Source organism: Cenococcum geophilum, assembly GCF_001692895.1.
Source record: "Cenococcum geophilum 1.58 unplaced genomic scaffold K441scaffold_68, whole genome shotgun sequence".
NCBI classification, from domain to species: domain Eukaryota; kingdom Fungi; phylum Ascomycota; class Dothideomycetes; order Gloniales; family Gloniaceae; genus Cenococcum; species Cenococcum geophilum.
Window position 1 is genome coordinate 800,287 of NW_027137626.1, and position 142,495 is coordinate 942,781.

The 142,495-nt window shown below is 40.1% G+C and overlaps 17 protein-coding genes across 17 annotated transcripts; 4 read left to right on the forward strand and 13 right to left on the reverse strand.

The window, feature by feature from the left end:
• Positions 1 to 3,548: 3,548 nt before the first annotated feature.
• On the reverse strand, positions 3,549 to 3,704 carry K441DRAFT_588720 (uncharacterized protein; the record flags this gene model as incomplete). Its single annotated transcript, XM_067644725.1, has 1 exon — positions 3,549 to 3,704. A coding segment is annotated over one exon (156 nt), but the record flags the coding sequence as incomplete, so codon positions are not given.
• A 1,320-nt stretch (positions 3,705 to 5,024) lies between these two features.
• Positions 5,025 to 5,177, reverse strand: K441DRAFT_588726 (uncharacterized protein; the record flags this gene model as incomplete). The annotated part of the gene is made up of 1 exon (XM_067644726.1): positions 5,025 to 5,177. A coding segment is annotated over one exon (153 nt), but the record flags the coding sequence as incomplete, so codon positions are not given.
• A 59,032-nt stretch (positions 5,178 to 64,209) lies between these two features.
• K441DRAFT_646881 (uncharacterized protein) lies at positions 64,210 to 65,250 on the reverse strand. Its single transcript, XM_067646835.1, has one exon. It carries the CDS (start codon positions 65,000 to 65,002, stop codon positions 64,520 to 64,522), a length of 483 nt encoding a protein of 160 aa, XP_067497948.1. The 5' UTR covers positions 65,003 to 65,250; the 3' UTR covers positions 64,210 to 64,519.
• A 1,610-nt stretch (positions 65,251 to 66,860) lies between these two features.
• K441DRAFT_700602 (uncharacterized protein) lies at positions 66,861 to 68,836 on the forward strand (the record flags this gene model as incomplete). The annotated part of the gene is made up of 2 exons (XM_067653262.1): positions 66,861 to 67,618; positions 68,829 to 68,836. Exons 1-2 carry the CDS (start codon positions 66,970 to 66,972, stop codon positions 68,834 to 68,836), a joined length of 657 nt encoding a protein of 218 aa, XP_067497949.1. The 5' UTR covers positions 66,861 to 66,969.
• Positions 68,837 to 76,011: 7,175 nt separating this feature from the next.
• Positions 76,012 to 79,097, reverse strand: K441DRAFT_669229 (MFS general substrate transporter). Its single transcript, XM_067650114.1, has 7 exons — positions 78,209 to 79,097; positions 77,727 to 77,961; positions 77,667 to 77,676; positions 77,254 to 77,618; positions 76,984 to 77,156; positions 76,754 to 76,918; positions 76,012 to 76,603 (listed from the first exon to the last, which is right to left on the reverse strand). The coding sequence occupies exons 1-7, from the start codon at positions 78,789 to 78,791 to the stop codon at positions 76,278 to 76,280; spliced, it is 1,857 nt and encodes a 618-aa protein (XP_067497950.1). The 5' UTR covers positions 78,792 to 79,097; the 3' UTR covers positions 76,012 to 76,277.
• Positions 79,098 to 81,710: 2,613 nt separating this feature from the next.
• Positions 81,711 to 81,947, reverse strand: K441DRAFT_588709 (uncharacterized protein; the record flags this gene model as incomplete). Its single annotated transcript, XM_067644724.1, has 1 exon — positions 81,711 to 81,947. The coding sequence occupies one exon, from the start codon at positions 81,945 to 81,947 to the stop codon at positions 81,711 to 81,713; it is 237 nt and encodes a 78-aa protein (XP_067497951.1).
• A 3,215-nt stretch (positions 81,948 to 85,162) lies between these two features.
• K441DRAFT_464234 (14-3-3 protein) lies at positions 85,163 to 86,089 on the forward strand (the record flags this gene model as incomplete). Its single annotated transcript, XM_067641802.1, has 1 exon — positions 85,163 to 86,089. A coding segment is annotated over one exon (927 nt), but the record flags the coding sequence as incomplete, so codon positions are not given.
• A 1,574-nt stretch (positions 86,090 to 87,663) lies between these two features.
• On the reverse strand, positions 87,664 to 88,743 carry K441DRAFT_313885 (uncharacterized protein). The gene is made up of 5 exons (XM_067641123.1): positions 88,690 to 88,743; positions 88,548 to 88,635; positions 88,403 to 88,495; positions 87,850 to 88,318; positions 87,664 to 87,742 (listed from the first exon to the last, which is right to left on the reverse strand). Exons 3-4 carry the CDS (start codon positions 88,485 to 88,487, stop codon positions 88,074 to 88,076), a joined length of 330 nt encoding a protein of 109 aa, XP_067497953.1. The 5' UTR covers positions 88,488 to 88,495; positions 88,548 to 88,635; positions 88,690 to 88,743; the 3' UTR covers positions 87,664 to 87,742; positions 87,850 to 88,073.
• A 275-nt stretch (positions 88,744 to 89,018) lies between these two features.
• On the reverse strand, positions 89,019 to 89,382 carry K441DRAFT_461729 (uncharacterized protein; the record flags this gene model as incomplete). The annotated part of the gene is made up of 2 exons (XM_067641783.1): positions 89,019 to 89,135; positions 89,188 to 89,382. Coding segments are annotated over 2 exons (312 nt in total), but the record flags the coding sequence as incomplete, so codon positions are not given.
• A 156-nt stretch (positions 89,383 to 89,538) lies between these two features.
• On the forward strand, positions 89,539 to 91,090 carry K441DRAFT_669234 (chord-domain-containing protein). The gene is made up of 3 exons (XM_067650115.1): positions 89,539 to 89,750; positions 89,807 to 90,341; positions 90,401 to 91,090. Exons 1-3 carry the CDS (start codon positions 89,645 to 89,647, stop codon positions 90,711 to 90,713), a joined length of 954 nt encoding a protein of 317 aa, XP_067497955.1. The 5' UTR covers positions 89,539 to 89,644; the 3' UTR covers positions 90,714 to 91,090.
• Positions 91,091 to 92,870: 1,780 nt separating this feature from the next.
• K441DRAFT_669235 (adenosylhomocysteinase A) lies at positions 92,871 to 94,892 on the reverse strand. The gene is made up of 5 exons (XM_067650116.1): positions 94,635 to 94,892; positions 94,460 to 94,586; positions 93,805 to 94,412; positions 93,317 to 93,752; positions 92,871 to 93,261 (listed from the first exon to the last, which is right to left on the reverse strand). Exons 1-5 carry the CDS (start codon positions 94,804 to 94,806, stop codon positions 93,249 to 93,251), a joined length of 1,356 nt encoding a protein of 451 aa, XP_067497956.1. The 5' UTR covers positions 94,807 to 94,892; the 3' UTR covers positions 92,871 to 93,248.
• A 233-nt stretch (positions 94,893 to 95,125) lies between these two features.
• On the reverse strand, positions 95,126 to 97,882 carry K441DRAFT_621433 (cell cycle control protein cwf19). The gene is made up of 3 exons (XM_067645969.1): positions 97,701 to 97,882; positions 96,424 to 97,617; positions 95,126 to 96,344 (listed from the first exon to the last, which is right to left on the reverse strand). The coding sequence occupies exons 1-3, from the start codon at positions 97,806 to 97,808 to the stop codon at positions 95,526 to 95,528; spliced, it is 2,121 nt and encodes a 706-aa protein (XP_067497957.1). The 5' UTR covers positions 97,809 to 97,882; the 3' UTR covers positions 95,126 to 95,525.
• Positions 97,883 to 98,100: 218 nt separating this feature from the next.
• K441DRAFT_588904 (uncharacterized protein) lies at positions 98,101 to 99,378 on the forward strand (the record flags this gene model as incomplete). Its single annotated transcript, XM_067644732.1, has 1 exon — positions 98,101 to 99,378. One exon carries the CDS (start codon positions 98,101 to 98,103, stop codon positions 99,376 to 99,378), a length of 1,278 nt encoding a protein of 425 aa, XP_067497958.1.
• Positions 99,379 to 102,161: 2,783 nt separating this feature from the next.
• K441DRAFT_314001 (uncharacterized protein) lies at positions 102,162 to 102,735 on the reverse strand. Its single transcript, XM_067641124.1, has one exon. The coding sequence runs from the start codon at positions 102,616 to 102,618 to the stop codon at positions 102,301 to 102,303; it is 318 nt and encodes a 105-aa protein (XP_067497959.1). The 5' UTR covers positions 102,619 to 102,735; the 3' UTR covers positions 102,162 to 102,300.
• A 118-nt stretch (positions 102,736 to 102,853) lies between these two features.
• On the reverse strand, positions 102,854 to 103,816 carry K441DRAFT_588661 (uncharacterized protein; the record flags this gene model as incomplete). The annotated part of the gene is made up of 1 exon (XM_067644720.1): positions 102,854 to 103,816. One exon carries the CDS (start codon positions 103,814 to 103,816, stop codon positions 102,854 to 102,856), a length of 963 nt encoding a protein of 320 aa, XP_067497960.1.
• A 5,511-nt stretch (positions 103,817 to 109,327) lies between these two features.
• Positions 109,328 to 111,448, reverse strand: K441DRAFT_646913 (uncharacterized protein). The gene is made up of 3 exons (XM_067646836.1): positions 111,309 to 111,448; positions 111,193 to 111,252; positions 109,328 to 111,137 (listed from the first exon to the last, which is right to left on the reverse strand). Exon 3 carries the CDS (start codon positions 110,985 to 110,987, stop codon positions 109,698 to 109,700), a length of 1,290 nt encoding a protein of 429 aa, XP_067497961.1. The 5' UTR covers positions 110,988 to 111,137; positions 111,193 to 111,252; positions 111,309 to 111,448; the 3' UTR covers positions 109,328 to 109,697.
• Positions 111,449 to 127,002: 15,554 nt separating this feature from the next.
• K441DRAFT_588667 (uncharacterized protein) lies at positions 127,003 to 127,293 on the reverse strand (the record flags this gene model as incomplete). Its single annotated transcript, XM_067644721.1, has 1 exon — positions 127,003 to 127,293. A coding segment is annotated over one exon (291 nt), but the record flags the coding sequence as incomplete, so codon positions are not given.
• Between the last annotated feature and the right edge of the window lie 15,202 nt (positions 127,294 to 142,495).

A 142,495-nucleotide genomic window follows, 5' to 3' on the forward strand; every position in this document is an offset into this window, starting at 1 on the left:
TCTAGACTCCTATTAATTTTATTCTTCTATAGAATCTTCTACACCAGTACTATATACTAGTTTAGCTGCTCTAAGATTCTCGCAGTCTCTGCTATTAGCAAAGTGTTTTTCTTTACAATTAATGCAAAGAGAGGTGGTATGCTTGCAAGGCCTGCCGCTTATTAAGCAGGTAGGACAGCAGTGGTCTTTAGATAGATGTGCAGCCGCACAATATCTATAGGCCCTAGTAGAGCATCTGTCTCCTATATGGCCAAATTTTTGGCAGCTATTACACTGCGTAGTAGGAGAAACTTCGAGGTATTTTACTACCTTAGTAGCTATACCTGCAATTGATATCTCTTTTTACTTAAGGATTTCTTGTCTTTTTTCTTCGTTCTCTACAGTAAAAACTATAGAGCCAAATCTGGTCTATGGATCGTGTCTTTTTACACTAAATAAGATCCATTTAGGTAGTCCTTATATCCTTATAGGATTAAAAGTCTCTATTTCTTCTTTTAAAAGCTTAGAGCCTCCTTCTCCTAAGAAAGGTAGGGTAGGAACCCTATAGGCTATAATTTAAACCCATAGTTCTAGTTTTTGTTCTCTTTAAAAGGTAAAGCAGTTATGCCAGATTTCCTTATATTTAACTAGGAAATCTGCATTATACTCTTCCATAGTCATAAGGAGAATATTTTATTTTCCTTTAGTTCTAGCTATAGATGCTAAAACCAGTTTTTCTACTTGCAGTTTTAATGCAAATAGTTAATTAACTTTGTTTCGTATAGAGAAGGTATCTAGAGGTTAGTCCTTTTGGTCTGTAATTAGGACTAGCTTTCTTTCTTATAGCNACTTTTTCTTACTTCTAGTAGAAGTAGAAGGAGTAGGAAATGGTAGTNACGAGNAGGGTAGAGAGGACGAAGTAGGGAGGTCCTTTTTTAGCCTCTNTGCGTAGGTTTCTTTAGTAGGGGCTACCTCCTTACGGAGAGCTCTTACTTCTTCAACTAGTCCTTTTAGGACATCTTTTGTCTTTTCTTTTCCTTTTATAAAGGGATTTTCTCCTACTAGGATACTACGTGTATAGTCCTCTAGCTATTTAACTTATTCCTTTTTATCTTCTTCTTCTTCTTCTTCTAGCCCTTTATAGGCCTGGATTAGGCTATCTAGAGCCTTTTATAGGTGTTGTTCTGGAGAAAGGGGAGAGAAAGATATACTAGGTATACCAGCCGTGAAAGTCATCAGTTTGGTTGTCTTTTTTGCAGGTTTTTGGTTTTCTTTTTTAGTAGAAAGACTGAGGATGTCCTCTTTTTTCTCCTGTCCCAAATAGGCCAGGAGAAGGAGAAGGGCTAGAAAAGGTGAATGTAGATATAGACTCATTATCACTTATTTCTATAGGAGGTTTCTTTTTAGGCCTACCGGGCCTTGGCATTATGTCTCTAATAGGGGGGTTTTCCTAGTTTTTACTATCCTTATACCCTTTCTCCTTACTAATCCTACTAGAAGATTTCTGGGGAGATTAGGCTAAGAGGTAGTAGGGAAACTAGCCCCTATTTTGTAGTTTTGGTATTAGTAGTATTGGTAATAGTAGTAGTAGTTTTGGTGTTCCTGTCCGTGCCTCGCTTATAAGCTAGGGCCACCCTTAGAGAAATTTTTCTGTTGGGAGAAAGGGGGTAAAACGACAAATAAATCCACCTCTAGCTCGCTAGGCAGTAGGAATTAGGTCTTAAAAGTTAGAAAATCGATTGTTTTTGATGGTAAGATGGGTATGCGTAAGTTTTGGAGTATAGCGCTACCTTTTGGTAAGGTTGCATATGTGGTAAAGGTCTAGGCGGGGGTTTACAGTAGCGATCTAATTTAGTCGTTATTTAATCCTCCGTATAGCTGCTACTATATTATAAACATTATTATAGTTATGGCTGGCGGCTGCGTAACTAAGGCGATAAGTGACTTTTTTAAGGAGATCTTTCTAGTCTTTAGTATTGTCTTGGGCGAGGGCTTTAGTATATTCCTAGAATTTAACATAGAACTCATTAAATAATTTAGTAGGGCTTATCTTTAGGGCACGTAGTTTAGCTCGGTTGGTGGCTAATAGGTTATAGTCGCAGTATATTAGATTAAGATCGTTAAGGACTTCTTAGTAGGACTGCCACTTTTAGGGGCTATTGGTCTCCCATTAGGCGAAGAGTCTATTAAATAGTGTACCCTTTATTTGCCTAATAATGTAGCCAATCTTAGTATCTTTTATAGGAAAAAGGTAGGCGCTCTAAGTTAGTTTCTTGCGGATTTACATCTTCTAGTAGCTGTATTCTTTACGGTCTCCTTAGAAAACTAGGGGATTAAGGTAACGTGCATTAGACCCTATAGTAGCAGCTTAGGTTTAGTCGTTATAGCTTTTATTATTGCTTTAGTAGGGGTTCCCGTTAGGTAAGGCTGCTCGGCGCTAACCCTCTATTAAGTATTAAGTAGGTAAAGTTGCCGGGGGCGTAAAGACTTAAGTGGCGTTATATGCAGTAGAGAGGTATCTAGCGTTATTACAAATGTGCTTATTAAGCTAAGATTATAGATATTTAATTATGCCTTTTTTTTTAGTAACCGTAGCAATAAGTGCAATCTTAGCCTTCTTTAACTATTAGACGTCGCGTTTAGATACGCGGAGGTTATTTTTAGTTTCTTAACGCGTGTTATCGGCGAGCGCCTCGCGAGCTTATAGGTCTTAGATAATATCGCGATCTTAGACAGTACGTATCTTGGCTTGTGTAAGCTTTAGGTAGTAGTTCTATAGAAGGCGGTAGTATTTATTAGGTTCTTATGCTACTATTTTTACAAACGTCTCGGCGTCTTATATTTTAATTTTAATAGGTAGTAGCCCTTCTGCTTGCTTATCCGTAGTTATATAGTTAATAAAAGATAAGACATTATTAGTGTCTATCTCCTTAGGGGTTAAGGCTAGGGCTGATAAATCAAATTCTCCTAGGATTAATTGGCGTTGTAGGTTAAGTATAGGTATTGGATTGTTCTTTAGGTTTAATATAGTGGCTAGTAAGGAATATTGTCTTACTATTATAGGTTCCTTAGAAGTATAAAGTAAGGTAACTTATAGGCACGCTACTTTTAGTAGCGCCTATAGTATTACAGAGACGTAGAATTAGTTGTAGGCTAGGTGTCGGTGGTAAAAAGGCGCAACGTAATATCATAGGACGGGGCAGTGGCTACAAGACGTATGTATTCAAGGAGTCTATAAGATGTTACGCGATCAATCATAAGGGTCAAGGGCGTAAGGAGGTAATATACCTACGCGTAGCTGACATAAGCTATACGCGAGGTATACGCGAGAGCACGGGGCTCTCCTATGGAGGCCCCTGCGGTAGGGTTCCGTAACACTTATATAGTAGTCGTACATAGAACTTACGGTTTAGGTTTATAGTGGACTGGACGTAGGCTTATAAGATATCTCGGAGGTAGAGTTGTGTCTGCAGTAGCATAGCAGCAATATAGAGAATTAGCCGCTAGCTAACCCGTTAAATTATTAGTAACTAAATAAGGATTAGCTCTTTCTTTAAATTATTATAAGCCTATATAATAAGTCGTGATTTCTTAAAGGCTCTATTAGTTCCCTTATTCTTAATCTTATTAATAAACCGTAAGTTAAAGAGTCTGACCCCCTTTGGTATATCGTATAGCTTAATAATCTTAAAGACGCCTTTCTTAAGTAGGCCTGTGACCTCCTTTTATTATAAAGCGCTGAATTAGGTATTATTATCGTTCTATAAGTAAATAGCGATATTAGTAATATCTGCAATATTACCTGTAAAAGCACCTATATTTATCGTAGCGTCTATAGTAGCCGTGTCTGTAACGGCCGTAAGTAATAGGTATTTATAGGGGCGACCTCTGCCTTACTTTAGCGGTAGCTATAGTTCGGCTTTAGGTAACGATTAAGGTTTAGCTAGTGAAGGTACTAGTTTAGCTAATTTAATAGGCTCTCGTGGTTTAACTAGGTCTTATAGGTCTAGTAGGTAAGATTTTATAACCGTAGAGCGGAAGGTTATAGGCCTATTTAGTAGCTTTACGGTATAGGTCTTACCGTTAACGGTAAGTAGCGTATATAGCCTATCCCAATAATTACTCTGGCTAGTATTACCTTCTCTTTAGACTAAGATAGGTGAACCAGGTGGGAGGCTATAAATAGCGTTAGTTTATGGTCCGTTTCGTATATTAAGAGCGTTAGCGATCTATCGTTTAGCTTATAGCTTCTAGATTTCTACTATTGCTTTTTTAATAGCCGTAGCTTGCTATATAACTAAAGGTAATAGCGCGTCCGATTTAACCATTCAAGGGTAGGCTCCGAAGACTAGGAGTATAGGGATTAGGCCTTCTGGGCCAGCCGTATTATTAATAGCTTTAAAGGCCATTTGTAGGGCCATCTCCTTACTAATTTTAGGGATTTTAGTTATAATGATTTGGTAGGCTCATTATAGCGGACTGTAGTAGCGCTCTACCATTCTAATGGAATTGTGTAATTTGACTAAAACTAACTTTGTGGTTACTCCCATAGTGGCAGCGTAGTGCTTAAACTCCTTACTAATAAAGTTCTTTCTGGCGTCTGTGGTAATTAGGTCTAGTAGTCCTAAGTAGCTATTAATCTAGTATATCCGTAGAATGTCCTAAGTGTGCTTAGCGCTAATATCTTATAGCTATCTACCAGCTTAAAATTAAGTTGCTTCGTCAACTATGTGTAGTAGGGGAAAGCCGCTGATATATATAATATTAATAATAATATTGTAATTAAAATTAATGTTATCTTATAGGGTAAAGCGAAATCTACCTGGAGATCTGTTATACTTCTAGCAATAGTAGCAGAGTCTAGTTAGCTCTTTAATAGCAGATCTATTAGTGTTATAGCCGTAGCTAGCCTTATTAAGAAGCTTTTACAGTTTATTAACTAACGGGTAACTAAATTAATAGTATAGACGTTGTAGTTCCACGTTAGTTAAGTAGTAAGGGTTTATATTAAAAGACTTAACTAAATAGGACTGTAAGGAGAAGCTCTATAAGAGAAATGGGTAGCTAAATCGTCTAACTACTAGCACCCTTTTAGTGCGAGTAATAATGACGTCCTTTAGGTTATCGTATTTAATATAAAGTCTATCTATATCTGCTAAGCAAAGTAGGAAAGAGGTATCTACTTTAATAATATGGAATTATATCTTGCCTATAGGGCTGTTAACGTCTATAGTTTTAATAGACGTAGATACTCTAATTTCGAATTAGACAGTTACTTAACTCTTAGTTAACGTGTTAAGACTTACAGACTTATCTACGGCCTATAGAGCTTAGAATTAGCTATAGCCAGCCATAGACTTACGCGAAGTACCTATATTAATTATAATTCCTATAAAGACCGTTAAGGTATATTATAACGCTGTAGTTATAGCCGTACTGTAGGTAAATAGGTCGGTCTCCGTATAAGGTTCTGTAGTAAACTCTATGGTAAGTTCTAAAGCCATAAGCAAGTATATATAAGCCTTATTAGCTAGCTCTACGCTTATAGAGGTTACTTTCTTTATAGTAAGTGTTCTAAAGGTAGTAATATAGGCAGAACTATTGTTAGGTTCTCCGGCATCGTTTCTAGAGTCGTTAGCGTCTTCAGCGTCTTATATATAGGCTTTAAAGTCTAAATTATCGTCTTTATCTTTTTCGCAAGCAGCGACGTATTGCTTAAAGTAGTTGTCAAAGTTACCTTTATTACGGCCCTTAATATTAGTAAAGCGTCTCTTATAATCGTCTCTAGACCGATTACGCTCCTCCTCTATATGTTTCTATAAACGGCAGTCCTCCTTCTTATAAACGTAGCACTTGGCCTTTAGTCTACCGTTAGTTCTATAGGGGCGATTGCTGCCGTAGCGGTTAGTATTTTGGTCTCAATTCTAGTTATTTTAGTAGTAGCGTTAATCTGTAAAAAAAAGCTTAGTAAGACGATCTTATTAAGGCCTATAGGGGGTGTTCTTTTTCCCACGTAATAATGGAGGATTATAGTTTACTAATTAACTAAGAGAGGTCTTCTAAAGGGTTAGAGACAGTAATATAGCATACTAGTACTCCCTAGTAAGCAGTAATTAGCTTATTTATAAAAACATAGTTTATACGGAAGTCTAGGTATAGTCCATAACGTTATTTTAGTAGCTTGTTTATAAGCAGTTGAAAGTTCTAATAGATTAACTTATTAGGGTTCTCGTCCATAACTCCTTAGAGGGTCATACTATTCCACTCTATAAGGTTCTTACGGTAGTATTCTAGCCCTTTAAAGAACTATTATATGTAGTTACAGGCTTTCGTAAAAGGTCTTAACTTAAGGTTACTATTATAGTAGTGGTCCTAAGTAAGCCCTTTTAGTATACTAGGGGATGCTACTATATAGCCTTCTAGTGGCAAGCCAGATCTCTTGCAGATATTGTAGAAGATAATTAACTTAAAGTTAAAGCTATTACTAACTCCATCATACTTTTGGTCGTCTATGTAGATCTTTATAATTATAGCCACCTCCTTACTATATCTAGGCCCTTGCCTAGGTCCTTACTCTATACTAGGCATAACTAGTTTAGGTAGTATATGTGTAGGTAGCTGTTACGGCTGCTATAGTTGCTGCGACTATAGCAATTAGTTAATAAGAGTGTAGATTTAGTTATAATTAGAGGATTAAGGACCGGGAGGGGTAGTAGGGGTAGTAGGGGTAGTAATTGGAGTAGCTGGCGGTACAGCAATCGGAGTAGCTAGTAGTATAGTAATTGGAGTAGTTAGCAGTATAGTAGTTAGAATAGCTAGTGGAAGAGCTGGTAATGCTTATATAGTTAGTAAGGGACTATAAAAAGGTGTTAACGCCGGTAGAGCTATAGTAAGCTTATCTAAGGTTAAATTAAGTTAGTCTTGTAGAGCTATAGTGATTATTAGCTTAATATTATTAAGGGCTAGACCAATCTCTTTATCTATCCATTTGTAAAACTCTTCTTCTTAAAGGAGGTTAAATAGTGCTTCTAAGATTAAATATCTATTATTATACTTTCCAATATACACTCCTCTCTTAAGTAGATAAATGCGTAACTTTATTCTTATATTAGTTTGCATGCGTTTAAAATCCTTAGTAGTAAAGCCTTTAAATTCCTCCTTAAATACTATCCATAGTGTGTAGTCTATAAAGTTCTCCTATATATATACGTAGACCTTTATTACTACGTAGTCTTCTAGCTTATCTTTAGAAGCTATAGCAGTAGTAATTCTATTACTATACTTTAATATCTTTTCTTACCACTCTATTGTAGTGTAAAGCAGTATATATTTAGGTGGAGGTTATAAAGGTTTAAGGTTTAAGGTTTAAGATTTAAGGTTTAAGGTTAAGGTTAAGGTTAAGGGTTAAGGTTAAGGTTAAGATTAAGGTCGAGGTTAAAGGTAGTGTATACGTTCTCTACAGCCGTTGGGCCTGTAAAGTGTTCTTAGTAAAATTACTATTCTCTTAGTAATCTATTATATTAGCTATAAAGCTAGTATAAATTCTCTTAAGCTTAAGGAAGGTTGTAATCTTCTCTAAGTAAAGATATAATTCTCTAGGCAATCTAACGCGTTAGTAGTTAAGTTAATACGTAGTCTTAAGCTTTAAGGGTAATATAGCTTTCTCCTTTAATAAAATAGATAAGAACTAGGCGATCGTGAACTATTTCTAGTACTACTTCTTAAGCGCTAGCTATTGCGTATTTCCTAATCTATACGTCTACTAATTAGTGTTGGTATAACTCTCTTTATTAACGTGCACGAATATTACTTATAGTAGTACGTATACGGTGTTGAAGTTAGTAGTTAATTGTTGTTTAGAAGAAAGGGGTTGCTCTAAGGTTAGATAGTTAGTCTCACTTCGTAGTCCCGTGACTACGTCACATGATTAATGTTCCGACATTTAGTAAAAGCAAATTTTTATAAGATATTAGATTTTTAAGAAATATTTTTAATATCTAGTAATAGAAAATATATACTAAGTATAGTAAGTTTTAATAGGAAGGCGGTAAAACCTAGAGGCTTTTAATAAAGGACTATAAATTTTAAATACTAAAAAAGTATTGTGATTACTAGATTATATATCTATAAGTAGCTTTAGATGTTTTTTTAAGCTCTAGAATTAATTATGTAACTTTTATATAGCATTTTAGCAAAAAGTGTTATTTTTAGCGTGACCTTAGCACGGACACTTTTGACGTAGTACTGTAACCTAAGCTTCTAACTACTTCCCTACTTAAAGAGGCCGTTTACTACCTAATTTTATAGCCCTCCTTGCCTTTACCGCGCTCGCGCTCCTCCTATTCCCGTCCCTATCTCTATCCCTAATCCCTCTTCTATGCTACCCCTTAGTAGTAACAATAATAATAATAACAATAATAGTATTAGCTAGTGGCCTAATCTACTATACGTTTTGCAATGCCTTATATCTTAAACGTTAGCTAATATAGTATATAGATTACTATTACTATTACTACTACCTCCTCCTCCTCTACTACTACTACTACTACTACTACTACTACTACTACTACTACTACTACTACTACTACTACTACTACCACCGCCGCTACCGCTNGCGGCCCCGCCGCTACCCCTTACTTAGGCTGGCTTTACGGCCGCCTAGTAGATAGACTAATAGCGGCTCCTATAAAACTAGGCCCTCTATAGAAAGGCTACTATTAACTATATGCCTATAGTTGTAGGTAAATAGTAGTTAGACCTCCTGGCGTTAGTAGGCGCTAAGAATACCTCTTATATTAGGAGGATTATAGAGATAGAGCTAGGTAAGTAGCTTATAGGAAAGGATTAGTGCTTAGCTTACTAAGTAAGGGATAAGGAGTACTAAGCCTACTTTAAAAAGGGTTTTTAGTAGGTAAGTAGGCCTAGTAACGCCTATACTCGCTATTATATAACGGCCCGCTCTAGTAGGTATAGTTTATTAAAGCCGCGTAAGTCCTAAAGAGGCTTATAATTACCACCTCCTTTCCCTTAGCCTCTTCTTTTAAAGGGGCCGCTACTACCTCCTCTAAAAGCTAGGGGTTAAGGTATAATAGCATAAAAAGGTATAATATAGGATTAACGGCTATAACGGAGACTAGTATATCTTTATAAGTAAGCTTTAGCCTTATTCTAATTGGTTTAAATCTTATATAGGTAAAGAAGCCAGTATCCTAGACGGGCTTAACTATAAGTTATCTTTTATAGGCTACTGCGAGGTATTATAAAAGCCTTATTCTACTTCCTCTCTAAGTTTAGGTTAGAGGGATAGATATAGCGGCTTTAGTATATCCTTTATATGGTAAGCTTTAACGTTATTTTATTTAGTTTAAATCCTATATAGGTAAAGAAGCTAATATTTTAGGCGGGCCTAACTATAAGGCATTTTTTATAGGTAAGCTTTAACATTATTTTAGTAAAAGCTGGTATTTTAAAAGGGCCTAACTATAAGGCGTTACGGGTTAGAATAAGCATAGTGGGCCTTTATCCTAGGGTAAGGTAGATAAAAAGAGTAAGTATAGTAGGCCTCTACTCTAATATAAATAGATAAATAGAGTAAGTATAGTGGGCCTCTACTCTAGTATAAATAGATAGAGAAAGTAAGTATAGCGGGCCTCTACTCTAGGGTAGTAGTATTAAAATAGAGGTTATTTTTATTCTACCGCTTAAACGTGCCATAACTATTCTTACCCCCTTAAAGTGTATAAGCTTATAGTAGTTTACTAAGACACTAGGGGGATAATAGTAAGGAGCCTAGCGCGCGCTCTAATTGGCTTAAGAGTTTATAGTAGTTTACTAGGAGACCTTAGAGAATAACAATAATAGTAAGGGGCTTAGCGCGCGCTCTAATTAGCCTAGGAGTTTACAGTAGTTTACTAGGAGACCTTAGGGAATAATAATAATAGTAAGGAACTTAGCGCGCGTTCTAATTGGCTTAGGAGTTTATAGTAGTTTACTAGAAGACTATAGGGAATTACGATACCCGCCTTCTACCCTACTACGCGTAGCATTAGCATTTTATTAGGGTGCTAAGATCCTAGAGGCCTCCTAATAGGATTTTGATTTTCTTAATCGTCCTAATTATTCTAATAGGCTCCTAGCAGGCTCCTAGTAGGATTTAATTTTCTTAATTATCCTAATAGGCTCCTAATAGGAACCTATTATTCTAATGCGATCCTAATAGGACCCTACTATCCTAATATGTTCCTAATGCGTTTCTAATAGAACCCTATTATCCTAATACGTTCCTAATAGGACTCTTTTATCCTAATGCATTCCTAACAGGACTCTATTATCCTAATGCGTTTCTAATAGAACTATTATCCTAATACATTCCTAATAGGAACGCCCCCTATAAAGCTCTGTATAAAGGTCTATATAAAGCAACATATATTACTATTAGGTCCCCGCTATATTCTTAATAGCCTTTATATATACCTCTACTAAGTATATCTCTTATATAGCTACCTTATTTTTTTTTACCCTTTCTTTCTTATATCCTCCCTACCTAGGGAGGCACTAAAATGGGAGCTAGTAGAGGACCATTACTAGAACTAGACAACTGTCGCTAAAACTAGACAACTGTTGCCAGAACTAGACAACCGTCGCCAGAACTAGACAACTGTTGTTAAAACTAGACAACCGTTACTAAAACTAAACGACCGTCGCTAGAACTAAACAACTGTCCCTAAACTAATAACCGCTGCTAGAATAAGACGGCCGTCCCTAAAACTAACGACTGTCGCTAAATAGATGGCCGTCGCTAAAATAGATAGCTATCGCTAGAATAGATAACTCTTGCTAGAATAGACGGCCGTTGCTAGAATAAATAACTATTACTAAAACTAGATAATTATTACTAGAACTAAACAACTATTACTAAAACTAAACAACTATTATTAGAACTAAATAACCGTTACTAAAACTAGATAATAACCGTTTAAATAACTAGCTAGTAAATACTATAAAGAATTTAATTAATTAATTAAATAAATAAACCAGAGCTTTAATATCGGCCCATTACTAAATTTAATTAAGGCCTCTTAGGAAGATACCCTAGATAACTACCATTTAAATATAATTAGAGCCTTTAATTAGGCTAATCCCTCCCCTAAATTAAACTAGATACTAATATATAGGTAGGTAAATAGGTAGGCACTATACCTAGTTAGGAAATTAGTATATAGCTAGTAAATTATTAGGAATACCGCTAATTAATAATTTAGAGCCTTTATAATAGGCTTCCCCTTTATCTCCTTAATTAATCGCTTAACGCCTAAGCAATTATCCCCCTAGAATAACGTAGAGCTCCTATAACAGAAATAGGTAGTAGGTAAAAAGGATAGCTAGTAAATGGCTATAGAGAATAATTTAAATTAATTAGAGCTTTTAATCGGGCCAACCTCTCCCCTAAATTAAATTAGATACTAATATAGGTAGGTAAGTAAATAAGTAGGTAGGCAGGCAGGTAGGTAGGTAGATAAGTAGATAGGTAAGTAGGTAGGCAGGTACTAGGCCTAGTTAGGAAATTAGTATATAGCTAGTAAACCGTTAGGAACGCCGCTAATTAATAATTTAAAGCCTCTACAAGGCTTCCCTATTATCTCCTTAATTAATCGCTTAACGCCTAAGTAATTATCCTCCTAAAATGGCGTAGAGCTCCTATAATAAATAGACACAGGCAATAAGTAAAAAGGATTAATTTAGATTATATATCTTATATATAGTATAGGGTTTAAAATTAAACTAGTTTTTATATTTATTGGCTAGCTATAAATACTAAAGTATTAATATACGTTATTTTTAAATTTTAAATTTTAATATTATTCTAATTATCCTAATAGTCCTAATAGTCCTAATTATCCTAGAGATCCTATAGGTTCTAGAGGTCCTAGAGGTCCTAATAGTCCTAGTAGTCTATATAGTCTATATAGTCCAGGTGCGCTCCTAATAGGCTTTTAATAGGATACTAAGTATAAGTGTCTCCTAAAGCTCCTAACAGCCCTATTAAGGGCTGTTAGAAGCTATTAGTACTATTAGGAGGTATAAACATTTTACTAATACCTAAGAATACCCTACTACTATATTCCTCCTATTTTTTAAGGCTATAATACTATTACTTATGCCTAAATAAGAGGAGCGACAATAATGGTAAAAAACTTAGTACTTACTCTAATTAGCTTAGGAGTTTATAGCAGTTTACTGCTAATAAACTATATAGTTTAATAACGCTAGTTTTTATCCTACTATATATAATAATATAAGCCTCTACTACTACGGCGTTCCTACCCCTATTAAGTGCTATTACACTCCTACTATTCTTTAAGGCTATAATATTATTAACTATACTTAGACTAGTATACTCCTACTTAAAGTAAATAAGGAGCTCTTGCTGCACCCGGCCTAAAAAGACCAAAACCAACTAAAAGAACCCTGAAAAACACCTAGAGAATCCCCCTGAGATGCATGCATCGCAGGGGAGGCACACGTCGAACGACGGTGGCTCGCACTCGCGCGCGACCGCTAGAACTACGCCTAGCAATGGCCCTCTATAATAAAGATGGGCGAATACTATACTATAAAGCGAAAATACCTCTATTAAGAAGGCATCTAATAAAATATAAAGCCTATTGGATGCGTCTAGTATCTAGAATTATGGGGGAGTAACCGTTAGCTATAACGAACTAATACAGCTAGTAGAATGGCTCCGCTAGTCTAGCGAACCTTAGGCGCCCCTCTAGTAAACCCTTAATTAAATCCTTTAACGGCTAAGCAAAATTAAAAATAAGCATAACCCCCCTTTACCGGCGAACCGCACCTAGGCCGCCATAGCTGCGCTTTTATAGTATAGGGAACCCACCCCCCTTAAGTTAATAACTAGGTATATAATTATAATATAACTAAATATAGAATAAGTAGAGGGGCTTAGGGGATAATTAGAAATAGAAGTCCTTATAGAGATACGTAAAGAGGTCTATAACGCTGTTATAGTCTAACACCTTAAGAGCGGAGATATTAGAGTCACCCTAAAGGACCAATAGGTAAAGGAATAAGCCGTAAGGGTAGGGGATAGGCTAGGAGAACGTATTGGTATAAAAGTACTCCGCGAGGATTACCTAGTTAAAGTCCTAGCGGTTTCTATAAGCCTTAGGGTAGAAAAAGGACGCTAGGCGGACAATATAGCAATTATATAGGAGATAGTAAGATAAATGGAACGCCTTATACTAGGACTTGAAATCACCCAAATCTAATAGCTTTAATAGGAAAATGTAAACTAAGTATATAATAAGAATAATAAGAGGATATAAGGGTTGCTAGAGACTTGCTAGGGAGACGCTAAATGAACGCATAGCTCTCTTATTATTAGTATATATACACCAGGAATACAAAAACTCCTTATCTAAAAAGGAATAATTATAAATGGCCTTATATATAATATAAGGCTCTATAACTATAGACTATGCCTAAAATAATGCTATTGCTGTGTATAATGGGGATATACCTAATCTATATACGCAGCATAGGTGTGCTGCGGCTACTATATAGGCCCCTATAATACAAGACATTGCTTAAATTAAGACTAAACAAAATGCGTAAACTACTACTAAAGCACACATAAGGCGTAGGAGAGAAAAGACTGTATTAAATATAGGAGACGGAAGGTAAGGGCTTAATAGCTGCGGGAATAACTATATACTAGGTTATACAAATGGAAATAATAGGCGATAAGCTAGGGGGACGTAGGCGCCTTCCTAGCGTTTCCTACCTTTAATACTAGAGGGCTAGGCTAGCTATCCCAAGCCTTAACAGGCCAGAAGCGACGCCGCGCGACATTACTAGACTAATTAGGGATATAAGGGTCATAGGGGACATAAGGGAGAGGACGCCTTGTAGGAAGACCCCTATAGATAGCAATAGTAGGCTTAAGACTAGGATAATTAAGAATTAAACTTAATGCGGTAAATATAATATTTGCAGCCGACCTATAAAAGGCATATAGCCGACTAGTAAGAATAGGGGAAGAACCGGTAATAGTAATAGATTTAGATATAGAAGCGCTAATAGGAACATAAGATATAGAAATAGAAAGCTCTATATAAAATAAGTAGTAACTAGGGTATAGATATAAGAGACAGAAGCTCCAAATATCCTAGAGAAAGTAGAAATAGAAGAAGTAAGAAACGAAGGAGAGTTAAAGGACCCTCGCTGGGGGTCCGCTACCTATCTATTATATAGTATAACTGCGGCAACACAAACTACCGCCTTATAAGGCCCCTATTAGATAGTTTAGACCTAGAGAAATACTATATCCTTACTATATAAGAACCATATTACAATACCTTTATACAATTAATATACTGCCCCTAAGGATTCTAGCTCCTATATAAACCAAAAGCAGCCACACGTATGTGCTTTATAATTAGTAAGGCTATTAGCCTATCCTTATGGTTATAGCAGGCAGTTAACCTAGATATTGCAGTTATAACAATCTAAACATATAGGGGACCGGTACAAATTATTAATGTGTATAACCCTAGGGTTAAAGGGGTTCTATAAATAGAGAATATTATATTAGTAATAAGCTTACCAAAAACCGAAGGTATAAAGTCTATCCTACTAGGAGATATACACCTCTACCACCCGTAATAGGGGGGCATCTATATTGCTGCAGATTAATAGTTAGAGTGCCTACTAAGAGCTATAGATATCTGGGGCCTTAAGCTAGCTACCCCCCTAGGAGTAATTATATAGCAATAAGGCACTGCTAGAAGTATAATTGACCTTATATTTATAGACGAAGGCCTATACTAGAGACTTAAAAGGTGTAACCCCAAAGAAGAATGGGCACTTACCCTAGACTATATCCCTATTTAGATATAGCTAGACCTAGATACTAAAGCGTAACTAAATAGAAAAAGATACGTAATAAGGAAGCTTAAGATAGATAGTTTCCTTAATGCAGTTAAATAATAACTCTAAGACCTAGAAGAAATCCACCTAATACTAAACGAGCGAGGCTTATTGGCTACCCCTAAGGAAATCGACCGAAGACTAGAAAGGATCTAGGTAGTAATTAAAAATAGGCTAGAAGAGTACTGCCCGATCTTAAAACTAGGCCCTTACGCGTGATATATATGGTCTATATAATGCGCAGTTCTGGTTACTAGTTAATAACGAGTAAGAAGGAAATATATAAGTAGCTATAACCCTAAAGACGAGAGATAATATAAAGACATAAGAAACTAGCTAAAGAATACCCTAAAAAAAGAAGTAAGGAATAACTGGAGACGGTTTATAAATGAGTATACTTTTAACCTAAGCCTCCCCCATAATAAGGGCCTTTGGGCTATAGCGAAATAGGTAAAGAAAAAGGTAGGGCGCCTAGTAGAAGACCTATACCTACTACCCCTACGAAGAGTAGGAGAATTATAGGCTATAAATGACAACAATAAGAAGGTAAAGATTCTTATAGAAAGGTTCTTCCCCTAACTAGCTCTAGTAGACCTTAGTGATATTACGGGCGAAATACTAGTGACTTACCTGCGGGTTGATAGCGATATAATAATAGAGGAAATGGCTAGAACTATTAGCCGCCTTTTAAATAATATAGCACTAGGACTAGATGGGATTCTAAATAAGGCCCTAAAAACCTATAGGCTATTTATAGCACCTTGGCTTGCAGATGTAGCTAGAGTATACTTTGCTATAGGCTACTACTTATAACTTGGAAGATTTATAACGACAGTTATCTTACGAAAAGAAGGTAAAGTAGATTACTTAATCCTAGGAAGCTACCGCCCTATTGCCTTAGAAAACACCCTTAGTAAGATCTTANAAANGGTAATAGCGGANCNNATNGTAGANANNGNNNANNAANANGNCNTACTACTANAAAGCTAAATAGGGGTAAGAAAGAACCGCTTAACACTATTAGCACTTACGCTACTTGCTGCCACTATTAAATCTATATAGGCGATGCGAAAGGACTTTATAGTATTAATGCTTAGCCTAGATATTAGTGGTGCCTACGATAATATACCCTATAAGCGTCTCCTGTATATCCTTAGGGTAAAGGGCTTTCTAGAATGGATTATATAATTTGTCTAAGGGTTTATAGGCTAGAAAGAAATATTACTGGTCTTTAGCGGATACCAGAGCCCCCCTATTATAGTTGTAATAGGAATACCATAAGGATTACCCCTCTCGCCTATACTCTTTCTTTTCTTTATAAGCAACCTACTTGACTTCTTTAAGAAAGGGGCGACCTAGGGGATAGGCTTTGTTAATAACACAAACCTAATTATATACGGGCTAATAGCTATAGAGAATTGCAGAATACTAGAGAAAGCCTATAACACTTATATAGAATAGGCAAAATGTTATAGAGTTTAATTCTTACTAGAGAAATACTAGATAATCTATTTTATAAGAAAACGCAACTAATTTATAGATCTCTAGTATATAATTCGTATTTAAGGCTTTGGGGGTTAACTAGTTTAGGGCCTAAGGGTATTAGGAGTATGGGTAGATAGTAAGCTCCGGTGGAGCGTATATGCGGCGTAAGTAACCCGTAAAGGCTAAGCACAGTTTATTACTTTATCTAGGATTATTAATTCTATATGGGGTCTATGCTTTTAGAGGTCACGCCTACTATATATAGTAGTCGTCTGGCTAACCATAATATATAAATCTAGTATTTGGGCCATTAGAGAAACTAAAAAGGGCCCCCCTAAATTACTCCTTAAACCACTTTAAAAGGTCTAAATAGCCTGCCTCTAGAGTATTATAGGCGGGTATAAGCGAACGGCTATAGTACTGCTTAAGAAGGAATCTAATATTTCCCCCCTATAGTTATATATTAAAGCCGCTATAATATAAAGGACATAAAATAAACGCAACTCTAATATTATAAAGTATATTAAGACACGCCTAAGTAAACTATAAAGGGACCCTAGGGTGCCCCGTAGGAGAATAAACTAATAACCCCAAAGTAGGGAAGAGATATTAGAGAAATAGGTAAAGAAAGTAGAAGAAGAATAGTGCCGCTTTAGGGCCTAGGCCTATATAGAGGAGGAAGGGAGACGTATAAGAGGTTAGTAAAGATAATAGTAAGACAAAGAAAGGAGCTAAAGTAAAATATATAAGAACGCCAGGAAACCATTTACTGTAATATAATACTAGTTGGACTAACGCTGGAGAGGCAAATGGGAGTTAAAGGTATAGAGGCTAACTTAGATAAGACAAACCTAAGCTATAGCATAGTTAACGCTATAGGGGGTAAATACCTAAGGGCTCTAAGAAGGCTTAATAAAGGTAGAAAATATAATAGTAACACTCTTAAGAACAGGAATAATAGGACTAAAAGATTGGCTTTACTGGGTGGGTGTTTTAGTAGGTAGCCCAAGATATAAATGTGGCTGGCTAAGATAGACACTAAAACATATAATACTACTATACCCCCTACGCACTAATTAAGAAATAATGCTCTTAGTAGCTGGTATAGAGAACTATAATACACTGCTCTTAATATAAAAAGGCCTTAAGGCGGTTACCCAGTGGCTTATTAGTTAAAATATGCTAAATTAGTTCTGGGTTGTAAGGGAAATGGTAATAAAAGGTAAGGGGGCGAGTAGTAGGTGCCCCCTAGTAACTCTATAGTAGTAAAGTAATAGTTTATAATACTAGCGCGTCTATAGGCTTGTTACGGCAGCAGTGGTTCCTAAGGAGGTTAAATAGTAAGGTAGTAGAGTACTATAGGCGACTTATAGGCGCTAAGTAGGCGAGTCCTAAAAGGCGGGGAGATAGATCACGGGGTTTTCTCATTTTTCTTAAATAGAGTTTTCTCCCTATATGTAAATAAGGAGTAGTCCGCGTAGGCCTAATAGGGATCCAAATCGGACGTTAAGCAATAAATTATTATTATTATTATTAGTATACTCCTACTTATAATATTTAGGAGGAAATAAGAGGAGTAATAATAATAATAGTAGGAAATTAGCATCCGTTTTAATTAGCCTAGAAGTTTATAATAGTTTAGGTTAATTCCTAGCTTAAGGGTTAGAGGTAGAAAAGCCTTACTCTAATTAGCCTAGGAGTTTATAGTAGTTTAAATAATATCTAAGTAAGGAGCTTAAGAGATATCTAGCCTATAACCTATATTTAAGTTAGAGGTAAAATCTACCTTATTTAATCTATTGTTAATAATATTAGTAAACTCTTATATATCTATAAAGCTAGTTAAGTTATTAGTATCTAGAAGAGTATAGGAAGAAGTAGCTAAATATAGGTCCTATATATAGAGCTAGTTAAACTACTTAATCCTCTTTACTAAAATATCTATACTAGTATAGAGAATATTATAAGAGTTAAATAAATATAAGCCTACTAGCTACCTAGGGCCTTACGGTATAGCTAGATTACTTAAATAAATAGTATAAGTAAATAGGAATATATTAAGTTCTGTAGAAGCCTGCGTATAAGCACTTAATATCTCTTTACTAAATATATACTCTATCTTACTATATACCACCCTAACTATCGCGTTTAATAGATATACTTAATTAAATATAATATTAGTATTATAGGTAGAGTTCTTATAACACTTTATCTTAATTTTATAGCTACTATTTAGGTACTTTAATCTAAGATTAACAGCCTTATATATATTAAGTAATATTCTTTATATATTCTAATAATAACGGATTAAATAGGTTAAATAGTTTAGGTATTATAGTAAGGAGACTTTAGTACTATATAGCCGTATAAAAAAGGACTATTACGCACGCTATAAAGCCCTACTTAATAGTACTTAGTATTCTCCTATATAAATAGTACACAATTCTATAGAGTAATATTAGATCTTAAGCAGTAGTACGCCTCCTCTTAATAGTCCTTAGGCGCTAAATACGTGCGTATAATAGTATTATATAGATTTATCTTAATATAGAACTATATAGGTATACTAAGGAGCCAGTTTTAATAGTTAAAAAGATAACTTATATAGGCCTATTCCTATTTTACTAACCTAATATAATATATAATAAGCTAATTACTATAGGTAAGCTAAAGTTAATTAATAAAGCTATAGGGGTTATCTAGAGCCTAAAATCTAAGCTAGTTAAGGAAAATATTCTTATAGACGCTATATATACCCTAGATAGTACCTTTATCTTCTATTATAATACTAAACTACTAAAACTTAGTCTTATTAGTGTTAATATAGTATATACTTAGTATTTAAGGAAAAAGATTACTTTTTAGTAAAGACACGCTCTACCCTATATAGATAAACTCCCTTTATTATACTAGTAATAAAATAATAGCTAATCTTTAATATTAATTTATTTTTAATAAAGCTAGGTAACTAGAAGATATTATTAAGTTATAGCGGTTTTATTAGATTATATATTAATTAGTATAGCCTAAAAAAAGGTAATTTAGGGTAGAATATAATAGCCCTAGTTGTTAATAAATATATAATAAATATATAACTAAGCAACTTATCGCGTTTTATATCCTTAAAGTTTATATTATTATATATAACTACTATTTATAGATTATACGTTAGAGTTTTAAGATACCTCTATAAATATTAGCCCCTAATTAGCCTAGGAGTTTATAAAAGTTTATAAAAGTTAATTTAATTAGCCTAGGAGTTATTATTAAATAGAGATAAGATAGTTAATATATCTCTACCTTTTTCGCAATACTACCTATAATATAATTTACTAAATAATAACTATAATATAGTCTAAAGCCTAATAACGTTTTAAATACCCTCCTTTTTATACTAAAGTCTATAAAATAGATATCTATAAGTAAAATTAAAAAAATTAAACTACTTCTTTACTCTAAAAGTATAAATTATACTAGTAATAGTATATACCCGCTTAACTAAAATATCCTAAGCCCCCGCCTTCTAACCTCTTACTATTATAGCTTATATAATTACCTCTAAATTAAAGCTTATAAAATACTATATTATAAAGATACTAAGCTAAGAAAAAGAGAAAAAGGGGTTACTAGAACTAATATAAATAAATATATAGGGTAAGCCATTAAGGCGCTAGCTCTAGGTACGCTAATTATAAGTTAGTAAAATATAGTAGAATTTAGCAGGTAATATATAATAGCGCCATTATATTACCCCCCTCTTTTAAAAAAAGTTTATTTTTAGGCTTAGTTAAAAATAGGGTAGTACTAGGCTTATAAACGTAGGATTATAAAATATAAGATAAGGAGATAAAGGGGATATAAGTGCGTCTAAACTAAGTATAAAAGTTAATTATAGGTTATATAAAAGCACTAGGCTAAAAAGAGTAGCCGCTAAAAGTCTTAGTATAGATCTAACTAATTAGATAACTTTAGCTAGCGGTTAAAGTTTTTAGATATCTAAAAAAATTTATAATACTAGTAGAAAACGGTGTGACGGCGCTGGGGCACCGCCCCTGCGACGTCTACATGCAGCCTAGTCAGGGGCTCGCTTGGAGACTTGGCTCGTGTATATAGACCTGTCCTTTCCTCAACCTCCTTCTACTCCTTAGCTTAGTATCTTCGTAATACAGTATTCTACAAGCTTCGGTTTAGAGGCATTTGTACGAGCCGTAACATTATACTAAGCTCACCTACCTAGGGGGGACTTCATTCGTTTTGAAGCTCCCTCTTTACCTCGCCTGGGAAGGCCTGGATAATCTCCCACCTTCGTTCCGCGTGTTCTGAGAGGACACGCGTTGAACACCCCTAGCTGCGCGTCGTCGACGCGTCGAGTCGCTATTATTGATACTGGGAGCCGGTATTTAAGTAGCTAGAAGGTCTCCTATAGATAAGGATGACTGCCTGGGAAGGCAATAATATCTTACCCCCCCCCGACCTTTCGACTGATATGGAGTTGTATAAGCTACAGAGACGACCCCGGTTAAGACTTAGCCTAGGGCTGCGAGAAATAAAAAGTGATCCTATTACTAAGCCTGGAACTAATCCTGCAGTATTGGCTAAGATAAGCCGAGACATGACCCGAGCCATGTTATTGGGTGGTAGGTATATGTTGTCCGCGAAGTCCTCTAGTATACATTAGGTTTGGGCCGACGGCTAAGACGAGCTGACTTGTGACCCGCGCCGTGCCATTGGGCGGTAGGTGCATGTTATCCGCGAAGTCCTCTAGAACGAATCCTACCCGTTGTCCTTTAGCTACTACTGCTGCGATAACCACCCTGATTAATACTGAGCCGTACAAGGAGAGACGAAATCGATTAGGAAGGACCTGCCGCTGGCACCGTACTGCTATCCCAAACCCCCAAACCCGATTACCGACTGTGCCGATATGCCTACAGTCTGATTGACCGAACGATCGCGCCGATACGCCTGCGATACGCCTGCGATCCGCCTGCGATCCGAATGCGATTCGAATGCGGCCCAAACGTAATTCGAAAGCAAACCCGATAACCTGTCGCGCTGATATACCTGCGATACGACTCTCCGACTTGTCTATAAACGCCTTATAGACACCCGTCGAGTTCTTATTGATAACCACCGTACCTGATCGACCTGAACCTTACTATCGACCTAGATAGTCCCTTAATCTTACGGCCGAATATATCTGCATCCTACGTACAGGGGTACTAGGAACCTAGGGGAGAATTTGAGTGATTTATAGCACTCTTGATCAGGAGAACAGATCAGGAGAATCATTCCGATTTATGGCACTCTCCAACAGCTCTGCAGATGAGCCTATTTATCTCTACGACCTCTTATGAACTATTAACGCGTTTCTCTTAATAGCCTTTTATACGACCTTCTATAAATAAGACAGCCTACCGTTACGAAAGCATGTCTTGCCAATTATCGACAAGAATTGAAATATTAATACGTACGCCTTAGTACATACGCTCTTGATACTATTTGTTAACTACCCTCAAACTACCTACTACTTAACGGCAGTTCTCTTTAAATGATAATATGCGAATCTGCTCTCTAATAGCATCTCGTTAAATTAAACGCTATATAACAGCTTACCCTNNTATAACTATNCTNGAATATNNAAGCGCACTCTTTCTTTNATACCTTTAACCCTCTAANAAGAATNNAAATATCAACACGTACCCTCTTAATACCTCTTTTAATACCTCTAACAACGATTTAATATGCTAAGTTATAATAGCATTCCTATAAGTTCTTAATCGATCCTAGATATCTGCTACTTATAGCGATATCCTTAATTAAATCTAAGTATTTAAATACGCCTGTTAACTCTACAGCGTACCTTTAAATAACCGATAACGTCTTAAACTACCTACCGATTAACAGTAGACCTCGAGAAACCGACAGACGGATTGTGCCGTTACGCCTGCGATCCGAATGCAATTCAAATGCGACCCGAACGCGATTTGAATGCGAACCCGACCGACCGTCGTGCCGATATGCCTGCGACACGAACTACGACTTTGACAACGACCGTATGAGTTCGTTGACGATCGACTGCCTCCCTGACCGATTTGATCGTCTTCTCCACCTACGGTGATCCTTTTTAACTGACACTAAGCTACGCATACCAAGGAACGACTACGGTTAATACTGAGTTATACAAGCTTTACCTTAAGCATTTATATACTCCGACAACGAGGTTAATACTAAGCTGTGTAAGCTTCAACAACAAAATCGATTTAGACGAACTAAATAATGATCGCGCCGTTACGCCTATAATCTGAATGCGATTCAAATGCGATTCAAATGCAAACCAATTAACTGATCGTGCCGTTATGCCTGCGATTAATCGACCAATGATAGCGCCGATACGCCTGCTATCTACCATCGGACGCTAGCACCGTACTGCTACCGAATAGACAAGAGCTCGTGCCGATACGCATGCGAGCTATATTTCTTTTTTCTATGGCTCAGGGCGCGCCATATTAAAGGAGGGGGTAGTAGAGCTTAGACAAGCTCTCGCGCCGATATGACCGCCTACGACCCAAACAGACAACGACTGTGCTGCTACGCCTACAGTACGACTAAATGATAGCGCCAATACGCCTGCTATTACAACCAGACGATAATCGTGCCGATATCCCTGCGATTCATCGACCAACCGATCGTGCCAATATGCTTACGATCCACCGACAGACCGATCGTGCCGTTACGCCTACGATCCACTGACCGAATGATCGTGCCGATGTGCCTGCGATCCACTGACCGACCGATAGACGAGCTCCGAATGCTCGACCTACTATCACAATCCGACGCTTGCACCGTACTGCTACCCAATTAACAAGCTCTCGTGCCAATACGCCTGCGAGCCGAACCCCGTCGCTGGTACCGTACTACTACCCGAACAGACAATGATCGTGCTGTTACGCCTGCAATCCGAATGCGATCCGAATGCGATTCGAATGCTACCCGAACGTAATTCAAATGCAAACCCGACCGAATAATTGTGCCGATACGCCTGCGATCATAAACAACTAGATAATGACTGTGCCGATATGCATGCGAGCTATATTTCTTTTTTCTATGGCTCGGGGCGCGCTATATTAAAGGAGGGGGTAGAGAGCTAGGATACACCTCTCGCAGCAGTAGGACGGCTGCATGCCCTACGCCAACCTAACAACGATTGTGCTGCTACGCCCACAGTCTAACCGACAGACCGATCGTGCCGATACGCCTACGATCTACCAACTAACTGATAGACCGAACTCTACGTCCAACCACTATTACCACCCGACGCTTGCACCGTACTGCCATTACGATAGACCTCCGCTGCTCTGCCTGCAGCCGATCAACCCTCGCTGCTCTGCCCGCAGCTAATTAACTACTTACTGCCCTGCCTGCAGCCAACCGACTTCTACTGCTCCGCTTGCAGTAACAACCGTATACAAGGTGGAGCTTTGCCCCTTATATAACCCTGCCGCTTGCACCGTACTGCTACCCGACCTCTGCTGCGATGTACCTCTTGCAGCTAAACTAGTACCTTGCTGCCTACTGTAGCACCATAATCAACTTCTACTGCTCTGCCTGCAGTACCACACTCAACCTCTGCTGCTTCGCCTGTAGCTAAACTAATACCTTGCTACATACCGTAGCCAACTGACACCCGCTGCTCCGCCTGCAGCTGAACAAACAGACCCTTGCTGCTCTGCCTGCAGCTAATCCCGATCCGACCATCGCTGCTCTGCCTGCAGCACTACAACTGACTTCTACTGCCCTGCCTACAGTAATAACTATATACAAGGTAGAGCTTTGCTCCCTAGAATACGGCCTGTCGCTGGCACCGTACTGCTACAAACCCAACAAGACATCGCGCCGATACGCCCGCGATATCGATTACTGTTATGCTGGTAAGCCTGCGACCTAAACACAACTAGGTAGAGCTTTGCTCCCTAGTATACAACCCCGTTGCTAGCATTATACTGCCACCCGAACGACCTATCGCTTGCACCGTACTGCTACTAAACCGACAAGAACTCGTGCCGATATGCATGCGAGTAACTCCCTAACCCTCCCACCCTTATTAAACCTTCACGCCTACTTTTTTTAAGAGGGGGACTAGGGGGGCTTTTTTTATGGCTTGGGGCGCGCCATAACAAAAGGGGGGAGAGTATAGCTAGGAGGCACCGGAGTTCTAGGAGGAGGGAGGAGGAACAACGACTAACGGAGGGCTTCTAGCGATATACCTCGCAGCAGCAGGAGCTGCAGGACGGCTGCCTGCCCTACGTTAACTAGGTATAGTGATATACCTCGCAGCAGCAGGAGCTGTAGGACTGCTGCAAGTCCTATGTCAACCAGCATCGCGATCGAGCGCCAGATGCTAGATCTTTTTTTTCTTTTCTTTCTCTTCTTTCCTTTCTACGAGGGGGTAAAGCCTAAGGGCAGGCTTTTTTGGAAGGGGGGGGTGATGTGACGGCGCTGGGGCACCGCCCCTGCGACGTCTACATGCAGCCTAGTCAGGGGCTTGCTTGGAGACTTGGCTCGTGTATATAGACCTGTCCTTTCCTCAACCTCCTTCTACTCCTTAGCTTAGTATCTTCGTAATACAGCATTCTACAAGCTTTGGTTCAGAGGCATTTGTACGAGCCGTAACAAACGGTAGAATATAGCAGATAGCTATATTAGGGCTTTAGGGCATTTTTATCCCTATATTCTTCTAGTAACTTATTATCTTTATTATACTAGTATTCTATCTATTTATTTAGGTACTTTAGAGGTTTAGGTATATTAGAGTATTAGTTATAAAACTCTTTAAGCTTCTAGGGGTAGCCTATAAAGTTTTATATAAAGTACTAAGTTAGGTCTAAATTATAGCCCTTTTATTAAACACGGTATTTTAGCGTTCCCTATACTATCTTATAGGCTAGTATTTTATTAACTTCCTATTTATTATTACTATTTACTTAAACTAGTAGGGGAGGCTTATTTATTTATCTAGGTAATAGGTTATTTATAGCTTTCCGTAACTTATTTAGTAAAAAAATAAAATAAACTCTAATTAAATCTAGGAGTTTTACCTTATATAAGTTACTTATCTTCTTAAGAACCTTATATAGTCCTACTATTTAGTAGTCTAGCTTATAGCTAGGTTATTTAATCTTTTAATTCCTTATTATAACCTAAACTATATTACTAAGGGCAAAGTTAGGCTTTTAATAGTGTTTATTTACCTACTATTCTATTAACTTTTAAGCTTTTTTTAGGTTCTTATAGGCTACTATTTAGGCTTCCTCTAAGCGTTTAGCGTACTATTAGGCCTTAGTATAGAATAGCTTTTTTTATATAGTTTAGGGTTCTTCTAGCCTTTTTTAGTTAAAGCTTATATAGGGTAAGTATCCTATTTCTAGCTAAATTAAGGTAAACCCTATAGAGTTATAGGGTAGGGTTACTTAGGCATAGTTTATTAAGGGTAGTAGTTTAAACTAGTTATCCTAGAAATAGTTAATAAAGGGCCTAAGCCTTTAGTCTAGGTACTAATTTATAATCTCCGTCTAACCGTCTATCTAGGGGTAGTAAGCTATAAAAAGCTTTAGCTTAATACCTAAGATTTAGGTAAACTTATTCTAAAAGGCCAATATAAACTATAGCCTATAATTAGATATAATAGTATTTAGTAGTTTATAGATTTAGTAAATATAATAAATATATAGCTAGGCTACCTTTTTAGTATTAATATTTTTATAATAGGGAATTAAGAACGGGCGTTTGCTAAAGCGGTTAACTATAACTATAACTATATTATATCTATTACAGTCCCTAAATAGTTTATAAAAGTCTATAAAGATATACTACTAAAGGCGCTTTAATATTAAGAGTGGCTTAAGTAGTCCTAGGGTCTTATTTTATAGGATTATAGCTCTCTAGTAGTCTTCGCAGTTCTATATATATTAATTAATATTTATAACTATTCTTAGCTAGTAGTAGCGGCAGTTAATAATTTTATAGGTTTTATTCTTACTAGGGTATACTATAAAAACTTAGTAATAAGCTTCGCGGATTAGTTTAGTTTATAAATTATTAACGTTAAGGACTATAAGCCGCTCCTAGTATAGGAGTAACCCTTCCTCTACTTTAAAATTGGGGTTTCCTTTTATAGCTTAATTATAGAGGGCCTTTAGGGCGTTAGCCGTGCGGTTTATAGTTAAGAGGCGGTTAATTAGCCCTATTAGTTTATTTAAGGTCTCCTTTATTAATACTAGCTTGTTTAGCTAGGAGTCTAGCTCTTTAAAAATCCGCAAGTTAAGCTATTTAGGGTAGAGAAGGGTGCGCGTCTAATATTAGGTCTTTAGCTTATCCTAAGGTCCTACGTCTTATTCTCTTTAGGTTAGAGTAAACTTAAGTATTAAGTTTATATTAAGAAGGTCCTAAAAAGACTACAGAACGCGAGGTTATAAGTTTAGGGTAAAACGTATAAAATACCTTAGGTTTATTGCAACTATAAAAGAAATTAAGGTTAACCCTAAAAAGGTAAAGGTAATCCGTAACTAGAAGCCCCCTTATATAGTAAAAGGAATCTAATCCTTTCTTAGTTTTTATAACTTCTATTACCGGTTTATCCGCGACTATAGAATTATAGTAAAACCTCTTATATAACTAACTAGGAAGGATACACCTTTTATTTTTAATAATAACTATATAAAAGCCTTTAAAAAGATAAAGGATTGGCTTATTTATTCCCTAATCCTTTATTACTATAACTTAGACCTTAAATTAATACTAGAAACGGATGCTTTTAATAGGGTTATAGTGGGAATCCTATTACAGTTAAATCCAGATAGCGAATAGTACCTTATTGCCTTCTTAAAAATAATAAACCTAGCTAAGTATAACTATAAAGTATACGATAAAGAAATGCTAGCTATTATTTAATTACTTTTTTAATAGCGCGTAGAGCTTAAAGGTATAAACCCCTAGATTAAGATATATATAGACTATAAAGCCCTAAAGTACTTTATAACTATAAAGTAGTTTACTAAATAATAAGCCTAGTAGGCCAAAATACTCTTTTAATTCTTTTTTATAATTATATATCGTTTTAGTAAGTAAAACTTTAAGACTAATACTCTAACCTAAAGAGAATAAGATATAGGACCTTAGGATAAGCTAAAGACCTAATATTAAACGCGCGCCCTTCTTTACCCTAAATAGCTTAACTTACAGATTATTAAAGAGCTAGACTCCCAGCTAAACAAGCTAGTATTAATAAAGGAGACCTTAGATAAACTAATAGGGCTAATTAACCGCCTCTTAACTATAAACCGCACAGCTAATGCCCTAAAGGCCCTTTATAATTAAGCTATAAAAAACCCCTAATTTTAAAGTAGAGAAAGGGTTACTCCTATACTAGGAGCGGCTTATAGTTCTTAACATTAATAATTTATAAACTAAACTAATCCGCGAAGCTTATTACTAAGTTTTTATAGTATACCCTAGTAAGAATAAAACCCATAAAATTATTAACTGCCACTACTATTAGCTAAGAATAGTTATAAATATTAATTAATATATATAGAACTGCGAAGACTACTAAAGAGCTATAATTCTATAAAATAAGACCCTAAGACTACTTAAGCCACTCCTAATATTAAAGCGCCCTTAATAGTATATCTTTATAGACTTTTATAAACTATCTAGGGACCATAATAGATACGATATAGTTATAGTTATAGTTAACCGCTTTAGCAAACGCCTATTCTTAATTCCTTATTATAAAAATATTAATACTAAAAAGGTAGCTTAGCTATATATTTATTACGTCTACTAAATCTATAAACTACTAAATACTATTATATTTAATTATAGGCTATAGTTTATTTTAGCCTTTTAGAATAAGTTTACCTAGATCTTAGGTATTAAGCTAAAGCTTTTTATAGCTTACTACCCCTAGATAGACAGTTAGATAGAGATTATAAATTAGTACCTAAACTAAAGGCTTAGGCCCTTTATTAACTATTTCTAGGATAACTAGTTTAAACTACTACCCTTAATAGACTACGCCTAAATAACCCTACCCTATAACTCTATAGGGTTTGCCCTAATTTAGCTAGAAATAGGATACTTACCCTATATAAGCTTTAACTGGAAAAGGCTAGAAGAACCCTAAACTATATAAAAGAAGCTATTTTATACTAAGGCCTAATAGTATACTAAACGCTTAGAGGAAGCCTAGATGGTAGCCTATAAGAACCTAAAAAAAGCTTAAAAGTTAATAAAATAGTAGGTAAACAAATACCATTAAAAGCCTAACTTTGCCCTTAGTAATATAGTCTAGGTTATAATAAGGAATTAGAAGATTAAATAACCTAGCTATAAGCTAAACTACTAAATAGTAAGACTATATAAGGTTCTTAAGAAGATAGGTAACTTATATAAGGTAAAGCTCCTAAATTTAATTAGAGTTTATTTTATTTTCTTACTAGATAAGTTATAGAAAGCTATAAATAACCTATTACCTAGATAAAAGAACGAGCCTCCCCTACTAGTTTAAGTAAATAATAATAATAAATAGGAAGTTAATAAAATACTAGCCTATAAGATAGTATAGGGAACGCTAAAATACTATAATTTAGACCTAATTTAATACCTTATATAGAACTTTATAGGCTACCCCTAAAAGTTTAAAGAGTTTTATAACTAATACCCTAATATACCTAAACCCCTAAAGTACCTAAATAAATAGATAGAATGCTAGTATAATAAAAATAATAAGTTACTAAAAGAATATAGGGATAAAAATGCCCTAAAGCCCTAATATAGCTATTTGCTATATTCTGCCGTTTTCTACTAGTATTATAATTTTTTTAAATATCTAAAAACTTTAACCGCTAGCTAAAGTTATTTAATTAGTTAGATTTATACTAAGACTTTTAGTAGCTACTCTTTTTAGCCTAGTGCTTTTATGTAACCTATAATTAACTTTTATACTTAGTCTAAATATACTTATATCCCCTTTATCTCCTTATCTTATATTTTATAATCCTATATTTATAAGCCTAGTACTACCCTATTTCTAACTAAGCCTAAAGGTAGGCTTTTTTTTAAAAGAGGGGGGTAATATAATGGCGCTATTATATATTACCTGCTAAATTCTACTATATTTTACTAACTTATAATTAGCTTACCTAGAGCTAGCGCCTTAACAGCTTACCTTATATATTTATTTATATTAGTCCTAGTAACCCCTTTTTCCCTTCTTTTTAGCTTAATATCTTTATAATATAGTATTTTATAAGCTTTAGTTTAAAGGTAATTATAAGCCGTAATAGTAAAAGGTTAAAAGGCGGGGGCTTAGGATATTTTAGTTAAGCGGGTATATACTATTACTAGTATAATTTATACTTTTAGAGTAAAGAAGTGGTTTAATTTTTTTATTTATTTATAGATATTTATCTTATAGACTTTAGTATAAAAAGGAGGGTATTTAAAATGTTATTAGGCTTTAGACTATATTATAGTTATTATTTAATAAATTATATTATAGGTAGTATTGCGGAAGAGGTAGAGATATATTAACTATTTTATCTCTATTTAATAATAACTTCTAGGCTAATTAAATTAACTTTTATAAACTTCTATAAACTTCTAAGCTAATTAGGGGCTAATATTTATAGAGGCATTTTAAACTCTAACGTATAATCTATAAATAGTAGTTATATATAATAATATAAACTTTAAGGATATAAAACGCAATAAGTTGCTTAGTTATATATCTATTATATATTTATTAATAACTAGGGCTATTATATTCTACCCTAAATTACCTTTTTTTAGGCTATACTAATTAATATATAATCTAATAAAACCGCTATAACTTAATAATATCTTCTAGTTACCTAGCTTTATTAAAGATAAGTTAATATTAAAGATTAGCTATTATCTTATTACTAGTATAATAAAGGGAGTTTATCTATATAGGGTAGAGCGCGTTTTTACTAAAAAGTAATCTTTTCCCTTAAATACTAAGTATATACTATATTAACACTAATAAGACTAAGTTTTAGTAGTTTAGTACTATAATAGAAAATAAAGGTACTATTTAGGGTATATACGGTGTCTATAAGAATATTTTCCTTAACTAGCTTAGATTTTAGGCTCTAGATAACCCCTATAGCTCTATATATAATAACTTTACTAATTAACTCTATCTTACCTATAGTAATTAGCTTATTATATATTATATTAGGTTAGTAAAATAGGAATAGACCTATATAAGTTATCCTTTTAACTATTAGGACTAGCTCCTTAGTATACCTATATAGTTCTATATTAAGATAAATCTATATAATACTATTATACGCACGTATTTAGCGCCTAAGGACTATTAAGAGGAAGTATACTACTACCTAAGATCTAATATTACTCTATAGAATTATATACTATTTATATAGGAGAATACTAAGTATTATTAAGTAGTACTAATTATTAAGTAGGGCTTTATAGCGCGCGTAATAGTCCTCTTTTATACGGCTATATAGTACTAAGGTCTCCTTACTATAATTCCTAAACTATTTAACCTATTTAATCCGTTATTATTAGAATATATATAGAATGTTACTTAATATATATAAGGCCGTTAATCTTAGATTAAAGTACCTAAATAGTAGCTATAAATTTAAGATAAAGTGTTATAAGAACTCTACCTATAATACTAATATTATATTTAATTAAGTATATCTATTAAACGTAATAGTTAGGGCGGTATATAGTAAGATAAAGTATATATTTAGTAAAGAGATATTAAGTGCTTATATATGGGCTTTTACGGAACTTAATATATTCCTATTTACTTATACTATCTATTTAAGTAATTTAGTTATACCGTAAGGCCCTAAGTAGCTAGTAGGCTTATATCTATTTAACTCTTATAATATTCTCTATACTAGTATAGATATTTTAGTAAAGAGGATTAAGTAGTTTAACTAGCTCTATATATAGGACCTATATTTAGCTACTTCTTCCTATTCTCTTTTAAATACTAATAACCTAACTAGCTTTATAGATATATAAGAGTTTACTAATATTATTAGTAATAGGTTAAATAAGGTAGATTTTACCTTTAACTTAAATATAGGTTATAGGCTAAACGTCTCTTAAGCTCCTTACCTAGATATTATTTAAACTACTATAAACTCCTAGGCTAATTAGAGTAAGGCTTTTTTACCTTTAACCCTTAAGCTAGGGATTAACCTAAACTATTATAAACTTTTAGGCCAATTAGAACGGATACTAATTTCTTACTATTATTATTATCGCTCCTTTTATTTCCTTCTAAATACTATAAGTAGGAGTATACTAGTCTAAGTGTAGTTAACAATATTATAGCCTTAAAGGATAGTAGGAGTATAATAGCACTTAATAGGGGTAGGAACGCCGTAGTGGTAGAGGCTTATATTATTATATATAGTAGGATAGAGACCGGCGTTGTTAAACTATATAGTTTATTAGTAGTAAACTGCTATAAACTCCTAAGCTAATTAGAGTAAGTACTAAGTTTTTTACTATTATTATCGCTCCTCTTATTTAGGCATAGGTAATAATATTATAGTTTTAAAAAATAGGAGGAATATAGTAGTAGGGTATTCTTAGGCATTAGTAAAATATTTATACTTTCTAATAGTACTAATAGCTCCTAATAGCTCTTAATAGGGCTGTTAGGAGCTCTAGGAGACACTTATACTTAGTATTCTATTAAAAGCCTATTAGGAGCGCACCTGGACTATATAGACTATATAGACTACTAGGACTATTAGGACCTCTAAAACCTTTAGGACCTATAAAATCTCTAGAACAATTAGGACTATTAGTACTATTAAAATAATTAGGATAATATTAAAATTTAAAATTTAAAAATAATGTATATTAATACTTTAGTATTTATAGCTAGCCAATAAATATAAAAACTAGTTTGATTTTAAACCCTATACTATATATAAGATATATAATCTAAATTAATCCTTTTTACTTACTACCTGTGTCTATCTATTATAGAAGCTCTACGCCGTTCTAGGAGGATAATTGCTTAGGCGTTAAGCGATTAATTAAGGAGATAATAGGGAAGCCTTGTAGAGGCTTTAAATTATTAATTAGCGGCGTTCCTAACGGTTTACTAGCTATATACTAATTTCCTAACTAGGCCTAGTACCTGCCTACCTACTTACCTATCTACTTATCTACCTACCTACCTGCCTGCCTACCTACTTATTTACTTACCTACCTATATTAGTATCTAATTTAATTTAGGGGAGAGGTTGGCCCGATTAAAAGCTCTAATTAATTTAAATTATTCTCTATAGCCATTTACTAGCTATCCTTTTTACCTACTACCTATTTCTGTTATAGGAGCTCTACGTTATTCTAGGGGGATAATTGCTTAGGCGTTAAGCGATTAATTAAGGAGATAAAGGGGAAGCCTATTGCAAAGGCTCTAAATTATTAATTAGCGGTATTCCTAATAATTTACTAGCTATATACTAATTTCCTAACTAGGCATAATGCCTACCTATCTACCTACCTATATATTAGTATCTGGTTTAATTTTATTGGGAATAAAGGCAAATGGTCACCATATAAGGCATATTGCCGTCACGTATAGCAAGTTGCCGTTACATGCGGCAAGTTACCATCACGTACCGCCGCGGCACTAGCGTAGTAAGGAACCCTAAGTTCCTTACCCCTTTCTTTAAGAAGAAAACAGAACAGAATAATTATCATACTATCTACGAACCGTAGCTATATAATATCCCCCTTATATAACTAACACTAATTAGTGGTTAACTTTACTGTTATACCATAGAGCAGCTAGGTATTCCACTAAGAAGAGACGAGCTACTATACCAGTACTACTCGTGCTAAAGGAAGCTATCTTTTAAGGTTAGAACTGGTCCTAAACCTTAAATAGAACTTTTCTATAAATCTAAGGATCTAAAGGCTAGAACTGGTCCTAAGCCTTTTTAAGATTATAGATTCTTGCGTCCATCACGCAGAATAATATACTTTATAAGTCTTCGCGATTTAAGGCTAGAACTAGTCCTAAGCCCTATAATCGTAAATATACGTTATAAACGCGTACCAAACAACAAATACACATCACGAACACGTACTAAATAATAATCCCTACGCTAATAACACTTCCCTTCCTCCAAAAACATAGCTACGCCTACTTTAAATGACTGGGAAAACTCTTTACCACTAGGGGTAGCTTTATACGCGAAACTTATTAATAAAAATTAGGATAAATTTACCTTTAATATAACAACTTATACTACAAAATAAGTTAATAGCTTTCTCCTACACTATATTATATTCTACTAAAGTAAATACTACGCTAATGTATAGCTATAGGAATATTTTAGGGAGGATTTTATAGAATGGACTGCTAACACCTAGGCACTTAGTAATATTAATATTATTTAAAATTTTTAAGACTTCCTCTATAGGAACGGGGTATATATTACTAAGAATGGTAACCCAATTACTAGTAATATTTAGGCCGTTATTACTAGTATAGAAAAACTAGTATAGACGGAAGCTAAGATTATATATTAACTACGGAAACCTAAAACTAACCTATATTCTTTAGAAGGCAACTTTAATTTAGAACAAAACCCCTAGAACGCTACTCTCCCACCTAGAGGTACTCTCCTACCTAAAGGTACTCGTCCTCCACCTCCGCCGCCTCTAGCTTCTCTACTCTAGCCAACTAGTAACCCTCTACTATAAAAAGTTACAAATCTAATAAAGGTATATTTAGACGAAGAGAAGAAGTTTAAAGGAGAATTATATGATATACTCAGAGCAAAACTATAGGTCTTCTATAACTGTTGCAATAAGGTTAGAATTTAATACCACTAGTACTACTACGCTTTCTCCATTATATTAAAGGGACAGGCAGCAATATTCTATTACGACTATATTATAGGTAAAAACTATAGCTTTAATATAATGCTTTAGCTTACTAGAGCCCACTTTAAGACTAATAAGAATCGCCAACTTTATATATCCGAATGGCGAGAGACTATATTTTAGAGAGTTATTACTTCTAACCTAATAAAGACTTATTTAGAGTACCTTTAACTACTCTTTAATAAACTCTAAAAAATCTAATATGGACTTACTAAAACTTACTAAAATAAGAACAGCCTAAGGAACTAGGTTATCTTAGTATGCCGTAGTATTCCTAAGTGCAACTTAGCGCTATATAAACCTATAAATACATTTAAAGGAGTATATACTGAGCTACGCTCTACCGTAGGTACTGCAATATAAATATAAAAATCTTAACAGCTTTATACTAAAAGCCCTACCTAACCAAGCATTCCTAACTAATATAATTATAACTAGACTAATCAAATATATAGCGGCTGTAGTAGGGAATACGGCAAAGGGTATAATTAACGTTAACTATAAGGTAATTATAGAGGTCCTTATAGAGGTTTATTTCGAAGTAATTGCTAAAAAAAGTGCTACGTTTATAAGAAGCTAAATTGCTAGTTAACTAAACACTCCCTTAATAAGCGAAAAGAGGTATATAACAAGTTCCGTTAGAGTATAAGAAACGTTGGAAATTGTAAGGTCACTATAGCCTACTTCTAAAGCTTCCTAGTTTAATCTAAAGGCGTAGAAGACTTTAAGGGTAAGATTAATAAGACTAAACAGCTCCTTATAGATATAGAAATTAAAAACTACTTACCTAACTAATACTTTACTAAGTATGGTAAGGTAAATGGTATATAAACCGTTGCTATTCTTAATAACTAATCTACGCTCCATTTTATTACGAAGTTAGATATCTTTAATAAGCTAAAGGAGAGCTTCGCGTTTTCCTTCAACAATAGATACTCGGCGAACGTCTTCTATAGTATTATACTGGATACTAAAGCCGCAGGAGTATCTATAGTAGGAGAACCTTAAGTTTAAGCCCTTTAGCAGCTTAATAGCTCTATTTAGATTAACTATTTAACGGCAGGCTAATACACAATTCGTTTTAGTAAAGGTACTATAATCTCTCTCGGCATAATTAGGGTTTAAACCCCCTTAGGGTACATTACTTTTCACGTTATTTCCATAAACACCCTATTTCTATTTTATATTAGAGATATAGACAAACTAGGTATTAAGCTTAATAACCTTAAGAATATACTCGTGCAGGAAAATAATTGGGTGCCTATTATATATAAGTAGGGTTACCCTTAGCTGCTCCTTTAATAACTAAAAAAGAGTATTGCTTAGAGCTATTTAACTAAGTTAAAGTTACGCTAACTACACCATTATTTTAGTTACCTATTAGTTTACTAATTACTTAGGGTTCTTCAGCGAGTAGGCTATAAAGTTAAGGTTAAGGCAATTAAGCATCTTATAAAATATTACCACCACTACTAAATAAACCAGAGGTCCCCTAGCCAATTTAAGTTTACCCTTAAAGATAACTGCAACTTTAACTTCTATATCATTGTTAATATTATATACCTTAGCGGCAAGCTAGTACTCTAAGTTATTAACTTCTTAACCTCCTTCTAAGCCGCACGATTCTTAAAGGATATATTAGCTAGGAACATATAGGATACCCTTTAGTTATGCTAAATTAATATCTACCTAGGACCCCCTAATTAAATCGTCCACAATATAGGAAAGAACTTCTTATCTATAGAGTTCCAATAATAAACAAAGGCAATAGTAATTAAGGTTAAGGAAGTCCCTATTAAGGCATATAATAGTATTAAAAAAGTAGAGTAATATTACGCGCCATTACACCGCGTATATAAGATTATCTCTTCGGAATTAAAGGACGCTAGTAAAGAACTTACCTTATAAATAGCTGTTAAAGCTATTAACAATTCCGCTAGCCCAGATAGACTTATACCTATATTACTAGTCTTTAGCGCCTACCTATAAATAACTAACAATTCTCCACTATCTCCCTTTGTTATATAATAAGCTAAGGCAATTCGCAAGGCAATAAAGGAGGTATAACACCTCTATACTATACGCTAGGTTAATAACGCACTAGGAATAAGAAATGGCCCAAATACCTTAACTGCGCTCGATCTACCACTCTAGTCTAAAGTACGCGTATAACATAAAAGGGGAGGATAGTTAAGCCCACATTAACTTATTATAATTAATAGTTAAACTTATACTATTTAGATGCCTTACAGACCCACCTAATTCCGTTTAACTATTATTAAGCCTTACTATAAAGATGATAATTCTAAGCCTTTATAGGATACCCCAGAAGATGCCCTAAAAGAGAACCACGATTAATATACTCCAAAAGGCGACTACAATCCCGATATAATTATAGTAGATACGCCACAACTATAACGCGGTAGAGGTCGCCTAAAGGGATTATGAAATTGCTAATACCTTATTAATTTTAAAGAATAATTTATTGCCGCCATTAAGAATAAAGTTGAGTTATTAATGGCCTTTATAATAGCCAAAAAAAAGGCTAACTTTAAGCTCGCAAAATAGCTCTAAAAGGAAGGTTATATTATAACCCCAGGAGCTCCTTTCTAAGCATCCGATAAGCAGGAGATTAACAGTCTTATTATAAAAGGAGTCTTTAAATTTAAGAAATATAACCCTACTAAGTTTAATAGAGTTCGTATCTTTAAGTTAAGAATGGTTAATAAGATTAAGGGCAAAGCTATTAACGCCCTATTTAAGAAATTAAGGCTTATTATCTAAGGTTACAATAATAATAGCAAAGAGATAATTCTTATACAATCTCCTATAATTTAACGAGCTAGTTAGCGAGTTATTATTGCATTAGCTCCCTCTTTAATAAAGAATAAAATAGCAGTTTATTTATAAGATATTACTTAAGCCTATACCTAATTAGAGATACACCTTTAGCGCTTAATATTAGCATACCTTCTAGAGTAAATTCGCTACTAATATCCTAAAGACACGATCATGGTTATGCTTAAGCCATTATATAGAATTGCAGAGGTAGAAACTCACTAGTAGGCTATCTACAGCAAGCACCATAAAGAGAAGCTTTTAATAACTACTTCTATATTTAATCCCTGCTTCCTTATTATAACCATAGGAACCCTATTCGGAATTGTTGGTATATAAACTAATAATATAATTATCTTAGGAGACGACCAATTTTTAGCTCTTAAAGAGGATAAGCTAGTAAAGGCAAATCTTATAGTAAAGCTAAAGGAAAAGCTTAACTTAACAACACTATTACTCTTTAATAGATACATCCTCTCCCTAAATAAGGATTCCATTGCTTTGCGCTAGAAGGGTTAAGGTAAGAAGATTAATATTATTAACATTAATTCCCTAAAGTAAGGGTACGTGGAGCAACGCGCTCGCGAAGCTTATATTACTTCTATCTATTAACCTAAGGCTTTATTTAATCTCTCCGTTACCGCCTAACACTAGGAACTAACTAAGAATAATATTCTTACCCTAAATAAACGTCTTTTTTAGCAAATAAACCATCTTAATCGGGGACTACTCTATATACCTATTAATCTTCCTACTACTAAGCTCTTTATATTTATTAATAGATCGTTTATAAATAATAAAGATTTTAGCTCCTAGTTAGGATATAAGATTATTATTACGAACGAATTTACTAAAGAGAATAACTTCATAATCTATAGCAATCTTATCCATTAGAGCTTAACTAAGAGTAAGCGTATTACTTAAAGTGTTTTAGCATTAGAGATATATAGAATAGTTAGCGGAGTTAATATAGTAATTACAATTAGAACTACCCTAAAGATAATTATAAATTAACTTAAACTTCTTGTTATCCCTATAATCGTATACACCAATTTATTTTCCCTCTATAAGTATTTAGTTAAGCTCAGTACCACAAAAAAAAAGCGCCTTATAATTAATATTATGGCACTTTAGTAATCCTATAAGTGTTAAGAACTTTTTAAGATTTAATAGATTAATAACTAAGATAACCTAGTAGATATAATAATAAAGGCAAACCTAAATAAGGCACTAGAGACGTTTATTAATATAAATACTCTATATATATAAGTTAAAGGTTAGGTTAAAAGGGAGTCCCTAGAAATTTCTTAGTTATATAAGGTCTTAAGATATCTAGAAACTTCAACCGGCGGTTAAAGTTATCTAATTAGTTAGATTCTGCAGACCCTAACTTAAACTAGCCAATTAGGATTTTCCATCCCCGGGATAGAAAATCGCTATTGGCTCGCTTACCGCTAGCGCCTTAGCAGCCCTACTAATAAAATACCTACCCATAACTTATAAGCAAGAAAGCACCACGTGCTAAAAGGCAAATTTTAGGACAGCAAGACTTATATTATAATAGCAATAGTAAGTAAAGAGAATTAATTTTTATTCCGCTAGTTAAGCGGTATATATATATAGATGGCAACCATAAAAGAAGAGTTACCAGTGTTGGGAATAAAGGCAAATGGTCACTATATAAGGCATATTACCGTCACGTGTAGCAAGTTGCCGTTACGTGCAGCAAGTTGCCATCACGTACCGCCGTGGCACTAGCGTAGTAAGGAACCTTAAGTTCCTTACCCCTTTCTTTAAGAAGAAAACAGAACAGAACAATTATTATACTATCTACGAACCGTAGCTACGTGATATCCCCCTTGTGTAACTAACAAATTTAAAGGAGGGATTAGCCTAATTAAAGGCTCTAATTATATTTAAACGGTAGTTATCTAGGGTACCCCCCTAGAAGGCTTTAATTTAATTTAGTAATAGGCCAATATTAAAGCTCTAGTTTATTTAATTAATTAATTAATTAAATTAATTATAGTATTTGCTGGCTAGTTATTTAAATAGTTATTATCTAATTCTAGTAATAGTTATTTAGTTCTAGTAACGGTTATTTAGTTCTAATAATAATTATCTAGTTTTAGTAACGGTTATCTATTCTAGTAATAGCCGTTTATTCTAGTAACGGTTATCTATTCTAGTAATAGCTATCTATTCTAGCGACGGCCATCTATTTTAGCGATAGTTGTTAGTTTTAGGGACGGCCGTCTTATTTTAGTAGCGGTTGTTAGTTTAGGGACGGTCGTCTAGTTCTAGCGACAGTTATTTAGTTCTAGCAACAGTCGTCTAGTTTTAGCGACGGTTGTTTAGTTCTAGCAATAGTTGTCTAGTTCTAGCGACGGTCGTCTAGTTCTGGCGACAGTTGTCTAGTTTTGGCAACGGTTGTCTAGTTTTGGCAACGGTTGTCTAGTTTTGGCAACAGTTGTCTAGTTTTAGCAACGGTTGTCTAGTTTTGGCGACGGTTATTTAGTTCTAGCGATGGTCGTTTAGTTTTAGTAACGGTCGTCTAGTTCTAGCGACGGTTGTCTAGTTCTAGTAATAATCCTCTACTAGCTCCCGTTCTGGTGCCTCCCTAAGTAGGAAGGATATAAGGAAGAAAGGGTAAAAAAAATAAGGTAGCTATATAGGGGATATACTTAGCAGAGGTATATATAAAGGCTATTAGGAATATAGCGGGGACCTAATAGTAATATATATCGCTTTATATAGACTTTTATATAGAGCTTTATATAGAGTTTTATATAGAGCCTTATATAAAGCTTTATATAGAGCTTTATAGGGGGCATTACTTAAGGGAGGCGTTCCTATTAGGAACGTATTAGGATAATAGTCCTATTAGGAACGCATTAGGATAATAGAGTCCTATTAGAAACGTATTAGGATAAAAGAGTTTTATTAGGAACGTATTAGGATAATAAGGTCCTATTAGAAACGCATTAAGAATATTTTAGAATAGTAGGGTCCTATTAGGATCGTATTAGGATAGTTGGTTCCTATTAGAAGCCTATTAGGACAATTAGGAAAATTAAATCCTGCTAGGAGCCTACTAGGAGCCTATTAGGACGATTAAGACAATTAAGAAAATTTAAATCCTATTAGGAGATCTCTAAGATCTTAGTACCCTAATAAAATGCTAATATAGGAACTATAACGGGTACGGAACGTTAGCGACTTAGTTAATTAAGGTATAAGTACGGTAAAAGGGACGCGTAAGCCTATATAATTGGTAGTTTATAAATAAAGATCTAAAGCTAAAGAAAGGAAAGAAGATAGAGGGCGGCGCCGCTTGACGTTATATACGATCCTTATTACGTAATAGCAACTGTCTAAAACTGTATAAAACTGTCTACGACTATTTGCGACTGTCTGCGACTATTTGCTATAATCCACTAATATCTATTAGCTATAATCCGCCAGTTTCTATTAGTGCCGTAACATTACCCCCCCTCTAAAAAAGCCTGCCCTTAGGCTTTGTACGTCCGTATTATGTCTATAGGGTATTCTTATCTTTATACTTAATAGGCAGTTTATTATCTTCGCTATTCTAGTACTCTATTTACTTATTAAGGTACTTTAGGGGTCTGGGTTTATTAGAGTAACGACTATAAAATTCCTAAAGCTTATAGGGACTACCTATAAAGTTCTATATAGGGTACTAAGTAGGGTCTAGGTTGTACCCCTTCTAACTAACACGATATTTTAACGTTCCCCTTATAAGTTTATAGGCTAGTATTTCTTTAATTTCCTATTTATTGTCGCTATTAATTTAGATTAGTAGGGGAGGTTTATTCTTTTATCTAGGTAATAGGTCATTTGCAGCTTTTTATAGTTTATCTAAAGAGAAAATAGGGTAAACTTTAATTAAATCTGGGAGCTTTACTTTATATACGTTACCTATCTTTTTAAGAACCTTATACGGTCCTACTATCTAATAGTCTAGCTTATAGCTAGGTCGTTCTATCTTTTAGTTCTTTATTATAACCTAAACTATATCTCCTACGGCAAAGTTAGGCTCTCGCCTATGCTTATTTATCTACTATTATATTAATTTTTAGGCCTTTTCTAGATTTGTATAGGCTACCGTCTAGGCTTCTTCTAAGCGCTTAGTGTACTACTAGGCTTCCTTATAAAATAGCTTTTTATATATAATCTGGGGTCCTTCTAGTCTTTCCTAGTTAAAGCTTATATAGGGTAAGTAGCCTATTTCTAGCTGGATAGGGGCAAATCCTATAGAGTTATAAGGTAGGGTTGCTTAGGCGTAGTTTATTAGGGGTAATAGTTTAGCCTAGTTATCTTAGAAGAAGTTAATAAAGGGCCGAAGTCTCTAGTCTAAGTATTAATTTATAATTTCCGTCTAACTATTTATCTAGGGGTGGTATACTATAAAAAGCTTTAGCTTAATGCCTAAGATCTAGGTAAACTTATTCTAGAAAGCCGAAATAAATTACTCCCTATAATCAGATATAATAATATCTAGTAGTCTGTAAATTCGGTAGACGTAATAGATATATAGTTAGGCCGCCTCTTTAACATTAATATTTTTATAATAGGGGATTAAGAACGGGTGCTCACTAAAGCGGTTAACTAGGATTATAACTATATTATATCTATTACGGTCTATAGGTAGTTTATAGAAGTCTATAAAGATATACTGCTAGGGGCGTTCTAGTATTAAGAGTGGTTTTAATAGTTCTAGGGTCTTATCTCGTGGAATTATAGATCTATAGTAGTTGTTAGAGTTCCGTATATAGCGGTTAATATTTATAACTATTTCGGGCTAGTAGTAGCGGTCGCTAATAATCTTATAGGTCTTATTTTTTTCTAGGGTAGGCCGTAGAGACCTAGGTATAAGCTTCGGCAATAAGCTAGGTCTATAAGTTTTATTCCTTAGCTACTACTAGCCGTTTCTAGTGCTTAAGTAGTCCGTTTTTAAGGGACTATAGGCTAGTAACGTTCTTTACCTTTTTATAGTACTTCTATAGAGAGGGGGTCGTTTAGTTAGCCTATAGTAGTTTATTAATAAGGTTAAGTTTAGAGGAGTTAATAAAATATATCTTAGCGCCTAAGGAGTTTATACTTAGTTCTGCCCGTATCTAGGGGTTAAGGTATTCTAGTTGTAGTAACGTTTAGGTCTATAATAAGATCTTTACAGCCGTCTGGTTATCTAGGTCTTACTTACGCCTTATAAAAGCGTCCGCATAGTTTGTAGCGCCTAGTCTATATATAATTAAGAAGTTAAACTAAGATAGGGTATCCGCCTAGCGTNCCTACTAGGCTATAAGGGCCTTAGTTNTTATAAAGNATTNNAGGGCCTTATAATCTAAAACTACCTTAATCGGCTTAGGGGTCCCCTTTAGCTATATACGCTAGTGCTAAAAGCTAGAGATAATAGCTAACATTTCTTTATTATGGATATAGTAGATTAGCTCAGCATCTATTATAGTCTTTAAATAGTATATAATAGGGTGCTATTCTCCGTCCGATTGTTTCTAAGAAAAAATATTAGCTATTACGCCGTTTAAGGCATTAGTTTCTAGCATTAAAGGCTATTCTAGATTAAAATAGGTAGGTAGGGGAGCCGATACTAGCCGTTTCTTAAGCTTATTAAAGGCCTACCTATATATAGCGTTAAAGTAAAAGAGCTAGTCTTTTCTAGTAAGACGGTTAAAAGGCCAGGCGATCCTACTATAGTTCTTAATAAAGTATTAGTAGAAGTTACAAAAACCTAAAAATAATTATACCCCCTTTACGGTCTATAGGGGTGCCCACTAGTTAATTACGGCCGTTTTCTCTAGGTTGGTTTTAATTCCGTCTATACTAATAATAAAACCTAGGTACTTTATACATTTAACACTAAACTCTAACTTCTTAATGTTAATCTAGAGGCTAGCCTTATAGAGCCATTATAGGACTTTATAGACGTGCTCCTTATATTCTAGCTTATTCTTAGAGTAGATTATAATATTATCTAAATAGGCCGTATAGAAGTTGTTAAGGTAGTTAAAGAGTATATTATTTATATACCGCCGGTATATAGCTAGTCCGTTAGTTAGTTTAAAAGGAAGTACCTTATATTTATACGTTCCGTAATAGGTTTAAAATATAGTAAAATCTTTAGACCTAGGGTTTATTCTAATTTAGTAAAAGGCCTAGCGGATATTAAGCTTTATAAAGACCTTAGCTCTACTTATTTAGGCTAGAGTCTTATTAAGTAGGAATAGTAGATAGCGGTTCTTATGGGTTATATTATTAAGCTTATAGTAGTTAATGCAGAAGCAGAGTCCTCTATTTAGCTTTTTAGTAAAAAAATAGGTAAGGTAAAAGGGGCTTAGCTAGGCTTAATAAAGCCCTTATTTAGGTTATTAATAANATACTANTTTATAGCCTNNAATTTNGTAATANACTNCTTATANNNGGGGCTAAAGCTAAGGGTNTTTTCCTTACCCTGCTTAATCTTAATCTTATAGTTATATAGTTAGTAAGGTAGAAGTATATTAGACACTACTTTGGAGAATATATCCTTAAATTTCTAGTATTAATAGGGTAGCTTTTATTCTACTAGTTCCTTATTTATAAGCTCGCTTTCTTATTTACTAAGCTCGCTTTCCTTTTTTTTAATTATTTAATTAATTTTATATAAGCTCGTCGTAAAGGTAATAATATTAGGCTGAACTAAGTTCTAGTAGAATCCTACGGCACTAATATAGCAGATATTAACTAGTAGGAGGTCCGCTAGTTTCCTTATATCCGTTTTCCAGATCATATTTTGCGGTTTAGGGTTTATAATCTTTCTTAGCTCCTATTTTATTTTCTATAGATTATTCCTTTAATTTATTAGTTTAGTATAACGTTTAACGTCCCTTACTATTCTTTATAGCTATATAGGTCCTAAGCTCTCTATAGGGGGCTTTTTTAGGTTACTGCTAACTTCCTAGGTCTTTAATATGGGTGGCGTAATATAGGTAGTTTGGGGGCAATGTAGTATACAGATCCGTTGCGAATTAAGCTATATATCTTTCTTAAAGGCCTAGTCCCTACGTATAGTATCGGCCTAGTAAATAGTATTAATCTAGGGCCGTATAAGGTTTTTTATTATAATACTAATTTCTTTTATAAAGGAAGGGGTTAGGGGTAGGATTTTAGGCCAGATAAGCCGTCTACTCTATACGTTAAGCTATAAGCCTAAATTGGCTAGCTATTTTCGCCCTAAGATTATATTATAGCTACCTAGGTCCGTAATAAGGAAGGGGATATTATATTACCTTCGTCTATTAATATGGAGGTAAATCCGTAAGATAGTTATAATAGGTAGCCCTATCCACCCGTTATACCTACGGATAGGAATTAGTTTAGGCAGTTCTTTAATAGGTATATTTAGAAAGTTAGCTAGCTTTACAGCACATTAGGTATCTATTAAGATAAAAATATTTACTCTAAAGTTAGCTAAAGTAAAGGTTAAAACTTAGTATCTATTACAGAATAAAGTATAAGGGATAGTGTAGCTTCTTTTACTAACTAGCTAACCCAGATTAATATCTAATATATTAATCCCTTTTAACCCTAAAAAGGAGTCTTCCTTTAGGGTTCCTCTTTTTCTAACTCTACGCTATTTTCCTAGATTAATAGAACCTTGTCCACCTTTACGTTTATTAGGCAATTCTTTATATAGTAGCCTTTCTAACCGTAAGAGAAGTAAGCTCCTTAATTACTAAGGGCCTATATATAGGGGTTGCTATATATAGGCCAAGCATTCGCCGGATTTATGGTAGGACTAGCTATATAGCTAGCTGCTAAATTAGCGGCGGGCTATATAGGTGGTACTATAGAGGTTACTAATTATACTAGGGCGTTGCGGGCTATTCTTATATTACTTATAGTCTAATTTAAAGGGTTTCTGGCTTTATACCGTTTGGCACGTACCTTAATTTAGTAAAAGCCTTAGTTAATAGCTAAGCACTAATCCGTAAGTTCCTTTAGCGTCTATATAGTAGTAAAAACTAGTAGTACAGCTCGCTATAGGTCTAGGGTAAGCTTGTTAAATAGGTCTAGTATTAAATCTTCCTAAGGAATTTAAGCCTAGCCTACTAGGTGTAGAAAGCGGGTCTAAAAAGCTAAAAAGGTCTCTGTCGTTTTTATATTTAGGCTTTTATAATTAAGTTAGGCGTTTTATACTTTAAAGGGGTCCTTATAAATAGAAGATAGGTAAATAATTATCTCTTCTTTAGAGAGGAAGGGATTCGCTAAGTCTTATACATACTATAGACGTAGGTGCGTCTATACGTCCCTACCGGTATAGCCGAAGATATAGGCTATTTTAGCCTAAGCGGTAGGGAAGTAGTCCATATTAACTTTAAGCTTATCCTATAATTAAAGCTTCTAATTATTAAATATAGGGTTAGTTCCGTCTATAAGCAACAGGGGGTTTATAACCTTTATAGACCGCAATAATACTAATACTATATATTAGGCTAGAGCCTTAAGGACTATAGTAAGTCTCTAGGTATCTAATAACTCTTTACTAGGTATAAGGGGTTCTCTAGCTTTAAACAGCTCTTAAAGTTATTTAATTTTAGCGTTAGCTGCTATAAGCTCTACCTAGGAGTTTAAGTTAGTTACTATTTCACCATTAAAGATATTTAAGGGTCCTACGGCTGCTTTACCGGCCTCTATAGTTCTTAGTATAGTAATATAGTTATTAGGGTAACTTCTAATAGGATTCTATAGGGGTTTTAGTCTATATGTGTTCTATAGGTCTTATTATTCTTTTCTATTCTTTTAGTTTTATTTTGTTTTTTAAGTTCTAGTAATAGTCTTTAGGTCTATTTCTATATTCTATTCTTATTTATAGTCTATAAATATTTTTAAGTTCCTTCTTAGGAAGAAAAGTAGACGAGCTTTAGATAATATTAGCGACTTAGTTAATTAAGGCACGAGCACAGTAAAAGGGACGCGTAAGCCTATATGATTGGTAGTCTATAAACGAAGATCTAAAGCTAAAAAAAGGAAAAGAGACAGAGGGCGGCGCTGCTCGACGTTATATATGATCCTCATTACATAACAGCGACTGTTTGGAACTGTATGAAACTGTCTGCGACTATCTGCGACTGTTTACGACTATTCGCTATAATCCACTAATATCTATTAGCTATAATCTACTAGTTTCCACCAGTGCCGTAATACGGAACGTTATTAAATCTTTAAATATAGGGTCTATCCTAATTTAGTAGAAAGCTTAGCGGATATTAAGTTTGGTAAAGATCTTTGCCTAGCTTAGACATATAAGGGTCTTGTTAATTAAAGGAATAAAGTACTAGTCCTTTTAAGTAATAGCGTTTAGCTTTTAATAGTTAATACAAAAACAAAGGCTTTTATTAGGCTTTTTATAAATAAGATAGGGGAAGTAAAAGGGGCTTAACTTGGCTTAATAAACCCTTTATCCAAGTTATTAATTAAGTACTACTTTATTACTTTTAGCTTATCCGTTAATTATTAGTAGAGGGGGCTATAGCCTAGCAAGTTATTAGTTTCTAATTAAATCTTATAATTATACGTCTAATAAAGGGGTAACTTATCTAAGGCCGCTTTTAAGAATATATCCTTATAATCTATATAAATAGTAAAAAGAAGGCGTTTAACTAGTTCCATATCAGTTTCCTTAGCCAGCATTTCCTCCCTATTATTAATAATTTGGTTAATCTTATATAGGCTTATTATAAAGACCTTATTATCCTTCTAGTATATATTAAAGTAAAACGCTATAGCGCTAATTACGGCAATATTTACTATAGGGGGTTTATATAATAATAATGGTATATATAACCTTAGGGGCTTCTAGGGTACTAGCATTATTATTACTTCTTTTAGCTCCTATTGCATTTTTTAGAGGTTATCCCTTTATCCTATTAATACGTTCTTTTCTATACCGGTTAGATTTACGCAACTTAGATATTATCTATATTACTCTCTATCCCGCTTTTATATATAGAGTATCTTTATTAATATAGAGTTCTTTCTAGCTTCGCGGCGGGCGTCTTCTTAGGTAAAGGCTAGGTTACAGGCCCGGACATCCTACTAGTAGGTAGGGTTAGCCTTTACGGCTAGTGTCTTATAATTAGTTTAGATTTCCCTAATAAATAAGGGTAGTTTTAGTCTATCCTCTAGCTAAATAAATTATCTTTATTATATATTTAGGGCCGTCGAAATCGGACTCTGCACCTGTACGTAGTGACGGCTACGAACCTAGTCTTCGAAGTTTAGATCCAGAGCCAACGCAGAGACGTCGCACAGCGTGCGGACAGGACCTGGTGGTGGTTATGGGCGTTAAGGGCGGTGGTGAAAAAATTTTGGATGGTGAGATCTTAAAAACCACTACTATTGGCTCTCTACAAACGACGACTACTATACTATTCTCCTATCTAAGGCACCTGTACGATCCAACATGGATACACAGTATTCAATAACATCCCCCGTCCCCCAGTAGAAAGTATTAACGACCTCACATCGACGTACAAACAAACCGCGAATGAATAAACGAACGAGCAAATATACGGCCCCTCCTAACCCCTAGGGCGATCGCCCGCGGAGCATGCGGTCACTTGCCGTACTGCTATAATACTACTAAACTGGCAACCGGATAACCCCGTACGGTTTTCCTTGTCTCCTCTTAACGGAGTGGTGCCCTTAGAGAGGGCCTAGTGACTGGGGCCTAGGCATAAAAGATACTCAGATATACACACACACATCCCGCTTTTGTGTTTAGTATTAGGATAGTAAAACGAATAAATCCCCCTTACGCCTTCGATAGGCCTTAGGGGGGGGGAGGCATGGCGTATATAGCAAATGGTAATGGTTAACAAGAGATAGTATATAGGGGGTGGTCAAGATATGGGACATAACCACAAGTATACGGCAATCGAACGGTAAGGCCTAGCTAGGACGTAGTGAACCCTAGCTTTAGATAAGCTAGAGAAGGAAGCAGTGGTTCCTAAGGAGTTTAAAACATCCAAGGAGGAGGATAAGTAGTAGGCCCGCAGGGCCGCTGTTACGTACAGGCATGGCAATTCGGGGTTTTTCATCCTACTAAGGTGGCTTATAGGGTTTTTCCTCCCCCAACATATTAGGGGTTTTCTTCCTGTAAATTTACAAGTTTCCCCTGTGTACGGAGTAGTCTGCGTAGGCCGCATAGGATCCGTATCAGACGTTAAGCAATGAATTATTATTATTATTATTATTATATATTTAGCTAAATATTAAAATAGGACATCTATTTTCGGCTAAGGATTATATTATAGGACCCTAGGTCTAGGATATAGAAACGAATACTATATTAGCGTCGTCTGTTAAGAGCGATATATAACTTTAAGACGTGGGTAACTGGCCGACCGGCTTAGCCGTTATAGCCTTTTACCTAAATAGGTTTCTCTAATCGAGTAGCTTTTGCATTTAGAAATTTAGCAATATTATTTATATAGGTAGTATTTATAAAGGTAAAGCTATTTGCTCTAGTGTTAATAAGGGTAGTTATATTTACTCTATATCTATTTTAAAACACTATATATAGAATAGTAAAATACTTTCTACCTATTAACTAACTAAGATTAATTTCTTTAAGATTGATAGGGTACCCTAGGGGGGAGTCTTTCCCTAGGGCTCTTTTTTTCCTAACTTATTAGACGTTTCTCCTTCCTCTATCTCCTTAATATCACCTATATCCTTTAGCTCTAGGCAAGATAAAATAAAGTAACCCTTCTTATTATAGTTATAGCACGTAGCTAAGGTAGGGTTAATTAGAGTATTATAACGAGTACTAGTTAATGGTGTAGTACGTAGTTAGTTAGGCGAGGCTCGCTAGTGCGTAGATATAACCGCTTTTAGTATAAGGGCCGTTATAGCTTATCTTCCTACTCCAGCTCCTGTAGGTATAGTTAATAAGTTTTAACTACTATAAGCCCTTTTTTATCGATTAGAACAGGCGTTAATTTACTTTAGTTTTAAGTTAAGTAATAGACAATAGGCTGCGAGTTTTTAGTAGGTTAGTAGGTCGTCCAAGGCTACCGCGATCTTCTCTTATAGTTAAACCATTAGCTTATTATATAGATTTAAATAGTAGTTCTTAAGGGGAACCTAGCCTTCGCCCGCTAGGTATAAGAATTAAATCTAGAACTTAGTAAAGGATTAGTTTAACTTTATTATTAAGTTATTATAGTTATAACACGCGTTTTATGCTTTATTTGGGTTTATATATATAGCGGCTAAATGCTATAATATTTTATTAATAGATATAAAGTAGATAGGGGAGTCGTCCTCAAATTTGGCTTAAAGGTAACGTTAGGCATCTCCTATAGTTTTATTATAGAGTAAATATAAGCAATAATAATATATAGCAAGGTAGATATTATTAAGCTATATATATAAACTGTATAAAAAGGTCAAGACGTTGCGTAAGGAAAGAAGGTAGGAAAATATGAAGAAAGGGCATATATTGTTGACTTAGTTGCTTAGTTAATATATATATAGGCAGAATAGGGTTTAGGTTATAGTCCTGGCAAAACTTAGTAAAATTTAGTAGAACTTAGCAGAATATAACAGAATGCCGTAAATTGCCATTAGATTGCCATTAAATTACTATTAAATTGCTATTTCGCGGTTAATCTTTAATTACTAAGTTAGTAGAAACAGGTAAATGTATGTAAGGTATTACGGGGGTATCCTATAATAGTACCCCCCCTTTAAACTTAAGCTTCTGTAAAATGGGGCTATAGTAGTTCTAGGTAAAGTTTATAAAAGTCTTCTACGGCTTATATAAGTCCTATAGAGTTAATAGGTTCCCATAAGGACTTAATAAAGCCTCTCTATTTTATAAGATACATATATTAGCGTTTCCGTTTATTATACTTAATATTATTAATTCTTTTAATAAAGTACTCGTTCTTACTATCCACTTTAACTAGTAGGGGAGGGTCTTATATCTATCTAGGCAGGGCGTCTAATACGGGGGTAGTAGGGTAAAGGACTAATATATAGAATACGGGGTAGATTTTAACCGTATTAGGGAGCTTTAGTTAGTAGGCATAAGGAGAGATAACCTTTTTAACCTTATAAAGGCCAGCGTTCTTCCAATTAAGTTTCTTAGTACGTTGTTTTGTATTTAGATTTCTTATATCTAGCTAGACAAAATTACTAATTTAGTAGGCTGGTGCTAGGGTTTATTTCTTATTTACTATAGCTTTATAGATAGATTAAGCCCATATTATTTTATTAGTAAGGAACTATTATAGTTCCTCCATCTTCTCTATAAATTTATTTACTTTTATAACTTATAAGGCGTAATAAGCGGGGTAAGAAACATTACTAAAGGGCTTAAAACCTATTTATAGGTGCTAGCCGTAATTAGTTAGGAATGGGGAGACTTTTATAGTTTCTAAGACGGAATTATTTACAGTAAACTCGGCAAATGTAAGCCAGTTAATCTAGTTATCCTATAAATACAACGTGTATATCCAAATATACTATTCCATTATAGTATTTACGCGTTTTATTTAGCTATCCGTTTCTAGGTAATATATAATAAATAATAGTGCTTTAATACGGAGTTAAGTAGTTAGTTCTTTTTAAAATGCTAAGATAAACTAGCTACCTTTATTAGAGATAATCGTTTTAGAGAGTCCGTAGAGTTTCTATATATAATCTAGAAATAGTTAGGCAATAGTAGGTATTAATATATTAGGGCAGGCGATTAAGTATCTTATTTTAAATAGTTAGTCTATAACTACTATAATATTTATACAGCCTTTACTCTTAGAAAGGTTAATAATAAAGTTAATTAAGATATCCTTCTATCTTTGGTCCGGAATAGGCAGCGGCTTTAAAAGACCGTTATACGTCTTATGCGAGGCTTTAGCTCGTCGGTAGGTATAGTAGCTAGAGATATACCTTTATATTATATTATGCATATTTAGCTAATAATACTCCTATTAGAGTAGTTTTAGGGTCTTTCCTTAGCCTAGGTAGCCGGCGACAGGTAAATTGTATACGTATTTAAGGAGTTTAAGCTTAAGCTTATTGTAATTAGGGATAACTAGATAGTTTTAGTAATATAAGCGGTTTCTATAGGCTTCGCATTTACTTAGAAAAATCTTTTTAGAGCGTCTAATACCATCTTATATTAGCTTAAGCGTCTTTTAGATAAACTTATTATTTGGGTATTCGTTAACTATAATCTATTTAATTAATTAATTAGTTATTTTAAGGACGTATACTATAAGATCTTTAGTAGGAGGGTTAAATAGTTTAGGGCAAAGTAGGGTCTAATTTTAATAAAAGCGCACTTCTTCTAGGGCTAGCACGTCTTATAAATGTTGGGTTAAGGCATTAGGCTTCTAGCCTTAAACGCCTAGGCGGTATATAATTAAGAATCGGAAATAAAATAGATATTCTAACTAGCGGGCCTAATAATAACTTAGCTGTTTTATAGTTATAAAGTACTATAGGTTCTTATAGTTGCTAAGGACCTTAATTAGAAATCCAGCGCCTTCTAGTTTAGGTTGCTATTATTTAAAACATCTAATAATAGCTAATAATTCCTTATCGTAGATCTCGTAGTTATATTTAGCTAGGCTTAGTTATTTTAAAAAGTATGCTATAGGGTATAATACTCTATCCTCGTTATATTAAGACAGGATGCCTCTAGTAACATAGTTAGATAAATTAGCTTCTATAACACTTATTCGGTTTAGGTTAAAGTATTAAAGTATAGGCGCAGTAGTAAATATAACCTTTAGATAGGTAAAGGCCTTCTTATATTCCTTATTAAAGATAAAGACTTTATCCTTTTAGGTTAAAGCTATAAGGGGTAAAACTAGGGCGGAGAAGTTATTAATAAACCGTTAGTAGAAATTAGCAAATTATATAAAGGCTTTTACGTCCTTAACGTTCCTTGGTTCTTACCAGTTTATAATTACTTTAACTTTCTTTAGGTCTATTTATATACCATTTATAAAAATAAGGAGTCTAAGGTATAGGACTTCTATTTTATAAAACTCGTATTTATCTATATCTAATTATAGACTAGCTCCGTGTAGGGCTTATAAAATAAAGTTAACGTGTTTCTAATATTCGGTTAGGTTATTACTATATATTAAAATATCGTTAATATAAGTAGTATAGAAGATGTCTAAGTAGGGGTGTAGGGTATTATTCATATAATGTTAAAACGAGCTTAGAGCATTTGCGAGGCCAAAGGGTATTACTAAGTACTTAAATAGTCTATATCGGGTATAAAATGTAGTAAGTTATTTATCCCCTTTTATAATATAGAGATAGTTAAATATAGAGATAATATTAAGCTTTGTGTAGTAACAAGCCTTACTTAGTTAGTTTAGCATCTCTTATATTAATGGGATTAGATATTAGTTCTTAACGGTAACGGCGTTAAAAGCTTAGTAGTCTATATAAAAGCGTAGACCGCCGCTAGGTTTCTTAATAAAGATTATTAGTACGGCTATAGGCGATAAGCTTACTCTAATAAATCCTTTACTTAGGTTCTTGTCTAAATACTTTTATAGCACTTAGAGTTTATTTTAGGATATTCTATATAAGGGTCCAAATCTAGGCTACTTTCCTTCTTTAAGTATAATCTTATAGTTATATAGTTAATATTCTAGTAGCTTATCGGCTTCCTTTTATAAGAATATATCTAGGCAATAATAATACTCTATTAGTACCTTTATGGCAGGGTTAGTGTACTTCTTTAGTGCTAAGGCCTTTTTAATATCGGCTATCGTAACAGCAAAGATTGTATACTTAGGTTTCTTAGCAAGTTGCGCTAGTAAGGTAGCTCTAATTATGCAGATATCTAAGGTGCTAAGCTCGCTTGGATTATCTATAGTTTCTTATTTAGGTTTAGGTTTAGTATTAGGTACGGAGTTAGTATTAGATTTAGGTTCGGGTTCTTTAAGAATTCTTTTTATAGTGGAATACTAGTCTTTTTAGTATTTTTATATATAGAGCTTAAGCTTTTACTTAGCTCGGGGTAGTATAGTGCTTAGTAATAATTTATAGAATTTAGTAGTGTTTTCAGATCCTTAGTAGATATTGGTAGAATTCTTAGGCGTAGAGTAGGCATTAGTGGAAATCTTACGTCGGTGGAATTTAGTGGAATTCCTAGGTTAGTGGAATCTGGTAGATTCCTTAAGTATAGGGTAAATAGTTATGGAAATTTTAGACTGGTGGATCGTAGTAGATTTTTTAGATTTTAGTTCTAGGTCTAAGCAGCGAGTTATAAGGCACTTTTGCTTATAACAGAAGGCGGTAAATAGAAGCTTAAGGTTGTCCTAATTAATAGTTACCTTATATAGCTTTATCTAGGGTTATTTAAGGATTACTAAGTAACCTAGGGTAGTAACAAAAAGTTTAATTAATTCTTTATAGTTTAGGTATTAGAGTTTTAGGAATACTATATGGGTAATATGGCCTAAAATAGTACGTTTACTATTAAATCTAAATATATTAATATGCCGGTTAAAGGGGGTTAGGGTAAAACTATTATCTTATATAAAGATCTTATTAATAAATCCTATGCTGCTAGCTCCTATGTTAATTAGGATTTAAGTATTAGCCTATTAACCATTCTACTAAAGACGGCAGTTAATAGTTATGCTATAGTCCCAAGAGTTAGAGTTTATAACGTTAAATATGTTTAATAAAATCCTATAGTAGAGCTGTTTTAGAGAGTAACTTAGCTCTAGGACCTTCCTTCTAGAGGTAATTAGGGTGGGGTTCTTATAGGACATCGGCTATAGCTTCGTCCTTATAAATAGTGCTTATTAGATACAGGGCTAAAACTAGGTAAAAATTAGGGATAGTAACTAGAAGATTAATACGGTAAATAGCTGCTAGTATTAGCCGTTTATAATTCGTGTTTAGGTATAGGGATAGAGTAATAGTTAGAGAGGTAAGAGCTACTTTTATATTTAAAGTAGAGGCCTAGCTTAATACGTTGTTCTTATTTAAAGGACCCTAGTAGGGTATACCCTAGGGTCCTAGTGTCAATATCTATAGCGTTAGGGTGCTTAGGCTAAGATAATAACTTAGTAAATATTTACGGGGTTGCCATATTATATCGTGGAGTAGGCTTCGGTATTAGGCGTAGTATATTATTATATCGTTTATTAATAACGTTTACGCAGGTATTAAGGGCTCTTAGTAGGTCTACGCCTATTAGGGAGGTTTTTAGTTTAGGGCTTAAGAATTTAATAAGGCTGTTAATTAGTACGGAGTTATTCCAGCCTGTTTCCTTTATATAATAGTTAAATTTGGAGAAGTATACTAGGAAACTTTTCGCTCCTTAAGTTATATAGTTTTATCTTTCTTTAAGCAGTAGCTTAGCGGTTTAGGTTACTATATATAGCTTTAAAAAGTACAACTAGGCTTTATACTAAGTTTGGCTAAAGCAGTTTAATAAGGTTAGCTATATCTCCTTGTCACGGGACGGGGCAGTGGCTATAAGACGTATGTATTCGAGGAGTTTACAAGACGTTGCGCGATCGATCGTAAGGGTCGAGGGCGTAAGGAGGTGATATACCTACGCGTAGCTGATATAAGCTGTACGCGAGGTGTATGTAAGAGCACGGGGCTCTCCTATAGAGGCCCCTGCGGTGGGGTTCCGTAATACTACCCCCCCTCCTATAAAGGCGGAGCTCCGGCGACGCTGTAGTTACTATATATATATAGAAGGGACACTTAAGGTATAGAAAAGAAGAAAAGGGGGGTATCGCTAAAGGCTTAAAATAACGTTATGTAATAAGGCTTGGTATCTAAGAATCCGACCAATTAGATAACTTTAACCGCCGGTTAAAGTTCCTGGATATCTTAACGATATTCCGGTCACGTGATTGTACTTTACCGCAATCTAACGGCAATCTAACGGCAATTTGCCCCTATATAGTAATGTATAACGGTTTAACTCTATAAGGGCTCCTATAGAGGATTAGGTATAAAATCTCTGCTTAGGCCCGGTTTCTGTGGGTTTATATAGTGAAAGTTGCTGATTAGATCCTTTGCATTTTTAAAGTCTTTTTATAGTTGCCATTCTGGCTGGTCTATATTGAATCCTATATATATAGCTCTGTAGTAAAGCCGTCGTCCTCTGCCTTTACTAAAGTATTTAGAGTTAATAATTCGTTTAACGGTCCACTCCTTATGGTTCTTATCTTTATTCTTATCTCAGATTAGTACTAGTAGGGGTTTAGGCTATATCTACCCCAGTAAGGGGTTAGGCTAGTAAAGGTGTAGTAGCTATAGGTAAAATACAGGCTATATCCCGCGGGTGGCTAGGGTAGGCAGGAGCTCTAGCTTATATACGGCTCCCCTATTAATAACTCGTTTAATTAGGTAGGGGCCGAGGTTCTTATAATCGAGTGACTTTATAGGCCTCTGTATAGAGATATTATGTGTATTTAGCCATACCTAGTCGCCAACACGTATCTTTGGTGGTGGCGTTTTATAACAGTTAGCGAAGTAAGCCTGCTTTACTTAAGCCTAGGCCATTTCTCCCTTGTAGTAGTTAAGTAGATTTTTTATACGGTCTATATGCTGGTCGGCAAGTAGCATCTTAAGGCGTTTTCTATATAGTAGTTTCTTATTAATAGGTTCTGGTAGTTCTATGCCGGATTAGGGGTAATATCCCTTGTTCGCGAAGAACGGGGTAAGTCCTATAGTAGTTAAGACGTAGTTATTTACTGCGAATTTACCTAATAGGAGGTGATCTATCTAGTTATTTTAACTATAGGCGACTACCTATCGTAGGTACGCTTTTATGCTAGCATTAGCGTTTTCCGGTTGCCTAGTAGTTTTATAGTAAAAGGATGTAGATATCTTAACGGAGATGCCAAGGCGTTAGCAGATTTGTCTCTATATATTAGAGCCGAACTATATGCCTTAGTTGGACGTAATTAAGTTAGGTAACTTATGTAATCGGTAAATTTCGTAAAGGAAGGCATTAGTAACGTCGCTAACGGCTATACCTTTAGTTAGGACGTAGTGGCGCTCTTTTATAAGTTAGTATATTATTATAAGGATGTTCTTATAGGTATGGCCATATTGCTTACAGGGTAGTAGGTTAATAATAAAATCTATGGCAATATCTGCCTATTATTATATAGGTACTAGTAGAGGGTGCAGTAGTCCTTAGTACTTTATATTAAAGGCCTTAGCGCACTTATAACCGTAATAGGCGCCTATAAAGCGTTTAACTAAGTCTATTATTTTAGGCCAGAAGTAGTATTAGCTAAGAAGCTTATAGGTTCCTTTTTTACCTAGGTGGCCGCTTAATTAGAGGTTATAGGCTATTTGGATTAGTTGCTGTTATAGATTTTCTAAGTTAGGGATAAATAGACGGCCTCTATAATAGAGCCTGTTTTCTTTTACTTTTAAGGCTGCTATATTAATCTGGCCTAAGCTTTAGAGTTTAGTTAGCAGCGTATAAGCGCTAGCGGTCTTTGCGGTAATAAGTTAATGCAGTAATAGGTTAATAGAGGTGTTATATGCCGTAGTAATAAGCTTATTAATTTTAGAAGGTAATTTTAGTTCTATAGTATAGAGCTAAGGTATAGTTAGCTCTATTGTAGGTAGCATACCTAGGGCCAAATTCCATACTTTTAGGATTATCTATTATTAGAACTAGTTATAGGGGTCATCTTTAGACTAAGGAAGGTCTTATAAGCGGCGTGTTAGGCTATTAGGCTTAGTACCTTATACTTCTGGCCTATATATAATTTTAAAGTTAAAACCAGAGAGGAACTCGTTCCAGCGTACTTGGCGTTAGTTTAGCTGTTTTATAGTTATAAAGTACTTAAGGTTGCAATAATCCGTAAGGACTTTAGTTAACTAGTTAGGTTCTACTAAGGAGAGTTCTAGTTGGAATTCCTTAAACGCTTATATAATTGCGAGAAGTTCCTTATTATAGATCTTATAGTTATATTCTTATAGTGTAAGCTTAAATAAATAGAATGCGACTAAGTAGAGGAGACCGTTGTCACCCATCTAGGAGAGGATGCCTGCGTTAACGTAGTCTAAGAAGTTAGTCTTAAGATAGAGTTATTGTCCTAGTATAAAGTAAGCTAGGATAGGTACTTTAGTAAAAGTATCTTTAAGGTCTTAGAATGCCTTCTTGTATTTAGGCGTCTAGATAAAACATAAATATATTTTTCTTCCTTTCACGGAAAGGCCCTTTATTCGTATTATTGTTATAAGTAGTGCTATAACACCTAAGAAGTTATATATAAATTTTTAATAGAAGTTGGCGAAACTAAGGAAAGCTTATACGTCTTTAATGCAGTTAGGGGTTTGCTATTTAGTAATTATATATACCTTCTTAGGGTCTATACAGATACCCTTAGTAGTAATAATTAGTTTAAGGTATTTTACTTCTATGACTAAGAATTCACACTTCTTTAAATTAATATAAAGTCCTACGTCCCTAAGGCGCTGTAGGACCTTTTAAACGTGCTTAGTATGCTTAAAAGGGTTATTGCTATAAATAAGTATATCGTCTAGGTACGCAGAGTAGAAGTCATTAAGGTAGTCCTATAAGGCGTTATTAATATAGCTTTAAAAGCTGCCTGGGCCGTTATATACGCTAAAGAGTATAACAGTATATTTAAATTGGCTAAAGCGTAATGCGAATGCGGTTTTTTATTTATTACCTTCTCGTATTCGGAGGCAGTTAAAGGCGGCAATAATATTAAGCTTGGTATAGATTTTAGCTTAGCTAAGCCGCTTAAAAGTCTCACGTATAAGTGGTACGGGGTATTAGTTCTTAATTATAATAGCGTTAAGTCCTCTATAGTTAACGTAGAATTAAATACCTTTTCTTAGCTTCTTAGTAAGGAGAATAAGGGCGGCTGCTAGGGATATGCTAGGGCGAATAAACCCTTTATTAAGGTGTTTGTTAATATACTTTTTAATAACTAGAAGTTCGTTTTTTAATATTAGGTAGGGTCTCTTATAGAGTGGCGTTTTTCCTTATTTAATATTAATGGCATAATTATTAGGTTAATATAGGGGGAGTATATCTGCGCTCTTTTATAAGTATATATTAATAAAGTTATAGTACCTCTTAGGGAGGAGCTTGCAGAATTCCTTATTAGTAAGTCCTTTTTTAAGCTTTATAAACTTCTTAAAGTCTAAAGGTAAAAGTCTATAGAGTTCTACGGGGGCATTGTTTTCTAAAAGGTCGACTATATCTATCCTATTACTNTAGAGGACATAGTCCTATTCTTTATTAAGCTTATATAGTTATAATTANGANGCTNNNGTAACGGTCCAGCCTTTNNTANNTACTATGCGGTAGAAGGCCGCGGCACTTANNTAGTAGTAGTTNNTTNTAGGTAGGGTAATAAGGGGTTCCTTAGGTTGGTATCCTAGGGAGTAGATAAAGGCGGCTAGGCTATATCCTAGGCAGGTCTCTCTACAGTATTTAGAGTTAAAGGTTACTTTTTTCTTTTTCCAGTTAATGGCGGGGTTGTGTTATTTAAGCTAGTTTATTCCAAGGATAATAGGGTAGTTAGTAAGTGGTGTAATATAGGCCTAGAGTTCTTCCTAGTGCCTATTTATATCTAGATGGAGTTATACTATGTAGGTAATCTTCTATACAGTATAACTACTATTAGCGAGTTATAGGGCGCGGGCTTTAGTAAAGGGTAAGGTAGGTAGGTTATAAGTACACATAAATTAGGTATTTATAAATTTATTAGTAGCTCCGCAATTAATTATAAAACGGCTTTTATATTATTTTTTAGCAGTAGTTCCTATTACGGGTAAAACTATCTATTTCCGTCTATTTATCTTTACTAAGTTATCTATTAAGCAGGCCGATATGTAGATCCCCTTATTATTAGGGCGTCCTAACCTGCAACTTAGGGCTAGGACTTAGCGTTTTCCGTTTTTGTATCCAACTCTACTACTATTACTGCGTCTTCGTCTTATACGGTAGTAGCATATAGCGACGTATTTAGTATTTAAGGTACTAGGTTAGGTGTTAGGCGGCGGCTACTAAACCTAGCTATTAGGCAGTTTAGGCTATAGCTATAATAGCCTTTTTAATAACATCTATAGTAACGCTTTAGCTTCTAGAGTAGCTCGCGTTCTCTATCTAATAGCTTTTGCAAAAAGGTTAGTATAGAAAGGTTAATATTAGGACCAGTAGTATTGCTTAGGGTAGTAGGCGTTAGTAGTTTAATAGGTCTGGAAGGCTTCTATAGGGAGGTCTTTAGGTAGGGGTTTGCAGTAGTAATCTAATTTAGTTGTTGTTCAATCTTCCGTATAGCTGCTACTATATTATAAATATTATTATAGTTATGGCTAGCGGCTGCGTAACTAAGGCGATAAGTGACTTTTTTAAGGAGATCTTTTTAGTCTTTAGTATTGTCTCAGGTAAGGGCTCTGGTGTATTCCTAAAATTTAATATAGAACTCGTTAAATAATTCGGTAGGGCTCATCTTTAGGGCACGTAGTTTAGCTTAGTTGGTGGCTAGTAGGTCGTAGTCGCGGTATATTAGGTTAAGATTATTAAGGACTTCTTAGTGGGACTACTACTTTTAGGGGCTATTAGTCTCCTATTGGGCGAAGAGTCTATTAAATAGTGTACCCTTTATTCGCCCAATAATATAGCCAATTTTAGTATCTTCTGTAGGAAAAAGGTAGGCGCTCTAAGTTAGTTTCTCGCGGATTTACATCTTCTAGTAGCTATATTCTTTGCGGTTTCCCTAAAAAACTAGGGGATCAGGGTAATATATATTAGACCCTACGGTAGCAGCTTAAATTTGGTCGTTATAGCTTTTATTATTACTTTAGTAGGGGTTCCTATTAGGTAAAACTACTTAGCGCTAACTCTCTATTAAGCGTTAAGTAGGTGAAGTTACTAGGGGCGTAGAGACTTAAGTAGCGTTATATACAGTAGAGAGGTATCTAGCGTTGTTACGAATATGCTTATTAAGCTGAGATTATAGGTATTTAATTATGCCTTTTCTTTTAGTAACTGTAGCAATAAGTACAATCTTAGCCTTCTTTAACTGTTAGACGTCGCGTTTAGACACGTGAAGGTTATCTTTAGTTTCTTAACGCGTGTTATTAGCGAGCGCCTCACAAGCTTATAGGTCTTAGATAATATCGCAATCTTAGGCAGTACGCATCTCGGCTTATATAAGCTTTAGGTAGTAGTTCTATAGAAGGTAGTAGTATTTATTAGGTTTTTATGCTACCATTTTTATAAACGTCTTAGCGTCTTATATTTTAATTTTAATAGGTAGTAGCCCTTCCGCTTACTTGTTCGTAGTTATATAGTCAATAAAAGATAAGATATTATTAGTGTCCATCTTCTTAGGGGTTAAGGCTAGGGCTAATAAATTAAATTCTCCTGGGATTAATTAGCGTTGTAGGTTAAGTATAGGTATTGGATTATTCTTTAGGTTTAATATAGTGGCTAGTAAGGAATATTATCTTACTATTATGGGTTCCTTAGAAGTATAAAGTGAGGTAACTTATAGGCATGCTGCTTTTAGTAGCGCCTATAGTATTACAGAGACATAGAATTGGTTATAGGCTAGGTGTTGGTGGTAAAAAGGCGCAACGTAATATCATGGGACGGGGCAGTGGCTACAAGACGTATGTATTCGAGGAGTCTACAAGACGTTGCGCGATCGATCGTAAGGGTCGAGGGCGTAAGGAGGTGATATACCTACGCGTAGCTGACATAAGCTGTACGCGAGGTGTACGCAAGAGCACGGGGCTCTCCTATGGAGGCCCCTGCGGTGGGGTTCCGTGACACTCCTTTTAGTTAACTTAGGGCGTAATAGAGTTAGTTAGCTTTAATTAGGTAATGGTTAGCATTACTAATTAGCTTATTTTTAAGCTGACTTAAAAATAATTAGAGCTCTTATTATTTACTAGTAAATACTAAGGGATCTAGTAGTTATTTAAATTGTTTTAGTATAGTAGTCAGCTTAGGGTAAGTGGCTATTATAGGTTTAGGGTTCGCGTTCCGCGTATTTATCTCCGGAGATAGCGTTTAGTCTTAAGGTCCTAAAGTGGGCATCTTAAGGGTACGGACTTCTTCTTAAAGGTCCTTAATTAATTGCTAGTATTATACTTCTTATTTAGCTTATTATTAATTTAAAGTGGCTTAGTTTTATTTAAGGGCGTCTATAAAAGACTTCTATATTCCTACTAATTGTTCTTAAAGTGCGGATATAATACCGGCGGCTGTTATAGGGGCTTTAGGTTTGTTCTATATGTTAATAATAGTATAGGTAGTTAACGTAACGTAGTATTATAGAGTAAATATAAGCGACGATAATATATAGCAAGGTAGATATTATTAAGCTATATATATAAACTATATAAGGAGGTTAAAACGTTATATAAGAAAAGAAGGTAGGAAAATGGGAAGAAAGGGCATATATTATTAACTTAGTTACTTAGTATATAGGCAGAATAGGGTTTAGGTCGTAGTCCTAGCAGAACTTAGTAGAATTTAGTAGAACTTAGCAGAATATAGCAAAATGCCGTAGATTGCCGTTAGATTGCTATTAGATTGCTATTAAATTGCCATTTCGCGGTTAGTCTCTAATTGCTAAGTTAGTGGAAATAGGTGGACGTGTATAAGGTGTCACGGGGGTGTCCCGTGACAAGTTTAACTAAAGAGGTAAAGTATCTTAGCTTCTTTAAAGGGGAAATAGTTATAGTTAACGCGGAGTTTTCCTTATACTTAAATCCTCTAATTTTTAAAGGTAGGGTCTATCCTATTAGATAGGGGTTAAGGGTTAAAGAGCTTAACAAACTTTAATTACTTTATTATTATATCTATACTCCCTAGTATATTATATTTAGTAGAGTAAATAGGTCGGCTAAGGCTTTAGGAAGAAAAAGTTAGGCTATTTTATAACCGACTACCGGTACTAATACCCTACCAAAACACGACCCTGTCTCGACTGCGTATCACCCTGTTTTAGCTACGCATTGGTATTCCCTTTCATCTTATTTCTTACACCTTCCTCATGTATTTATACCACTTGATTTTCATAGATTTACAATAAAGTCGCTCGTTCAATACCTATACTGCAAAGCTTATATATTTTATAGGGCCGTAAGGCTTTCTAGGATCTCTTATAGGGTCTCTTATATATTTCTTACTTTAAAACGATTAGCTTTCTAGCTAGCCGTAAAGGCGCGAATCTACTCGCGTACGTCTATAATATTATCGTTATCTTCAATTTCTGATCCCAATTAGATCTCGGGTTCCTCTTAGATAAAGGCAGCTCTTTTAAAGCTTCTTAGGGTTCGTTAATATTATTCGCTTTAGTTTTAATTCTAGGGGTATAGGTCTAGTCCTGTCTGGCTTATAAGGTAGGATATTATTTAGGCCTTCCCAGGCAGTATAGAGTTATTTTAGTGTCTAAGTATAGCGTGTTAACGCGTTGTTACAGACGAAGTTTCTTTTAGGGTAGGATATTATTAAGGCCTTCCCAGGCTAGATAGGGTAAGCTTAGTATAATATTACGGCTTATATAATTGCCTCTAAACTAAAGCTTATAGAATGCTATATTACGAAAATACTAAGCTAAGGAGAAGGGAAAAAGGGGTTGCTGAAACCGATGTAAATAAACATATAGGGTAAGCCGCTAAGGCGCTAGCTCCAGCCGAGCCAATTACAGGTCGGTAGAATATGGTAGAATTTGGCAGGTAACGTGCGATAGCGCCGTTACACTTACTAGATAACTTACTTTATATATACGCTAGTTACTAAGCAGCTATAGTAAAGTTATATACTATATTAGGGTAATGTCCCATATAGTACGGAAGGCAACTTTAAAGTCTAGCTTCTCTATATTTAACGTCTTGTTAAATATATTAAAATACAGCTTCTAAATAAGGCGGTTTAACTCTATAATAAAAGACCCTATTAGTATAACTACACCTTAAATATAGCTAAATTACAGATTTTCTATAACTATATTTAATAATACTTACCGTCGTTTCTTAATATAATTATACTAATAGTACCTAATTCTAACCCCCCTATTATCCACATCGTCTACTTTAACCTAGGTAGATAAGAATTAAGCAAAGGTCCAACCCTCTCGTTTTAAAGTATTAACTACGGCTTATAACTTCTTTATATGCTACTACCGTTTCCTACTTTAGTTTAATAAGGGAGGTTTAGGCTTACTAATACTGGGTTAGCCGTTATTATCTATTTAGTTATCGCTATTAGAGGAATCTTTAGATATATTAATAAGGTATTCTAGCGGGCTAGAAAGGCTAAGAGGGCTAGATATAGGACTTTAAGCGTCCTACTTAAATATATACCTATTAGGGGTATAGTCGGGCTCTATTACGGATAGAATATATAAAGTAGGAGATAAGCTTTCAAATGGAGGTATTAGCGAGCTAAGTAGCGCTATATTAGGGGTTAAAGGCGATACAACTATTGTCTACTAGTAAGGCTATACAGCCCTTATAAAACGCGCCTATAATCTCTTAAACTCTTAGAGAGGAATCCACCTCGGCAATCTATAATTGGCTGCTAAAGATAGCGCAAGCGCTAATGCCTACGGCGTATATTAGGCTACGGCGCCAGTCGCTAATTAGCTTAGGAGTTTATAGAAGTTATAGGAGTTATAGAGGTGTGGCGGTGCCAGCCGCTGATTGGCTCAGGAGTTTACAGGAGGTGAGGTGGATTTTCTCTCCGAGGGTCTGAGTCAACTGAGATAAGGTTTTCGCGATTTTCGCTAAGTCCTACTATGGCGGTACTTTGTGTACGCAGACGTGACCAAGACGCCTCGCAAAACGACTTAGAATTTTGAAATTCTCGTCTAGCAAAATTTCCTATATGCATCTGCAATGCAACATACTCTTACGATGTGAATCTGTGGTGGTTCTGAGCACGGATCTCGGAAGATGGAAGAATATCGAAGGCGCTTGGAGTGCGGTCCCCAAGAGAACCAGAAACGGGTCTACTACAGGAGCCAAAACGGGACCCTGGCTAGACCTAATTACGCATATACAGAACACACTAAGGAGGCGGCTCCTAGCTACGCTAACATATTGCATGTCTTCGTTAATTATTCATCCTGAAGCTGAAGCGATTGACCGAACCCATTCTTGAAAAGTTATAGCCACTAAAATACACAAATGCACAAATTTGGCTCTCTCGGACTTCGACTTGCAGCAGTTAAGGGTACTCCTAGTCATTCGTCTGCCGACAAACACCTCTCTTACAACCTTCGCAGAGGTCTTTCTCGTGTGGTAGGCCTTCTTTTTGGACGTAGTATTGCTGCTCCATTGGAATGCCTGCCCACTTCTTGAGCCTGTATGCGACTCGGTCGACATATGATTTCTTGTCTAGTGTCAGGGTGCCTAGCCGGTTGCAGGACTTGCAACGCTGGTTGAACACTACAGCGTTGTACCCATTCTTGGGATATCCCCTTATCAGTATGGCCACTTTCTTGCTGCCCCAGCCACCCGCGGAACAGGCATCGTTGTTGCATCTGAATTTGCCCATGACGTGGGTTGAGTATTCGTTGTTAGAATCTCTGTTGCTATCGTTTTTATGGAACCGCGTCGAGGCGATTTCGTCGGAGACTGCGTTCACGACGTCCTGATGGAACGACGGAAACATAAAGGAGGTCCTCGTCTCCCCCTTGGGCTTGGAGAACTTCTTCGCCATTTTTGATAGCGCAACGATCGTGCCTTGAATTGATGCGGTGAGGTTGCTAATGTAGTCAAGCAACAACAATATCTGGCGCGGGGTAGAATTATGTCATTATTATGATATTCAGCATCGCCCATCCCAAGGCTGCTTAGGCCCTGTATTTCCCCATGTAATTGGCATTAGCATACGAATACAAGATCGTCTCGTGGTCACTCACCATTGCGTAGTTGCAGCGTAGCTTTGCAGCTCTCGAGGGCTTTCCCTCTTGGTGCTCTGTTTAATAGTCGATTAGGTAGTCCCGTCCTATCCCTTGCTACGGTGGTGTCCAATACAAAAGTGGCCTGTGCGCGAAAACCAAAAAACATTAGGACTCAGGGAAGATTTAGCTGGTTTGATTGGTTCAATTCTTATCGATAACGTTGGACCCAAACCACCGTAGGAAGGGATAACCAGCTTTCCGCTGACATATTTCCTTAGCGGAGGAGTGTCCCGACAGCCGCCGAGCCGCCCATGCAGTCCCAGTAGACAACTTGCGCGGTCGGGGCAGGGGTCGCCTCCTAGTATCTTACACCTTAATATTATGGCGTTCTTTCGTAATCAACTAGGCCCTATATAGAAGGCTCGGCGCAGTATGCGAAGCCTTGTCGAATTTGACGTTTTGTAACCGTCGGTAAGGAGGCATTCTATATGCGGCTTAGTAGTAAGCAGTCCTGCAGATTCTGCAGATCCTGCGGAGCTCTACCGAATAACCTCATATCGCTCCTGCCTACCAGTCTTATTGTTATGGATTTTGACAACGACGACGGCGCCGAATTTAATGCAGCTGCTGGAGCCATCCTTGCTATAACTTCTGCCACATAACCAGTATACCGCTCATCTAATTACTGCTTTTTGTGTCCTCTGGCAACTAAGTAAAGCCCTAATAAACTAGATAGTGTCGGTAAGGACGGCTGACGATACATTTTAGTAAGCTCAAATTTGGCTTAGAAAAAGCTAACAATCTTCTGCAGAGCTATAGACAAATCTTCCTTATATACACCACCTCAAACGAACTTAACTCCCACGTATATCGTTCCTACTACCCCTTTCTACCTCCTTAGAGGCTCCAATACCTCCTAAGAGACCCGCATACAGCACGCCTGCCTTTAAGGCATCTTAAAAGCGTGTATAATAGGGAGTCAGAAGTTGAACAGGAAGCCGACGGCCACGATCGTATATATCGGCAGCAAAGGTTGAGCTTCTGCAGGGCTTACTTCCGAGCCTCCTGCTGAACGCCTAAGTCAAAAAATATGCGCCTTACCTGATAGAATACGCCTTACCCGATCCTAGCGTTCGGCTTATTTAAGCCGATTATAGCTAATATAAAGGACGGGTAAATACGAGCTCGTCGCGCCACCAATTTGGGCTGCATTAGCTGTATTTTATAAAGGTAGGGGGTCCTTGAAGCTGGCGCCTGGGGCGTCATCTTGGCGGGTGTATATAGTCTAGTTTCCAGCTGCGCAAGTTGTCTAGTGCCCACATCTTCAAGACGCCGGTACGGGTTTCTCTAGCCGTAGTGTGAAAGTTTAAATCCCAGTCACGTGTATGATTAGTCAGATCTCACGATATAACACTTAAAGTCGCCACCGCTAGCAGGGAGAACGGCCGACCCGCTCCGGCCACCCTTGTGAACGAGTGAGTTTCGTGGGCGACCGCATGCTTGAGGTCAAAGTTGAAAGGAACATGCTGAGAAATGCCAAGCATGTTTATCGTCACGTGCCCCGTCTTTGCTGGCCCCCACGTACCTCGAGTATCGGTAAATTATTTTTGCCGATGAACATCCGCGGCCGCCAAGACTTGGAAGCACGGTCTAGCTAAGCAACGCGAACCCAACCATCTTCCACCTCACCATCTTGGAACATCTGCGGTTCCTGTGTTCGATATTCGCCATATGTCCCGAACCACAACTAGACTATCCGTACAAAGCCCTCAAATTACCAATTATGCCCTCTCAGCCTGGTGTCGCTGCTGAACCAGCTCAGAAGCCCACAATCTTCCTGCTCTCCCTCGAGAACCAGCCTTGGTTTGACGAAATGTACGACAAACTGATCGATGCGCTCGCCAACCGCGCCGAAGTCAAACGTTCCAGCAACTCCAACAGTGCCGTTCAGTACCTCGCTAATAACTCCCCTTCTGCTATTATTATCACTGATCCCGGCATCACTGTTGAGTCGAACCGAGAGGCGCTCGACAAGCTCAAGACTTATATATCTAACGGCGGAACAGCCATCTTCGGTTGCAACTTCAGCAGCTTCGTCAAATCTACAGTCATGGACGCGTTATGGCGTTCTACTTTCGACGTACCGTGGCAATATGGCGACTATCACCGCACGACCGTATACCTGAACCATCAGGCAGCGACGAAGTTGAAATCCTCGCCTGAACATCTAAAGCCGGAGTATAGCCAGAAAGCTGTCTTCTTAAAGGGCGTAGACTCTGCTGATGCGTTGTACTTGCCCTCGGCAGAGAGCGTGACACAAAGCCACGTCTTCGCGAGTGGGCCAGTGGATAAGGAACAGACGCCGGTAGCGTGGGCAAAGTTTGAGAAAGGCTGGATTGGGTATATCGGTGATGTCAATGCCGAAGAGGGAAGTAACGAGGTCATCTTAACCATGTGCGGACTTTGAATTTTCTGCAACATTATGAAACTTCACTCCAGACCAATTTAGAAAACAAAGAGAGGAAAAGATAACTTCTCGGTACGGCCGTGAGGGTTTCCTAAGACTAAGTTCTTAGGGGAGATTAAAAGAATTATCTTTTAATGTTAACACTATATAGGGAATCCAGCAGCGAATAGGATAAAGTGCTATAGTTATAATAAACCTTACTCCGCAAGAGCAATTTGGGATATCCTAAGTATATCGCAGCACCCTTAATGGATTACTTCCCTTGTAATATGTACCAGCACGCATATACTGCCCCTGGTGTCCAATTGGGGAAGCGGCGATATATGCCATCTCACTTCATACCCATCTTGCTCTTGTACGCAACTAAGCGTTCATTGTCCGACTTCAGCCACGGCCGATGTGCTCGGACTTATGCGCGCCTATCCTCTCTGTAAGGCCGCTCGTCACCTTTGTCGTCAGCGGCGCCGCTAGCATCAGAATCACTATCGCCTGAGCTTTCACTGCCTAAGCTTTGGCCGCCACTCTCAAAATCATCGTCTCTGTCGTCCTCGTCCTCGTCTGGACCAACCGCATCACCGTTGGCAGCTTTACCGCGTGGGCTACGTGTATTAGTTTTCCAGGCGGCAGAATCACCGCTCCGTTGCGTCGAGCTTTAATTAGCGTATACTATTGAACGAGAATTCCGTTAAATTTTCCAAGGAAAATTTCCAAATTGCTGACTTACAGCCAGCAATTTGGTTCCTTGGGGAAATTTAACGGAATTCTCGCGCCTGCGGCGGGCTTTTGTCCTTCTAAACTCAGTCTGCCTTACTACTGCCCTGCTACTGCCCTTTACTGCCTATTACTGCCCTTTACTACCCCCTACTGCCCTTTACTGCACTACTACTGCCCTACTACTGCCCTACTACTGCCCTAATACTGCCTACTACTACCCACTACTACCGTTATGCTATTTTTTCTATTTTACTATTTTTATTATTACCCTTACTACCTTTACTACTCCCCTTTTAAATACTAAAATAACTTCTTTTTTATTACTTCTAATATATCTTTATTTCCTAATTTATAGCTATATTTATTACTACTTATATACTATATTTTACTAATACTTTAATTACTAATTTATTATTATTATTATTACTACTATTCCTATATTATTATAATTATTATAATAGTTTATTAATGTTAATACTATATTATAACTATTTTAATTTTAATTTTTATTCTTACCTTTATTTATATATATAGTACTATTACTATATTAATTCCCTTTTAATTTACTAACTTTACTACTTTAGACATAGCTATAACTTTTATTTTTACTTTTATTCTAATTTTATATAGCACTACTTTTATTATTATAAAGAGTACTTTATATTTAAAATTAAATTCTTCCTTTAAAAATATTATATAAGATAATTATATATACTAAAGACCCTACTATAAGGACTATTATAAAGACTATTAATATTTTTATATATATTTATATAAAGTAGGAGTAGAAAAAAAAATAAAAATTAGAGTATTAAAGCTTTAACTGCCCTTTACTGCCTATTACTGCCCTCTACTGCCTATTACTGCCCTCTACTGCCTACTACTGCCCTAGTACTACCCTGCTACTACCCTACTACTACCCTACTACTGCCGCACTACTACCTTACTACTATAGAATTTATGTAGCTACCTTATAGTAACGTAAAACTGCCTTTATATAATAATCGCGTAATATAGATTTACATAATTGATCACGTGACGTATATTGACAATAGCTATTCACGTCGTCGTCGTCGTCGTCTTCTTCCTCAAGCAACAGCACCACCACCACCACCACCATCACCACTGCTGCTGCTGCTGCTACTGCGTCTTCTGCTCCTGCTCCTTCTGCTCCTGCTCCTGCTCCTGCTGCTGCTGCCACCGCTGCCGCCACCACCACCACCACCACCGTCACCACCACCGTCACCACCACCGCCGCTGCCGCCGCCATGTCCGCGCCCGGCCGCCGTTTCTCGCCTTTGCCGCCGCCGTCTTAGGCTAAGGTGCCTGCGCGCGGGACTTCGGTCCCAGCAGATGAGCGTGCTGGTGAGTATTAGTACTATAACAGAATTTGAGAATTTGAGAAGATACTGACATGTAAATAGCTGCTGTAGCTGCCGCTGCCGCCAGACCCCTCCCCGCTCCCACCGCTGCCGCCGCTCCTACTGCCGCCGCCGCTCCCGCTGCCCCCGCTGCCGCCGCCGCTCCCACTGCCCCCGCTGCCGCTGCTCCCCCCCCAGCCAGCTTTACGGCCGTGAATCAGCCCGCCGCCCTCCCGCCCCAGAATCCCTCGCCTGCCGCGCTCGCCGCCGCCGCCGAAGCCGCCGCCGCCAACACGGCCACAATGCGGGCGCTGCGTCCCCTGCCGCGCGTCTAGGGCGTGTCTCTGCGGTGGGCTCCTGGCCCAGGTGGAGCTCCCGGGGTCTACCGGGGGGTCCGCCTAGAGGCCAGGCCCCCGAATGCGGAGGCCGCCCTGGCGCAAAGCCGGGGTACGATAGCCCCGCAGGCTTGTGCGTCGTGCGTGCGGGGCGGTGGCCTATTTACGGAGTGTGTGCTGGTCGCCGGCTAGCTGCGCGGCAGCTGTGCCAACTGCCATTATGGCAGCGAAGGGGCACGCTGCTCCTTCCGAGTCCGTAAGTTAGCAACGTAAGCCGTAAAAAGCATAACTAATAGAGATAATAGCGTCTGCTGCCGCCTCTGCCTCCCCCGCCGCAGCCCGCTCCCGCTCCCGCTCCCGCTCCTGCGCCCGCGCACCTCCCGCTGCCGCCGCCGCCGCCGATGACGACAACGACGACGATGATGATGACGATGATGAGGAGGAGGAAGAGGCCCCGCCTGCCCGCGTCTGCCCCCGTCTCGGGCGGCGCGGGCGGGTTGCGGGGCTGCTCCGCCGTTTGGTGGCTGTGCTCAAGGAGGAGTCGTCAGAGGATGAGGATGAGGAGTAGGGGAGGGGTAGAGGGGGGGTAGAGGGGGGGGTTTACTGGGCCCTACGGGGCATTTATAAAAGTTTTGCTGGCCCCATAGGGTAGTTGTAGGAGTAGTTGTATAATAAAATAATATACCTTATTACGAAAGTAAGACTTTTGGATAGATATTGTGGCGGGCTTTTAGCTTTCTAAACTCAGTCTGCCCTACTACTACCCTACTACTACCCTGCTGCTGCCCTACTACTGCCCTACTACTGCCACCGCTGCCATACTATCCCCCCGCGTCTTAGCCCGTAATAGATAGTAACACCTCTAGATATATAATATTAGTAGTAGTAGCGGTAGCGGTATTGCCTCCCTGCGGTAGTAACAGCGAAAGCCCGCGTATATCCGTTACTTTTAATAGCGTAATATATAACTGCCTATGCGTAAAGACTGGTATACGCAAATCAACACCGATAAAGTTAAAAGACTGCCCCTGTGACTTGTTTACTGTCATAGCAAAGCATAGCTGGATTGGAAACTGCCTTCTACTAACAATAAACGGCAGTTCTCCGTCCGTAGAGGTAAGCTTAATGTGAGGGATTAGCCGTAGCTGCCCGTAAAAGCTGCCGCTAAGCATCCGAGTTTTAATATAGCGCCGGCCTAGGCGCGTAATAACTATACGGGTGCCGTTATAGAGCCCTTCTTTAGGGTAGAGGTTCCGTAAAAGGATTATGGGCGCGCCTACCTTTAGGGAAAGCTTTAATGGAGGTAGGCTAGTAGGGTTAAATGTCTATAGGAGCTCTGCTGGCGGCAGTTTTATATAATTATCTTCTCCATTTTACTCTATAGAGTCTATAGAATAAAACGTGCTTAGGGAGCTGTGGAGCCGCGCAAGGATAGCCTTGTTAATCTTAGCCACGGTATTATTACGAATAGTTAGGATAGCGCGATCGCGGAAGGTATTAAGAGTAGTATATGCCTAAGTAAGCAGTTGCGGAGGGTATATATGCCCGTAAAAGGGTTCCTGGGACCGGAACTGGCCTATACCAGGCGGGAGAGTAATACTACTAGCTAGGGCTACATTGTAAGATAAGTCTTGTACCCAAGCTGCGAACTACTAATTTATCTCGCCCTGGCGGATACGTATATTTAACCGTAGGGATAGTATATGGAAGGTAGGCTAGAGGAACGACCGCTACAGGCAGGCACCTACAATGGCTACGCGGTTCCCCCGCGGGACGACAGGCAGTATCTAAGCAAAGTCGCCGCCTAAGATAGTAGGGAGCCTACTAAAGGTAGAGTTGTTAGAACGGACGTCCGTAAGCATACGGTGTACGGCTTTAAAGTAGTAGCGGTGCTACATTAGCACCTTATCCTAGATAAGTAGAGAGGTACGGCGTAGAAGCTTAGCTAGATTTAAGTTTTTAGAGATATTGCAAGTAGACTCTTTGTGTAAATCGATAGGTATCCGAAAACGGGAGTGGGCAGTACGGCCGCTGGGCAGTAGGAGGGCCGTAATACTAGAAGAAGCTATACAAAGAATAATCTTACCGCGCGAGCGGTAGTAGTGGCAGAGGCAGCGATAGAGAAACGTTTTACCGGTACCTATAGGGCCCTGGAGGAAGAAGCGGGCCGTCTGCGGATCGGCATCTATAGCGGCAATAATAGTATTAAAGCACGCTGCCTGGTCTGTATTTAGCTACTAGCGTAGCTTAGTAAACTGGCGTTCTTCCTCTATAGGGTTGTATTGCTATAGCTTAGCTATAAGAAGCGGGTTACTTCCCTCCGTAATAACACCCCACTAGTGCTAGAACTAGGGCAGGCTATAGTCCGCAAGCGTCTTCTAGTGATTGGTAAGTATCTAATAGATAAGGTATAGGCCGTAATTAAGATAGGCGTTATCGTCCTTGCCGACTGTAGGAGGAATATTAGGCTAGTGGGCTAGAAAGCGAGGTAGATTATCGCAAATAGACTATTTAAAGCGGTCCTATAAAGTAACTAGCTTTGTAATAGGGCCGTAAAGTAAAGTGGTTACAAATAAGGAGCGTAGCTGGGCGCTAACGGCAAAAACGGTGGCCTCCGTTAAGTAATTAATCCACTTATAATTATCCTCTAGTAGCCCTAGGGCCACGTAGGCGGCCTAGAAGGTTAGATAAACTATACTAGTAATAGTACGGAGGTCCTTAAAGGAGGTAGGGCCGGGAATGGATATTAGCAGTAGCTGTAAGTAGAACCTCTCACCTATAACGGGACTGCAGTAATATATACGGCCTATTACGGAGCCTCGTTAGCGTAAACGCTACTCCCGTTGCTTTAAAATAAAGGTATACTGCTTAGGGAAGTTTTAATATAGGCGGTTACGGCTATCCTTATACTCCGCATTATACTTAAAAAAGGCCGTTAGTATAGAGTAAGAGAGCTTAAGGCGCTACTAAATCTCCTCGGTAGACTAATTGGGCTAAAAGTATATAGGCTGCTTGCCTAGAAGGTGCACCGCAAGCTAAATTACGGGGGGGTACTCCTTATAAACGGGAAACTCGAATAGCCGCCAGATAGCCTTAGATGGGCCGATATAACGGCCCTGCAAATACTAGCTTACCTTATCGCCGTCCGTAAGCCGCAAAGTGGTACGGTTGCTCCCCTTATATATATACTTATAGATATACTTAACGGACTTTACGGAGGCGCAGATCTTAACATTTATATGCGCATAGTACTTTACGGTTAGATATAGGGAGTACGGAATAATTTAGCGGTTGTCCATTTTAAATGTAGCTCCCCCTAGTAAGCGGACAGACCACGACCGTAGATTATTGCAACGGCGGTATTTTGGATAGCCGTCCTTATGTATAACAGTAGTAGGGTTAAAACGCTTAGGGTACCGCTTTAAGTAGGTCGGCGGAAGGCTTAGCCCTAGGGCAACTATATAGGGGGCTCGCGGATTCTAGGAGCCGTAAGGGCCGTAAACTATTATCAACTTTATAATCTTAGTAAGACGACCGGTGGGATCGTCCTCCGGCTATAAAAGCTCGGCGGATATAAAACGGTCGATAACGGCTAGGTCTAGCAGCCTATCGCGGTTATGCGGATATAGGAAGAGTAGTAGGTGCTAATAGGGTAGGCCCCGTTTCTAGTACTCAATAGTCCAGACGGAGCCGTAGTACCGGCCGAAGATCTGCTTCCGTTTTAGGTCGTGTAGGAGGTAGGCAACTTTTATGCGGAAGACGCGCATAACCAGATCGGGCCTATCTGTAGCGGTCTGGCCAGGTAGTAGCTTGCGGGTAATCTCTTCCTACTTAGGGTTAGCAGTAAACGTAATAAATATGCTTAGACGGCCGTATTTATGGATAATAGCCATTAAATCCTGATAGCACTGGCTAATAAAGCGAGCTCCGCCAAGGAAACTTAATAGAAGAACTACGCGGCGGCCTAATAATTAAGGGTCCAGATTATAGCGGGTAAAAGTATCTATAACGCCATTATACAGCTCCGCGCGGAGGTTTAATTAGTGGGAGCGGATCTAGTTAAGCTTATTTTGATTACATAGCGCCCATATATTTACGATATACTGCTAAAATAGCTGGCAGTAGGCAAAAGGGACTAATCTAGAGTTGTTATGGACATGCAGGTAGAACTGAAAGTACGCCTGCTGTATTAAACGGTCTTACTAGTGGGCTCGCTAGCGGGCTTAATTAGAGTCGCGTAGCTAGAGGCCCTAGTGCCAGCCAGTATTACCGCGAGGGAAGAGCAGTACGTAGTAGAGCGGCATATATATAGTATGCGTTGAGTTAATACGGCAGTATCGCGGCTGCTTATTAGGCGCATAACGCTCCGCAAGTATAATATCGCGGAAGCTAGTATTACCGTACTCGTCCGGTATAATAACGGCCACCTTATTACTCGTTAGTAGGTTCTTATAGCGGCGGTTAGCACTAGCCTCTAAGATAAGCCGCATCTATGGGTTTAAGATAATCCGCGACGGGGTTGTTATAGGCTGCTCCTAAAGCCGTTCCCTTGCGGTTTAATAGAGGGCGATAAAAGGGTTCCGTACCTTAGATAGCATAGCAGTAAGGCACCGCAGAATAGTCGCATCTAGCTAGGTATTAGGACGGGCCCGTAGCCGGATATCTATGGCATAGCTAGGGTCGTAAAAGTATAGCTGGGCATACCGCGGAGCAACGTTGGTAGGAGGCTCTAGCGGGCCCTGTAAATAGTAAAGCTTACTATATATCTGGAAGCAATTTGGGCCGCTATAGGCTACACCACGGTTAGTAACGGTACAGTTTACGGACGTAAAAGCTAATGCTGCATTATATGCGCGGAGCCGCTCCCTAAACTGCCTAGTAGAAGTATTATAGGACTCTAAAAGACTGCGTAGATATTCCGGCGAAGGCTAAAATAGAGGGAGGTTTACGTTGCCGTGTTTACAGCAGGCTTCAAACCGTGGATCGCTAGGCTTTAATATACTAACACGTTTATTAATCTAATGTAGGGCCGCGCAGAAGTTGTAGGCGACGTTTATAGGACCGAGATCTAGCTGCTCTATAAGGCGGACGGTAGTAGGACCATGATCTAGCTGCTCCGCGATAGGGCGGACCGTAGTAGGTCGCGGCTGTATTAATGCGGGTAGTTGCGGCTGGATTAATATAGGCGGTCGCGGCTGGATTGATACGGGCGGTATAAGGGAAGAAGCAGTGGTAGAAGCAGCAGCGGCAGCAGTAGCGGAAGCAGCAGCGGAAGTAGCAGTAGAAGTAGTAGGCTACAGAAGGTCCGCTAAAGGTCGTTGTCAGGACCGTCCCTTTCTCTTCTCCTATATATAGTTAGAAAGGTAGTAAGTAAAAAGAGTAAATAAAGGATTAACCCTATAAGATGTATAGGTCTTATACGGAGCTCTACAATAGTTCGTTGTAAAGTTAGTAGAAGAGCGATACTGCCTACAGGCGGTGCAAAATATACAATCGGAAGGCATTTAGGTAGTAGGTAGGAAGTAGTAACCTAGGGTAGTAATATAGAAGATATTCAAGCGGTAAGGGGTAGGAAGAGGTTATTAGGTTGCGAATTTGCAGAGCCTATAAAGCTCCGTGCACGGCTCCTCTTTACTTTATAGAGCTCTTATAAGCTCTAGATCTACCTATCCTTAAGATATTTAAGTATAAAAGTAGTACTATATTAAAGCGCTTTATAAACTCTATAAATCCATCTAAATTTTAAATTTATTTACGTAGTATTAGGGGGTGTATCGTAAGTGCAAGTACGGATCGCGATTTAATGGGGTAGCACGGTCCTTACCACGTGACCAGCACCAATCTTCTCACCAATCTACGACCTCGCTCAAAATTAATTCAGTATATAGAAGATAGATAGAAGATGTTTTAGTGTTCGCGCACGGGCTACATTGCCTTAACGGTGCATGGGATAATCCTCATAAATCTGTATGAAATTTATATAGCGCCAAAGCGTGGTGTCCCACCTAATATAGTGCTAATATTGTATAAAAACCCCATTAATGCTCCTTCAATGCAAATGCCTTCCAATCCATGCGAACTTGAAACAGCAGCATTCTCCCAGCTCCCAGCTCATCTAAGAGTCTCGTTCCACTCACTCAAAGGTCTTTAGCCCTTGAAGCTCTACTCACGCAAAAGATAAGTAAGAAGAGACGGATCTATGATCGCAACCATTTCATGCGCCGCCACCGGGCAAGAGCTTCTTTCCCTTGACGCTCTTCAACTCCATCGCCCAGCTGACGAAAAACGCGATGCCGCCCGTGGCGATGGCGAGGATGAATGCCGAGGTAACGGCGTTAGTGTAGGCTTGCAGTACGCCAGGTAGCCATTGTGCGGGAACGACATCGCGAATGTGGGTTGCTCCGGCGCCGATTACGATTTTGGGATCTACGCCTGGGGCGAGTTTGAGGATGTCGTGGGAGAGCGAGTTTACGAAGATGTTTTGGGCAATGGAGATGGCAATGGCGCCGCCGAGCGAGTTGAAGAAAAATACTACAGCGTCTGGAGGGTGGGTTAGTCGATCCCATAATAAGCGAGGAAATATCATTAACGGTTGACGGTTTACGAGAGTAATACGGGGAGGAGATCGGGGAGATATAGGGGGATAGAGCTGCATTGAATAAATTTGAAAGGTATTGAGAGTGAACGTACTTCCTGTCGGCATGTCCTTATCTGATAGCACGACCTGCACAGCGATGAACGGAATTTGAACCCCTGCTCCCGCACCTGCGCCCGCTAGGATTTGATAGCCGAGCCATTTACCAGCGCCCGAGTTGACTTTTAGAGTATAGAGCATACCGGCACCAATACAGAAGACTACATGCTGTTAGTATTTACGTTGGTAGTTCAAGTGGGACTGGCAAGTTTATAGTGGGGCATACCTGCGCTGCTAAACCACATAAAGGGAGTATAATATCCAATCGCGGTGATGATCCCACCAATGACGACTGACGATAGGGTTATACTAACGAGGTAGGCGATAGTGCGAATGCCGGAACCCTCAGCTGTGGTGCCTTTACATGCTTGGAAGTAGAAAGGCAGGTAGAAAATGTGTCTGCTCAGCTGTTAGGATCTGGAATGGATAGGTCGTGGAGGTGAATTAAAACAACTAAAGTGCTATGACAAAATAGATATGAAAGTAGCCCACTTACGTATACAATGCCATGGAGAAAAATGAGGTGAACAGAGAGCTCGCGAGAATCGTCCGCTGGCCAAGGATTTTGGGTGGTAATGTTGCTCGATCTCCTCGATAGACCTGCAGGCCGATGAAAATAATAATAAGCAAACCGAACCCCAGAATGCAGCCCCAAATCTTAGAATTATGCCACGGATACGTCGTACCACCCCATTGAAGGGCTAGAAGTAGGCAGACAATGGAGCAGATGAGGAAAAGTGCGCCAAGAAGGTCAATCTCTTTGATTCTGTCTTTCACGGACATGTAACTGTATTGTCTTTCTGGGTTTGTGAAAAAGAAAAATACAACAGCGAGGGAAATTCCACCAAACGGTAAATTGATCTGTGCAAAGATTAGCAAGACTTTCCGAAGGGCTTTGAATTGTCATACCCAGAAGCACCTGCTTGGATATTAGTTTGTTTAATCCAAAAACCTTTGCGTAGAACCTACCATCTCCATGATGCCTTATCTGTCAGGGCACCTCCAAGAATCGGGCCTACCACCGAAGCTATGCCAAACATACTTGCAAGCACTGCAATATAGATTGGCCTCTTTCGTAATGCCACGGAATAGCCAACGATGGTCATGCCACCGGAGAACAATGCGGCTGCACCAGCACCAGCAACAGCTCGTCCCACAATGAACATTGGAGAGTTCCTTGCGGCTGCGCAGATAACGGAGCCAACTGTAATACGAATGAGCCATGTTTATGTAGTATAAGGAGTGACATTTTGGATACTGGGACGCTAACGCGTTATAAAGTAGCTTCAATTACGCGAGAAATGCCCTAAGTAGAACACCCCGGGCGCCACAGTTGTACAAAGATCACCCTCAGCTGTTTCAAGGCCTTCTACGACTCGCAACGCGTATTGAATACTTCCAAAAACACTGAAGCGTTCTCCTTTTTTGCAATTGAGGATTCTGAGACTCACCTTCGAAAAGTATCAATGCAAATAGATACGTCCATTTGACATCAAAATAGGTGTAGACCTTTCCAAACGACGGTTGTAGAGAACATGTCGTCAGTAGATATGACGAGCCGTACCAGCCGACATCCCCGAGACTATTGAAGGCGGTTGTAATTCGAGGAATGGCAGTGGCAATGATCGTGTTATCTAGAGCAATGATGAAAGTAGTCAAACACAAGCCTATTGTGAGAATTATTAGAGGGAGTCCCGTCAAGTATTTGCTTTCATCGTCCTGATCCTCCTCCGCTGCTTCCCCGTCCCTGCTTGTAGGGACCTGGTCATCATCTTCCTGCTTTGTAGGTTCTTCGTTGGCATTGGGCGTCTCGGTGTGTTCGGCTGCGGATGGTTTCTTGTTCGCGGAAGTGAACTGGGGGCCTGAGCCTTGTGTGGGTGTGGCGCTATCTGCCTGAGCATTTTCATGGCCGGCCTTAACGGGCCTCTTCTGTTCTTCTTCTAGCTTGACGAACGGTGAGCTCTTGGATTTGGGCGCAGCCGTCTCATCCGTTATCGTCGACGTATCGGGATCCGGGTGGCGGGTGCTAGACATTGGCGAGTGCGTGTGTTTCGTAATAAAGCGCATGGAACTTGCCGTGTCGGTGGCCCCAGGCGAGTGGAGCGACAGTGGAAGTTGCCGTTAGGCAGGATGACAGTAAGATACAAAAAGAGCCAGACGTCCTCTTCTGATACCGTGTGCTAGAGGTGTTGTTTTCAGCAGCGACTGTGGTTAAATTAAAGAGCGAAGGGTCCAGAACGCGCGCGCCGTCTCCTCCTTCACGTCCTCCACGCAACCTTCTCGTTATCCACGCCAGATAGCCGAGCACGGAAGGCGGTCTTTCCGGGTTGACGGTAGCACCATTGGCATCCACACCTTGCCCATTACCTCAGCAAGCTCAGACCATAGAATCAATTAGCGGACATACGTATATCCGCAAGCGGATATTGCTAACCTTTTTTGTCAAAAAGTTGATTCTATGGTCTGAGAGACTTTCGCAAGGTTTCTTAGGCGATCCGACTTATTTTGTATGTAGAGCAGTCACCTTTTTCAACGAAATTGATCTACCACCCCACAACAGCTATCATCTTAGAAATACCGTTAAATTAATCCGCAGAAGCAGCTCTATAATCGATGAGTATATCTACTCCGTACGCCTCTACGATATCTAGTAAAAAGCGCCGCCGAACGGGCGATGTGTNTATTGAATCGCCTACANCCTACCCAAACAANAACCACCTAAGGACTTTAAGCTGCTTATTACTACTATTTTAGGGGGCTACAAACGTCTGCACGAATGTCTGCATGAACGTCTGTACAAACGCTACACAAATGCCTACACAAAGCTCTGCTCAAAGGTCTGCACGAAGGTCTGCACGAAGGTCTGCACGAAGGTCTGCACGAAGGTCTGCACGAAGGTCTGCACGAAGCTTTACACGAAGCTCTGCGTACGGAGGCTCTGCACGAAGCTCTGCACGAAGGTCTGCGTACGGAGGCTTTACACGAAGCTCTGCGTACGGAGGCTTCTGCACGAGGCTTTGCGCGAAGCTCTGCGTACGGAGGCTCTGCGCGAAGCTTTGCGCGAAGCTCTGCACGAAGCTTTACACGAAGCTCTGCACGAAGCTTTACAGAAGCTCTGCACGAGGCTTTGCACGAAGCTCTACACGAGGCTTTGCACGAAGCTCTGCACGAAGCTCTGCACGAAGCTCTGCTCGAAGCTCTGCACGAGGCTCTGCTCGAATATCTGCTCGAAGATCTGCTCGAAGCTCTGTCGAAGCTCTGTACGAGGCTCTGCTCGAAGCTCTGCTCGAAGCTCTGCATGAGGCTCTGCTCGAAGCTTTGCACGAGGCTCTGCACAATGCTCTGCAAGATGCTCTGCACGATGCTCTGCACGAAGAGACCCGCAGTGCGATTGAGGACGTTGCGGATAATCCATTCGGGACCGTCGCGCCCGCTCTATGGTACAACCTCTCCGAGCTCGAGTTTCCGGCACCTAATACGGTAGCGGCTGTTCTAGTATCTTGTTTAACCTTCTACCTCTCCGTCCTATAGGTTTTTGTAGCGGTATACTATAGGTTAGCTTAAATATCTATAACTTAGTAGTTGACGCGCAATAAGGTTTTAGTGGGTATTTATATACTATAATACAAACGCTATATATCCGCTAGGCTATAATAGGTTCTTTAGGGTGGCTATTATAGATCTATATAGGTTTTATATATATTAGTTAGCGTTTAATAAAGTTATATATAGTCACAGAATTGCTAATAACGCTTTTTTTTTTTTAACGAAAATGATCATAAGACCCAAAAATACCTAAGTAATAAAAATAATATATTCTAAAAGCCTAGGTTCTGTTATATAATCGATCAACTTTGGGAAATAATATAAAATATTGGTGTTGAGTTATTCTAATATCCGCAACCTCCGCAACGCGGATATCCGTGGATTTACTAAGAACTGTCGCGGAACACGCTCAGACGTGATACTGGTGGTGCATCACAAACGTAGTTAGTCAGCTTGCGGACCGATTGAAAATCCGCACCAACAGAATCACGTCTGAGCTTGCTGAGGTAACCTTGCCCAATACACTCCAATGAAACCTCTGGACTATCGCAGCTGAGCTCGCACCACTACGTTCACGGCAGGTCGTTACGTGTAATTTATTATCGACGCATTCGAGCACGGGGACTCGTTGCGACTGGCCCTGTTTTTAGGATTAATTCTCATCGCTAAGAAATCACCTCGCCCGGAAATTCCAGATCCGCCTCAACTTAGGGGCGGGCGCCTAGATTGATTGGAAGGTTTTTCCAGGCGAGCAGAGGCACCATTACATTTTTAACGGCTTAGCCCCTACCCTTTACGGACTGTCTTTGGCCCGATGTAAGACCAACTGTGTCCATGTGACGCTTCGATCTGGTAAATTTGGCATTCCCGTCGTCGTCTTCATCTTCTCTGAAAACCCCACGGGATTCAGCATGTCAGCATCAGTGGTCGCACCGATATCAAAACCGCATGAGGAGACTTCGCACATATACACGGCCCATTTTAGTTCGCAAATGTGTGCTAGAGGCATCCAGAGCCACTGAAGAGATTTTTAAATATAACATATGAAACGCATGCAGTCAGACTCCGAAGGATTGAAGATTTCATATTAACTTATAAGCTTCTGAGCTAATTGACGCAGAAATTACCGCAACCAGAAACCCGAGCATCGCAGGACACCAGAAATGCATCTCAGCTCCACTCGCTCATACTTGTCGAAAAAGAAAAAGTGGATGCAGTAACAGGTCCCCCATTGCGATGTCCAGATTTTCTAGTTTCCGCAACTCCAAACACCCGGACACCTTGAAAACCATCTAAAGCTGTTTGAAAACGAGACCTAAGTTCAACCATCCGTCTAGACCGTAACACCATGCTTCTTCTTGGACCCTTCACCGTCTCCTGGAAGCGCTCCCGCTCTGTGAAACTGTGTCAACGACGTTTCTTTGTTCCCATCGTCTTCTCTGTCGCTTTCGTGTTGCTAGATGTACTTACGTTACCTTCAGGCTGGCACCTAGAGCAGACATGTTCCATCCGCAGACTCTGCCAGATTTCGCCGCCGCTGCCGCCCGGACATGGTCTCTGAATGAGCTGCGCCGGGGCACAGAAGGCTGCAAACACGGTGGTCGTGTGGCCGCAGGGGTGAGTGTGAGCGTAGTAGCGGCACATTGTAGATCGATGTCGTTTGAGGCTACCAGCGGGCGGTTTCTGGGTGAGTCTCTGGAGAAACTCTTAAAAACTTGTAAAGTGACGGAAGGTGGCTGGATCGACGCGAAGCCACGTAAAATGAGATGGTATGATTATTTTCAGAATGTAGCAACAGTCGGAGGATTCTAAAAGGAGTTTTGGCTGCCTTAACGCAATTTGCAAACAGAGAAGCCCTGCTAGGGTTTAAGTGGAGCAGATGACAAGATGGAAACCGGTGTGGATGGAGCTTGATGACACGAGATGGTGTTCGCGTGATGATTGAGACAACTCCAAGTATGCCAGTTCTTTATATACCCTGCCTCCTTACCATGGGAATCTATCACCTCTTCTCTTCGTAGTTGGGTGCATAGCCGTTGATTTGAAAATATTTGGATGAAACAATTGCTCTCCTACCTGTAATCTGGGTTCGCGTTATACGGAAACAGCCGAGCTAGGAACCACAATTTGAAATGTGACTGCAAAGCCTCGTTGTTTAAGGGTCTTGTAGAGTCCCATTAATGGTCGCTGCTACAGTCTGGGCACCTTTGAGGTTTCTTTGCAGGATTGGCCCTGCGCTTAGGCACAAAGCCCTGTTACAAACATGACGGGAAGCTGCTTTAATTCAGTACAATGCGGCTCATGGGAGGCTCTTTGGAATACAATCGAGCGGTTGTTCGGCTGGATACATACGAGTCGAGACGTCTCTAAACGCGAAAACAAGATGGAAGCAAGTAGTAATGATGCCTGTAGCTTTTGAAGCTGGCAAACTCCCTAGTTACAAGGGGAACTCGTTTAATTTTTTTTGGAACGTCATCCTCTAGCCATTCAGATTATCAAACATTTCTTGTGAACTACATGCCCAAAGAATTGAACTGCAATTTTTCGGCGAAGAGAGGGGAGGATCAGCAAGTATTCAGCAGTCGAGCCTTGGTTAGACTTCGTTAGTCGCCGCGGCCAGCTACCCGGCTACATGACTACGTCCTCTACTATGACGATCCAGCCTTATTATTCAGACCCCGCGTGCTCCGAAGATAGCAAAGCGGGACGGAGCCAAGTCACAAGGCTGACGGCCAACTGCGTCCCTCTCTCAACCAATAGGGGTTCATCTACACCGCCAATTGGAGAGGGGCTTTTTCCGATGCGAACTGCTGCGGTCTTGACCTCAATAGTCGCTACTTGACGCAGAAAACAAGCCCATTACGGTCCGCTCGAATCAACCGCGCCAAGCCTGCCTTGTTGTCCCGTAAAACGGCCGTGGGGTCCACGAGCGCATACCGGGTTGCGGATGCGCTCCTTGGGCCGAATTGAGGAATTGAGGGGCAATTGATGCCGCTGGCCCTCGGATGGTTTGCGGCTGGCGGGAGAGAGGAGGCTGGGCTCCGGGAAAAGAAAGAAGCACGCCACTGGAGCCGTTTACTGTCGTGGCATTCCAGATGGGTGACACTGTCGTGGTGGTGCTATTTCGGCAGCAGCCAAGATGATTGTTGGGGGCACAGGCCTGATGCATGTAGGCGAACCTTCAGCCGTGGAAGGAATCTAGAGTCTGGGGTCTTCTTTTTTCTCTGTTGGCACTTGACTACTTGACTTGAAGGCGGCATCGATCGCAAACACGATGACGATTCCAGCCCTCCCACTCAATGCCAGCCCTCAATTGCCAGCTGGCAACGACGCCCCGTTTCCCAGTCTGCTCTGGACTCTGAAGCCAGCGGCGGCAACAGAGGCCATGTTGGTGCGCATAAGACAAGTCTGTGCTGGTTTGGTTTAGCGGAGCCTTGACACGTAGCTCCCCAGCTGCATATTGACGCAGGACCCGCTGCACCCCCCGTTCCCAGCGCGCCGGCAGATAGATTGTGGGATAATAGTAGCACAGCATCTTTCCTTCGCCTTCGTTTCCGATTTTCCTTTCAGTCGCAATCGTTGTTGTACGCTGCGTGGGCGTTGCGGATTCCTCTCGTTTTCCTCACCACCAGCGGTTTAGTGTCGCGAGACTTCAGGACGAGCCCGACCATCAAAACGGTGATCGACGAACAACACGAGCAACACCAGCGCCAGGCACGCCCCTCTCCTTTACTGCCCTGACCCTGTGCGCCGAGACAAAAACTTCCTCGCTTCAGGAAAGAATTCAGTCAGTGCATTGACCGCTTACTCACCGCCTGCCAACGTCACCATCTTTTTATATCGTTCCCTCGTCGTCGATTGTCGATTGTCGTGTAGGTTTTGCCAGCAGGTCGCAATGCGTTGTCTAGAGGCTCAGATTTCCACTGCCCAGCCACCTTGCGCCCCGCCTCATGAGTGACCTCTGCTAGTCCCGAGTGTACAAGTATTCGAGTCGCCTCGAGCTCGTTGCAGATACCATTGGCCCAACTGTAGTATCAGCCTGTCGTCTGTAGGCGAATGGGAGGGCGTTAGTGATCGTTGCAGCATTACTGTCTTGCCTTGTCCATTTTGAGGTAAATGGGAGTCCTACGCACCATTAGACTCCGTCCAGCCATCAGCATGCGTGCAACTACTGACATTTCTTGCAGATATTCCCCGGATAGATTTGGCGTTTGGATTGTCATTCCTTCAACTCCTGTACCATACCCTACAAATCCTACGTACCGCATCCTCCCTCGCCGACGACATCACATCCCGACCTATCTTGTACCATAGTCTCTTTTGACGCCCTACCTAAACTTCCATTAATCCAACAAATCTCCGAGAAGCGCCTCGAAGCTCCGCCGCTCCCGGAAACCGTCAAATAATCAGCCTCTCCAGCCTCCCTGTACGGGTCAGGCCAGTAATCGCAAGACCAAGACGTGCACGGTTGCTAAATTTCGACGTATCAACCATCAATAGCGGCTCGTAGTGGTGGACCCGCTACACGCCGTCATCTCACCGTCGGGGATCATCCGGCGCCTTGACCTGTCAACTGTCAACTCGATTCGACTTGTCGGGCGTATCTGGATTCGAGAGCCGCCTGCCATCTGAAATCGGGTCTGAATGGTATGTACATATTTACCAACTGAGGCCTGACAGCCTGACAATGACCTCCTCTGCACTTCACCCCACAACCACAATGATCATCGTTTTAGTACTATTGTGCTTCTAGAAGTAGCTCAATGGCCTCAATAATCTATGAAGATCCTTTCGCCAGCTCCAGCCATGTCGTTTGGATCTCACTCCAAAACTGACCTTCCGAACTAGATCTCAGAAAGATGGCATCCTCGGACGTCGACCAGAAGTTTCTGGGCCGCATAGCGAAAGCTACAGGGAGCTCCGATCCACTCCTTTCCAGCTTCCTATACCAGATCCTTGGCCTCTCAGTCATCCTCTCTCGCAAGCTCTACCGAGCTCGCAAACTCCGCAAACTCGACACCTCCCGCGACACCAAATCCCTTTCACTTTATCATCACATTCTCTGGCTCTCGCGCGAGGGTCTATCTATCTTGGAATACCACGTTTTACCTTATGCGCAGGACAATCAACATGGGCCGGAATGCCGCGTGCTGAGCGTAAAGCTGCGAGCGAGCTTCTACCACATCTTCTGCCTATTCCACAACCAACCGCCCATCTCGCAATCTAACATTCCGACCTTCGACGCCCGCGCCGCTGCCGTACCACCCATGCCTCTCTCTCCCCGTCAGGACAACGGTCAAACCCGCAGAGGAAACGGAAACGGAAACAACGGCAACTCGTCTCCCTCCGCCCGCTCGAAACAGCCAACCCTACGCGAACCGATTGCCTCCATTACCTCCGAAACCTCCTTCCTAACAAACCCCTACGCCGCCGGCGGCCCTGTCGGCACGCCATCCCCCTACCGGCCTTCGGCCACCAACACGCCCAGCGCGCCGCCAGGGCTGAACCCGATCCCGATCCCGCAGCCCTCGTCCTTCCTCCTCCAGCCGCTGGACTTCCTCCCGCTCGCTGGCGCGCACTTCACGACCGCCTCCGCCTATGCCACAGCCGTGCTGCCGGGCTCGCACCCGCTGCGGCTGTCCGTCGCGCTCGAGCACTCGGCGTTCCTGTGGGACTGCCTGCACGATCACGAAGGCGCGCGCCGTATGGCACGCCGCGCCATCAAGGACGTCTACCGCGCGCAGGAGGGCATGGACGACGCCGAGTTCGAGGATGCCGCCGAGCTGGTCAGCGTCCTGGGCCGCATGATGAAGCGGAAGAGCTGGGAGGGCACCCCGCGCGTGCCGGGCACCGGGCACCCCAGTCCGGTCGCAACCGGGCCGGGCGGCGTGCAGGCTGGAGGGAGAGACAGCAATGGCGCGCCAGTGGCACCAGGGCCGAGCGGCACGCAGCAGCAGCAACAAAGTCCGCGGAGTGGGAGGGACAGGAGGGGCAGCGGGAGTGGGGGGAGTAATAGGGGGAGTGGAGGGAGCAAGAGCGGGAGCGGTGGCAGCGGACAGCGGAACAGTGGGGGGAGCAAGAGCGGGAGTGGAGGAAGTAAAGAAACGACGCCGCGGGCCGGGAATCAGAGGGTCAGCTTGGAAAGCGGCGCTAGCACGACCCCAAGGGCGCTCCAGGGCACTGGGCGATCGCCGACGTCGCCGACGTCTACAAGATCCGTGCAGCAAGAGGGACAGAGCAGGAGCGGGAGCGGGAGTTGGAAGGGGAAGTCTCCTGTGACTCCGAGGTTCCCGCAGCAGCAGATTAGCGGGAGCGGGAGCGCAACGTCGCCTACCTTGCAGAGGGGGTCGCCGATGAGGAGGAAATCGCCGCCGCGCTCGTAGTAGATACATGAGGGTACATGCAGCACGGAAAGCGAGCAAGAGCAGGACATAACTCGCCCGCTTTACACATATCTTCATATACCACACACCACTCATCGCATACAACGAACTACCGAACCACCGAGCCACTCACCCACCACATCCATCCTTCCCTCCCGCCCTCTTAACCTCACCCCACATCCGACGTAGCATACTAGGCGGGCCATGCATCGAATGGCAGGGCGGGAGACATAGTGTAGTATATCGGCGTTCACGGCACTCCATATTGATTTTACTTTTCCTTAGCGAAGCCTCCAGATCTCCCAGATCGGGGCCTCCTAACTTTCTACTTTGTCCTGCATTCTAAGATACCTAAAGACTGCCTCAGCCCAGAGCGGGCGCGAGTACTTCAGGCGGCTACCTTCCAATTTCCTGCTTCCTGCTCTTCACTACTGCATTGGGATGATTCCACTTTGGCTTTTTCGGGTTTCTCTTGGGGTCTTGCTTTCTTGGGGTTCTGGACTCTTTTGGTCTTTTGGCTCTTGGCTTTCTGGTATTTGGCTCTTTTGCTTTTTCGATTTCTGGGCTTTCCGGTTCTTCAGCTTTCCAGGTATCGGCATTCTTGCATTTCGGTCTACGGCAGGCGGGGGTACAGATCAAACCATAAAACGGAGGGAGTTCTTTGCCTTTTTTTAAGCAACTATACCACTTTCTGGGAGGTTTTTAATATTCTAGATCTTTTGGGCTATCCTGAGCGAGGGGTCAGGAGGGCAGGTTTTTGATATTCAAAATTCCAGCCGATGCTGCGGCAGGCAGCTGTTCTTGCTTGCTTGCGGGATTACTACACCTCTGCTGAGGTTCTATATGCTATGCCGAATGCATGATACGATGCTGTGATGCGCTCCCTCTGAGAAACCGGGCCGACGCACTCGTGTTGCGGTCGCCTTGTTACCGGCCATCATACGACATCTTAGTCGCGCCTCTACCACCACCGCTGCCGCTGCCACTCCCCCTCGCAGCCGCCAGCGTTGACGCGAAGTACGCCAGTATGACGATCATATCCGCCGCGACCGAAATCTAGCTAGGCCGCATTAGCACAGTCCTCTACACCTCCTTGACCCCCCTCCCTCTCCCGCCCCACCAACCGCAAACCAAAAATAAACGCCCGGCCCAGCACAACTCACCATATGAAACCCCCCCTTTCAGCACACCTGCACGCCTGCTCGCCAGACGCGCAATAAACCCCGGTGCGCCTCCCGCTGCCGAGCGCGGCGCGGTGGGATGCGCGCGATGGCGGCGACCAGCCCGCCGTACATGCGGCCGTCGAGGATCGGGCGCCCGATGTTGTTCCCCAGGTCGAAAGGACCCAATCAGCAGGACGCCGATGCCGGGGACGCGCGCGATGGCTTCAGCCTTGGATGGTAGGGGTCAGCTGGGGGGTATGTGCATGTGCGGTTTGAGGTGTTGGTGGGCTGGGGATGGGTTTGGGGATAGGGAGCGGGACTCTCGTTATTGAAGGTCCCTGTAGGGAACGGCGAGCCGAAGCCGCGGGTGCCGAGGGTGGGAACTTGGCTGAGGAGACGAGGCGGCGCGCATCGTCGGCTGTGTAGAGGAGTGGGACGCAGATGCCGTGGGCGCCGGCATCGAGAGCTCCTAAGATGGTGTTAGTGGAATGGTGGTGGTGGTAGTAGGAGCTAGAGGGGGGATAGGAGTGGGAGGAAGTTGGGAGAGACATACTTTTGACTATCCATGCTTCGCTGGCGGCGATGCGGACGGCGGGACTTGCGCCGCAGCTGGCGATTGCGGCTACGGCTTCGTGCATTTAGCCGTCTGAGGGCTGGTCAGTGTGGTGGATGGTGAGGGCGGATCGAGGGATTCGTACCATCGACGTTGCCGTGCTTGGTGTCGACGCAGATCCAGTTTACGCCGCTGCGGGCAATTGCTCTGGAGTGACTCGTCCCCGGAAACATCTATCGTACAGAAGGTCAGAGAATTAGCCTCGAATGAGGTCAAGCAATACCTGCCTGCCATGCTCCGAAGCCTGCTCCGAAGCCTGAGGGTTTTCTGTAGCCGATTTGCCGCCTGCATTGCCGGGAATGGGCTAGCAGCGAGGTTGAATAAGGAACTTGAGAGAATTCAAGAAAATTGTTGTCAATTGAGGAGTTAAGTGGCCGTATGGTACTGTTTTGTAGAAATTGAGTACACTGTCATCCTTCGGGAAACGTCAAATGGACCCCTCCTTCGGCATCGGCATTATCAGTATCCCCACCACCTGCGTCACACTGAAAGGAGACACCAAGTGTTCCGGCAGAACAAGGACCGAGTGCTGTGTGCGATGCAGTGGTTATGGCTCTGCATCATTTCCAGCTTCGTCCATCAGCTTCTCCACTTCTGCCTCTTTAAATCGATGCATTAGTTTCCTGGCAGCAGTGGCAGTCTCGTGTCCGCTTTTGAACTTTTCAACATGGATCTGCATATGTAAGCAGAGCGGTAGGAACCGTTATCATAAAAAGATTTCATACAACAGGGGTATCAAACTCGTATATCTTCCATTTCTCCTGGCCAGGCTCCATAACATTCACTTCTGTATACCCGAAAGGTCTCTTGTCCCATACATGAGACAGAACAAGCCTGGCGGAATCACATAAAGAGCAGTTGGCCCGCGTGAAAAGCGTGATCTTGCAGGCATGTTGAAGCAGACAACGAGACGGCAGCATGGCGAGCTAAGAGAAAGGTCTTGGTGTTGAGAGGCACAGAAAATACACTTGCTGCAATTGGACGAAAAAGGGAAATGCAATACAATGACTTGCTTTCACACCGCCCGATTTAAGCTTGTTTTTTCTGCCCGCCAGGATTAACAGCCATCAAAATACAGCGTCATTCCAGAATGTTCGGGCTACTAGATACTCCCATCACCCCGTCAAACCACTACTTTTAATGCTACCACGAGCAACCCCTTCGATCTAATCACCGCATATCATGGCGAAGAAGTGTGTTCACAAAGGCTGCGGCAAAGTCTACACGGACGACTCCGAGGACTGCGTCTATCATCCAGGCCCGCCAGAGTTCCATGAAGGCCAGAAAGGTGTCTGAAATCCCGGTCTTCCTACTCTATTCTGTACAGGCGTTGATGTTTCATAGGCTGGAAGTGCTGTAAGCCCCGCGTCCTGACCTTTGACGAATTCCTATCTATCCCGCCATGCACGACCGGTAAACACTCCGACGTCGACGATACTCCCGCGCCCGAGCCGGCCGTAGCTGCAGGTGACGCACCGAACCCTGCGCCCGCGTCTCTGGACACCCTTGATGCGACATTACACGCCCCGGTTCCACGGGGTCCGATTGCCCAGGCGGCACAAGCACGGCCAACGCCCTCCCCTGCCCCGCCGGAGTCTGAGGATGACGATCCCAATATCCCCATAGCGGCAGGTCAAACTTGCAGAAGGAAAGGCTGCGGTGCAACATACACACCCAGTGCAGGGCGGGAAGGAGAGAGCTGTGTGCATCACCCAGGTGCTGCCCTGTTTCACGAAGGCTCGAAAGGCTGGACATGTTGCAAGAGACGGGTTTTAGAGTTTGACGAATTCATGAAGATTGAAGGCTGCAAAACGAAGGATCGCCATCTGTTCATCGGCAGCGGGAAGAAGGGTGGGGAGGAAAAGCTCGACACTGTGCGGTATGTACCTGCCCTAGTTAAAGTTTAGGGTGACAGGCGAACTGACAAGCAGTCAAAAGACATGACTTCTATCAAACCCCAACATCGGTAATAGCATCGTTATATCTCAAGAAGATCGATAAGTCGACTTCAACAGTCGAACTCACACCCACGCACGCCAACCTCGACCTCCGTACAACAGATAGCAAACGATACAAAGCCGACATGGCTCTATACGCATCCATAGATCCCGAAAACAGCAGCTTCAAAATTATGGGGACAAAACTGGAACTAACACTTGCTAAAGCTGATGGCGCTGGTTGGCCAGTTTTAAGGGCGGATGAGAAATTGACGGGGGAAATCCTCCAGGTTGGAAGAGCAGGTAGAGTATAGATGATAAGATGGTAATGCCAACAACGAATAGATCATGTCATTTTACCGCCACCATATTCCAGAGCGTGCGCCCATCGTCACTAATATACTCAGCTACCACAACTATTTTAGCACATACATTGAATAGTTCGTCACTCTTATATTCCTGTCTTCCCGCTCAGCCTCGTTCTTTCGTTTTCCTTTCTTTTGAAATCCGCTGAAACGATGTCTAAGTTATCATTCCAAGTCTGCTCACACTCTAAAATCTCTATAACATCTCCCCACCGAATCTCCAATGCTTTCCTCCTAACCCACCAGTTCCACGATTAAAATTGTGCCGGGCCTGGCGCCACCGGTATCTATGCGGCCATACCTCACGCCTCAACATTCAACCCTACGAGCTCTGGCAAAGGCACGGCCAGTCATGCGAAGTAGAGCGGAAAGATGGCTCACTCCGCGCCTGCACCATTCCCTGCACCATCCGGCAATATCCTCCCACCCCGCCATCCCCCTTATCTTCCGCTTCTGCCTCCACAGATATATTCTCAACCCCTAACCAAGTACCTGCTTCAGCAGGGCTTGGATCCAACCCAGAGCCGGATTTTGCGCCTTCCCCGCCGCGCCCTCCTATATAGTTCCTCCCATCATTTTTGCTCGATGCTAATTCCGATCGGGCGGATAATGAAACCGCTGGATTTCTGTCATCTGATCGCATTGATACCAGAACTTGTACACCGCCCCACACCGCCGACCCTCCTGACGCGGCCTCATCAGCTGCCTCCACCGCCCCGGCCATTCCAGCCACTACTTACTACTCCTCGCCTCCCCAAACCAGAGACTCCATCCGCTTAGCATGGACGCTGTACCACAGCACCAGAGTGACACAGTTAATCCAAGTGCTGTTTGCCGCCAAAGCCGCGTCTGCAGAATCGCAAAGCATCTATTCCTGCCTGGGTTACGAGCAGGCGCACCGAGAATTGGCGGATGCCTTGGATGTGGCGTGGTCATCACAACGAAATCTATTCTAGACAATAGCTTTTGGCCAGGTAGGGCTCATCGATACTCGTGGGTATACAGGGAATCTTTGCCGAAACACTACCAATGGGAGTGCGTTTGAAGCCAGTGGAAGCAATTACAACACTCGCAATCGCTCATACCAGAAGAGAAAAATTGTCCCGTGGTGCTGTCGATGGCTAGCACCGGAACCGGCTACATCTCTGATGACCAGCCGTGAAACTTTTGAAAGCCGTGGAGCGAACCGTAGTAGCCTATCGGCAAACCTGCACTGCGGAACCTTGGATATCAGAACACGTATCACACAACATAAACGTGCATTTCTACCGCGCCGGGCATGTTACAAGTGCCGCGAGAGTGCGCTCTCCTCGAGAAGCGGCAAATTCAAGCAAGTAGTTCAGACCGAATCTAGCTTCTCCCGGCTCTCCTAAATCTGCGGCAGAGCATTGGCAGGAAGGCTCCCATCCAACAGCATCGACTAAAAGAATGAAATTAAGCGGGGTCGATGACCATCGGCTCTGCCGGTAGGCTCCTCCGCACCGATGAGGATGATGAGAATTAGGGCGGCGATGACGACAACAATAATGATGATGACGCTTTTGTTCGTGGAGGAGAGAAAGCAATAAGAGCCAGAGAGGAATGGATTGTAGTTGGATTGATTTACCGCACATCACCGCCCCTCTCCTCGTTCGTTCGTAACCGTAGTCCTTTCCCTAAGCGACTCCTGTGTTGACCAGCGCCAATGGCGCGGAATGCCCGGCACGCAGCGCGGTAATACCCCAGAAAACAGCCCCGTGATTGCCAGGAACGCGTTTGGGATTTTCTAGGCTACGTAGCGCATGAGCTTAGTGGAGGTCGTAAGGGCTCGTAGCAGAGCGAGAGAGCTTGCCTTGTTGGCATCTACACTTGGGAATGCTGGTAATCATGCGGAAGGGGTGGATTGAGTATGGCGTGGCACATCTCTAATATTTCATGCTTTACTGTTTCGTGAATTAGACGTAACTTAGCGTGGAATGGCAGTGAAGATGTAAGAATCGGACCAAACCAAAGGCTTGAGAGGGAATGGGAATGGGTCTATCTAGGTAGGCATTGCCAATCAGTATGGTCCTATCGAAGTGAGTATTATCATTGATATCAGACTGATCGAGCACGTCATCAGAGGGCAAATGTCCTAGAATTTTTCAAAGTTATGAGGGTGTGGAACCCGACCTTTTTTTCATTTCGACTCGCATTTCTGGCGAGCCATTACTTCTATGTCAACATACAGTAGCTTCATGCAGTTAGCTACCCAACCCTCTATGTACCATGATAGAAGCACCAAATAAGAACACCTCATCTACCTAGCCGTGGTTGAAAGGCCAAGTAGGGATGCAACGCCTTGTACGCTCCAATAAACCCCCGATCAATCTTTTTGTAGAATAAAGACTGATATGAATGGCTCCATCCAGTGGAAAATGCCGTTGAAGACAATTAACTTTTGGTATCATCCCAATTCATTACTTTCGTGTTGAACATTGCACGCAGTGCTTAAAGAAAAGAAATCTAGTAGCGGTAGCTGGATGATTGTCAGTATACATAAACAAGTAAACATCCATAAGGGTAAAACTCACATGTCGCTCTTGAACGGTCCCTCAATTGGTAGGCCGAGATACTCAGCCTGGACTGAGGTCAACTTAGACAGCTTGGCGTTCACATGATCCAAGTGTAGCAGTGCGACCTGCTCGTCCAGGATCTTAGGCAGGACATACACGCCAACCTCAAGCTTGCCGGTCTTGCCGAATTCCACGTACTTGTTGCCAAACTCCTCATCACCAGCCTTGTACAGCATGATTTGTGCAAGAACTTGGTTAGTGAAAGAGCAAGACATGACGAAAGAAGAGTGACCAGTAGCACAGCCCAGGTTGACGAGACGGCCTTCAGCGAGAAGGACGATGTGGCGGCCGCTCTTCATCAGGTAGCGGTCGACTTGAGGTTTGATGTTCTGGACCGACTTGGCGTTGGCCTTTAACCACGCAACGTCGATTTCAATGTCGAAATGACCGATGTCTAGGAATGTTAGTGACTAAAATTGGGGTTCAAATCAAGAAGAGATACATACTGCAAACAATGGCGTCGTTTGGCATAACCTCGAAGTGCTTGCCGACAAGGATGTCACGGCAGCCAGTCGTAGTGACGAAGATCTGACCTTGGGGTGCGGCCTCCTCCATCGTGGTGACCTGGTAGCCTGAAACTGCGGCTTGAAGAGCATTGATAGGATCAATCTCAGTAACGATGACGCGAGCACCCATGCTGTGAAGAGCTTGAGCGCAGCCCTTGCCGACATCACCGAATCCAGCAACGACAGCCACCTTGCCAGCAATCATGACGTCGGTTGCACGCTTGATGCCATCGACCAGCGATTCACGGCATCCGTATAGGTTGTCAAACTTAGACTTGGTGACAGAGTCGTTGACGTTGATAGCAGGGACAAGAAGTCGGTGCTCCTTGTTCTTCAGCATGCGGTACAAGTGGTGCACACCGGTGGTGGTCTCTTCTGAGACACCATAGCAGTCCTTAAGCATCTCGGGGTACTTCTTGTGGACGAGAGCGGTCAAATCACCGCCGTCATCAAGGATCAAGTTAAGATTCTTGCCATCCTTGAAGGCAGTAAGTTGCTGCTCTAAGCACCATTCGTACTCCTCTTCGGTCTCGCCTTTCCATGCAAAGCTGGTAAATATCAGCGCTAGAAGTCTCAATTTAGTTATAGAACATACACAGGGACTCCGCTGGCAGCAATCGCGGCCGCGGCGTGGTCTTGGGTGGAGAAGATATTGCAACTTGTCCATGTCAGCTCGGCTCCGAGGAATTTGAGGGTCTCGATAAGGACAGCGGTTTGGATGGCTACGTAAATAGTCAGATGGAAAGTAACAATATCAAGGAGTTACGGACTCATGTGAAGGCATCCAGCAATACGAGCACCCTTCAATGGCTGCTCTTCGGCGTATTTGGCCCGAGTAGCCATCAAACCCGGCATCTCATTCTCAGCCAACTCGATCTCGCGGCGGCCAAAAGCTGCCAGACTGATATCGGCGATCTTGAACTTGTGTGCTGGAGCAGACATGGTGGCGGTTGAGAGGAATGGAAGTGGAGTATGAGTAAATTAGGAAGTGGTAGAGAATGAAAGAGTGGTAATAAGTGAGAAAGAGGTTGAAGGGTCTGCTCCGGCTTTTGTAGCGCCCCCACCACAAAATTCCGCAGCTAAACGACAACCCACCCCTGGCCGTATATAATACCGCATAAACTTCGGGAGAGGGGGCCGGTACTTCACCGCACTCGAAGGCCTGAGCCTCTCTTTAGATCTAGTTTATATATGTACTCTAAATGAGATAACTTCAGCAAGTGATAGATCTTGTAATGTCATCTCATTCCTCAATTCTCATGATCTTCTCGAGTATTCGTGCCACAGGACGTCTATTCTGGCAAAGCGCCGGACATCCGCCCAGCCAAGCCAGCACTGTAATCCGGAGCGGACACTTCTCATCCACCCTTACATATGACTCGGTCGAACTACGAAGCTATTGGACTTCTCCAGTTCATTGATATGATAGACAACATGGTCCTAAAGAACTTCTATTACACGAGCAGGTCGTGAAAGTTTTATCATAAACCCCATCTTACCATTCAACCTTCTGAGTTGCTGCAATCAAATTAACAGCTCTCCCGAGACTCTTGGTCGAATTACCGGAGCTCGTACCCCTAGTAGTCAAATCCATTTAAGGACCGCTCCTCCTTGGCGTTGGGTATTTTGGTCAACGCTCTATCCAGATGTCCTTTTACCCTTCAGCCTTCCCCTAGAACCCTCGTCCAATCAAACTTCCTCCAGCGCTTCCTAAACCCACCCACCCTTCTATCTCCTCTATGCCATCGTCCCTGCCTTTTCACAACATTAACCTCAACATCTAGCATCCCCCCAAGCACCTCCCTTGCAAAAAGATCTCCCCTAGGCCACCGATTGGCATCTTCAACCACATGTCCCAACCCTCCATCGAGCTCGAACCAAACGTGGAAATACGGCATTTCCTTCGCAAGGGTACGGCGAAATGCTAATTTGCCAAGCCCATCACGAGATGCTTTAAGCGTATCCATGAGCTTTTTATGCTGCGTCCATTCCTCATCTGCTGCGAGGATGGCTTCACGAAAGAAGGCCGGCGCAGTCTCCCCCAGCTCGTAAGGGACCGGGACGGCCATCATAGCCGCATGAGGTTTCCGCTGTGGCGTAGCTGCGTTTTCGTAGAAGATAACGTCGCGACCTTGATCATGGTACATCCTCGTCAGACACTTCATAAAATTTCGAATCTCTTCCCACTCATCATCATCGCATTCGAGGAGGTTCGTACGATGCTGGATAGGCACGATGACGGCTCCGCCTTCACTAATTTCAGGTTCGGTGGGAAGACTAAGGAAGACACGAGTCGCGAGTGAGACGATAGGAGCCACGGGAGGCTGACCCTTGTCTTCATGGTGGCAGAGAGGGCAGGCGTCGAGGATGCGAGTTGTTTTCTGGAAATCAGAAATTGCGGTATTGCGGAGGTTTATTTCCGACTTTTGCACACGAGACGCGAGCTTATTAGCATTTTCGTCCATATAGTCGAGATCATTCTGTATATCACCAGTTAGCTTGTGTCTAAAGTGGAAAGTCTTCGCAAAAGACGACACCAGAGAAGGATAGGGAGCTTACATCGAATTTAGCGTCCTTCGCAATACGCTCGGCCAGGAGAAGACCTTCCCCGCCAGCTTGACCTTTTGTTCGTCTTTCATGTCTGACCATGTCTTCAATACTCATGTCTTCATTCTCGACCACCTGGCCTCTCTCCTTTCCTCTCTTGTTTTCGACAGCCTTGACTTCACCTTTTCGACCACCAGCCAACATTCGATTCTCCATTGCTCCCAAAACAACAATATCAGGCTCTCTACGATTCGCAGCATCAGCTATAGCCAGGTTGTATTGGGCTTCAAGCTCCGCAGCATTAGCTGCCCCTCTCAGCTTCGCCTTCATCATCTGTGCTTTCAGCTTGTTCAGCGCAGTTTGATCAAGCGGGATTGTCTTTGTCGTTGGATTAGGGTCCTCCACCACTTTCCCTTGAGGTAGTTCTCTTCCTTCCTCCTTGTGTGGTATTGACATCCTCCTAATTCCCTGATCGAGCTTCCGCTCGTTGTACAACTCCCCACTGGGCCTCTCTTTCCCGACATAGTCCTTCCCATACATTTTCCTACGATCGATTTCGATCTCCTCTTCCCTAGCACCGTCGAAGTCCCGCAAGTTACCATACCGCTCTAGTGCTATATCTTCGACGGGTCGCCCAGTCTCCTCTGCCTGTCTGTACACGGCCTTTAGCTTCGTCATCCGCCATTGAGAGCCAGCGTCACCGAACGTATAGTCGACTTCATGCTGGGCCGGTTCATCCGGACCGCCTAGAGCTCCCTCTTCCTTATCGCTATCCGCATGGAGACCACGCAAGTGTTGGTTTAGCTCATTCTTATGAACCTTGAGCTGGTAATCGTTCTGCGTTGCTCTCCTAGAAGACGCAGACTCCGGCGCCTTCCGCGTTCGCTGTACGTAGTCCACATCTAACGAAGAGGGTGCTTCCATCCACGAATCGCGCTTCAGGTCCGCATTGGCAGCATCTGCGAGCCTTGTATCCAGAATATCTTCTGAGGGCGGTGCTACCTCATTCTCCACCCAATCATCCTCTTTATTTTCCGCAGAGGCAGGCGTCCTAGAACGGCTGCGTCTCTCCTTTCGCTTTCGCCTTGAGCGCTCTTCCGAATCTTCATCTCGGTGGTGGCGTGATCGCTTGTGTCTATGCCGCGATTCAGATTCTTCGCCGTCCTTCGAGCTATGGTGTCTGTGGTGATGTCTTCGCTCCTTGCCCTAAAAGAAGTGTTAACGCAATTTCAGAAGCAGTGGAAGCTATTCCTGCCCCTTGGGGCGATGTAAACGAAAGCTCGGCGTACCTTGGAGCGGTGATGATCTCTATCGCGACTCCGGCTTCGATCGCGCTTCTTGTGCGATTCTTTTGCCTTACTTTCTGCCAGCTCCCTCTCAAAGTCCTCGAGACCCATTTTTGAGTAAGGGATATGGAAGTCGTGGATAGGTCAAGCTTGAAAGCTCGGGGGTTGATGGAACAAAGCTGAAGCGAGCCGGAACTATTTTGACATCACTCGCCGAAGAAATTTGGTCAACACCACGTCTTTCTCTACAACCCGTCCAACATCGGACGTTTCTCCTTCTATACAGGCCAAACCGCTAGACACTATCTTTCATTTACCATAACACACCCTATAACAAGTCAAAACTCAGGGATTCCAACAGCTAAGACCGCTGTCCACAAAGCAAAGCCCCTCACATCCCACCATGGCCGACCCCACCACCTCGCCCGTCGCCATCGTCTGCGTAGGCATGGCCGGGTCGGGCAAAACAACCTTCATGCAGCGCATCAACTCGTACCTATACTCGCAAAATCAGATCCCCTACGTAATCAACCTAGACCCCGCGGTGCGCAGCGTACCCTTCGACAGCAACATCGACATCCGCGACAGCGTCAACTACAAAGAAGTAATGAAGCAGTACAACCTAGGTCCTAACGGCGGCATCCTCACCTCTCTGAACCTATTCGCCACGAAAATCGACCAGATCCTCGCCCTGCTAGAAAAGCGAACCGCCCCACCGCCGCCACCGCCGCCCGCCGCCGCCGCCGCACCAGCAGCAGCGCCCACGACCGCACCGGCGCCCGCGCTGCAGAAGCCCATCGAGCACATTCTGGTCGACACGCCGGGCCAGATCGAGGTGTTCGTGTGGAGCGCGAGCGGCGACATTCTGCTCAACTCGCTCGCGTCGAGCTTCCCCACCGTCATCGCCTACATCATCGACACGCCGCGCACGACCTCCACCAGCACCTTCATGTCAAACATGCTGTATGCGTGCAGCATTCTCTACAAGACCAAGCTACCCATGATCCTGGTGTTCAACAAGACGGACGCGCAGGATGCCGAGTTTGCAAAGGAGTGGATGACGGATTTCGAGGCGTTCCAGGAGGCGCTACGGAAAGAGGAGGAGGGCGGCAGCTTTGGGGGCGTGGAGGGAGGGGATAGCACATTAGGAGGTGGGAGTGGGTATTTGGGCAGCCTGCTGAACAGCATGAGTCTAGTGCTGGAAGAGTTTTATAGACATCTCAGTGTGGTGGGAGTTAGTGCGATGACGGGAGATGGTGTGGAGGAATTCTTCAAGAGCGTGCAGGACAAAAAGGAGGAGTTCATAAGGGACTATCAGCCTGAGCTTGAGAGACGGCGGAAGCAGCGGGAGAAGGGTAAGGCGGAACGGAGGGAGAAGGAGTTGGGGAGGTTGTTGAAGGACATGAATGTCTCGGGATCTCAGAAGGGGAAGGAGAAGAAGGGAGCCACGAAGGATGAGCCTGAGACAGTCAGTGATGCTGAGGAAATGGAAGAAGAGGATCAGGAAGGGATGGTGCTTGACGATGACGAAGATGACGACGACGACGACGACGAGGACATGGAGAGCGGCCTCGAGCAGCGATATCAGCAGGCATTAAAGGATAATCGCGGTGGCGAGGGAGGACCTTCAGGAGATGATTTCAGCTTTGCAAGATATATGCACAAGGCTAACCTTGGTTGAAGAACGGCAAATATGAAGAATACGAAAACGGGAACCCAAACTAGTCCACAGAGCATTTTCTCCGTTTGACAAGAGGGGCAGAATTAAATTTTACAGACGTTGGGCAAAGGAGGACCGCATCCCGGGTCGCAGCATAGACGTGGTGACTCTCAGAACATCCTGGGGGCCGTTTGCTTGAAGCAAGAGAGGTCATGGTTATTGACTTCTTCGAATGTCTTGCATTGCAGCTTCGTGTGTATACCATGAAATAACAGAAATAGGGGAAGCGTTTTCCGATGGTCAAACGAACGCCTCTGCCATGGGAATGAACCGCTGTGGAGTCAGGTCTCCGCACGCAGAGTGGAGACCTCACGGGAGGTTCCAGTCCGGACGACCAGGTCTAGATAACGAATCAAACCCGGGCACGGGAAACCTAATGGTCCAGATTTGTTTCGTGTTGTTTTGCATTCAAATTTGGTTTTGTGTCGTTTCTCCTCCCAAGTTTCTTATTCCCTTCCTCTGTTCCTCAAACAACTGCTAGTTCAGGACATGGACAGGCCAAATCCATCATAGAGACGCTTTCATGCCATCTCACTCACAAACTCTGCGCAGCGCGGGTGGCTTGCTGAAGGCTTGTTTCAGCTGTAGGTCGTGAGCTCTGTACCTTCGTCGCCGTAGTTTCCTTGCACAGTACACGCATCGCCCTTACAGTTGCAGCTGCGGTTGCAGTTGCAGTTGCAGTCTCGATCACAATCACATGCTATTTTACCCGTTTCTTGCTTCCTTTGCTGTGCGTGTGTTTTGAAGTTCTAGTCTCCCGGAGAAACCGCAACTGTCAGACGTTACATTCGCCGCCGCATTCGTCGCTCCGCGGAACGGCATAGCTTCGGTGTGACGGGCTGAGCTAGGAAAAGCTGAGACGAGCGTGATATCGTAAGAAGAATAAAAACCTACCGCAGCATCCTTGCCCTCACGTACAGACCGCCGACATACTTGGGCTAGAAAGGAAAGCGTCTCCGCCACTGCAGATCGTCCTTACTTCAAGAATTATGTAAGTTAGCAGGGTCTGCATCCGATGAATTGTTCATACAGACAAGCCCGCCAAGCATGTAACCGCTTGAGATCCCCGCCTTCCAACAGTCCAGTGGTGGTCCCTCATGGCTCTGAAACCAGCAAGCGTCCCCAATATTCCCCCGATCGCCGGACGCACCCCCCGGGATGCAAGCAAGCCTATTTCAAGATCTGGGGGCAGATAAACGACAAGTCGCTCAGCAAGCACGTCCCCGCACAAAACGCCCTGGTCACAAACCAGGGTCCTGAAACCTTGTGCAGCGAGGTGGCGCTGCGGACTGCGTGGCCGTTGCGTTACAGGCGCAACTGTGCAGGGCACGTCTGATCGGCCTGGAGCAGAGGTGCTGGGGTGGATTCGAGCGGGCCTATAGGCGGAGAGTAGAGTACTGGGGCTTGCCGTGTCCTAGATTTTTTTTCTCTCCTAGCGATTTTTCATGCTAACGAGACGCCATTTTCAGCTTGGGCGAGGATAAGGCGTTTCAGGGAAGGCAGGCAAGACAAAGAAGGCAGGTAAGGCGGGGTGCTGTGCGGTGTTGCTAGGTTCTAGATTCGTCTCGTGAAGGTCGCCATACTCGCCATGCATGAATTGCAAGGGAGCAAGCTCCCAACATTGGAGATGTGCAATGAGCAGTCTAGCGCGGCAGCGGTGGTGTTTGCGCCAGCTGCACTGGCCTTATGTATGTCCCCTTACATATATGCAGCTGGCGGCGAGCGACGTGCTAGGGATTGCTGTGGAGCTCTCACTCGAGCTACCGTGCCGCACGAGCGGTCAGTTCTACTAGTTAGTTAGTAGTTGTAAAGGCAGTTGTAAAAGCAAAGCTGCAGCGTCCTTCTATCAGATAATCCGACAAATTATTTTAATCAAACACCCACAAATGGCTTCTCCGTGCAAGTCCGCAGCCAAGCTAGGGACGGTCGAAAGAAAACAGGCTGGCCTGTCCCCAATCTACAATATCCTTCTGCACGTTCTATTCCCGGGGCCAAATAAAGCTACCAGAAGCTCGCTTGGCCGCTTCTTCTGCGCCAAACTGCCGTTTTGAGGTGTTCTACGTTCCCGCCAATACAGCCCAGACCCCTCTGCGGCCTCGTCCCGCAAAACCGCAGCGAATCAGCACGTCGCGGCCTCGACTCCTCCCGTCGGACAGACCTCCTGGCTCGCCCAACAGGGCTCCCGCATGCAGGGTCCCTCACCCGCTTGGCCAGAGGCGAGACATGCAAGTCAGAAGCAAAGCAGGCGAGCAGGCAGGAATATGCACGCCAGAGATGGCCGCGTGGATGCGGGGCTGCTTGCAGTGGCCGGGGAAGAGAAAGGGTAGACGGCGAAGGCCCAGTGTTGCGCGTGCGCCGTTGCGCGGCCGCTATGTCCGGGATGGGATTCGTGGGATTGGGCAAGTGTGGTGTTGGGGTGTTTGGCTGGACAAGGCGTTGAGACTACGGCTGGGAAATGAGGGATTGAAGCAGGACATGACGGGCTGGAATGCAGTGCTGGGTGGTAGTTAGTGGTGAAGGAGCATGTTTGTGGTGGGAGAAGCACGGCTGCTTGGTGGCAAAACTTGGCGGCTCGGGAATGCAGTGAAAAACAGAGCGTGTTCATGATTTCGTCATAGATCACAAGAGACGGGACGTTGAGAGAATAGGGGTTTGCAGATCAATAACTTCGAAGCGGCCTGGACCATTCTGGTCTTTTCGATCATTCGAAGACTACGACCTAAACGCGAGGAGTGCAACAGTAACCTCACGTTTCCTCTAGGTTACTTTGTCAAATTTCTCCTACTCTTCCTCAAGCCCTTTTACGAGAACCGAAAGCAAGTGCAGAGCGTATGCGCCTTCAACAAAAGGGCGGGGTATCCATGTTGCTCATAATCCCATCCATCATCTCCTAATCCCTTGATGCAGCCACCCCGAGTAATTCAAACCAATCACACTGAAACGCCCAGCGCAGAAGTTGGAGAATCCAGAATAGTTTGCCGACGGACAAAGTAAAACCAGTCCAACTTCGTTCGCCAGCTCGGATGAGAATAAAGAGGCGTGTAAATCGCGTAGGACCGTCGTGGCAACCCCGAAAAAGAAAAAAGAGTAACCCACAAATACAATGGTTGAAGAGATTTCCGCCCTTGTTGCATGCTGTGACTTAAACCTCCCGTAAGATAAAAAAAAAACGCCGTTCCCCCATTGTAGCCATGACGGCATGCGTCTATTGCGTGCTTACGGCCGTTTGTTTCGTAAAATAAATAGGAAAACAAAATAGAGGAAAATCGTGGCCAAGGAACGCCCGCCACCCCAAAATCGACTTTTGCAGCAAAAATCTGAGGGGACAGTTGTGTAGCTTGTGAGAAGGAAATCCCGCTTGGGGAATTAATAGACGGAGAAGAGTCCGCGTACCAATTACGCAAGACGTTTAATACCTGTTGAGAAAATTGTCTGACTACGTCTCGAATTTACGTTTCTCGCCGCTCGCGGCGATTGCTAGAGCATCGAGACCGTACGCAGAACCGGCCAGACGGTAGTGCTGGCTGACTGCATATTGCGTCGGGTCGGGGTAAGGTGATCGGTGGGAGTACTCTTGGGAGAAGTTGTCCACTGGCTGAACAGCCGGGGCCATTCCGTAGCTCGACGCTGGGCTGAGTGGGAAATTCGGGTCCATTAATGTAGAGGAGAGTGAGGGCATTGTTGACTGGAGGGGGATGGGTTTAGGCCGCTTGAGCGGCTGCGGCTGCTTAAGCTTTTTGGCCCGATCTTCGGTGCCTTTTGCTGCATTTCGGCCGCTCTGATGGGTTCTTCGATGCTGCTCCATATTATCCTTGCGTGTGAATGCCTTGTTGCACTCTGGACAGAACGCGTCCTTCTTCCCAGTGTGCTTCTTTGCATGCCGCGCAGCGTGGCCAGATGTGGTGAAATAGTCACTGCAGTTGTACTGCTTAGCCACGGGACATGGGTAGCTGTTCTTTTTCGATCTTTGGTTGGCGGGCGGTGCAGTTCGGCTTTCTAAGGTTTGTGGTCTGAAGTAAGCAGCCTGAGACGCAGAGGTGTGATAAGGCAGGGGGCCGGCGTTCGGCGGCACAGGCGAGTAGGCTGAGCTGGGCTCCTTCTGAGGCGGAAAGAAGGCGGAGCGCGAGGAGAAAACGGGCGACGCCATGTGTTGGGATGGCGGCAGACCCTCAAAGCTGAAATCTGGGGTAGTGGGCGAAGGGGTCTGCATGGCGGCAGAGTCTGAAGAGTCACTGCGGACTAGCTGGGGCGTCTGCGGGGATCCGACAGGCGAAGAGGCGTAACTGGAGGTTCGTGAACGCAAAGATGGGGGTATCGAAGGCAGTCGGACAGCGTTGGGCGCCTCCTCGTTCTCATTTAGCAATGAAATTCGACGGCCGGAAGAGTTCTTGCCGTCCATGGTTCTTGGTGGTACGAATCAAAACGAGCGCCAATCAGTGGAATCTGGCGCGAGGAGAGTTGGCGCGGTGTTGGTGTGTGGATACAATGTAATACTCTCTCAAGCAATGCAACGGCCCAGCACGGGTTGAGGGCGTGGTGAGGGCGTGGTGGGGTATGCAAGAGGGCTGAAGGCGACGCTCTTGTAGGCGGCGCGGAAGGGAGGGGCGACGGAGGGAGCAGATGACAGCTCTGAGAGGAGATGAGGGCAAGTTACGCCAGTGGAGTGTAATGGTGATGGGGAAGTGCTTTGGGCAAGCGGGTGGTCGAGGTCATAAAAGGCGCTGAGGTTTGGTGGACTTGCTGGCGGCGGGACATGATGGAAGCTTTATGACTAGGTGGGCTGGGCAGGGACAAGGAGCTGGCAGTTTGACCAGCAGCAGGGTTAGGGACCAGGTAGCAGATGCGAAATGCGAAATTCCATCCTGCGCGTCCGCCCTAAAATCGCATGCCATGCGCCCCCGGACATCGCTAGCGTTAGTTGCTCCAATATCGCCTCGGGTGGGCTTGATGGAGGCTTGATGGGCTTGGACAGGCCTGGACAGGCTTGGTTGGCTTTGTCTTGGCCTGCCTGCCTGCCTGCCTTCCTGCCCGCCTGCCTGCCACCTGCCCCGAGTTGCACGTCAAGCCACCGGTGGCGCCAGAGCACGATCGTCGTGCCTAGCCCTCTCAGGCAAAGAGAGGAGCCCGCCTGGCACCAAGTTAGGGAGCAAAGCAAACCGATGCGCGCCTTCATCTGCGAGTTAACCCGGACCCTCGGAGCGTCTCTCCGGCCCAGTCATCGAGATCCAGCTTACAGAGTGCTGTTCGCGCCGTGAATAGAAACGTCAATGTTGCATCGATACTTCAAGGTGTTGATGAAAATTAAGCCTTTTTCTTCCTCGGACCTGCCCACCCCCTTCCATGCCAAACGTTAGCAATCGGTGGGCAGTGGGTAAATCCGACGACGCTAGCTAAGTGCATCGATCGATCGATCGATCACAATCCTCACTCAGGCAATCTTGCGACCTCCGATCTTTTGCACCTGCCCTTTGGCTGTCCCCTCTGAAAAGCTCACGCGCACAGATTCCCGCTTCGTTTGCAACTAGTGATAGACAAGATACGGGAACGGCACAAGAAAGTGCAAAGGACGACTATCACCACTACGCACGACACTCATACCCCGTTATGTTTGCACCACAAAACAGGCTCTTGCACCAGCTCTCACAGCAGCAGTAAGACTTGGTGCTGCTAGGACCCCATTCAATAATCTCAAAACATCAAGCTCTTCGCGCAGCACTAGAGGCTTGAGGATGTTTCTCGAAAAATACATGATTATCGAGCGGTGCTACGGCTGCAGGCACGTCAGGGTCCCGTTGGCTGTTGGCCTTGCTGGTGCCTCCCAAGCTGGTCGGCGCTTTGACTTTACCGGGCATGTTGGGCTGAGTGAGCTCCAGGGTGGCTCCCCAGGGATGCGAAAGAGAGTGAGCGACATCCGACTGCGGCACAACGTTGACACAGCGTTGATGTAATGCCGCGAGCCCTGCAGGGCACCAACAGCAAGGGTCTAGCCGCGCAGCTAACCGTGGTGGTCTAGCGTTGGGCCCACGCCCATAACATCCTATAGGTCTAACGCTGTGGAAATCTAGATCCCCCCGCCAAATTCCCGATCACTTCTCAGAATCAAACGCTCCGCAGCGTCACAGCCCGGGCCCTTCCCACGAGCCACACTAGCACCTCAGCACAACCCTCTGCTCCGTCGCGTTTCCATTTTAACAAGCTCGCAACAAGGTCTCTTCCCACTTTCTACCTTTTCCACCTTCCATCTTTCGATACATTTCCATCCTCGGCCACCGAAAGATCTCTCATCGTGACCGCAATTCCTGGGATCTGCGCTCCCGCAGCCCGTCTTGTTAAGGGGAAATTGATGAGATCGAAAGTGACTTAGTAAATTGTTGTTTGCGTGTACTGCCTGCCAGCCTCCAGCGCGTGCCACTCCTCCGACACCAGTAATTAGTCTGCAGCACAAAACCAGCCTTCAGCTCCCGATATTTTGCTTTAGAGAGTGTCAAAGCGTTTCATGCAGGGCATGTCCGCATGGCCGTCCCTATAGCCGTCTATTTGATACTTTCGGGTGGCTGTGGGTGAGCCCTCAATGACGTGAGTGGTCCTCCTATCAAGTGCTTGGGGGTTTCCACCGAGATTGTAGCTGCACATTTCCTAATCGAGCACTCAACGAGAGCCGGTGTCATGTCCCGAGGCTCTTCCCGCCCTTTCACTAGTGCACTAACGAACCAGGATACATTCCAGATTCTCGACCGGCCCACTGCTTGGATAATCGACTGGTTCCCCTTGAGTCGTGTTTGCCGTCATCGACTCGGACTCAAGTTTTCTCCACCAGAAACCTGAAATTTCTCAGGAGGTTTTTGTCGGGGGTTTTCTGACAGCTCATCATTACTCTATCGCGTATTTATCTGCAGGACCGAACTCGGCACGTGGGTTCGCTTTGGTGCAGCCCTGGATCTTGCGCATAAGCAGGATAACACGCGGCAGGGCGCGACGAAACACCTCCAATCTGAAGTCACCACGCGTTTTACGACAGCGACTCATGATCTCCATCAACATCACTCCGAGGATGTCGTACTTTGAGGCATTATTTTCTAAATCCTTTTGAAGTGGATTAATTTGCCTCACTGTTGCTGCATGATTCGGAGGATAACTCGTACTTGTTTTCGCTATACTATATCTGGTAATAAACCGCCATTTGGGTGCAACTATATTTTTCCCTATTAGGGCTAGTACACAAAATTGGATCCATCAAAGTCCACAAGTACAATATATTTGGACCTTGGGCTACGTATTGATGCTCAGAAATGCATTCTCAGACGAGGTGACCCCTATATGCAATATACGGTCGTCGTAGATCCCATCGAGACCCTTTCCTCGCTTCGTCCTACCAGTCCTAGAGGCGCTTCGTCTGGGAGACACCCTGAGTGATTTTGAGAGGATTACAGAATCCTTCCGCTGCAATGTGTCAGCCTAGAAGAGCCTTATCACACAGGTTATTCTGCAGGGTATCAACACTGCAGAGCAACTTCCAGCACAACCTTCTACCTTATCTTGCATGCGAAGCCACCAGGTTAGTAAGTCCAGCAAGTCTAGACCCTTTGATGCGAACATCCTGTAAGAAGTTAGCTCACAGCCTGCTCGCTTGGGTGCATTCAAGCCCCTCTATCAACCATACCACTGCATACCCCTCCAGATCGGCAATGCGTCTGCGCAGGCGATCTAATTATAGGGTCTCCCGATGCGGTTCCTTCACCTTACTCTCTTAATCACGTGCCCCATCACCAAAATCAAGATGAAGCTCTACGATTGCATGNAATCAACCAAATCCATCAAATAAACGCAGTCATAGAGCCTGATCTACCCGATAAAGTTATTATTACCTCCATGTGAAATACAAAGCTGAACCTTCGCGATAAACGTCCGTATACACGACTTTTCTCGTATCTGATTTTCGGATTTGGGCTCATCACCTTATAGATCCGTGCGATCCTACTGGTGGCAGAAAACTTGGCTCGTGCAACTCATGTTAGCCGAGGATTCGACAGGGATACTTGCCATAATAACTCACCACTAGCTCTTTTGGTTCTATGTCTTCATTGGTCAAGGCAAAGGCATTTAGTGCAATAAGGACGTGTTCGGGATTCATTTCATGCCCAAAGCAAGCTCCGACTTGCATGTAATCTTTACTAACACTGACCTAATCTCAATTCATACTGCTCTTAGTTGCTCACTTAGAGCAACTCACATACAAAATCTTTCGAGCTTTACGTGAAGCGTATGCTTACCACGGCTGTATGCCCGCACCCCCGGGGAATCGCGGAAGCCACTCCAGCTTGGAGAGCTACCCCAGCCATGCTTCTTTGATGCTTTTGCGATGCATTGACCAACAGCTCTCCACTAACTTGTACTGTGGTGTTAAGGGTAAGTTTTGGGCCAAGCCGCTAAATACGCTAAAGCGCTATGTTATTTATTAAATAGTGTTTAAATTACCTAATCTACATCTATTTTATATGGTCTCTTTCTGCAGTAATTATATTTAGACAGTGTTAATGTATTAAATTAATTAACTCGTTAAGCTGTTTATCCCTTGACACGGCAATTTGGGTCCTCATGTTATCGATAAGAATCGACCAATCGGAAAATCTGGGTTAATATAAATATCCAATTGAATCCAATCATCAATATAAGCGAACTTGGCAAAGGACCCTGCCGTGTCAAGGGATAGCATACGCCACGAAAGGTAAGACTAGCGGCTTGGCCCAAAACTTACCCTTGACACCACAGTAACAGCTTCCAGCTGACATGACCCCGCACCCTGCCTTTTCGATGACCACCCTTTATGTCAGATTCCGAGTGAGTAATGTTCTCCTGAAATGGTTCAGCTACATTCTAATTCCCTGCGCACCGAGTATCCTTGTTCAGATCGTAAAGGGTTTCCTCGGGTGTGTCCCTTTTCCGAGGAACGCAGGTCAACCGGACCAGTGCGAACCGACTTTTCCCAAGTGAAGTCACAACCCCTTCACGATACCGACCCGTTGGAACGGCAAAGAGCTCAACACTTCAAGAGAACACCGAATGCGTCTTCATCTACTCCAGTCGTGCTTGAGCTGTGCATCCATGTTCTCTCCAAACACGTCGGGAATAGGGACCTTTTAGCCAAATATTGACGCTAGAGCCACCTCCTAGTGCATAGCCGCGCGTGTGGTCCGGGCCGGGTTTCTCGACAATATCTACCCCATTAAAATAAGAGATTCTATAGAGTTTATATAAGTAATGCACACAGTAGAGGTAGATCTACGGCCTTATTAAGCTAGTAAAAAGAGAAAAGTAAAATACGGCTTTTAATCACGAATAGACCAATATATAATTGTTAGACTATTAGATTTGCCTCATTAAGCTCTATGTCTCTATAGTATTAAGGTTTTTTTAATAAAAGTTATAAATTAAAAGTTATGACGTGAGCGACGGGTTATGACGGTCAGTATCAAACTGCGCACGGACGAAATTTGTTAGGAACCGTCACAACTATGCCGACCGTCATAACCCACGTTAGAGAAAATATACCTTAGTATAGCATTACCTGGACCTCACAATGGGTTGGGTAATACCCACTGGTTTTCGGTCAGACGGCGAGTCCTCTACTAGGCCACACCTTAGTCATGCTCCCTTTGCGGCTGAAACCGCTTCGCTTTGTAGGGCTGATGCCTTTCGTAGGTCTCAGCTACACGTCGATCCTCTTCAGGTTGCATCCTGCAGGGTCTGTCATTTGCTAGAAAATTTATCAACCAAACATCATTCGCCTTACGAAGGGCGGTATGTAGCACTGAGCAATCAAACATGTTGCTGAAAGCCACATTAGGGTAGCCATCGGAGAAAAGACTGAACGCGGTTCCACCCGCCTTCCAAAAATTCTCCAACCCCCCATGTCATCGCATTATCCACCGACGTTAGCCACTGTAGGACTAAGAGAGGTACATGGAACTTGTTAGGAAATCGGAGAAATCGCAGAAATATGATAACAAGCTCTCCACGCCGCTCAGTGATTGGGCCGTTCAGAATTTAGCACATGCTATTTAATTATATCTTGACGGAAGGATTGGCTTCTACACTCATACTTTCCAATTGTTTGAACAGAGCTCAAGTTAAACAAGTTTCCTAACCAGAACACTTGGAATCGCCCCAAGATATGCGTGGCAATTTAGGCATAATAAAAACAGAACAGGTCCATCTAGCAAAATGAGCAGTGTTGGAATCACGGGAACTGTTACTATCATTGCCTGTATATACACTGCTATCTATTTCGTAGCTTGCTTTCGTCCCGGCCTTTTGGGTGTTCCCGGCCCAGAGAAAGAAGTATCCGGGGTTACATCTTGTGGATCAGCAATGCTTGACTGACTATTATCCCCCGCTGGACGAGAAGTCGACTCAACATTTGATCGCGAGAGATGGTGACTTTCCAAGTCTTGCGAAAGTCCGAATTCCTCTGGAAGCAGGGGCACTTCGAAGTTGAAATCAGATGGTAGTTCGTCAAGGACTGAGCGGATCCTATCCAAATGCGTTGGCATCCATATATCATAGACATTCTTAGTGAACCGGTACGCCCTCCATTTCTCTTCTCCCCCCATCGTGAAGCTAAAATCGTGGATCAAATGACGGTAGAAAGTGGTGTTCGGCCCCTCGATTACAGGGTAGTGGCCGTAGATCCTCACCGTCCGATGATCGTGTGAAATGGAGAAGGCTAGGATTTCCCGGTGTAACTCTTGTTCGCGGTTTACGAGCCGGAAAAGCTCGACGATAGCCCTGACTGCAAGGGTCATGCTGTGAGCATTCTGTCGGTCTGCCACGTCCAGTGCTGCAGCACCGCACTTTACTTCGCACGTTAGGAATGGAAAGTACATGTAATACGTGGCCATAAAGAAGGACATGTCCATGACGCCGCCTAAAACGGGTTTTATCTTGGAAAGTTGATCTTCCGTGAACGCAGTTCGCTTGAACCCCACAGCATAGTCAGGCTGTGGGCGAGGCCCAAGCACGGGAATGGAATTATTCCAGCCTTCGTTGACACTTTCGATTAAACACTTGAGATGTTTGGCGCCACGGATGGCAAAGGACTGAGCGGAAGGAACAATTAACCGAGAGATGTCTTGGATAACCTTAGCTTTGTTCCTGTTTTGTATCATTCCGCAAGTATCCTCGAAAAAATCGTCATGGAACATGGAATCCTCAGGAACTGTTTGTTTCATCTCCAGCAGACTTCGGCAAAGGTCCATACTTTCCTTCGTGGCGCCCTTTTCGTTTTCTCCCACGTATCTGCCCATATAGCTCCCTTTGGTTCCAAGTACAACTTCGTAACGCGCATCCTGGTATGGCGCACTCTTTTCTTCCCTCGACTTTTGGTCGCTGGATGTGGTAGAGCTAGCCGTGAGGGAACCCGGCTCCGATCGTTTGCGGCGAAGGAAAGACGTCGACTTCCTCCTTGCAAGCAGATAACTCACTATGTCGCCCGGCTCAAAGTATTCCTTAGGCCAAGTTTGTTTCCTTCGCCAATAATCGATAGGATTAGTTGGCGTTATGCCGTTGTACATTGGCACCTCTCGACCAGTTAGTCTCTTAGCAGTAAAATGTGCAGTAGATGTCCGCAGTTGCTTTCAGAGAGGCGCGGTTAAGGAGTTGTCGAGTGGGTTTCCAACTTCACGCGATCGCTTTCGATTTTCGGATTGTACAGTCAACTGGCTCTACAGAAGCTTAGCTTGAGTTGGCTGTATCGCGTAGCGGAACAAAGTTGTATACCTCTTTGTGCGAAATCTTGGGTCTCTGCGCTTCCGCTTTGCTGATGCCTTGAGGATGTCCCTATTGACAAGTCAGCGGTGAGCATTTGGTTGAGTAGAATCAGGAAAAGGGTGCACTTTGATCTTTTCGTATAGACCGTTGTCGCCTATCCTCCTCGGTGGCTAGCTTTTCGATCACGGGCCATGTCGATTAGCAGTTGGAGGGGAGAAGATATCTTATGTTGTCGCTATATTCAAAGCTAGAGGTAGGATCCGGTTGACGAGTAGAGTTGCTAACCTATCCCTTAACCCGCTGGTTTTGGCACTACGTTATCGATAAGGATCCAGCCAATAAGAGGCTCTCGTTCGAGCCTTTGTGATGAGAACTACAATAACCTAAGGATATTCAAATTACCGATTTCGTATATATCTAGCTATCTAGGCCTAGTCCTTAGAGTTAAGCTTTAAGAAATGCTCGTTCCAACACTACACATGTAACGGAACCTTATAGTAAGAACTACGATGGGTCCTGTTATTGGGCTAGGTGTATAGGAAATGCAAGTATAATAGTCAACAAGTAATAACAACTGGTGGAGTGGTTGCCCAATAGATTAACTCTAATTATATTCTAAGAATTACTACAAGAAAGGAACTATCTAGGTAGGGACTAAGGGTCCTTAAATACACAACCGTACTCCTATGAAATCCTTCTTATACGTAATGTACGTGTGCTCTATCTGCTCTATTGCGGATTATATAGATCCCACAGATTATATAGATTACCCCACGTAACCTTAGTTACTATTCCTCGTTATATAGTTCTACCGGCTCTATCCTAAACTATGCCTAAATTAACCAACTAGCTTCTTCTAACTCCTCTCCTAGTAGTTATAACATTGTACTTAAAGCGTCCATAACACCATCTCCCTTCTCTTTATCTTTGTCCTTAAAGATTCCTAATATCTCTAAGTTATTTATTAGAGGTGTAATATCCATCTAATTAATTTAGTTAATATCGTTGCTTATTATACCTAAAGCAATTTCTTCCTCTTTAACTACCCGTTATGCTCGTACTATTACTGCAATATTATCTCTTAGTAAGATTATACCGTCTCCATATTCTCGCTGTTTGAAAAAGGGGTTAGTTTATATTACGCTAGTAAACCCATCTTCGTAACAACCGTCCTCTTATTTAGAGTGCACTAAAGTAAATATTTATTTATTTTATAACGTTCGCTCCGTCTCTAATGCTAAATATATATAACCTATTACTCTTAATAGTCGTCTAGTTCCCTAATTAATTTATCTTAGGGTTTTATATTTAATCTGCTGCTACGCGGCTAGATAATAAACTGTCTGTTACTCTAGCAAAACTACGCCGTTCTCGTAACGCAGAACGGGAGGCTGCTAATGCTTAGCAACGGGCTCTCAAGTCTCGTCTTGCGGCGTCCGCTTAGTTAATCCGTCTTAAGAAGGTCCGTAAGAAGGTTCGTTCTAAGGAGTAGAAACTTATAAAATAGGGTTTATAGGAACTTGGCGATAAAAGAACGGATTCTCTTCTAATAGAGAAGGAAATAGATCTAAGTAGCTCAGTAACTGCTCTTCTTAGATCCCCCTTAGGTGACTTATTCTTTAGCGATTCTTCTTTATTAATACTACCTAACCTAATCTCTTCTAATACTCCTATACCTTTTCTATAGCATTCTTTAAATTTTCTAGTAGCTCCTAGGTAGTCTTAATATAGCCTATCTACTTAACCTCGTACTATATTTTATCGTTAACGTCCTTATAACTAACGATCTTTAAAACTTACTATTTGTCTTCCTCTTATCCTCTATATATATCTGCTTCGTAAACCAGTGGCTTAATATTCCTATATACTGGCTCTAGTATTACAATATACTATATAGGGTAAATCTTTATCTTGGCTAGTAGGTTTAACTTAAACGTAACTAGTAAAATTCTTTACTTAATTTCAAAAGGTCCTAGTCTAACGTAGTTTAACTTCTTACTTAGTTGTTAACTCTTGAAATTTTTATATAGTAGCTATACTTTATCTCCTTTCTTAAAATCTAGTCCCTTAGATCTCTTAGCGTTATAGTACCTTTTTATTCTCTCTTATACTTTCTTTGCTAATTTTATAAGGTTTATATAAAGATTTATTAACGTCTTTATTCTTTCTTTAGCTATGCTACTTATTCTCTTTACTTATTATAGTAATAACAATATTCTCAGCTTATATCCATAATTTGCCTTAAATAGTAATGTGCCTATTCCTTCTTAAGGTATTATATTATATGCAAACTATATAACTGGTAATAGCGATACCTAATTATTCTGTGTATAATTAATATAATATTTTAGATACTGCTCTAGCGTCTAATTTAATCTTTCCGTTTAACCGTCTGTCTATAGATAATATGCGGTAGAAGTTACTGCTTAAACTCCTTACTCCGCTAAGAATACCTCCTAGAATATTGCTATGAATCTTAGATCTCTATCTAATATAATCTTACTTAGTACTCTATATCTTATAAACACTTCTTTAACATAGATTCTAGCAATATCTTCCGCTAAGATTTCTTCCGTGTATACTATAAAGTATCCCTACTTTATAAGCTTATCTACTATTACTAAGATTATATTATAATCTTATCTAGTAATAGGATCTCTTAACTTTAGTAACTTAATAATAAAGTCCTATAATATAACCTCCTATAGTCTTTCTAGTATTTTAATAGGTTATAGCCCTCTATATAGCTTATGCCTTATTAGTTTATTTCTTTAGCAATCTAAATACTCCTTTATAACCTTTCTAGCTATTCTCTAGATTCTATTAATAATATACTCCTCTTAGAGTCTTAACACTAAGCCTATAGCTCTATTATGTCCTTAAGTTAATCCCTTATAGAACTCTTCTATGAATTGCTCTGCTATACTTCTTAAGATATACTTCGCTTCTTAATTTTCGTATATATCCGTCTGTAGATCTTCTAGCTATACTTTTAGAATCCTTTGTGCCTAAAAGCTCTCTAGTATTTTATAGACTTTTTCTAGTTTCTTATCTTCCTAAGTCGCTATAATCTTTAGATAATTATACCTAATTAATCTATCTATATCCTTTTGTAGTAAAGCCCCTAATAGCTTCCTGTTATTTTATAGTTTAGCTTTACGGCTTAAAGTATCTACCCGCGTATTGTCTATACCCTTAGTATACTAAATCTTAAAATAGTATTCTGCAAGTATCTCTACCCATCTAACCTATCTTTAGTTAAGTTCTTTAGTTATTAGAAACCCCGTTAGGTTCTTATAATCCATTTTAACTATAAATGGTTTTTCTATGCCTTATAAGAACGCTCTCTATTCCTTTAATGCTATAACTATACCTAATAACTCCTTATTATAAATGTTATAGTTTAACTCTAGTGGTGTCATTTTCCAACTATAGTATACTACTAGGTGCTATCTATCTTAATGCCTTTATATAAAGTACGCCCCTAGTATATAATCTAATATATCCGTTTCTATAACTATCTTTAACCCTAGTTAATAGATCTTAAGAACTAGCTCCTAGGTAAATAACTCTTTAACTTTTTTAAAGAGTTCTCTTTATTCCTCTCCCTATGCCTATAATTCTTCTTTCTTTATTAATCGCGTAAGTGGCTTAATATCCTTTAAACATTGCGCTATAAACCTTCTACAGTAATTATAAAATCCTAAAAATAATCTTAACTGCGTAACGTTCTCTAGTTCTTGCCAATTTACTATAGCCTCGATCTTCTTTAGATCTATATTAAGTTAGCCTAGTTTAATAATAAATTTAACGAAATCGGTCTTCCTAGTAAAGAATTCGTATTTTTTAATTATTACTAGCATCTGTTCTTCCTATAGTCTCTTTAAGACCCATTTAACATATTCTCCGTGCTCTTCCTTAGTTATTAAGTAGATAATAATGTCGTTAAGGTATACCATAATAAACTCATCTAAGTATTCTCCTAATACATTATTAATACGCTTCTAAAACGTTACTAGTGCGTTTATAAGCCTAAATTACATAACTAATAGTTTATATAGTCCTTCCTTTAACCTAAAGGCTGCCTTTTATTCGTTACCTTTCTTAATCCTAATCTAATAGTACGCCTACCTTAGATCTATCTTTATAAAGATTTGCGTATTACCTATCCTATCTTAGATTTCGCTAATTAAGGGTAAAAGATACCTATTCTTTCTTATAATGCTATTTAACTATCTATAGTTAATATACAGCCTTAGTTTGCTATTTTTCTTTAGTACGAACAGTACTGGATAACCCGCTAATAACTGCGATGGTCTAATATATCCCTTTTATAAGTTTTTTTAGACAAACTCTTTTAATACTCTACCTTCTTCTTCGGTAAGCTTATAGATTAGGAAGAACCTTAGACTTATTCCTAGTTTTAATTCTATCTTATAATCCTATGCTATATACTCTAACAGCTTTTTACTTTCTAGTGACCATAGTTTCTTACTATACTTGTGGTATCTCTTAGGTATATAACTTAAGCCTTACTTAGTCTCTTCGTATGTCGCTCTAACTTAGTACTATACCAACTTAGCCTATTGTTACATTTTGTGGCGTTAAGTATCTCTAATATTAACCTAACCTATAATCCAATTAATCTTTGGATTATATTCCTATAACTAAGGCATCCCTAATACTGCCTTATCCCGTCCCAATAGTAGGATATTAAAAGACATTTTAATTTATCTTCCTTTAATAGTTAACTAAATAGGTCCTATTTTAAGATTAATAATCCCTCCTTTATAAGCTATTAGATCTCCTAAAATTATAACTAATAGGTAAGGCTCCTCCTTTTATCTATGAGGTAATCCTATCCTTTTAACTATTGCTAGCGAGATATAGTTCCTTATTGCTCCACTATCTATTAATGCCTTAAACTGCTAATCTTGCTATTTAACTTATAAATTTAGGTGTCGTCCTTAAATTCCTTTAAGGGTTTAAGGCTCTACTACTAGCTCCCTCTAATCCTATAGGCCTCTACTTTTCCTAACTATTGGCTATTTAATCCTATTATACTTAGCTTACTTTTTAGCTAATACCTAGTTCGCTTTTTATCTTTAATATACTATAGACACATATTCTCTAAGCATTCCCACCACTATTATCCGTCTAAGCATTCTTCCATAAGGAATCTTCCTAGTTAAAGTATTAAACCCCCTTCCTTTTAGACTTCTACTGGATGCCATTTATGCATATATTTGGCATTTCTATACTATTATTCGTCCGTTATCTAGTATATCCTTATAGGGTATTTCCAATTCTTTTCCTTTAGATTCTTATATATTTTATATATATTATCTACACACGCAATCTATAATAACGTATAATATACTAGGTGCTTTAGGTTAACTCTTAGCTTATCTTTATCTTTAAGTTTAAACCTCTATTATGCTAATCTAAACATTATAACTTTATTCGCGGGTACTAAGATACGTCTCTTACTTCTCTAGTCCTCTAATTATTCCTCTAGATCCCTTAACGTTATAATTAAGGCTCCCTTAATATAAGTTATAGCCTTCTTAGTAATTGGGTGGTCTTAGATAACTTTTTCATCCAACCACATATAGAAATCTTCCCACTTATCGTTGTGCCTCTACCTATACTACTTTTGGTACAGCTGCTAGAGTGTATACGGTCTGTCTATAAGGAAGTATCTTCTTATTACTATATCGTAACAGCTCTTTATATATCGTTCTTTAAACCTAGTAGGAATTCCTAAATCCTCTTTATTTTCTAGTTTAGTAAGCTACTTAGCTCTTAGTATACCTGCCCTAGGCCTATTAGTAATTCTTTATACCAGCGCTCTATTCTTTATACGTCCTAATATGCTAGATCTCTTATCTAGTTTCTGTTCTTACTATATAATAATTCTTACTCTAAATTTATCTATAGTTTCCTTTAGTTTACGCCTTACGCTTAGATCCTTAAAGTTATCTTACTTCTTAATTATAGTATTAACTTTTCGATCTTTAGTCCAAACATTATATTCTACTAATAAGTCCTCTAGGTCTATATATCTATCTCCTAGTCTAGTTACTATTTGCATTGCAGATTCTCTAATCTATAAAGAAGCCTTTTGCCTCCTACCTATGGGTGTCCTAATTTGCACTCCGAATTCTTAACCCCTTAAATTCTTTAATCCTAAGCTTACTTCTAATTTAAGCTTAGCTTCTGCCTTAGTCCAACTAGGCTTGCTTAGTATTCTTATCTCGTCTTAAGAGTCTTAAATCTCACTCATCTCGTCTTGAGAATCTTGTGCCTGTAGGAACTTCCGTCCCGAGCTCATTTATATATCTTTAAACTAAGCTACTGCTCTACTCTATTGGTTTTCGTCTATTATAGGTCCTTAAGCTTACCTTATCTTATCTTAAGAATCTTAGTCGTCTCTTATCTTATCTTAAGAATCTTAAGCCTTTAGCTTTTTGCCTTTATTAAGTGCCGAAGTAGTTCGCTATTCTTTTTCTCTTATATCTTGCAAAGCGATAAATATCGTATCTAGTGGGGTTTTAATCCCTACTAATGTTCCCTATTCTATAGTGGAATTATCCTCTACCTCTAGTATAACATCTCTAATAGCTACGTGTTCCTAGTAAACCGCTTATATTACCTTATTATTATGGAATATTTCGCCTATATTAAATATATTATCCTTAATATCCGATCTATAAACTAGTTTATTAGTTCCTCTATATCCTATAGGTACTAGCTCCTATAGCTAGTAGCTTACACCATACTTAGCGTCCTTATAAATTTAGCATGCGTTATTATAACAAAACGCAAAACTTTTAATTAAATACTCTTTTATTCCTCACAGCGCATTATTATCCCTCTATACGTATATATCGTCTACCGTTAGTTTAGTTCCCTTTATTATATAGTATCTCTAACTATCTTTATAATCCCTTGCGAAGTAACCTTATTTTCTATAATTTATATAAGCTCCCTCTCTAAACTATTACTTTTACTATAAAGTCTACCTAAATATTTTCTGCTACTAAGATCCTTAGTTTAGCCTCTACTCCTTAGACCTTTAATTACTTAATCCTTATCCCCTAGGTTTTTACGGTTTCTTACTCTATCTCTTATAGGCTTCTTTAGTACTACTTAGGTCTATTAGCTCTCCGCCATACCATAGTTTCTAACTTAGCTTTAGTTGTTGCGTATTCTGCGCCTTATATAACTATAGAACTCTATCCTAGCCTTTCTTAGCCTATTCCCTTTAGTAGATCTAATTATTAATCTTAATCGCTTAATCTATTAGTTCCCTTAGGGTATCCGCATCTTCTATTAGGATAATCGCGTCTTAGACTTTAGCCTTAAGTCCTTATTTATACTATGCTATAAGCGCCCTATTATTCCACTTAACTTATATTACTAACGTTTGGAACTGCGTTATATACTTAATTGCTAAGGTTTATTACGTAATATCTTAGAGTTTTTTTTCCGCCGTAGTTACTGCCTCTAGGTCTCCAAATATTTATATAAGTTACTCCACAAATCCATTCTAGCTTAAGAATATAAACCATACCTCTTAGTTTATAGTCGTTATTCTATTTACCTAAATCTCTATAAGGTAAGGCTTAAACTATTTAAGTGCTCTTCCCGTTAGAAACAGTCCTACGTACGCTATTTAATCTATAGGTATTACCAGCTTAGCTCCTTCTTACGCGACCTTAAAGTGCATTTACGTAAGAAATCCTTTAAGCTTTAATCTTTCTCCTAAGTATCTTTCGATTAATAGTAACTTAACCTTTACTACGCCTATCCCGTTAATCCTATTTTCCAACATTACATTATTTTCTATTAGCTGGTCAACTATCTCTTATAGTTGTCCGACCGTTATAGGTTGCTATAAGTTAGTATCTACTATACTAGTGTCGTTACCTAACCTTAATATAGTTGCTGCCGTTAATGGCGTTATAGTGGCTGCTTTTAGTAGCATGTTGTCTAACTTCTTATATTAATACCGTAACTAGGTAGTAATTATATAACGGAACCTTGTAGCAAGAACTACGATGGGTCCTATTATTAGGCTAGGTGTATAGGAAATGCAAGTATAATAGTTAATAAGTAATAATAACTGGTAGAGTGGTTGCCTAATAGATTAACTCTAATTATATTCTAAGAATTACTACAGGAAAGGAACTATCTAGGTAGGGATTAAGGGTCCTTAAATACATAACCGTACTCCTATAAAATCCTTCTTATACATAATATACGTGTGCTCTATCTGCTCTATTGCGGATTATATAAATCCCATAGATTATACAGATCACCTTATGTGACCTCGGTTACCATTCCTCGTCACATAGTTCTACCGGCTCCATCCTGGACCGTACCTAAATCAACCAACTAGCTTCTTCCAACTCCTCTCCTAGTAGTCGTAACATCGTACTTAAAGCGTCCGTAACAACACACGCGTGTAAAGGGAAATCCTACACACAGAACAGCCCCAATTCGTCCTTAGTGGCCTTAAACAGCGCTTCCAGCCTCTACTGTCTTCTCTTAACTTTATTATAGTATTAACAGATAGATCTGCCAGTGGCTTTTAAGCGCTATAGTATAGTATAGCTGTTATACGCCTTGCTTCTAAATAGGCCAAGCAATAGACTTATTTTTGCTACAGCTTTTTATACTTATACTCCTTAACCAGACGCCATACTATTTCCATTATCCCCCTTTTTTTTAGTAAAGCTAGTAGCTAGCAATTATAAATTAAGGTATGGAAAAGGGCATCTCTAAGGTCTTAATGGAATTATAAATAGGACTATTATTGTAGGGCTCGGGCGCTTAAGGTAGATTTATAGGAGGAGAGCTAATAGCTATTACCTATAATTATATCCAATAAGAAACTAAATAATAGCTTCCACGTCTTCCTATAAATTCTCTCTATATTATAGTAAGACCTAAGCTAATCCGTAACGTTAACGCCGTATATCTATAGGTTATACTCGTTTATAAAGTCTAGTATATCTAATTCCTTCCTAGTATTGCTGCCAAACATCTTAATAGTCTACTTATAGCCTATAGCGGTTATAAAGGGTCGTTTTTAAAGCTTTATAATATATATAACGTCAGCGTAGTAAAGATATAGTATTAATAGGTTAATATACTATTATAAATTATAGATAGGAATAGAATAATATTCGTTCTTCTAGGTAAACTCCATTACTTTATAACTCTTAGATAACTCCCTATAGAGCGTACCCTAAGGAATCTAGGTAGAATAAATTAGTTTAAGGCCAGAGAGCAATATTAAGAATCTCTCTATAGGCACCTTCTTTTTACCCACTATTGTTAACTTAATATTAACCTCCTTATTGCCTATCTCTTCCCGCTTTATACGTGTAGTTCTAACTATACCTACTACCCCAATACCTAAGCTACGAAGCAGCTTAAAGAGCTTAACGCTGCTAAAGAGATTATTAAGCTAGACGACGTGCTTACCGGCCGAATAAAGTTACTTATTAGTAATAGGATAGCGCTATATAAGAAGGTTTAGGATAATAGCTTAAGTCTTTATAAAGCCTTTATTAAAAAAGGCCGTATTAAGGTTAACGGGGCCCTTCTTATTACCTTTAGCGTGCTATAGCTAGTTAAAAATATAGCCCTAATTTGCTAGGACCTAGATCTTAAAGCCCTTAGGTATAAGCTTTATTAGTATATTTATAATCTTTAGCACCCATCCTATAAAGCGCTAAATAGTCTTATTAATAGCTAGGTGTGGGCCTAGGTTCTAGTATATACAATAAAGGTACTTATAGGTACTTAAAGAGCTTATCTACGCGGTTAAATATTATATAGAAGCTATCCTCTAGTATAGGACTACAATAAATATAGCGCTTAAGCTGCTTAAACCGGTTCTTTAATATATACTCAGTTACTTTATAAATAGTGCCCTTTTTAATAGGCCCTCAATAGTCCTCTATAGCTAGCTCTATTGTAATTCCTATATAAATTACAACTCTAAAGTAGGCGTAGAGCTCCTACCTATACGTAGGTTTCTATAGCCTTATTTTACCCTTTAAGGCTTCCTCTTCTAATATAAAATGCGCCTTTATATATATATTTATCTAGCTAACCATCTTATCTAGTATTTTATTTATAAAAAACAGGCGGAATAAGGCTAGAGGATTGTGTCAGGTAAAACCTAAGTATATAGTTATATAGCTGCGAGGCACAGGCGACTCGCATGCGACTCGCCTATGAGGCACGTGCCCTGCACGTGCCTAGGGAAACCCCTTCCTTACCTCACACCTCAGACTCCTCCTTTTCCCTTAAGGATTCGTCTCTATCTATACAATATACCTATTGTTCTATCATTAGACTCCCTATCCACATCCTCACCTCACATTCAAATCCTTACCAATCCCTTTAGGAGGATAGCCGGTTCAATTTTCTACGATCCACGATGCCTCCGAAGACAAGATCGACGCCTACACTCGACGGCGACACGCTAGCAACACGACTGCAGAACGCCTCAGGATCTAGTGCTAGAAGCACATCAGCAGAATCTACGCGACCTTCCGAATCTCAAGACGATCAGATATCTATGAACGCTAGAGACCAGTTCGACTTATATACCTGGGCTCAACAGGAGCTTAGCAAGGTTACTAGCGTCCTACCAAATACCGCTAACCTAAAGGAGCTAGATGAGCTGGCCAAGAAAATAGCCAACTTACGGAGCATTATCGATTCAACGAAGCCCTCCCGTCGTCTCTCTAGCGAAGAGCATAAGTCGCGCAGCAAACGCATACGACGAACGAATCTCGACGCCCTGGTCAAGAAGTCACCACCTAACATTAGTAGCACTACTCAACAGAAGTTCGACCGGTGGATTGCTGTAATTAAGAATCGATTCGAGATCTACGACGCTAACTACGACTGCGAGTGACGTACGCGCTGGGCCATTAAAGGTCTTATAAAAGAGAAGACAGTCGCCTAACTAATGCATTGCCGTTTAGGCGCCAAAGATAAAGATCCTCTACTATGGGACGAACTTAAGACTATAGTCCAAGACCAGATTAAGAACCCTACAGTAAGACGCTTTAAAAATGCTACTGCGTACTATACGACTGTAATAAAGGAGAACCAGAAGTTTAATACCTTCTTAGCCTATATATATAGCTTAAAGGACCTCTTCTTATATACCCCTTTTATCGACCCTAATTAAGAGGTAGACTTTTGGTTCTCGCGCCTCCCAACCTACCTATAAGCAGAGCTCTTCCGCTAGAACTTCGCTATACGGGTAAGAACCACTAAAGACCTCTTCGCAGAAATCCGCCGTATAGAGTAACTACTCCACACCACAAAGCTCGCGGAAGACCGCGTAGCCGGCAGCGGCAGATCCTCGCGTTTAAAGCGCGGTCGTAGCATAGGCTCCACAGGGTTAGGTTCAGAGGACGGAACCCTAGGAAGGCGACGCTTTCCCAACCAAGCTCCAGGGGAGACTACTCAACAGCCAGATGGCTCAGAGGATCCTCCAGACGCCGGTAATACGCCTGCGCATCGCAAGACGAACACAGGTAGTAACCGTAAAGAACACTAGCGGTAAACCGCTATAAATAATGCCTAACTATTAGGTAGCAGGTCCGTCTGTGACCGAGGTCCTTTAACTAGGGTCCTTTAACCGGGGTCTATAACCTACTAGTGACCCGCTAGTGACCTACTAGTAGTAACCTATACTAACAGCTTATATATTGTTCTACGCAGAGTATCTAGCAAGTGTGCCAGATACTATGTAAGACTAGGATAACGCATACCCTAAACGCACGTCGTGCGCAGGACATCGCGACCCGACGTCAGATGCCAAGACTAGGATACCGCATACCCTGAACGCACGTCGTGCGCAGGACATCGCGACCCAACGTCAGATGCCAAGACCAGGATACCGCATACCCTGAACGCACATTGTGTGCAGGACATCGCGACCCAACGTCAGATTCGGATACCGCATACCCCTGAACGCACACCTTGCGCAGGCGCATCGCGACCCGACGCCATATGGGGAGAAAAGGAACGCATTGTGGTACATGTTGCGATGGATACGCCCCAGGGCGAAGTCCGCCTACGTGCTTAATACGACAATAGGTGCCAAATCAACCCTCAACGCTATATAAAAGTTGCGGGTTATAGACCTTGTGGGCGGTCCTGGTGCTACTACACCAACACCCTAGCGCTGGCGGACCAGAGCGTCCTGCCATTCTCACTAAGACTTCAACCGGCCTAATGGCGCTAGACCCTTTGGCCCAGGCAACGGTCCCCCGCGACGACCCTACGAGTCACCTCGCTGGTACTGGCTTTGCGCAGAGCCTCGTGCCACGGCAAGTAGTAGTAGTAGCTACCTTAGCCGAAACGGCTCACGGAACACCCCCGAGCTAGTCCATCTGTGGAGTATAAGGGACGCCTTCACACGCTCCACACGCGACTACCTAGGGGCGAGCTCCTGCTAGCAACACTCAAAGACTCCTAAGGCATAATAAGGTCTAGCCTTACCAAGGACCTCCGTAAATACCTAGGTACTGCGATACCTGCTAACGCTCAAATCGCGCCGCCATACACCTTATGGTGAGCTGCAGCCCCTAAGGCCCCCACACGAGCCTAGCGGTATTACTTACTTAACTGTTACGGATCTCCCTAAGGCCAAGACACCTCCTTGTCCTTATAGACCGTTTCATAAAACTAGTATACTACTACTCAGCCCCGCAGCTAAAGCGTAAGCGAAAAGCAAGCGCTGCTGCTAAAACACAACTTATACACCATTCTACGCATATACTATGCAGAGAACGCGCAAGGCTAAAGCAAGGGTCAGCGGCGGGTTTAACGGGCATACAGCCCTACTATTCTAACCTGGCTACATGCAAGTAACCTATAACCTACCCGCGAAGTATATACGGCGCTACGCCGGTATAGCGTAAGGCTAAAGCAAGGGTCAGCGGCGGGTTTAACGGGCATACAGCCCTACTATTCTAACCTGGCTACATGCAAGTAACCTATAACCTACCCGCGAAGTATATACGGCGCTACGCCGGTATAGCGTAAGGCTAAAGCAAGGGTCAGCGGCGGGTTTAACTGGCATATAGCCTTACCGTCCATAAATCTGGCTGTATGCGAATAACCTATGACCTACCCGCGAGGTACCAGCGACCTGCCTACGCAAGCAAGCTTTTGGAATATTTCTTATCTACTAAATTCGGGCGACAGCATTGAGCTACTGGCTCTACCTGTCAAATGGACTAATTAGGATTTTCCATACCGGGCATGCAAAATCGCTATTGGCTTAGTGAAATGCAGGGAAGTCTTAGCAAGCCAAATCTAACCAATCAGACAACTTCGACCAACGGTCAAAGTTCCTTAACATCTTCGCGCCGCAAGTGTACCACCTGTCTCTCTATGCGCAAAATTAGGACGCTCTTTCCCTTCCAATTTTTTCCTTATTAAGGTTTTATAGGGTTTTATCGAGGCCTGAGCATATAAAGGATCGGGGACAACCCTTTTTAAAGGGGGGGGCATTGTCAGGTAAAACCTGAGTATATAGTTATATAGCTGCGAGGCACAGGCGACTCGCATACGACTCGCCTATGAGGCACGTGCAGGGCACGTGCCTAGGGAAACCCCTTCCTTACCTCGCACCTCAGACTCCTCCTTTTCCCTTAAGGATTCGTCTCTATCTATACAATATACCTATTGTTCTATCATTGGACTCCCTATCCACATCCTCACCTTATAGATTGCCATAATTAGTACCTTAAGGGATAGCGCCTTCTCCTAGGTCCTAGTAGTTGTCTATTTAAAAGGGAGTAAACGGTAGTACAGCCTATAGCTCTAGCGGTAGCTATTTCAATTTTTTAGTGCGAGGATCTTTCCACTCCACGTAGTCAATGTTATTAGATATGCGCGGCATTGTATGGCATTAAAATGGACAAAAATCGCAGCTTATTTAGTCTATTTATATACTCTATTAATGCCTCGCGTATAGCTTACGGTGCTCGTATACGGTGCAGCTTAGCATTACACCTCAGCGGGTTAAGGGATAGTAGGTATAGTTCGGACAGGTCCTTAGCGGCCTTGCTGTCGCTACCAAGGCTTACCTTACCAAGACGCTAACCGCTTTTGGCAGGACCTTTATTAGAAGGTCTAGTACACGGTTCGGATTTTTATTAGTCCCGTACGGGGTAATTGGGCCTATATACACCTACTTTAAGCCAAATTATTTTAACTTCTATAGCTCCCTAAGCTATTCCTAATGGCCAGAATTACCAAATTAAACCTGGCGAAGAAGACTACGTTACCCAATTTGCCCGATTCTAATTCGTTGTCTTATCGTCACGCCCGACGCCCCTAAGTCGTAGCAGTCGCACCTCTCCTACAACCACCGCCGCCCTCTTCCTACTGCAGCCAGAGTACCCAAACCGACGAGCTAGCTTTAAATAATACTTACGGACTACTAGTAGGTATATATTTGCCTTGTAGAAGGGGGTAAGCTTTATATAGAGCTTTGGTAGAGCCTTATGCGGAGCTTTGTGCAGAGCTTCGTGCAGAGCTCCGTACAGAGCTTCGTGTAGAGCTCCGTGCAGAGCTTCGTGTAGAGCTTCATGTAGAGCCTCGAGTAGAGCCTTAAGCAGAGCCTTAAGCAGAGCTTCGTATAGAGCCTCGAGTAGAGCTTTAAGCAGAGCTTCGAGCGGAGCCTCGAGTAGAGCTTCGTGTAGAGCTTCGAGCAGAGCCTTAAGCAGAGCTTTAAGCAGAGCTTTATACAGAGCTTTAAGTAAAGCCTTATATAGAACTTTATATAAATACATAGGCGTATAGATATATATTTTTATACTAGTAATTAATTAGAGAGTTTATAGAAATAATTATATAGGAAATTATATAGATATCTATTAATTTATTTATAGTAAGGCTAATAATACTATACGCTCTTAGATTTAGGGCCTAGGACTAGATAATAAGGTATTAGTAAAAAGCTCTTTAGCGCTACTAGCTAAGCTATAAACTAGTAGTAGTTCTACTACTAGACTTATATACTAATATAACTACTATATAGAGAATAGTTATAGTATAAGGCTACTTAGTAGAATAATATATATACTAAATACTAAAACTTATATAAAGAACGAGATATATATAAGGAGCAAGGGCCCCTTAAAGGGGCGATATACCTAAGTATACTAGCTAGAAAGCCTCTACCTATAGGTAGTAGAAAGAGAAAAGAAAATATAAAAATTACTAGCTTACTAAATAAAGACCTAGCGCCGTACTAATAGAGTATTACTATAGTAATAGAGGATAAGAGGCTATTAGTATAGATAGAGATCTACTATACTTATTATAGGATAGGTAGACCTTAAATAAAAGCAATAATAGAAGGAGGTAGTAAAAATATATAACGTAGCTATATAGAATATCCTATAGTTAATACTAATACTCTCTTTTTTATTTTTATATCCGTTATATTATACTACGTATAATACTGCGCATGCAGCCTCTAGGCTATGGCGCTATAGTTCTATATACATGAATCCTTTCTAGGCAGCTTAATATGTACTAGTAGCTATGTCCTAATAGTTTATAAACCCCTAAGGGTTTATAGCTCCTTAGTAAGATACTAAGTTGCTACAACTACTAGGGAATGAGAAAACTGTAGGAAAAAACTATAGGAAATCCTAACACCTGTCCCTGTCCTTTTGCAATTTATTTCTTTTNTTTTNCTCTNTATTATCTTTTCCAAGAGCCTAGTAGGAGTTACCCCCTTCTAGAATCCTATCTGTTTTATTCATGTACTAGTTTAGCTGCTTTAAGATTCTCGCAGTCTTTACTATTAGCAAAGTGTTCTTCCTTACAATTAATGCAAAGAGGGGTAGTATGCTTGCAAGGCCTGCCTGATATTAAACAGGTAGGACAGTAGTGGTCTTTAGATAAATGTGCAGCCGCACAGAATCTATAGGCTTTAGTAGAGCATCTATCTCCTATATGGCCAAATTTTTGGCAGCTAGTGCACTGCGTAGTAGGAGAGACTTCGAGGTATTTTACTACCTTAGTAGCTGTACCTGCGATTGAGATCTCTTTTTGCTTAAGGATTTCTTGTCTTTTTTCCTCGTTCTCTCTATAGAAAAACTATAGAGCCAAATCTAGTCTGCGGATCGTGTCTTTTTACACTAGATAAGATCCATCTAGGTAGTCCTTGTATCTTTATAGGATTAAAGGTCTCAATTTCTTCTTTTAGAAGCTTAGAGCCCCCTCTCCTAGAAAAGGTAGGGTGGGAACCCCATGGGCTATGATTTAAACCCAGGGTTCTAGTTTTTGTTCTCTTTAAAAGGTAAAGCAGTTACGCCAGATATCCTTATATTTGACTAGGAAATCCGCATTATACTCTTCTGTAGTTATAAGGAGAATATTTTGTTTTCCTTTGGTTCTAGCTATAGACGCTAGTACTGGCTTTTCTACTTACAGTTTTGATGCAAATAGTTGATTGACTTTGTTTTGTATAGAGAAGGTATCTAGCGGTTGGTCCTTTTCGTCTGTAATTAGGACTAGCTTCCTTTCTTATAGCTGCTTTTCTTACTTCTAGTAGAAGTAGAACTCCTACTAGAAGGAGAAGGGTAGAAGGTGGTGGTGGTGATAATGATGAGGAGGGTAGGGAGGACGAAGAAGGGAGGTCCTTCTTTAGCCTCTCTGCGTAAGTTTCCTTAGTAGGAGCTACCTCCTTACGGAGAGCTCTTACTTCTTCTACTAGTCCTCTTGGACATCTTTTGCCTTTTCTTTTCCTTGTATAAGGGGGTTTCTCCTGCTAGGATACTCCGTGTGTAGTCCTCTAGCTATTTAACTTGTTCTTTTTCTTCTTTTTCTTCTTCTTCTAGCCCTTTATAGGCCTGAGTTAGGCTTTCTAGAGCTTTTTGTAGGTGTTGTTTTGGAGAAAGGGGAGGGAAAGGTATGCTAGGTATACTATCCGTAGTAGTCNTTGGTTTTNTTATCTTTTTTNCAGGTTTTTNGTTTTGGTTTTCATTTTNAGNAGAAGACTGAGGATGTTCTCTTTTTTCTCCTGCCCTAAATAGGCCAGAAGAAGAAGAAGAGGGGAGAGAAAAAGTGAATATATNAGACTGATGATCACTTATTTCTAAAGGAGGTTTATTTTTTGGCCTACTAGGCTTCGGCATTTTATAGGGGGGTTTCCTAGTTTTTACTATCCTTATACCCTTTCTCCTTACTAATCCTACTAGAAGATTTCTGGGGAGATTAGGCTAAGAGGTAGTAGAGAAACTAGCCCCTATTTTNTAGTTTTGGTATTNGTNGTNNTNGTAGTAGGTTTNGTNTTCCTGTCCGTGCCTNGCTTATAAGCTAGGGCCACCCTTANAGAAAATTTTCTGTTGGGAAAAGGAGGTAAAACGACAAATAAATCCACCTCTAGCTCGCTAGGCAGTAGGAATTAGGTCTTGAAAGTTAGAAAATCAATTGTTTTTGATGGTAAGATGGGTATGCGTGAGTTTTGGAGTGTGGCGCTACCTTTTAGTAAGGTTGCATGTGTGGTGAAGGTTCAATACTCTCTATATATAAGGGACTAATAAAGGTAGAATCTATAGCCGTCTTCCTACTTTAAATAAAGGTCTTAAGCCTAAATATATAGCTAGTAAGTATCTATATTCTAAATACTATACCTTAATATACTTATAGATAGCCTATTTAGTTAGTATACTATATACTACTTTTCTATAGCTATCCCTTAGTAAGGGACTAGCTATTTACTAGTATAGATATAAATAATATTACTTATACTCTCTATAAGTAGGTATTATAGCACTAACGCGTAACTTAGATAGGGGGCTTAATTAGAGGTCGGCTAAAGGCTTAGCTCCCCTATATATATAAACCTGTTCTTTTTACTAGCTTCTCTTACTCCTTATTTTAATATCTAAGTCTATAAACTACTAATTGTATAGGCTTGCGCCGTTGCTTTATGCTATACTAGTGCCTTAATTAACTAAGTTGCCGTAATAGTAGGGACCTATAAGTGATAGTAAAATAGCTATAGATTAAGGAGTCCTTTAGTAGTTTTAAATATTATATAAGATCTAATAGGAGGACACTAAAGGATATACCCCCTTTTAGCCCCTTAAAGACTAAATACCCCCGCCTAGCCATAAGTAATACGCTAGTAAATTACTAGATACCCCTATAAACCCCTCTTTAAATCTTTTAATATATTTAGGAAGTATAGTATATAAGGTAGACCTAAACATATAAAGATATATTAGCTAGATAAAAGTAGAACGCGTAGTACTATCTAAAAGGAAATACTTAGGGTTTTCCCTTTAAAAGACCTTTTTTTATATAGAAAGGTAATAGCCTATAAAGACCTAAATAGGGACTAAATTAGGCAATAAATAGAATTAATAGAATTATTTATTTATATAAGTATTTATATAGGTAAAAGAAATATTTTATCCCTTACTCGAGTATAAGCTCTTTAGGCTTATAGCCCCCCTTACTCTCCTTATTAGTTTGTCTTTTCCCTTAAGGCTATACCTATACTCTTTACTATATTATCCTCTTCTATTAACTCCTTATAATCCTTACTTAGCTTACCTACTCCCTATTATATACTCTAGGTAATATACCTTATAATAAATATATAAATATTTATAAAGAGCTTTAAAACTTTATATTAAGCTTTAAGCTAAAGTATATAATTATTACGTTTTTTCTATTTATTGCCTAATTTAGTCCCTTTTTAGGTCTATATACTTCTACCTTTCTATATAGGAGAAGGCCCTACAAGGAAAAAAAACCTAAGTATTTCCTTTTAGCTAGTCCTATACGTTTTACCTTTACTAAACTATTATATCTTTATATCTTTAGGTCTACCTTATATACTATTCTATCTAAGTATATTAGAAGATCTAGAGGGGGTAATAGAAGTATTTAGTAATTCGCTAACGTACTACCTACGGCTAAATAAGGGTATTTAGTCTCTAAGGGCTAGAAGAGGGCGTATCCTTTAGTGTCCTTCTATTAGATCTTATATAATATTTAGAACTACTAGAGAACTTCTTAGCCTATAGCTATTTTACTACTACTTATAGGCCTCTACTTATAGAGAGTATTTAGGTAATATTATTTATATCTATACTAGTAAATAGCTAGTCCCTTACTAAGCGATAGCTATAGAAAAGTAGTATATAGTATACCAACTAAATAGACTATCTATAAGTATATTAAGGTATAGTATTTAAAATATAAATACTTATAAACTATATATTTAGGCCTAAGACCTCCATCTATAGTAGGAAAATAGCTATAGATTCTACCTTTATTAGTCCTTTATATAGAGGAAGTATTAGTATTAACTATAGGGTATTCTATATAGCTATATATTGTATTTTTACCACCTCCTTCTATTATCGCTTTTATTTAAGGTCTACCTATCTTATAATAAGTATAGTAGATCTCTATCTATACTAATGGCCTCTTATTCTCTATTGCTATAGTAGCGCTCTACTAATACGGCGGTAGGTCTTCGCCTAATAAGCTAGTAGTTTCTATATTTCCCTTTCTCTCTTTACCTATAGGTAGAGGGCTTCCTAGCTAGTATACTTAGGTATATCGCCTCTTTAAGAGGCCCTTACTTCTTATATACGTCTTATTCCTTATATATATTTTCTTCTACTAAGTAGCCGTATACTATAAATATTCTCTATATAGTAGTTATATTAATATATAAGTCTAGTAATAAAACCGCTAATTTGCGTTCTAATATAGCGCGTAGTATTCTTTTATAAGTCCCTATAGTTTTATATAGGTACTAGTTTTATAGCCTAGCTAGTAACGCTAGGGAGCTTTTTACTAATACCTTATTATTTAGTCTTAGGCCTTAGATCTAGGAGCTATATAGTATTATTAGCCCTACTATTACTATATATAGTAGATATATGCGTTTAAAAGAGGGTCTCTATATTAATATAGTAATATATAATCCTGCCGAAAATGCTATTACTCCCCTATAGGTCATCTATATAATATATACGTTTTAGTCTAGTAAAGACTTTACTAAAACCCCTAGGACCTTAAGGGTAGCTTCTAGTTTTACTTTATAGCCCTAGATATTTACTATTAAGGCTAGGTTACTACTTGTCTTCCTTTTCCTATAAAGTAAATAAGATAGTGTTTATCTAGTGTAAATTTAATATAGTATCGTTTTACCTATATAATATACCTATTATGCCTAGTTTAGCCTAGTACAGTTTTTTACTACTATATTTCCCTATATAATTAGGTTTATATTAGCCCTCTCCCTAATTACCTTAAGTATTTAAGCGGTATAGCAAGCTTACCTAAGATATACTATATTTATACTAAGCCTAAACCTAAGCGGAGCCTTTAATAATATATTATATAAGAGATTTCTATAAATCCTAAGAAATAAAGGCCTACTAAACTAGATAATTAAGTTTATCTATGCCTTTCTAATAGGGCGTATTATAAAAATTATAATTAGAAGCTATAAAAGTAAATTAATACTAATACCTATAGGTATTCTCTAGAGATTACTTCTATTACCAACCCTATTCCTCTCCCTTTATATTTAAACTACTAAAGATATATAATAATATCTAAGATATAATAGCTCTAAGATTTATAAATAAGAGGGTTAATCATTTCTTCTTACGCCTATTTATATCTATAGTAGTAGCTTCTATACCTCTACTTTTTCTTATATACGTTCTATAACCATCTTTTCTAAAAGCTTTCTTAGGATATTTTCTAGGGTAATTAGTTAGTAGCTTCTTAAAAAGAAGTAGTTTTTTTTCTTTACCTTTTATAAGACGACTATAGTTATTACTTTAAAGTATTTAGGTAGTTCGCCTCCCTAAATGTAGGGAGTTATAGTATTAGTAAGTAGTATTACTACCGCTTTAATTATTTTATATAGAATCTTATTTAGCCCTAGCGCTTTACTAATAAGGAGCTTTTATATAGTATTTTTTATTTCTTTACTAATACTATATAGCTTATTTCTAGAGGTAAGGGGTAGGTTTATCTACTAATATCTAAATCTGCTTAGTCCGCGCCTAGGAAAAACCTCTTTATTAATATTTTTAATTTTTCCTTATTATTATTTATATACTAGTCCTATTCTATCTAGTAGAGTATAGGTAAATAGGGATCCTCTAGTGTCTCTTTAGCGGCTTGCCTACTCTACTCTAATATACGCTAGAGTCCCTTATTATATAGTTTAATAGGGTTTAAGGTAATTTCTTTTAGGAATTAGTACTAGTTATTTCTACCCTCTTTCTATATTATCTTCTTAAGCCTATATTTTAGGACTTTATAGCTCTATTAGTAGTAGGCTTCGCCTATTACGCTATACTATCGCCTTACTTTTTTTTAGCACCCGCGAGTAGCTAGGCCGCCTTTAGCAATTATTTACGGCGGGCATATTTACTAGGCTAAGCCTTTAGGTAATATTCTTTTAAGTAGTTACTTATAATCCTTTAAATATCCTCTAGTAATATCTAGGGTATAGCTGCTAGCTTATTAGTAACTTCCTAGGTATACCTTTCCTAGTTAAGTTTATTAGTGGCGTATCTTTAGTAGGTTTATTATATTAGTGCGGTAAAGTTAAGCGTTATCTATATAGATATATAGTTTATAGTAATTGCTTATATATTTTCTAGTCCGTAGAATACTAGTTAGTTTATAAGTATTTCTTATATAAATATAAGGTTAATTATACTCTCTTAGGTTTCTCTTTTCTAGGTAGGTTTACTAGTTAGAGTAGTTAAGGTAAGGCCCTACGTTTCTAGCTTATTTAGTAAGTAAATCGCCTATACATTAACTATAGCCTACTATCCTCCCTATAATATATAGTATATATTAAAGTCCCCTAAGACTATTACATTACCTCCCGCTATATTAATAGCTTATTAAAGTAGTCCCTATATAGCAATTTAGGGCTTATTATCCCTTAGATCGTTAATATTAATTATACTAGTTTAGCCTCTATTAGTAGCTACTTATAGTTTACCTATATTAGGTCTAATAGTATAGTAGCTCTATACTTATATATTAATACGTTAACTAACTAGGAAGTATATATAGGTAGTATATCTAGTTTATATAGGAGGTAGTATCCTTTTAGTTAGTATATTTTACGGGGTTACTTTTTATATACTAGTTCCTATAGGGCTATTATCTAGTACTCTTCTAGGTCTAGGCTATTAAATAGGGGATATATTACTCTATAGTTTAAGTATCTATAGTTATATTATACTACTATTAGCCCTTTTATAGTATTAGTTAGTCTAGTAACTTATAGGTATTTTCTATTTACGTCTAGCCGGGCTTTATACTAGAGGCTATTTAAACTATTCTTTTATATACTACTGCCGCTATAAGAGTATATATATTAGATCCCGCCACGCTTATAACAAGTTCGCAAGCACTTAATATCTTTTTAGCTATATGGCAACGTAAGGCGGGATACGTTATAGCCGCCTATATCTCTTAGATTAGTAGGTTAATTATTAGAGTACTATATATTTTAACCATTTAGAGCCCTAGTAATACCTCTATATATATTATATATACTTTATAAAGCTATATAAAGCTATATAACTTTAGATATAGCAATTCCTAGGACTAGCTTTATAATAACCTTTATAATCTTTTAAATAAGTTATAAATTTATAGCGCCTTACCTACTTTCTACTTATATATTAAGGGGTACCCTAATTACTTTAACTAGGTAGTCCTAGTAAAGGATTTTATACTTAGAGATATTTCTCTAGGTAATAGCCTAGTCCTTTACCTATTAGCTAGGAAGTATAACCTCTATACTACTACTATATAGGACCCTTACTACTACTGCCTTTAGTATATACACTCTAATTAATATAAGAATCTATTTTAGCTCTACTTCTATACCTTCTGGTATTTAGACCCTAACTATAGACCTAATAGGTACTACGCTAAGTATACGCTAAGGGGGCACTAGTTAGGCGCTGGCCGTAATATTAGCCTATAAGGGCTTTATTATATACATTATTAGTATTCTCTATAATTTTATCGCATCTTTAATACGCTTAAGCCTATTCTCTATAGCGTTCTAATTCCTATTATATCTTATCTATAGTTTCTAGGCGATTCGCCCTGCCTATTAAGCTATATACACTACCTCTATACGTAGGTAATTATCTTCTCCCTTCTCTAGATCTTCTTTAATGTCTTTTAGAATATTTATAAGTTTCTACTATTTCTAGTTATTATCCTTTAGTTATTATAGTTAGGTCGTCTCCTATTAGGTATATTATAGTATTATATTTTTCTATACGACGTCCTACTTTTAAGTTTATTACAATCCTCCTATATTGCGTAAGCTTTCTAGCTGTACTATATATATTAGCTCTAGGGTATATTATACCCTAGATTTAATTAGAAGTAGTTATTTCTTTATTAAATAAGTAGTAGGCGCGTTCTACTACTATAGTGGCTTTATTTATAGATATATAAGCGTCTTATATACTTTATATATATATTTATATAAGCTACTCTTCTATACTTTAACCCTAATTTCTCTTTAATAATTATTACTAATGCCTTAGACTTTATATATACTATAATACTTTTTTAGCCTTTTATAAAGGGCTTTAGTATATAGTAATACTTATGCCCTATTATATATTATAGCTAGAGGTTTAATAATACTAAAGTTTAATATAATACCTTTAATAAAGAGCTTTATACTATAGTATAAAGCTTTAAAGTATAGAAATACTATTTTTAATATACTCTATATAATATATATACATAATATTAGGTAAAACCTAAGTAGATAGTTATATAGCCGTAAGGTATAGGCGACCCTAGGGCAACCTAGGGGTAACTCGCCTGTAAGGCACGTGCTCTATACATACCTAGGGAAACCCCTTCCTACCTCGCATATAGACTTCTCCTTTTTCCCTTAAGGATTCGTCTCTATCTATACAATATACCTATTATTCTATTATTAGACTCCCTATCTATATCTTTACCTTATATTTAAATCCTTACCAATCTCCTTAGGAGGATAGCCGGTTTAATTTTTCTATAATGCCTCTAAAAAGAAAACTGACGCCTACACCTAACGGTAATACGCTAGCGATATGACCGCAGAACGCCTTAGGATCTAGTGTAGATAAAACCGCTAGAAGCATACTAGTAGCATTTAAGCTATTTTCCGAATCTTAAAATAATTAGATATCTATAAACGCTAAAGACTAGTTTAACTTATATACCTAGGCTTAATAGGAGCTTAGTAAGGTTACTAGCGTTCTACCTAATACTGCTAATATAAAGGAGCTAGATAAGCTAGCTAAGAAGATAACTAACTTATAGAGCATTATTAATTTAATAAAGCCCTCCCGTTGCCTCTCTAGTAAAGAGTATAAGTTACATAGCGAACGTATACGCCGATTAAATCTTAACGCCCTAGTTAAGAAGTTACTACCTAATATTAGCAGTACTACTTAATAGCATTTTAACCGGTAGATTGCCGCAGTTAAGAACTAATTTAAGGTTAATAACGCTGACTATAACTGTAAGCGATGTATACGCTAGGCTATTAAAGGTCTTATAAAAGAAAAGACAATTACCTAACTAGTTTATTGCCGGTTAGGCACTAAGGATAAGGGTCCTTTACTATAGGATAAGTTTAAGACTATAGTCTAAGACTAGATTAGAAACCCTATAGTAGGACACTTTAATAATGCTATAATGTACTATATAGCTATTATAAAGAAGAATTAGAGGTTTAATGTCTTCCTAGCCTATATGCGTAGCTTAAAGGACCTCTTCCCTTATACCCCTTTTGTTAATCCTAAATAATAGGTAGACTTTTAGTTTTTATATCTTCTAGCCTACTTATAAGCAGAGCTCTTTTGCTAGAACTTTGCCTAATAGGTAAGAACCGCTAAAGACCTCTTTAATAAAATCCGCTGTGTAGAGTAATTGCTTAATACTATAAAGCTTGCGGAAGATCGCGTAAGTAGTAGCAGTAAATTATTGCGTATAAAGCGCGGTCGCAGTATAGGCTCTATAGAGTTAGGTTTAGGGAATAGAACCTAAAAAGGGTAACGCTTTAAGTAAACTTTTAGGGAGATTACCTAAAAGCTAGATGGCTTAGGGGACTCCTTAGGCGCTAGTGCTACGCATATAAGTTAAAGGACTATAGGTGGATACCGTAAGGAATACTAGAAGTAGGCTAATAAAGAGAAGTTAGCTTGGGCTTTGGAAAACCTAAAGCCCTAGTAGCGTATCTTTTTTTAACTATAACTAGGGCCTAATATAGAGGGAGAGAAGAAACGAATTATAGTATATATTACGATAGATACGCCCTAGGGCAAAGTCCGCCTACATGCTTTATATAATAATAGGTACTAAATTAACCTTATTAATTAAGATATCGTCTATAGGTTTAACCTGCCTATATACTACGCGCTATATTTATATAAACCTATTATACGTTTCCTTAATAGTAACTAAATAATAATCTGGGATGCCTATAATCTAATAGTTACTACTAGCGACTTCTAGAGTACTCCTTGCACTATTAGCCCGCAGACCTTTTAGGGCGGCTTATTTAATAGTTATAATATAGTCTTTAAATAGGATTGGCTCGCAGAAGCAGATTTATTAATTAACTTCCGCTCTAGATAGTTTATCTAGGGTACTTTAGACCCTAGACGCCTTTAAATAGTTACCCTTAACGCTTTCCTAGTAGATATTAAGGCTGGTGAAATAATCTATTCGCTATAGCTAGAAGACTCCTTTTTTATACTAGTTGTGAATATAATAGAGGACCTGTTATTACTAGTAGTAAGTACCTATATAGACCCTTTAGACGTAGAGATACTAGTTATAAATATAGTAAAGGACCTGCTGTTACTAGCAGCGAGTACCTATAGAGACCCTTTGGTGCTAGCGTAGATTACCTATATATAAGGGGGAGGTGATTAAAACCCTAAAACTATTAAGTATATTGCAGCAGAGCTGTATATACTTTTAGTGCGAGTATACTTGCGAAATGTATATCGGCTATATTCTTCTCTTTACTAGCTCCCGGAAGCATACTACTATATAATAGTTGCTTTGACTTCTGTGGCCCCTAGCCTACTAGATATATATAAGGAGGAAATTAATATCTTTTCTAATAAGCTAGTAAGTATGCTACTATAGAACTCTAAGTATAACTATGCGATTGACTTAAAAGAAGGTAAGACGCTACCGTAAATGCCCCTCTATAACCTCTTATAGAAAGAGTTATAGATCTTATAAAAATACCTAGATAGTGCTCTTAAAAAGGGCTGGATTAGGCCTAGTAAGTCGCCTACTAGAGCGCCTATCCTCTTTATGCTGAAAGCAGACGGTATAATGTGGCTATATGTTAACTATAAACGCCTAAATAAGATTACAATTAAAAATCGGTACCTCTTATTGCTGGTTAGCGAACTCTTTAATAGGCGAAGATATTTATAAAGCTGGATCTTTGTAATGCGTACTATAGGATTTATATTAAAAAGGGAGATAAATAGAAGACCGTATTTAAGATATACTATAGTTACTTTAAGTACCTAGTAATGCCCTTTAGTCTTACTAACGCCCCTATAACCTTTTAGAGCTATATTTATAAAGCTCTAAAAACCCTAGTAGATACTATCTATATAGCTTACCTAGATAATATTCTTATCTACTTAAATAATAAGGATAAGTACGTTGAGTACGTTAAGTAGGTACTGCGACAGCTCCGCGCTTAGGGCCTATACGCCAAACTGTTAAAATGCATCTTTTATACTAAGAACGTTAAGTTCTTAGGCTTTATTATTACCCCTAGGGGTATTATAATAGACCTTAACCGCGTAAAAGCTATTAAGGAATGGCCTAAACCTAAGTCCTATAGGGACATCTAGGTCTTCTTTAGCTTTGCTAACTTCTATAGGTAATTTATCTAGAACTACTCGGATACTATATACCCCCTATACGTATATCTTATATAGGTATATCGCAACCTAATATTAGATAGGGAGAAGAAGTAGAAGCGTAAGTTAAAAGGGCCTACTAAATGGTATTAACTTTAGTCCTAGCCTAATGACGCGTAGTAGGCGTTCTGTAAGCTACGCGCTGCGTTTATATAGGCTCCTCTACTTTACCACTTTAACCCTAATTTACCCCTAATGGTAATTACTAACGCTTTTAATTATGCCTATAGTGGTATACTTCTGCAGCCTTTAGGGTAAGGGGATTAACTCTACTAGTACCTAATTGCTTATTATAGTTAGAAGCTTACTAGCCTAAAAGTATAGTATAATATATATAATAAAGAACTACTCGCTATAGTGTAATGCTTTAAGATATAGCGCTATTACCTTAAATACGCCGCGTATGTAACGCGCGTGCTCTATAATTATAATAATCTTAGGTACTTTATAACTACTAAGAGCTTATTTACTTATTAGGCCCGGTACGCTAAGGAACTAGCTAAGTTTAATTTTAAGATTAAATATAAGCTAGGTAAAGTAAATCCCGCTAATATACTATCCCGGCACCCGGATTATGCTAAAAGCTTTAAAGATGGCAGTAAGAGGACAATCCTTAATGCTATACTGCCTATATTATAGCAAAAGTTACAAGTTATAGGCCTTTTGGGCGGCCCTAGTGCTACTATACTATACTAGTAAGTAGTATATGTATAGCATATAAGCGACCCTTATAAACTTGGCGCTGGTAGACTAGAGCGTCTTACTATTTTTTTTAAGACCACTTTAATTAACCTAATGGCGCTTAACCTTAGGGAAGACTCCTTGGCCTAGGCTACGGTCCCCTATAATAACCTAGCGAGTTACCTATATATTATACGTTACTTTACTAGCACTAACTTTACGCAGAGTCTTGTGCTATAGTAAGAGGTAGTAGTAGCTGCTTTAGCTAAAACGGCGTTTATAGAATAACCCCCTAAGTTACTAGTTAATTTTATTTATGGAGTATAAAAAAGGGACGCCTTTATACGCTTTATATATAATTAGTTAACTTAGGAATAAGTTCTTACCGGTAATAAGGACAATACCCTTAATAATTAAGGACTCTTAAGGTAAAATAATAAGGTCTAGGTGCTAAATTGTATACTACTATAATAGGAGATCCTTAAGTGGAATTATAATAATCCTATAGGCGGCTATTATGGTTTTAACTATACCTTTAAGGTAATTATGTGAAAGTATACTTGGAACGGCCTTACCTAGGACCTTCGTAAATACCTAGATAATTATAATATCTATTAACGCTCTAAATCGCGCCGTTATAAACCCTATGGTAAGCTGTAGCCTCTTTAAGTCCCTACCTAAGCCTAGCGGCATTATTTACTTAACTTTATTACGGATCTCCTAGAGTCTAAGACTTCTAATAGTGTAGAGTATAACTCTTTTCTTATCCTTATAGACCGTTTTATAAAGCTAGTACGCTACTATCTAGTATATAAGATAATTAATGCTACGCAACTCGCAGAACTCTTATTTAGAGTCTTTATATAAATAGGGCCTCTAAATAATATTATCTCTAATAGAGGTAGTGTATTTATAAGCGAGTACTAAAGCACTATATGCTACTATCTCTGCGTTTAATGTAAACTTAGCACTATATTTTACCTGTAGATAGATAGTTAGATAAAGCGTTAGAACTAGGAACTTAAGATATACCTACGTATATTTACAAACTGAGAATAGTCTAATTAGGCCTTCCTACTTAAAGAAGTAGCCTTTGCCTATAACTTTAAGGTTTACACTATAATAAAGCGTTCCCCTATTAAGCTCGCCTATAATTAGCTATTAAATGTCCTAGATAGAGTCCTGGATAGCGTCTAAGACACCTAGTAAGGTAGGGAGGGGTCTAAGTTAATAAATGTCTAACTTGCAGAGACGTATCTATAACGCCTGCGCCTTATATATAAGGTAGCAGCGGCGTTAATAATGCATACCTAGAAGCTTTAGGTAAAATACTATAATTATTATTACCTAGCTAAGTACTTCGCCGTTAGTAAATAAGTCCTACTCTCCTTTAAGAATATCTATATAAAACGTCCCTATAAAAAGCTTAAATATAAGTTTATAGGACCGTTTTAGATTCTAGAGCGCGTAGGGCAGTAAGTATATAAGTTAGAGCTTCTACCTACTATAGTATGGCTCCACCTAGTCTTCTATATCTCCCTACTAGAGCCTTATAGGTTACGCCCTAGGTTTTAACCCCTGGCAGTAAAAGAGCTTAAGGAAGGCAGCTGGGAAGTAGAAGCAATTATCGCCTACTAGGATTATGCTAGATAACTACAGTACCTTATTAAATAGCTAGGATGGCTAAATAAGTATAACGAATAGAAATATAAGATAGAACTTAAGAATTATTAATAACTGTTGGATAAGTACCGTAAGTGGGACACCCTAGCCTTATAGCTAAAGCGCAGGCGAAAAGCAAGTACTGCTGTTAAAATAAAACCTGCATTAAAATAGAGCAGAGGATATCCTAAGGGATTAAAGAATAAGTAATAATTGCTGTAAGAACTCCGGCGCGTATATAGGGTAAAGTTTTAATTTATTAATATCCTATATAAGCTATACTCTAATGTAACCTAGCAATGCTAGTGACTTATAGGCGACTTATAGGCGAGGCTACGGCGTATACTGGCAATAAAGCTTAATTTAGAAAGCACCCTTTTTAGACCTAGTCCGTCACTCTATACTAGCTAAGTAGATTGTTTATATATTAGAGAATAGGCCTGTTTATAACCGGGGTCTATAACCTACTAGTGACCCGCTAGTGGTAACCTGTATTAATAACTTATACTATTCTACGTATATACTATATAAATAACGCGTAAGGCTAAAGTATGGGTTAGCGGCGGATTTAATAGGTATATAGCCTTACTGTCCTAAATCTANCTATATATAAGTAACCTATAACCTACCCGCGAAGTATATACGGCACTATATTAGTATAGCATAAGGTTAAAGCAGGGTTAGCGGCGGATTTAATAGGTATATAGCCTTACCGTCTATAAATCTAGCTGTATGTAAATAACCTATAACCGACCCACGAGGTACTAGCGACCTGCCTATATAAGTAAGCTTTTGGAATATTTCTGGTCTACCGAATTTAGGTGACGGTATTAAGCTCTACTAGCTTTACCTATTAAATGGACTAATTAGGATTTTCTATACCGGGCATATAAAACTGCTATTGGCTTAGCTAAATGCGGGGGAGTTTTAGCAAGGTAAATTTGACTAATTAGACAACTTTAACCGCCGGTTAAAGTTCCTTAATATCTTCGTGCCGCGTATATATACTACCCGTCTCTCTATACATAAAATTAAAACGCTTTTTCCCCTCTAAATTTTTTCCTTACTAAGGGTTTTTATAGGGTTTTATTAAGGCTTAAGTATATAAAGGATTGGGGACGACCCTTTTTAAAGGGGGGGGGGCATTATTAGGTAAAACCTAAGTAGATAGTTATATAGCTATAAGGTATGGGCGACCCTAGGGCAACCTAGGGGTAACTTGCCCGTAAGGTACGTGCTCTATACATGCCTAGGGAAAACCCTTCCTACCTCGCACACAGACTCCTCCTCTTTCCCTTAAGGATTTGTCTCTGTCTATATAATATACCTATTATTCTATTATTGGACTCCCTATCTATATTCTTACCTTATATATAATAATTATAAAGAGCTAATTAGTATACTAGGCCTATTATATAAAGGAATTAACTAAGTTTAATTATAAGATTAAATATAAACCTAGTAAGTTAAACTTAGTAAATATCCTATTATAGTACTTAGACTATATAAAAGAGTTTTAAAAAGGCAGTAAAAGGATAATCCTTAATACTATACTACTAATAATATAGTAAAAGTTATAGGTAATAAGCCTTATAGGAGGCTTATCTAGTACTGCTATATTAACTATATTATAAAAAGTATATAAGTAACCTTTATAACTATAATACTAATAAGCTAAGGTACTCTATTATAATAACTTTATAAGTAGTATCTATATTATATATTAACCTACTAATATAGACTTTATATAGAGTTATATACTATAGTAAGAAGTAATAGTAATAGCTTTTACTAAAAATAACTTTTAAGGAAGAACTTTTTAAACTATATTTAAATAGTATAGGATAAGGTTACTAATTCTTATACTATTTATAAGAAGTTATAAAGGGGGAAATGCCTATTAGTATAAAAGA

Excerpts from the sequence above, each read along its gene's own strand:
- K441DRAFT_669229 (XM_067650114.1), bottom strand. The coding sequence starts at position 78,791 with ATGTCTAGCACCCGCCACCCGGATCCCGATACGTCGACGATAACGGAT. Across the intron at positions 77,962-78,208 it reads TGCATTGATACTTTTCGAAG|TTGGCTCCGTTATCTGCGCA; the intron begins GTGAGTCTCAGA and ends TTCGTATTACAG. Across the intron at positions 76,919-76,983 it reads TATGTGGTTTAGCAGCGCAG|TCTTCTGTATTGGTGCCGGT; the intron begins GTATGCCCCACT and ends AACAGCATGTAG.
- K441DRAFT_646881 (XM_067646835.1), bottom strand. The coding sequence starts at position 65,002 with ATGGCGAAGAAGTTCTCCAAGCCCAAGGGGGAGACGAGGACCTCCTTT.
- K441DRAFT_669234 (XM_067650115.1), top strand. The coding sequence starts at position 89,645 with ATGGCGAAGAAGTGTGTTCACAAAGGCTGCGGCAAAGTCTACACGGAC. Across the intron at positions 89,751-89,806 it reads GTTCCATGAAGGCCAGAAAG|GCTGGAAGTGCTGTAAGCCC; the intron begins GTGTCTGAAATC and ends GATGTTTCATAG. Across the intron at positions 90,342-90,400 it reads GAAAAGCTCGACACTGTGCG|ACATGACTTCTATCAAACCC; the intron begins GTATGTACCTGC and ends AGCAGTCAAAAG.
- K441DRAFT_646913 (XM_067646836.1), bottom strand. The coding sequence starts at position 110,987 with ATGTACAACGGCATAACGCCAACTAATCCTATCGATTATTGGCGAAGG.
- K441DRAFT_621433 (XM_067645969.1), bottom strand. The coding sequence starts at position 97,808 with ATGGGTCTCGAGGACTTTGAGAGGGAGCTGGCAGAAAGTAAGGCAAAA. Across the intron at positions 97,618-97,700 it reads GAGATCATCACCGCTCCAAG|GGCAAGGAGCGAAGACATCA; the intron begins GTACGCCGAGCT and ends CACTTCTTTTAG. Across the intron at positions 96,345-96,423 it reads CGAAGGACGCTAAATTCGAT|AATGATCTCGACTATATGGA; the intron begins GTAAGCTCCCTA and ends GGTGATATACAG.
- K441DRAFT_314001 (XM_067641124.1), bottom strand. The coding sequence starts at position 102,618 with ATGCCGTCATGGCTACAATGGGGGAACGGCGTTTTTTTTTTATCTTAC.
- K441DRAFT_669235 (XM_067650116.1), bottom strand. The coding sequence starts at position 94,806 with ATGTCTGCTCCAGCACACAAGTTCAAGATCGCCGATATCAGTCTGGCA. Across the intron at positions 94,413-94,459 it reads GCTGCCAGCGGAGTCCCTGT|CTTTGCATGGAAAGGCGAGA; the intron begins GTATGTTCTATA and ends GATATTTACCAG. Across the intron at positions 93,753-93,804 it reads AAACGACGCCATTGTTTGCA|ACATCGGTCATTTCGACATT; the intron begins GTATGTATCTCT and ends TAACATTCCTAG.
- K441DRAFT_313885 (XM_067641123.1), bottom strand. The coding sequence starts at position 88,487 with ATGCACGAAGCCGTAGCCGCAATCGCCAGCTGCGGCGCAAGTCCCGCC. Across the intron at positions 88,319-88,402 it reads CGAAGCATGGATAGTCAAAA|GAGCTCTCGATGCCGGCGCC; the intron begins GTATGTCTCTCC and ends ACACCATCTTAG.